The 144,179-nt window shown below is 47.1% G+C and overlaps 2 protein-coding genes and 1 long non-coding RNA gene across 4 annotated transcripts; all 3 read left to right on the top strand.

Moving 5' to 3' along the window:
• The first annotated feature begins 26,283 nt into the window (after positions 1-26,283).
• Positions 26,284-38,695, top strand: LOC141093955 (uncharacterized). Its single transcript, XM_073579632.1, has 7 exons — positions 26,284-26,291; positions 26,844-27,054; positions 27,184-27,363; positions 27,446-27,569; positions 27,653-27,750; positions 27,949-28,039; positions 36,669-38,695. Exons 1-7 carry the CDS (start codon positions 26,284-26,286, stop codon positions 37,853-37,855), a joined length of 1,899 nt encoding a protein of 632 aa, XP_073435733.1. The 3' UTR covers positions 37,856-38,695.
• A 33,839-nt stretch (positions 38,696-72,534) lies between these two features.
• Positions 72,535-102,597, top strand: LOC141094365 (uncharacterized). Its single transcript, XR_012233032.1, has 4 exons — positions 72,535-72,618; positions 100,876-100,992; positions 101,086-101,186; positions 101,686-102,597. It is a non-coding gene; the product is annotated as an uncharacterized lncRNA (long non-coding RNA).
• A 1,634-nt stretch (positions 102,598-104,231) lies between these two features.
• Positions 104,232-139,629, top strand: LOC141094311 (oocyte zinc finger protein XlCOF8.4-like). Of its 2 annotated transcripts, none has more exons than XM_073580147.1 (7): positions 104,232-104,591; positions 106,786-106,935; positions 107,065-107,244; positions 107,318-107,441; positions 107,525-107,619; positions 107,818-107,908; positions 137,664-139,629. In XM_073580147.1, the coding sequence occupies exons 2-7, from the start codon at positions 106,864-106,866 to the stop codon at positions 138,596-138,598; spliced, it is 1,497 nt and encodes a 498-aa protein (XP_073436248.1). In that variant the 5' UTR covers positions 104,232-104,591; positions 106,786-106,863; the 3' UTR covers positions 138,599-139,629. The 2 variants fall into 2 exon arrangements, with proteins under 2 accessions (XP_073436248.1, XP_073436247.1); XM_073580146.1 differs by having other exon boundaries at positions 137,661-139,629.
• The last annotated feature ends 4,550 nt before the right edge of the window (positions 139,630-144,179 follow it).

Below are 144,179 nucleotides of genomic sequence, written 5' to 3'. Positions count from 1 at the left end.
CAGAAAAAGGTACAGCATTTTGTTCAAAATTCATACACAACATATTTTTGGAAAACAACATTTTATCTATCTTGTTTGCAATACCACCCCTATCAGCATGGTACATTGGCAGTGGTGGGATGCCAAATTTCAGAGCAGCAGCATCTAGAAGGGAAAAATCAGAAATAAGATAGGATAACATCTGTCCAGAGCTCCTTACCTAGCCAAATCAGTTCTCATACTTTGCACTGACGAGGGCCAACAGCTCAAAACACCGTGTCTGCAAATTGAGATTCTGATTTTGCTTTTAGCCTACGTCATATTACAAGAGTAAAGGGTTGATTGTGACTTATAGGATCACTACTACCAATAGGTGGTGCTGTAGAGTAAAAGTCCTCTTTTTCTCTGAAGAGGCAATTTGCATATCCACAGCCCTGCACATTAGCACGATCAACATTGAAGCCAATATCCATACACGCTGTAAGCACGCTGCTCCACTCACACGTCTCAGCTCCACATACCTCGTACACACACAGCTCCGCTCCGTACACCTAGTGCACACACAGATTTGCTCAGTACACCTCGTACACATGCGGCTCCACTCCGTACACCTCATACACACAGGGCTCCGCTCTGTACATACATGGCTCCGCTCCGTACACCTCGTACACGGGCAACTCTATTCCATACACCTCGTACATACATGGCTCTGCTCCGTACACTTTGTACACATGGTTCCACTCTGTACACACGTGGCCCCACTCAATACACCTCGTGCACATGCAGCTCCTCTCCGTAAACCTCATACACACGCGGCTCCGTTCCATACACCTTGTACACATGGCTTACATCCACACTGTAAACCCCTCCTGACCTCACACATAATCTTCCCCTCATCCAGCACCATGACAACCAGCACAGCAGAGTCCTGCACACACTGAGGCCCCTGATCATGTGACCCCTGACTCCTCCCCTCCTGTGACCTCATCACAGGTCCTGTGCGCACAGAGCAGCCATATATGTGGAGTGCGGCTCTGCGGGTGGAGGTAGGTGCCGGAGGCTCCATTATTCTCTATGTGGAGTGCGGCTCTGCGGGTGGAGGTCGGTGCTGGAGGCTCCATTATTCTTTATGTGGAGTGCGGCTCTGCGGGTGGAGGTCGGTGCTGGAGGCTCCATTATTCTCTATGTGGAGTGCGGCTCTGCCGGTGGAGGTCGGTGCTGGAGGCTCCATTATTCTCTATGTGGAGTGCGGCTCTGCGGGTGGAGGTCGGTGCTGGAGGCTCCATTATTCTCTATGTGGAGTGCGGCTCTGCGGGTGGAGGTCGGTGCTGGAGGCTCCATTATTCTCTATGTGGAGTGCGGCTCTGCGGGTGGAGGTCGGTGCCGGAGGCTCCATTATTCTCTATGTGGAGTGCGGCTCTGTAGGTGGAGGTCGGTGCTGGAGGCTCCATTATTCTCTATGTGGAGTGCGGCTCTGCGGGTGGAGGTCGGTGCCGGAGGCTCCATTATTCTCTATGTGGAGTGCGGCTCTGCGGGTGGAGGTCCGTGCCGGAGGCTCCATTATTCTCTATGTGGAGTGCGGCTCTGCGGGTGGAGGTCGGTGCCGGAGGCTCCATTATTCTCTATGTGGAGTGCGGCTCTGTAGGTGGAGGTCGGTGCTGGAGGCTCCATTATTCTCTATGTGGAGTGCGGCTCTGCGGGTGGAGGTCGGTGCCGGAGGCTCCATTATTCTCTATGTGGAGTGCGGCTCTGCGGGTGGAGGTCAGTGCTGGAAGCTCCATTATTCTCTATGTGGAGTGCGGGTGGAGGTCAGTGCTGGAGGCTCCATTATTCTCTATGTGGAGTGCGGGTGGAGGTCAGTGCTGGAGGCTCCATTATTCTCTATGTGGAGTGCGGGTGGAGGTCAGTGCTGGAGGCTCCATTATTCTCTATGTGGAGGTCAGTGCTGGAGGCTCCATTATTCTCTATGTGGAGTGCGGCTCTGCGGGTGGAGGTCAGTGCTGGAGGCTCCATTATTCTCTATGTGGAGTGCGGCTCTGCGGGTGGAGGTCGGTGCTGGAGGCTCCATTATTCTCTATGTGGAGTGCGGCTCTGCGGGTGGAGGTCAGTGCCGGAGGCTCCATTATTCTCTATGTGGAGTGCGGCTCTGCGGGTGGAGGTCGGTGCTGGAAGCTCCATTATTCTTTATGTGGAGTGCGGCTCTGCGGGTGGAGGTCGGTGCTGGAGGCTCCATTATTCTCTATGTGGAGTGCGGGTGGAGGTCGGTGCTGGAGGCTCCATTATTCTCTATGTGGAGTGCGGCTCTGCGGGTGGAGGTAAGTGCCGGAGGCTCCATTATTCTCTATGTGGAGTGCGGCTCTGCGGGTGGAGGTCGGTGCTGGAGGCTCCATTATTCTCTATGTGGAGTGCGGCTCTGCGGGTGGAGGTCGGTGCCGGAGGCTCCATTATTCTCTATGTGGAGTGCGGCTCTGTAGGTGGAGGTCGGTGCTGGAGGCTCCATTATTCTCTATGTGGAGTGCGGCTCTGCGGGTGGAGGTCGGTGCCGGAGGCTCCATTATTCTCTATGTGGAGTGCGGCTCTGCGGGTGGAGGTCAGTGCTGGAAGCTCCATTATTCTCTATGTGGAGTGCGGGTGGAGGTCAGTGCTGGAGGCTCCATTATTCTCTATGTGGAGTGCGGGTGGAGGTCAGTGCTGGAGGCTCCATTATTCTCTATGTGGAGTGCGGGTGGAGGTCAGTGCTGGAGGCTCCATTATTCTCTATGTGGAGTGCGGGTGGAGGTCAGTGCTGGAGGCTCCATTATTCTCTATGTGGAGGTCAGTGCTGGAGGCTCCATTATTCTCTATGTGGAGTGCGGCTCTGCGGGTGGAGGTCAGTGCTGGAGGCTCCATTATTCTCTATGTGGAGTGCGGCTCTGCGGGTGGAGGTCGGTGCTGGAGGCTCCATTATTCTCTATGTGGAGTGCGGCTCTGCGGGTGTAGGTCGGTGCTGGAGGCTCCATTATTCTCTATGTGGAGTGCGGCTCTGCGGGTGGAGGTCGGTGCTGGAGGCTCCATTATTCTCTATGTGGAGTGCGGCTCTGCGGGTGGAGGTCGGTGCCGGAGGCTCCATTATTCTCTATGTGGAGTGCGGCTCTGCGGGTGGAGGTCAGTGCTGATGGCCCCATTATTCTCTATGTGGAGTGCGGCTCTGCGGGTGGAGGTCAGTGCTGGAAGCTCCATTATTCTTTATGTGGAGTGCGGCTCTGCGGGTGGAGGTCGGTGCTGGAGGCTCCATTATTCTCTATGTGGAGTGCGGCTCTGCGGGTGGAGGTCCGTGCCGGAGGCTCCATTATTCTCTATGTGGAGTGCGGCTCTGCGGGTGGAGGTCGGTGCTGGAGGCTCCATTATTCTCTATGTGGAGTGCGGCTCTGCGGGTGGAGGTCGGTGCTGGAGGCTCCATTATTCTCTATGTGGAGTGCGGCTCTGCGGGTGGAGGTCGGTGCTGGAGGCTCCATTATTCTCTATGTGGAGTGCGGCTCTGCGGGTGGAGGTCGGTGCTGGAGGCTCCATTATTCTCTGTGTGGAGTGCGGCTCTGCGGGTGGAGGTTGGTGCCGGAGGCTCCATTATTCTCTATGTGGAGTGCGGCTCTGCGGGTGGAGGTCGGTGCCGGAGGCTCCATTATTCTCTATGTGGAGTGCGGCTCTGCGGGTGGAGGTCGGTGCCGGAGGCTCCATTATTCTCTATGTGGAGTGCGGCTCTGTGGGTGGAGGTCGGTGCTGGAGGCTCCATTATTCTGTATGTGGAGTGCGGCTCTGCGGGTGGAGGTCGGTGCCGGAGGCTCCATTATTCTCTATGTGGAGTGCGGCTCTGCGGGTGGAGGTCGGTGCTGGAGGCTCCATTATTCTCTATGTGGAGTGCGGCTCTGCGGGTGGAGGTCGGTGCTGGAGGCTCCATTATTCTCTATGTGGAGTGTGGCTCTGCGGGTGGAGGTCGGTGCCGGAGGCTCCATTATCCTCTATGTGGAGTGTGGCTCTGCGGGTGGAGGTCGGTGCCGGAGGCTCCATTATTCTCTATGTGGAGTGCGGCTCTGTGGGTGGAGGTCGGTGCTGGAGGCTCCATTATTCTCTATGTGGAGTGCGGCTCTGTGGGTGGAGGTCGGTGCTGGAGGCTCCATTATTCTCTATGTGGAGTGCGGCTCTGCGGGTGGAGGTCCGTGCCGGAGGCTCCATTATTCTCTATGTGGAGTGCGGCTCTGCGGGTGGAGGTCAGTGCTGGAGGCTCCATTATTCTCTATGTGGAGTGCGGCTCTGCGGGTGGAGGTCGGTGCTGGAGGCTCCATTATTCTCTATGTGGAGTGCGGCTCTGCGGGTGGAGGTCGGTGCTGGAGGCTCCATTATTCTCTATGTGGAGTGCGGCTCTGCGGGTGGAGGTCGGTGCTGGAGGCTCCATTATTCTCTGTGTGGAGTGCGGCTCTGCGGGTGGAGGTTGGTGCCGGAGGCTCCATTATTCTCTGTGTGGAGTGCGGCTCTGCGGGTGGAGGTCGGTGCCGGAGGCTCCATTATTCTCTATGTGGAGTGCGGCTCTGCGGGTGGAGGTCGGTGCCGGAGGCTCCATTATTCTCTATGTGGAGTGCGGCTCTGTGGGTGGAGGTCGGTGCTGGAGGCTCCATTATTCTGTATGTGGAGTGCGGCTCTGCGGGTGGAGGTCGGTGCCGGAGGCTCCATTATTCTCTATGTGGAGTGCGGCTCTGCGGGTGGAGGTCGGTGCTGGAGGCTCCATTATTCTCTATGTGGAGTGCGGCTCTGCGGGTGGAGGTCGGTGCTGGAGGCTCCATTATTCTCTATGTGGAGTGTGGCTCTGCGGGTGGAGGTCGGTGCCGGAGGCTCCATTATCCTCTATGTGGAGTGTGGCTCTGCGGGTGGAGGTCGGTGCCGGAGGCTCCATTATTCTCTATGTGGAGTGCGGCTCTGCGGGTGGAGGTCGGTGCTGGAGGCTCCATTATTCTCTATGTGGAGTGCGGCTCTGCGGGTGGAGGTCGGTGCTGGAGGCTCCATTATTCTCTATGTGGAGTGCGGCTCTGTGGGTGGAGGTCGGTGCTGGAGGCTCCATTATTCTCTATGTGGAGTGTGGCTCTGCGGGTGGAGGTCGGTGCTGTAGGCTCCATTATTCTCTATGTGGAGTGCGGCTCTGCGGGTGGAGGTCGGTGCCGGAGGCTCCATTATTCTCTATGTGGAGTGTGGCTCTGCGGGTGGAGGTCGGTGCCGGAGGCTCCATTATTCTCTATGTGGAGTGCGGCTCTGCGGGTGGAGGTCGGTGCTGGAGGCTCCATTATTCTCTATGTGGAGTGCGGGTGGAGGTCAGTGCTGGAGGCTCCATTATTCTCTATGTGGAGTGCGGGTGGAGGTCAGTGCTGGAGGCTCCATTATTCTCTATGTGGAGTGCGGGTGGAGGTCAGTGCTGGAGGCTCCATTATTCTCTATGTGGAGGTCAGTGCTGGAGGCTCCATTATTCTCTATGTGGAGTGCGGCTCTGCGGGTGGAGGTCAGTGCTGGAGGCTCCATTATTCTCTATGTGGAGTGCGGCTCTGCGGGTGGAGGTCGGTGCTGGAGGCTCCATTATTCTCTATGTGGAGTGCGGCTCTGCGGGTGGAGGTCAGTGCCGGAGGCTCCATTATTCTCTATGTGGAGTGCGGCTCTGCGGGTGGAGGTCGGTGCTGGAAGCTCCATTATTCTTTATGTGGAGTGCGGCTCTGCGGGTGGAGGTCGGTGCTGGAGGCTCCATTATTCTCTATGTGGAGTGCGGCTCTGCGGGTGGAGGTCCGTGCCGGAGGCTCCATTATTCTCTATGTGGAGTGCGGCTCTGCGGGTGGAGGTCGGTGCTGGAGGCTCCATTATTCTCTATGTGGAGTGCGGCTCTGCGGGTGGAGGTCGGTGCTGGAGGCTCCATTATTCTCTATGTGGAGGGCGGCTCTGCGGGTGGAGGTCAGTGCTGGAGGCTCCATTATTCTCTATGTGGAGTGCGGCTCTGCGGGTGGAGGTCGGTGCTGGAGGCTCCATTATTCTCTATGTGGAGTGCGGCTCTGCGGGTGGAGGTCGGTGCTGGAGGCTCCATTATTCTCTATGTGGAGTGCGGGTGGAGGTCGGTGCTGGAGGCTCCATTATTCTCTATGTGGAGTGCGGGTGGAGGTCGGTGCTGGAGGCTCCATTATTCTCTATGTGGAGTGCGGCTCTGCGGGTGGAGGTAAGTGCCGGAGGCTCCATTATTCTCTATGTGGAGTGCGGCTCTGCGGGTGGAGGTCGGTGCTGGAGGCTCCATTATTCTCTATGTGGAGTGCGGCTCTGCGGGTGGAGGTCGGTGCCGGAGGCTCCATTATTCTCTATGTGGAGTGCGGCTCTGTAGGTGGAGGTCGGTGCTGGAGGCTCCATTATTCTCTATGTGGAGTGCGGCTCTGCGGGTGGAGGTCGGTGCCGGAGGCTCCATTATTCTCTATGTGGAGTGCGGCTCTGCGGGTGGAGGTCAGTGCTGGAAGCTCCATTATTCTCTATGTGGAGTGCGGGTGGAGGTCAGTGCTGGAGGCTCCATTATTCTCTATGTGGAGTGCGGGTGGAGGTCAGTGCTGGAGGCTCCATTATTCTCTATGTGGAGTGCGGGTGGAGGTCAGTGCTGGAGGCTCCATTATTCTCTATGTGGAGTGCGGGTGGAGGTCAGTGCTGGAGGCTCCATTATTCTCTATGTGGAGGTCAGTGCTGGAGGCTCCATTATTCTCTATGTGGAGTGCGGCTCTGCGGGTGGAGGTCAGTGCTGGAGGCTCCATTATTCTCTATGTGGAGTGCGGCTCTGCGGGTGGAGGTCGGTGCTGGAGGCTCCATTATTCTCTATGTGGAGTGCGGCTCTGCGGGTGTAGGTCGGTGCTGGAGGCTCCATTATTCTCTATGTGGAGTGCGGCTCTGCGGGTGGAGGTCGGTGCTGGAGGCTCCATTATTCTCTATGTGGAGTGCGGCTCTGCGGGTGGAGGTCGGTGCCGGAGGCTCCATTATTCTCTATGTGGAGTGCGGCTCTGCGGGTGGAGGTCAGTGCTGATGGCCCCATTATTCTCTATGTGGAGTGCGGCTCTGCGGGTGGAGGTCAGTGCTGGAAGCTCCATTATTCTTTATGTGGAGTGCGGCTCTGCGGGTGGAGGTCGGTGCTGGAGGCTCCATTATTCTCTATGTGGAGTGCGGCTCTGCGGGTGGAGGTCCGTGCCGGAGGCTCCATTATTCTCTATGTGGAGTGCGGCTCTGCGGGTGGAGGTCGGTGCTGGAGGCTCCATTATTCTCTATGTGGAGTGCGGCTCTGCGGGTGGAGGTCGGTGCTGGAGGCTCCATTATTCTCTATGTGGAGTGCGGCTCTGCGGGTGGAGGTCGGTGCTGGAGGCTCCATTATTCTCTATGTGGAGTGCGGCTCTGCGGGTGGAGGTCGGTGCTGGAGGCTCCATTATTCTCTGTGTGGAGTGCGGCTCTGCGGGTGGAGGTTGGTGCCGGAGGCTCCATTATTCTCTATGTGGAGTGCGGCTCTGCGGGTGGAGGTCGGTGCCGGAGGCTCCATTATTCTCTATGTGGAGTGCGGCTCTGCGGGTGGAGGTCGGTGCCGGAGGCTCCATTATTCTCTATGTGGAGTGCGGCTCTGTGGGTGGAGGTCGGTGCTGGAGGCTCCATTATTCTGTATGTGGAGTGCGGCTCTGCGGGTGGAGGTCGGTGCCGGAGGCTCCATTATTCTCTATGTGGAGTGCGGCTCTGCGGGTGGAGGTCGGTGCTGGAGGCTCCATTATTCTCTATGTGGAGTGCGGCTCTGCGGGTGGAGGTCGGTGCTGGAGGCTCCATTATTCTCTATGTGGAGTGTGGCTCTGCGGGTGGAGGTCGGTGCCGGAGGCTCCATTATCCTCTATGTGGAGTGTGGCTCTGCGGGTGGAGGTCGGTGCCGGAGGCTCCATTATTCTCTATGTGGAGTGCGGCTCTGTGGGTGGAGGTCGGTGCTGGAGGCTCCATTATTCTCTATGTGGAGTGCGGCTCTGTGGGTGGAGGTCGGTGCTGGAGGCTCCATTATTCTCTATGTGGAGTGCGGCTCTGCGGGTGGAGGTCCGTGCCGGAGGCTCCATTATTCTCTATGTGGAGTGCGGCTCTGCGGGTGGAGGTCAGTGCTGGAGGCTCCATTATTCTCTATGTGGAGTGCGGCTCTGCGGGTGGAGGTCGGTGCTGGAGGCTCCATTATTCTCTATGTGGAGTGCGGCTCTGCGGGTGGAGGTCGGTGCTGGAGGCTCCATTATTCTCTATGTGGAGTGCGGCTCTGCGGGTGGAGGTCGGTGCTGGAGGCTCCATTATTCTCTGTGTGGAGTGCGGCTCTGCGGGTGGAGGTTGGTGCCGGAGGCTCCATTATTCTCTGTGTGGAGTGCGGCTCTGCGGGTGGAGGTCGGTGCCGGAGGCTCCATTATTCTCTATGTGGAGTGCGGCTCTGCGGGTGGAGGTCGGTGCCGGAGGCTCCATTATTCTCTATGTGGAGTGCGGCTCTGTGGGTGGAGGTCGGTGCTGGAGGCTCCATTATTCTGTATGTGGAGTGCGGCTCTGCGGGTGGAGGTCGGTGCCGGAGGCTCCATTATTCTCTATGTGGAGTGCGGCTCTGCGGGTGGAGGTCGGTGCTGGAGGCTCCATTATTCTCTATGTGGAGTGCGGCTCTGCGGGTGGAGGTCGGTGCTGGAGGCTCCATTATTCTCTATGTGGAGTGTGGCTCTGCGGGTGGAGGTCGGTGCCGGAGGCTCCATTATCCTCTATGTGGAGTGTGGCTCTGCGGGTGGAGGTCGGTGCCGGAGGCTCCATTATTCTCTATGTGGAGTGCGGCTCTGCGGGTGGAGGTCGGTGCTGGAGGCTCCATTATTCTCTATGTGGAGTGCGGCTCTGCGGGTGGAGGTCGGTGCTGGAGGCTCCATTATTCTCTATGTGGAGTGCGGCTCTGTGGGTGGAGGTCGGTGCTGGAGGCTCCATTATTCTCTATGTGGAGTGTGGCTCTGCGGGTGGAGGTCGGTGCTGTAGGCTCCATTATTCTCTATGTGGAGTGCGGCTCTGCGGGTGGAGGTCGGTGCCGGAGGCTCCATTATTCTCTATGTGGAGTGTGGCTCTGCGGGTGGAGGTCGGTGCCGGAGGCTCCATTATTCTCTATGTGGAGTGCGGCTCTGCGGGTGGAGGTCGGTGCTGGAGGCTCCATTATTCTCTATGTGGAGTGCGGCTCTGCGGGTGGAGGTCGGTGCTGGAGGCTCCATTATTCTCCATTATTCTCTATGTGGAGTGTGGCTCTGCGGGTGGAGGTCGGTGCTGGAGGCTCCATTATTCTCTATGTGGAGTGTGGCTCTGCAGGTTGTGGAGTCGGTAAGCCACAGTTGCGACTGGAGGTCGGTGCTGGAGGCTCCATTATTCTCTATGTGGAGTGCGGCTCTGCGGGTGGAGGTCAGTGCTGGAGGCTCCATTATTCTCTATATGGAGTGTGGCTCTACGGGTGGAGGTAGGTGCTGGAGGCTCCATTATTCTCTATGTGGTGTGCGGCTCTGCGGGTGGAGGTCGGTGCCGGAGGCTCCATTATTCTCTATGTGGAGTGTGGCTCTGCGGGCGGAGGTCGGTACTGGAGATTTCTCATTACTGGGTGCGGGGGACATTAACCCCTTCAGCACTGAGGAGACTCTTTTGGGGTCCCTGTGTGGTGTGAACAGTGAGGTAACAGCTGCAGTCAGAGGGCTCAGACATTATATACTCCGTCGTCTATTGGAGCTTTCTGGTAAACAGTGTTTTCTGTTTCCCCCTCATATATGGATATTTTGGGGTCACCACCCTAGAACAAGCAGCGTAGAGTTCCCCATGTGAGCACTGCCCCCAGATTCCTGCGGCTCCTGTTAGTGATTGACCTTGTGCTTTGTTTCTGCTCATAGTAAATACAATTTGGATTGGGACCTGCAGACGCCTATAATGGGGGACGTGTCGCTTGGTAACGGGGTGGAGATGCAGAATCGAAACATTTCCCCCTTAGTTTCCTCTAAAAATAGTGGCCCCAATAACGTTGGGCTGAGACTCGGACATACGACCTTGTGCCGTTACACAATTTGTGGTGAAGGTTCCTCAGTAACATTATCAGAGCTTCTATCCTTATAGTGAGCCCCTGCTGTGACATCCAGGAGACCCCACAGAATTCAGGAACTCCAATGGGGACATTCCGGCTTGTTCACGCTCCATGACTGAAGCATGGACATGTACAGGTGCTTCTCACAAAATTAGAATATCATCAAAAATTTAATTTTATTTCAATTCTTCAATACAAAAATACATGGCATGGAGGCGACCAGCCTGTGGCACTGCTAAGGTGTTATGGAAGCCCAGGTTACTTTAATAGTAGCCTTCAGCTCGTCTGCATTGTTGGGTCTGGTGTCTCTCATCTTCCTCTTGAATAATACCCCATAGATTTTCTATGGGGTTAAGGTCAGGTGAGTTTGGTGGCCAATCAAGTACAGTGATACTGTTTTTAAACCAGGTATTGGTACTTTTGGCAGTGTGGACAGGGGCCAATTCCTGCTGGAGAATGACATTTCCATCTCCAAAAACTTGTCGGCAGAGGGAAGCATGAAGTGCTCTAAAATTTCCTGGTAGAAGGCTGCGCTGACTTTGGTCTTGATAAAACACAGTGGACGTACACCAGCAGATGACATGGCTCCCGAAACTATCCCTGATTGTGGAAACTTCACAGTAGACCTTAAGCAGCTTGGATTGTGGCCGCTCCACTCTTCCTCCAGACTCCGGGACCTTGATTTCCAAATGAAATGCAAAATTTACTTTCATCTGGAAAGACCTTGGACCACTGAGTAACAGTCCAGTACTTTTTCTCCTTGGCCCAGGTAAGACGCTTCTGGTGTTGTCTGTTGGTCATGAGTGGCTTGACACAAGGAATGTGACACTTGTAGCCCATGTCCTGGATACGTCAGTGTGTGGTGGCTCTTGAAGCAATGACTCCATCCGTAGTCCTCTTCTTGTGAATCTCCCCCAAATTTTTGAATGGCCTGTTCTTAACAATCCTTTCAAGGCTGTGATTATCGCATTTGCTTGTGCACCTTTTTCTGCCACACTTTTTCCTTCCACTCAACTTTCCATTAATATGCTTGGATACAGCACTCTGTGAACAGCCAGCTTCTTTAGCAATGACGTTTTGTTGCTTATCCTCCTTGCGGAGTGTGTCAATGACTGCCTTCTGGATAACTGTCAAGTCAGCAGTCTTCCCCATGATTGTGGAGCCTACTGAAACAGACTAAGGGACCTTTTTAAACATTTATGAAGCCTTTGCGGGTGTTTTATGTGAATTATTCTAATTTACTGAGATAGTGACTTTTGGGTCTTCATTGGCTATTGGCTGTAATCCATAATCATCAACATTAACAGAAATAAACATGTGAAATAGATCACTCTGTAATGACTCTATATAATGAGTTTCACTTTTTGTATTGAAGAACTGAATTAACTTTTTGATGATTTTCTAATTTTGTGAGAAGCACCTGTAGGTGATATTACTAATATATGGGGGCACATAGGTGACATTTAGTGATGGGCGAGTAGCATCGTTCCTTGGGTCTCCCCGAGCATGCTCGGGTGATCTAGTATTTTGGCGTGCTCGGAGATTTAGTTTTCGTTGTCTCAGCTGCATGATTTGTGACTTGTAGACAGGCTTAATACATGTTGGAATTCCCTAACAAACAGGCATTCCACACAAGTATTCAAGCTGTCTAGCAGTCGCAAATCATGTAGCTTAGGTGATGAAAACTAAATCTCCGAGCACGCCAAAATACTCGGAGACCACCCGAGCAATGAGTATACAAATACAATTTTTCTTTTTTTTTTTCCTCTTGAGGTTGGGGCCCAATTACAGCTATTGCTGAGGGATCTGTCATTTCTATCTACTCCACTGTATGTAGGATAATGGAGTATAATAAAGTAGTTATGGATGTGACGTGACGTGACTAACATTGTTCAGTGACTCTGTTTTCCCTATAGTGATGGATATTTTTTGGTTGTTAAAGCTGATTTTTTTTATTTTCACTTTAAACCTTTTTAACCACCTCTGATTAGTGCGATAATACAACATACGAGCCTCTGATGGCTCCGGTGATGCACTGTACGCCTGTAGTGCTGTGGTATCTAGCAGATACGCGGGATGCAGCGATGAGCAGGAGGCAGAGCAAGGGTTAAACTCAAGTTTTATATGAATATGTACGGCAAAGCTAACAACAAATTCTCCAGGGAGGTAAAACACAAAATACACAGTCTCCACACGGGGTAACTAACACGGCAAGAGGTGATCGTTATGGGACCACGACTACTGGGGTAAGAATAATAACAAGTCACTTATCGGTCTGATGTCCTGCAGAGGTGGTGTACGGGAGCTGTTCCAGCGGTGCTGGAGTCGGCGTGCCCAGCCGATGAAACCTTGCCGGAGAGTCTGGCAGTCCTTATGCTCCGGTGATACGGCACATCTGCTGCCTCGGAGTGGTTCTCCTGGGATCAGAGCCAGTGCGGGGAAATCCGCAGTCTCCGGGGAGGAAGCTGCAGCCACAGTGAGGAGCGGCACGGCCGAGGCCGCGCATCCTGGGGAGGGAGCCGCAGCCGCAGAGCTGGGCGACACACATGGACCTGCGGATCCCGGAGAGGGAGCCGCGTTGAGGAACGGCACAGGAGAGGCCACGGATCCTGGGGCTGGAGCCGCAGCCTCAGTAAGGAGCGACACAGGTGAGCCTGGTGATGCCCGCGGGGTGGTGCTGTTCAAGGCACGGGAGGTGCCGGGCTCAAGGGCGCCCTGGGCTTGTCCTGCAGTCTGTCTGGAAACGGTCTCTGGTTCGGTCCTGTAGTGGCGGTTGTACGTCCTGTCAGGTCAGGTGCTTAGGCTCCTCTCTCGAATGTGCTGACTCACTGCTGAAGGGGGAGGTCTGCTTTGCTCCTCCCACCTACGTGCAGACTCTCTTCCTACCAAAAGTCCCTTGTTCTCTAGTCACCTTCCACGACAGCCATATTGGAGGATGTCTCCCCGCCCTAATGGGGGACAGGAAATGCACAAGAGGTTAAATAACCCTCCCCTTCCTGCTACCTCCAGTGTTTTTCCTGTCCCCTATGGGGCATGAAGAGGGCCGGATAGTGCTGGTGTGGCCGGCGACCGGAGGCACTACGACGATTACCTGGAGCCGGGCGGCCGATGGTCGGGGGCTCCGCTCTCCTCCACGTAATGGTTGCTCCTGTCTCCGCTTCGGCGGGACTCAGGACCCCTACCCGCCTCTCCTGCGCCCCTCTGCAGGATAAAGCGAGGCTGTGACGTGCGGCCAGGGTCCTCTGTGAGCTCCCCAGCGTCCTCCCCAGCGTCCTCCCCATGCGACAGGCGAACGCGTGCACCGGAAGTGACGGTGGCACCGGCACCAAACTTCCGGTTTGCCTCCCACCGGCCGGAACACTCATGCGGCCGGTATTACCAGGCCGCCGATGGCATCTCGGGCCCCCGTCAGCGCTGGCGCTCCACCGACCCCCAGCATCCCACCGACACCGGCCGCTAAGCAACAGAGGCCGGACTGGGGCTAAGGGGGCAGAGCCAGCAACCCCAAAAGGGATGGGGGAAGGGGACGGCTGCTGAAGAATCAGCTGCAAGGAGGGGTGATTGGAATAACCCCCCCCACCTGTGGACCAGGGGAGGAGGAGCACAGAACACGCTGGTGGACCTCGGCTATTTAAGCCCTGGTCTGGGTGCGTCCAGGTAAGGCCATTTTCTGTACAGGGGACTGTGACAGACTGACCATGGACGGCGATAAGCCCTCATTATCTGCTTCTGCGGAGCCCAGCATTCACCCTCCTTCTGTAAGTAGCGGGGTGGGTTCCCCTTTTCTGTCCGGGTGGTCTCTGAGGTGACTTAGTTTGCCTTCTCTCTCTGTTTTAGGGAGACAAGGCCTCTGACCCTAAAAAGAAACCGAGCCGCAAGTGTGTGTGTGTGGTGCCATACTTCCCTCAGCATGTAGGAAGAAGCTATGTCAGCCCTGCACGGATGATGTAATACGTGCAGAGCAGCCCTCCCTACTGGACAGTATAAAAACCCTCATCAAACAACAAGTCCAAACTTCTATGATGATCACTGCCCAGACCCCGACATCACAGCCCCCTCCTACTAGGAAAAGGAAGGCAGCCCCGGTGGAATCTGACTCGGGCGAAATTGATACCTCTAACTCGGAGGATGCATGGTAAAATGAGAGTTCCACTTCCGCCCCCAAATCCGATAACAAATAATACTACTTCTCGTCTGAAGCTATGGGGGATTTAGTTAATATGGTAAGGGGCACTATGGGATTGGAAGAGGCGGAAGTGGAATACTCTATTCAGGATGAGATGTTTGGGGGACTGAAGCCCAAAGACCAAAAGGGGTTTCCCATCCACGAAAACATCCGAAACCTGGTTATGCAGGAATGGGCCCTCCCCGAGAAGGGACTTAAGGCCCATCTCACTAAGCGATCTCGGTAGCGAGATCGCTGCTGAGTCACAACTTTTGTGACGTAACAGCGATCTCACCAGCGATTTCGCTGTGTGTGACAGCGATCAGCGAGCGGCCCCCCTGCCGGTATCGCTGATCGCTGGAAGAAACCTCTGGACATTTCTTTGGTCGCTGGTCTCCCGCTGGCCAGCATGCATCGCTGTGTGTGACAGGCGGGAGACCAGCGATCAGGTGTAAAAAAAAAAAATAAAATATATAGTTATTCTCACCTTACGACGTCCCGTTCAGCCATCCTGCCTCTCTCCACGCTCTGGTCCCAGTGATCCTTTGCACGAATGACCGCGAGACTTTGTTATCCCTCGAGACCGTGACATCTCGCGGTCATTCGTGCAAAGGATCACTGGGACCGGAGCGTGGAGAGAGGCAGGATGGCTGAACGGGACGTCGGAAGGTGAGAATAAATATATTTTTTATTTTGATTCTATTTTTAACAGCGATGGCAAGCGATGCCGGGCGCTCGGCATCGCTTGTGCTGATTGTTGGTGAAGCTGTCTGTTTGACAGCTCACCAGCGATCACATAGCGACTTACTAGCGATCCTGACACCTTGATGTCGGTGTCGGGATCGCTGGTAAGTCGCTTAGTGTGACGGGGCCTTTAGTGTCCCCTCAGAACTGAGGAACCGGTTTCCCTTGGATGGAGATTGTTCCCTATGAGAAGTCCCTAAAGTGGACGTGCAGGTGTCCAGAGTAACTAAGAGAACGGCTCTTCCATTCGAAGATTCATCTCAGCTCAAGGATCCCATGGATCGGAAAATGGAGAGGTGCTCAGGAAATCCTGGGACGCCTCCACAACCCTGCTTAAGGCCAATATAGCCTCTACATGTGTAGCCAAGTCCCTATTCCGCTGGCTGCGTACGCTGGAGGACCACCTCACTCAGGGGACCTCCAGGGAAGAAATCCTTGACTCTCTTCCCCTATTACAGAAAGCAACAGGGTTCCTAGCTGATGCTTCTGCTGAATCCATATGAGTAGCAGCAAAGTCTGCAGTCCTCTCCAACTCAGCCAGAAGAACACTGTGGCTGAAATCTTGGGGAGGAGACTTTACGTCAAAAACAAAACTCTGTGCGATCCCCTTCCAGGGAAATTATGTATTTGGCCCAGCTCTGGATGACACCCTGGAGAAAGCCACGGATAAGAAGTCGCTTCCAGAAAAAAATAAACCTAGGCAACGATTCCCCCCCCCCCCCGTGACCAGCCCTCCCAGACAGATTTCAAAGGGAAGGGCAAAACAGGCCAGTGGAGTTATCCGAAAGGAGGTAAAGGCAGAAATATTCTGGCCCCCCAACAACAACAAAACTCTACGGACAAACAATGACAGTACTCCGGTCAGGGGCCGACTCTCGAATTTCATAGATCAATGGCAGTCCATAACCTCAAACCAATGGGTTCTTCACACCATTCGCGACGGACTGAGATTGGAGAGACAAAAAACTGGCTGGCACATCCAGACTAGTGTGAATAGGTGCATACCAGGAGGAGCTACCTCCTATATACAATATACAAATTAAGGCTGCACTCTATCATGCTAAAGCATGTCAATGAAGAATATTGACATCAGCCTTAGAGAGGTATTCACACAGTGTAGGTACCCATCAGACTTTGAGGCCACCTTGACGTTGGTTGATGGGCAGATATAATTTGGCCAAGTTATATGCTAAGCGTCTCATATTTTTTCTTAATACTCCATAGCTGTATTGCTATTCAAATTTCATATATTCTACATTGACATGCTTTAGCATGATGGACTGAGATTGGAATTCGAGAGTCCTCCCCTTCAATGCCTGAGAGTAACCTCCCTACATGCACACCTCCAAAAATCCTTGCTGTCATAAAAACACTGCTGCAAGCAAGAGCGATCTCCCCAGTTCCACAACAGGAGATAGGCAGAGGCCACTACTCTCACCTCTTCATAATTGTAAAACCCTCAGGGAAGCACAGGGTTATAATAAACTTAAAGCCCTTGAACCAAGTGGTTAAGTACAGACGATTCAAGATGGAGTCAGTCAAGTCAGCAATCCCCCTCATAGGACAAAATTGGGTGATGGCCACAATAGACCTGAGGGACGCTTACTATCACGTCCCGATTCATCCAGACCACATGAGATTCCTCAGGTTTGCGGTTTCCCAAGGTCCCCAGGTCAACCACTACCAGTTCAATGTCCTGCCGTTTGGGGTGTCATCAGCCCCTCGAGTGTTTACCAAGATAATGGCAGAGGCAATGATCTTCATCCGCCATCAGGGGATTTTGCATTGTCCCATACCTAGACGACCTTCTAATAATGGCTCCATCCATATCACGACTGAACCAGGATGTAGAGAGATCCCTGGAGATTTTACAGTCCATAGGTTGGATTCCCAACCTGGAGAAATCAGACCTTCTTCCCTCTGTAAGGAAAAAGTTTTTGGGGATACTCTTGGACTCAGAGTAGCGAACATCTTTTCTACCCAGGGAACGACAACTCGACCTTGTTCAGAGAGTCTTCAAGTTCAGAGACCAGAGGGCACCAACCCTAAGAGACTCAATGTCCATTCTAGGCTCGCTCACAGTCTGCATTCAAGCTGTCTCATGGGCTCAAGCCCATACTTGGATCCTTCAGTCCTATGTACTCCGGTGTTCAAATTAATATCGGAATATACTGAACAAGAGAACCCCTCTTCCCGGTCACGTGAAGGTGTCTCTCCTATGGTGGCTGGACTACTAGAATCTCCAGCGGGGTGTCAGCTGGGATCAGCTCCCCCTGAAAATCGTCACCACAGACGCCAGTCAGAGAGGCTGGGGTGCTATAGTGGAGAAATCACACTTCCAGGGGATATGGACCCCAGACGTCAGAACCAGCTCCTCAAATGTGAGAGAACTGAAAGCTGTAGAGGAAGCGTTGAAGGAAGCATTAACCCTTGTCCTAAATCATCATGTACGCATCTGCTCAGACAATATGACTACAGTGTCCTACTTCCGACACCAAGGAGGCATGAAATTCTTGAACCTAAAATTGGTGGCTGCAAGAATCTTTTCTTGGGCAGAGAAACATCTGCTGTCCATATCAGCAGTACATCTAAGGACATCGGACAACGCGGAGGCAGACTTCCTCAGCAGGAAGGATGTTCATCCCGAGGAATGGAGCCTAGACCAAACAGTTTTTTTTGTCTCTGGTGTTAAGGTGGGGAAATCCCGATGTAGACCTTTTTGCCAGCGGTCAAAACGCAAAGGTGGAAACGTTTTTCCCTCAGTCCCACCGTCGGAGCGTGGGAAGTAGATGCCTTCTCCCATCCGTGGCAGTTTAATCTGGCTTACGTCTTCCCTCCGATTCCCATGATAGCAAGAACACTGCAGAAGATACGGGCAGAGCAAGTCGCTACAATCCTAGTGGCTCCCTTGTGGCCAGGGAGAAGCTGGTACGGAGCCCTATGGAACATGGCTCAGGAAGGCCCAATACTTCTGCCCCAGAGGGCCAATCTCCTTCACCAGGGCCCTCTACTGCACCCAGACCCGCACAAAATGAACCTTGCGGCCTGGCTACTGAAGCCGAAAAAGTGATCCAAACTCTACAGAAGAGTAGGAAACCGGTGACTAACGCCATCTACGGGAAGGTCTGGAAGAAGTTCTCATCTTGGTGTTTCCCAAATGTTCCAGACCCCTTCCATCCTAATATTGTGCAGATCTTAGAGTTTCTTCAAGACGGTCTAGATCTAGGGCTCACACCTAGTACATTTAAAGGTTCAGGTGTCAGCCCTTGGTTCATTCTACGATCAAGATCTGGCAAGCCATCGATGGATCAAGCAATTCATAACCTCAGCAACTACTCAGTAGTCAGGTTCCCCCCTAGGACTTGAACCTAGTTCTCAAGGGCTTGACCAGAGAGCCGTTTGAACCACTGTCCTCCACGACTCTGAAAAACTTAACACTAAAAAACGTGTTTTTGGTAGCAATTACTATCGCAAGGCTCAGAGGAGAATTGCAGGCCCTTTCAATACAGGAGCCATACTTGACCATCACGGAGGATAGCATCATCCTTAGGTTAGATCCCTTCTTTATGCCTAAGGTAGTCTCGAACTTTCTTAGGTTCCAGGACATTGTATTGCCTTTCTTCTGTCCAAACCCCTCCAACACGAAGGAAGAAGTGTTTTACACCCTCGATATCTGTAGAATAGTTCTCTTCTACCTCCAGCAGACAGAGAGTTGGAGGATTGACCAGAATTTTATTCATTCAAATTTCCGGTCGGAATAAAGGCAAAAAGGCAGCCAAAAATACAATCACGAATTGGATCAAGCAAGCTATCAGCCTCGCCTACTCGTCACAGAACATTCCCCCTCCTACATCTCTCACGCGGCGCTTAGAAACCCGATGTTTACCTTTGTTACCAGCTCCAGCTCGCTGATCGCTGGTCTCCCACCTGCCACATGCAGCGATGCATGCTGGCCAGCGGGAGACCAACAATCAAAAAAAGTCCAGGCCATTCGAGCACGATCAGCGATACCCGACAGGGGGGCCGGTCGCTGATAAGTGTCACACACAGCGATCTCGCTGGTGAGATCGCTGTTGCGTCACAAAGCTTGTGACTCAGCAGTGATCTCGCTAGAGAGATCGCTGTGTGTGATAGGGGCTTAAGTCTTACCGGAACTCGGTTTCTAGAAACCTTCCACGACAGCACTAATTTCCCTCCCTATCTGATACTCTACTGGATGATTCCTGCACTTTGGTGGTAACTATACATGCTAGTGTGTACAGAAAAAACACTGGAGGTAGCAGGAAGGGGAGGGTTATTTAACCTCTTGTGCATTTCCTGTCCCCCATTAGGGCGGGGGAGACATCCTCCGATATGGCTGTCATGGAAGGTTCCTAGAAACCGAATTACTGGTAAGACTAATTCTATTTTTTCATGTTCTCCTCATCTCCTAGTCATAGTCAACCCACCCCCTCCTTGCCTGGTTACCAGTCGGCCCTGGTCTGAAATTGTACCCCCCCCCCCGGGAACACGGGTGGCAGCCCCCTTAGTTCCGGCCCAGACACACCGTTGGTCCTCTCTCTTGGACCCCTTCTACTACAGTGTCGTGTATCATCACTGCCTGTCAGTGTAATACTAATGGCCCCATACACATGAGCCTGATTAGCCTCTGGACTTCAGGATGCCAGATCCTTCTGTGCCCTGACATCATCTGTCTGGAGGCCCTCAAATGCATTATATAGTCGCTCAAACCCCCCGAAATCAGTGCTTTCATGTAAATTTAGTGTAATTATATGGGGTGTTACATTTTAGCTTATTGGATGCTGCCTCTGGTCTAGCCTAATAGAACTTCATACATTGCAGAGCCAGACACCATTATTAAGCAGTGTTGTAACGTGGCACTACTGGGATGGTGCTCAAGTAGGGTCTCAAACCAAATATTGTGATAAAGAAACTTGGAGCTCAACTTTTGAAAACATGAGGTAATTTTAATGCCGTCAAAACTGTAGTACAGTATCCAGATGTTTTGACCAGAAGGTCAAACACTGACCTTCATCAGTGTACTAACAATGCAAAAAAAGAATGCAAATGAAATAATGAAATCAAACATAATAAAATAAAACATACCAATAAAGAGCATAAGAAAAAATGTCTGATCTTGTAAGTCAGACGGAGAGTGGTAATCCCTCAAAACTTGAAACATCTCAATAATAGAGAGATAAACATAGAATAATACTCCATATTTATATCTGGAGGACACATGTTATTCTGAAGAGGAAGTAGTATAGTAAAGTAAAGAACCTACCCGACTGCTGTTTGGTACGGTGTATTAAGGGGAATGAGACCCCGCGTCTCTCTGCATCCTGCTAAACAAATAAGGTGGTGTAAGTGGCAGATTTGGTTTTATTAGGAGTGATTATTCTCAGACACCCACCTATGAGGTTATTACTGGCTTTGCAGAATTAGGTGACTGAGTTTTTTGCAATAAGGATGTGGTCTACGATATAATGAGATCATATGATTAATTCTCCTTATTATATGTTAGGTAAGGAATATGACCATACCTTTACGTCAGAGAGGCACTTTGTGCAGTGGGGTACCCGCCGTATTTCCTATGGTAAATTGTAATGCACAGAGTGAGTGACCGATGTGGCTAAGACTGAAGTATAAGTTGAGGTTGATTGTATGATCTTAAAAAAAGTGTGTCCGTATCTTTAAGTCAGAGAGGAACTGTGTGCCATGGACGTGTCCATATTAAAGATGTAGTGCTGGTGTCAAAGTTTGAGAACATACCGGTTTTTATAGAATCATGGAATGGTAGAGTTGAAAGGGACCTCCTGGGCCATCTGGTCCAACCCCCTGCTCAAAGCAGGATTCATTAAATCATCCCAACAGATGTCTGTCCAGCCTGCCTTTGTTTGAAGACTTCTATTGAAGGAGAACTCACCACCTCTCGTGGCAGCCTGCTCCACTCATTGATCACCCTAACTGTCAAAAAGTTTTTTCTAATATCTAATCTGTGTCTCCACCCATTCAGTTTCATCCCATTGCTTCTATTCTTTCCTTGTGCAAATGAGAATAAAGATGATCCATCTACAATGTGACAGCCCTTCAGATATTTGTAGACAGCTATTAAGTCTCCTCTCAGTCTTCTCTTTTACAAGCTAAACATTCCCAAATCCTGCAACCATTCCTCATAGGACATGGTTTGCAGACCGGTCACCTTTCTGGTCGCTCTTCTCTGAACTTGCTCCAGTTTGTTGATGTCTTTTTTTTTTAAAATATGGTGCCCCAAACTGGACACAGTATTCCAGATGCCTTTTTTTGCTGCTGCATCACACTGTTGACTCATGTTCAGTCTGTGAACTATTAGTATACCCGTCTTTTTCACATGTGCTGTTGCTTAGCCCTATTCCTCTCATTCTGTATATGCTTTTTCATTTTTATTGCCCAGATGTAGTACTTTGCATTTTTCCCTGTTAAAAACCATTCTGTTAGTTGCTGCCCACTGCCCCAGTTTATATATTTTTGAATCCTCTCTCTCTCATCTCTAGTATTAGCTATCCCTCCTTGCTTTGTGTCATCAGCAAATTTTAATCAGTGTACCCTCAATTCCTTAATCTAAATCTTTGATTAAGATGTTGAACAATACACGGCCCAGGACAGAGCCCTGTGGTACCCCACTTGAGACATTCTTCCAACTGGATGTGCAGCCATTTATGACCACTCTTTGGGTCCGATCACTAATCCATTCCATACCTATTAAAAAAAAAGACTAAGGATTGTTTGAGATACTTTGTCAAATGCTTTGCAGAAGTCAAGATATACTATATCTACAGCATTTCCCTGATCCGCCCAATCAGTGATTCTGTCATAGAAGGAAATTAAGTTAGTCTGACAAGACTTGTGAGTCAGCATGGGTTTGTAACTAATTTCATTCTTATCCAGGTACTTACATACACTTTGTTTAATAATTTGTTCAAAGATCTTTCCTGGTATAGATGTCAGACTCACCGGCCTATCGCTCCCTTGGTCCACCTTCATGCCCTTTTTGAAGATGGGAACAACATTTCTCTTCTCCAGTCTTCTGGGACTTCTGTTTTCCAAGACTTTTCAAAGATTATGGAGAGTTGTTCAATTTTTTTTTTTTTGCTACCTCCTTCAGTACTCTGGGGTGTAATTCATCTGGACCTAGAGACTTGAATTCATTTGTTTGCTAAGTGTTTCCTCACTATCTTTCTATTTATAGATATCCTGGATTCTTCTATTCCCTTAATAGGACACTGAAGAACAGTTGGACATGTTTGTCCTTAAGGATATCCAGCCATTGGATCCCTCCAATTCTCTTTCTGAAACCCTTAAACTCTGCCTTTCTGAAATCTAACCTTGACGTCTGAATCTTCACAGGTCTTCCTCCTCTAGTTATCCAAAATTCTAAAATAGTATGGTCGCTATGTGTGTAGATGGGTAGGTAGCTGGCTTAGCGATAGAAAACAAAGAGTGGTTATTAATGGTGCATACTCAGATTGGGCAAGGGTTACTAGTGGGGTACCACGGGGTTCTGTATTGGGCCCCCTACTATTTAATATATTTATTAATGATCTAGTGGATGGCTTACACAGTAAAATATAAGCATTTGCAGATGATACAAAACTATGTAAGGTAGTTAACACAAAGGAGGACAGTTTGCAAATACAGACAGATTTGAGTAAATTGGAGAATTGGGCTGAAAAATGGCAAATGAGGTTTAACACAGATAAGTGTAAGGTTATGCACATGGGAAGGAGAAACAGATGCTACAATTACTTACTAAATGGGAAACTGCTGGGGAAATCAGACATGGAAAAAGACTTAGGCATCTTAGTCAATAAGAAGCTAAATTGGAGTGCCCAGTGTCAGGCAGTTGCCACCAAAGCAAATAGGGTCATGGGATGCATTAGAAGAGGTCTGGGGACACGAGATGAAAACATAATTCTCCCTCTGTACAAATCACTCGTTAGACCACACTTGGAGTATTGTGTGCAATTTTGGACACCGGTGCTCAAGAAAGACATTACTGAACTTGAAAGGGTTCAAAGGCGGGCTACTAAAATGATAAATGGAGTTGGTTCACTACAATACCCAGAAAGGTTATCAAAATTAGGTCTATTTACTCTAGAAAAGAGAAGGCTTAGGGGAGACCAAATATATATGTACAAGTATATCAGAGGGCAATACAGAGATCTCTCCAATGAACTGTTTGTACCAAGGACTGTGACAAGAACAAGGGGGCATTCTCTTCGTTTGGAGGAAAGACAATTTCTGCACCAGCATAGAAGAGGGTTCTTCACGGTAAGAGCAGTGAGGCTCTGGAATTCTCTTCCTGAGGAAGTGGTGATGGCCAACTCACTGAATGAATTTAAGAAAGGAATGGATGCTTTTCTTGTGAGTAACAGTATAGAAGGTTACGAATAATATAATATTATAGGTAGATGGTTGACCCAGCTTAGGGGAAGGAATTTTTTTCCCTATGGAGAAAATTGGCTTCTACTCTGTGGGTTTTTTGCCTTCCCCAGGATCAACAATGCAGAACAGCTGCACTAGAAATAGGCTGAACTAGATGGACATAAGGTCTTCCTTCAGCCTTCAAAACTATGTTACTATGTTACCTCCTTGGGTCCCTGCCACTTTTACCTCCTCAACCTTTTCCTCCCTGTTTATAAGGATTAGATCCAAGGTAGCAGGTCCCCTTGTTTTCTCCCCTACCTTTTGGGAGATAAAGTTGTCAGCAAGAGAGGATAACAATTTGCTTGACCTGTTAGTTTTGCAATGAGAGAGATTGCCAACAAATGTCTGGATAGTTGAAATCTCCCATGACCACTATGTCATATTTTTGGAGAACTCGGCCATTTGATGCATAAACAGTTCATCCATATCTTCAGCTTACACAGGCGGCCTGTAGTAAATGTCTACAATGGTGTCCTTTCCATTGTTCTGTCCTTGTATTCTTACCCAAACAGTTTCCACAGAACTCCCAGTCTCAGAAGCTTCAATCTCTGTGCAGATATGCACGCTTCTAACATACAATGCGACACCCCCTCCTCGTTTATCAAGTCTGTTTCTTGCAAATAAGTTGTATCCTTCTAGCCTTGTATTCCAATCATGTGTATCGTCCCACCAAGTTTCAGTGATTCCAATGACATCATATTTCTGTTCCTGTGTTAGTAGTTCCAATTCTCCTTGTTTGTTGCCCATGCTTTGTGCATTAGTATAGAAACATTTTAGTTTGTGATTGGTTTCTCTTTCTCCAATATTTTTATTATTTAGATTCTTTTGTCTTTGTTCTTCCTTTCCACTTCTAATAGCAGAGTTCTCAATAGCATTTGTCAGGTGTATGGCTTTTTCTGGCCTTTTGCTTCCCTTCCCACATTGTTCTAGTTTAAAGCTCTCCCGATGAGTGTAGCAAGGCGACTTTCAAATACATGTTTTCCAGTCTTCATAAGGTGCACCCCATCTCTAGCAAGTAGTCCATCATATAGATAATTCACTCCGTGATCCAGAAATCCAAATCCTTGCTGATGGCACCATCGACGTAGCCAGTTGTTTACCTGCAGAATCTTATTCCACCTCCTTGTTCCATGGCCATCCACTGGGAGGATGCGCTCCCAGTTCTTTCACTTTCTTACCTAAGTTTTCAATGTCTCTGCAGAACAATCTGCAGGTTTTAGTAGAGTGAAGCCTGGTGGAGCGTGGTCTAAAGCGGTATCTGCCACTTGTTGTGGGCCCATGTATGTCAGGATATGACAGTTACATCGGCAAAGGGCGGGGATAACCTCCATGTGGTACTTATTGCATAGGGAGGTTAAAATGGAAGTGAGGTAATCCGGAAGTGTCTGTGCATTCCAATGGGCAGAAGAGCTCAGTTGGTGCGTTGCACGGGTATGGATTCGGCCGCATATGTGTTCCAGAGCCCATTTGGGATGCATGCTACTTGTCAGAAATTGAGACCGGAGTTGTTTTCCTTAGAGAAGGATGAAAAAAACGGTTTACAGGCATGTTCTGTTCTGTGGCGGTGTGGCAGTCGAGCAAGAGAAGTGGGAAAATATGGAGATAGGGAAATCCAGAGAGAAAAGGCCATGGAACAGGAGATTTTTTTCAATATAAGCGAATCTGTAAGAACTAGGACATACAGAATTAGTAAATGCAATGAGCCAGGTTCATCAAAAAGAAGAGGTAACTCAGAAGGGGTATAAATCAATACATCCATACCTATAACATCATGACATAGGAATAAGAGTATGTATAGTGAATATACAGTATAATGGGTACAGAAACACATAATGGCAAATCATATAAAGGAAAGTAAATCCTATTCCCTATTCAAACCCTTAGGCCTGTTTCAAACATCAGTTTTTCACCATCAGTCAAAATCCGCCGTTTTGAAAAAAAAAAAACGGATCCACCATTTTTCTTGGCGAATCCGTTTTTTTCCCCATTGACTTGCATTATCGGCGGATTTTGACTGATGGTTGTCCGTCCCATCCGTATTTCTGCGGATCCGCCAAAATTTTGGCGTCCGCTGACATCACAGGACGGACAATGCAACGTTTTTTTGGCGGCCGGATCCGCATTTTTGCCTTTCGCTACAGATTTACAGTAACCCTAAATCCAATGTGGCTGCTGGGCAAAACTAACTCTCTCTCTCTCTCCTCACCGCGTGACTGCCGATCCTCACCGCGTGACTGCCGATATCCCAAACAACATTGCGGCGACCCAACATCTTCATCACGACCATTTGCCGCTGACATTCCTGCGATAGCCAGCCCTCTTCTTCGCGGACATTCCCACGATAGCCCGACCTCTTCCCGCGATAGCCCACCCTCTTCTTCACGGACATTCCCGCGATAGCCCGGCCTCTTCCCGCGGTAGCCCGGCCTCTTCCTGCGATAGCCCGCCCTCTTCGCGGACATTCCCGCGATAGCCCGGCCTCTTCCTGCGACATCGGCGGTATTTTTATTTCAGCGCAGTTCCTTTTAATTTTCCCCGCATCAGCAGATCCCGGCGCACCAACGGTCCGGTGGCTCCCTTTGGTGTTTCCACGGCTACGGATCCGTTCTCCGCCTTTTTGGTGGATGACTACTGACACAAAAAACGTAAGTGTGAAACAGGCCTTAGGAGAAAGGGTTTGTAGCTCATGGATCCAGAATGCCTCCTTTTGTGTCAGGATGCGTACGCGATCACCCCTACATCTGGTGGGCGGGGGTACATGCTCGATGACCTGAAATCTTAATTGTGAGACATTGTGTCCTGCAGAGATGAAATGGTGTGGTAAGGGAAAAGGAGATTTTTACACCCGATTGCGGACTTGTGTTTCGAAATTCTATCTTTGACAGGTTGTGTAGTTTCTCCTATTTATAGTAGGCCGTATGGACATTTAATCAAATAAATCCCAAAAGATATGTTACAGGTTGAGAAATCTTTAACCCCTTTACCCCCCCGAGGATGGTTTGCACGTTAATGCCCGGGCCTAGTTTTACAATTCTGACTACTGTCCCTTTATGAGGTAATAACTCTGGAATGCTTCCATGGATCCCGGTGATTCTGACATTTTTTTTTTTCACGACATATTGTACTTCATGATAGAGGTAAAATTTCTTTGATATTACTTGCGTTTATTTGTGAAAAAACGGAAATTTGTCAAATTTTGAAAATTTTGCAATTTTCCAACTTTGAATTTTCATGCCCTTAAATCACAGAGAAGTACTTGAAAATTAACATTTCCCACATGTGTACTTTACATCAGCACAATTTTAGAACCAACGTTTTTTAGTTAGGAAATTATAAATTATAATTATCATATGTTTCCCTTATTATCTCCAGTAATTGTATTATTACACAGGATTTTTATGATGTTACATCGGCTCATCTTCTTCTCATTCAGGTCTCTACAATATCACATCCTCTCAGTGAAGATCTTATATATAAGAGAAATTTCCTGATTTACCCATCAAAGATGGATATGGACAGAGACAAGATGGTGGAGACGATATTAGACCTCACCCTAGAGATCCTCTTCCGACTTACTGGAGAGGTGAGAGATTCTGATGACGTCACATTACATCATTCTTATCTATGGGAATAACAGATGGACAGAACTGGAGAAGTGAGGACTCTGGAAATGTCTGTAGTGAGATTTATTAATGTGTCTCCCCATAACCAGGATTACACAGTAGTGAAGAAGACCTCTAGTGAACGCTGTCAGGACCCTGTGTCTGAGGGATGGGGAAGACCCCTGAGCCCAATCACGGGGCCTACACCTCACCCCCTGATGCATGAGGACATCAATGACCAGAAGATCCTTGAACTCATCTACAAGATGATTCAGCTGCTGACTGGAGAGGTGACACTGCTGGGAATGCTGGGACATTATACAGTAATGCTATGAGGGGATCGGGGGATGATGGTATCATTGTATGTATCAGGTTCCTATAAGGTGTCAGGATGTCGCTGTCTATTTCTCCATGGAGGAGTGGGAGTATTTAGAAGGACACAGAGATCTGTACAAGGACGTCATGATGGAGGTTCCCCAGCCCCTCACATCACCAGGTAATAGACAGGACTAAATACACACAGCCTATAATTATCTGTATGTAAAGAATGAATTCAGTCCCTGTATGTGTTTCCTCCAGATCTAGCCAGTAAGATGACAACACTAGAGAGATGTCTCCGGCCTCTTCTTCCACAGAACTATAAACAAGAAGATCCCAGTGCTTCTCAGGATAATCAGGTAGATGGAGAGATGGTGTCATGAGATCTCCTCTATGATGTGTAGACGGCTTTGAAGGTCTTGTGCTCAGTCTTGTTTTATCCACCAGTATTATATGTTTTATACTTGTGTAGTAAGAGCGATGGAGATGGCAGGATTAGAGCTGATCATAGATGGCACTTCTCCATCTGTCTGTGACTTTTACAATATTTGTTTCAGGTTGAAGATCTGACCCATATTAATACTACAGAGACATATGTGAGGGGTGATGAGTGGTGTAAAGAGGAGATTCCTACATATGACTATCCAGGTGAGTAGTAATTGCTAAATGCAGAGAAGTCACAAATTCTTCTCAGTCGCCAGCTGTGGCTGCTTTATTGGTGGTCTAGTCATTATTATTAATTTATATAGCACCATTAATTCCATGATGCTGTACATGAGAAGGGGGGGTTACATACAAAGTTATAGATATTGTTTACAGTAAATAAATTTTCAATGACAGACTGGTACAGAGGGGAGAGGACCCTGTCCTTGCGGACTTACATTCTATGGGATAATGGGGAAGAGACAGAAGGTCGAAGGTGCATCAGCTCTGGTGGTGTTGAGGCGGCAGAATGGTTATTGAAGGCTATAAGCTTTCCTGAAGAGATGGGTTTTCATGTTCCATCTGAAGAATCTGAGGGTGGTGAATAATCGGACTTGTTGAGGCGTAGAATTCCAGAGGATGAGGGATATTCGGGAGAAATCTTGGACGCGGTTGTGTGAGGAACGAAGTGGAGAAGAGTAGAATGTCCTGGGCGGATCAAAGATTATGTGAGGGAAGATATTGGGAGATTAGTTCAGAGATATAGGGAGGGGACAGGTTGTGGATGGCTTTGTAGGTCAGTGTTAGTAGTTTGAACTGGATTCGTTTTTAGAATTGGAACCCAGTGGAGGGATTTGCAGAAGGGAGTAGCCAGGAGAAAGGTGGAATAGTCGGGCAGCAGAGTTGAGGACAGACGGGAGTGGTGCAAGAGAGTTAGCTGGGAGGCCACAGAGGAGGGTGTTGCAGTAATCAAGGCGGGAGATGATGAGGGCATGCACAAGAGTTTTAGTAGATTGAGGGCTGAGGAAGGGATGGATTCTGGGTTGAGTTTTGAGTTGGAGGCGACAGGAGGTGGCAAGCGTTTGGACGTGCGGTTTGAAGGACAGGGCAGAGTCGAGAGTTTCTCCGAGGCAGCGGATTTTGGGTGCAGGAGAGATCGTGATGCCGGTTACCATAATAGATAGATCGGGTAGGGAAAATACGCGAGATGGAGGAAAGAGGATGAGTTTGGTTTTGTCTACATTGAGTTTTAGGAAGTGAGAGGTGAAGAAGGCAGATATAGCTCATGGATACTCCGGGATTCTGGACAGCAGAGAGGTGACGTCTGGGCCAGAGAGATAGATCTGAGTGTCGTCCGCATACAGGTGGTACTGGAAGCCTGGGACTTTGAGTTGTCCTAGGCCAAGGGTATAGATGGAAAAAAGTAGGGGCCCCAGGACAGAGCCTTGAGGGACTCCAACAGAGAAAGGGCTTCATGAGGAGGTAAAGTGGGAGTGGGAAACGCTAAATGTATGGTCAAAAAGGTATGGGGCAATCCAGGACCGGGCAAGGTCTTTGATGCCAAGGGAGAAAAGAATCTATAGCAGTAGGCAGTGGTCGACTATGTCAAAAGCAGAGGACAGGTCGAGAAGGAGGAGGATGGAGAACTGTCTGTTTGCTTTGGCTGTGAGTAAGTCATTAGTAATTTTGGTCAGGGCAGTTTTGGTGGAGTGGTGGGGCGGAAACCAGATTGGAGGTTGTCAAGGAGGGGCGTTAGATCAGAGGTAAGGAGGAAAGTTGAGCATGGACATGCTGCTCAAGGAGTTTGTAAGCAAATGGAAGTAGTGATATGGGGTGATGGCTGGGCATAGCAGTTGGGTCAAGGTTTGTTTTTTGGAGGATGGGTGTGAAGGTGGCATGTTTGAAGGCAGAAGGGAAGGTACCAGAAGATGGCGATAGGTTGAAGGCCGTATTACCATGTTCACCATTTTGCCTGCCAACTACAACATTCTCCTCTACCCAAAACTGTTCAAATGACTTTGGGCATTTTAAACCCTTTTCTATAGAACTTACCACCTGGAAGATCCACCTTCCCTCTAGGATTAGGAGACTCTGACCGTTACCTGCCCAGATCTGTAAACTACAAAGCCAAATGACAGCATAAGTAGAATGTGCAGACAAGTTAGAAAATCACTTGAAGAAAAGTATTATGATGGGTCTGTAAGAGAAAGCGGAGGGCAATATTGCTGTTGGCTTCCTAGAACCCTGATCTCTTACTGGATGAATCTACCTTCTCTCCCTTCTGTGCTGCTTAATATGCTCATATGGTCCCTACAAGACCAGGTCCAGTCTTTCTGGCTAAACTTTGCTTTTATGATTGACAACATTAAATGTGCAGTGAGGCTAAGTTAATTTTTGTGCAATACCAACAGAGTTTACCTTTAGCCTGACTTTTCAATTGATATTAAAACTAACTAATTTCAAGGAGGATTGTGATAAACTACATAAAAACATTACACCAGTGCCATGATGTATCTCTAAGCTGTGTGTTAGGGTACCGTTACACCTAGCGACTCACCAGCGATCCCGACCAGCGATATGACGCGGTCAGGATCGCTGGTGAATCGCTGGGTGGTCGCTAGTGAGCTGCCACTCAGGCAGATCTCACCAGCGACATCGCAGGGGACGGGGATCGCTACTTACCTGTCAGACGTGGCGATCCTGCGTCCTCCCGCCCGGCTCCACGCGTCGCTCGTCGTCACAGCAGGAAGCGCCGCAGGAAGTGACCGACGAGGAATGCTCCAACAGCTTCTCGCGCGATCAGCGATAACCAGCGGGGGAGCGGGTCGGAGGTAAGTATCACATGCAACGATATCGCTAGCAATATCGCTGCAACATCACAAAATCGGTGACTTTACAGCGATTTTGCTAGCGATATCGCAGTGTGTAACGGGGGCTTTACTGATTGCTGTAATATACATTTACTCATGCCTGCAGCTGTGTTGGCATGGCTCGAGCCCTGGTTTCATGGATTCATTCCACGCCATAAATTCCATTAGGTTTTCGATCCTAAGGAATTCAGATTCCTGCACAATCTCTCCTGAAATGAGGAGTGCTAATACTTTCTCTACTCTTAGTCCTCCATAAATGAGTGCAACTCTGGTTTAGTGTTGTAGTTCTCCCCTCATATTTACATTGTTGTGGATGCAACATAATTTGTTATTCTATGTCTTTTTTTACCTGTGCATTCTGTATGATAGTTTGATTGTTTTGGGATCGGCCTGCCTCACTTATGTGAGTCTGTAACTTCCTGATAGTCTTAAAAAAGCTCTCCATCACCTCTTCCAAATGCTTTAGATCTAAATTTAAAGTGAGCCTATCAGCAGGATTGTGCCCAGTAACGCCAGTCACTGTGATGCCAGTCACTATAGTAATAATTAGTCCCAGAAGTGGAGAGAGACTGCAATAACAGAAAGTAATATAATATAATAATACTTACTGCAAGTAAAGGGAGGTCAAACAATCCGAGGTCAGGTCCAAGAAATAGAGCAGTACAAGGGGTAGTTAGAGACGCAAACCAATTCACGAGCCAGGGTCAGGAAAACCAGAAAGACAAGACTGTTTACAGGGAGCAGGAAAAAGAGGAGTTGGGTCACAGGAAAAAAGAGTCCAAGTCCAGAAAGGGAATAAAGTCAGGCTTGGTCAGGCACAGAGCACAGAGGGATCAGTCTTACACGTGCAGCAGCTAGTGTACGACTGACACTGGATGCAGGAGCTATCATGCTTAAGTACAAGATTAATCAAGGGAAGTGAACACAGATGATTGCAACACAGACCCAGTACTACAAAACAGACTGACCGCCTCCAAACAATAGCAACATGATAGACAAGAACAGTGTGGAGATTGTGACAGTACCCACTCTTCAAGGGGGACAACCGGACCCCCAGGTTTCCCAGGAAACCTCCGATGAAAGGACCGGACCAACCGATCAGCCCTTACAGAATGAGCTGGGACCCAGGACTGTTCCTCAGGTCTGTACCCCTTCCAATGTATCAGATATTGAAGGGAATTCTGGACTATTCGGGAATCGATGATCCTTTGTACCTCACATTCAAAGCTTCCCTCAATAGACACCGAAGGAGGCGGGGGCAAGGAAGACAGAGCAGGGGGAATAAACTCCTTCAACAATGACTTGTGGAACACATTAGGAATACGGAAAGACCGAGGGAGTTTTAATCGGAAGGCAACTGGATTGACCACCTCCAGAATCTCATACGGACCAATTAATCTAGGACCCAACTTTAGCGAGGTTATCTTCAACCTAATATTCTTAGAGGATAGCCATACCTTATCTTGCTTGTTTTAGGGTATGGCTTTCTAATGTGACTATTGTTCCATATTTGGGGAGTGTAACCCCTGATACTGTTTCATGGTTTCTTTAATACAAATAGCTTGATAAGGCACCAGTGCACTACGTGATATGACATGATTTTGTGTCCCCATTCTTTTGTAAATGTGGGATCCCAGGAGTCCGGTTGCCACAGTGGCATTGCCTCCCTTACAGGGGGTGATGTCAAGCCTGGAAGCAAGGAGGGTTTCCCTAGCCAGATAACACCAGCATACAACACCTTTCCTGACTCCAGACCAGAAGGAGGAGCTCAAAACCTGGTTTCAGAAAAGCTTCCTTATTAGTTCTGGCCTGGAGGCAGGGTTAGTCATTCTGGGAGTCTGTACAAGGGACAGGAGCTGTGAGGAGCTCGTCCCAAGAGCAGAGTAAAGAGAGAGGAAAGTGGAAGTTTAGGAAAGCCTGGGGATTGGAGCTGTGACCAAGCTCACCCCAGGGAAGAGCACTTGACACTGGACGCCGCAGTCCGTGGCTGCACAGGTACAACTGTCCCAGCAGCCAAATCCAGAGGGCAGGAGACTGCAAGCCTCCTGGTCCCATCACACACCTGAAGGCACAGCAGCATACCAGAGCCGTAGCGACCATGAAGGAGTGACACCTGTAAAAGGCTCAAGCTACCTGCCATACAGGCATGGACTAAAGAACATTAAGGAACAGAGGACTGAGCATAGCTTTAGGCAGCAAGAACCTCATAGGACAGCACAGAATGGAGGCCTCCAACCCATCAGGCTTAGTGGATTCTAAGTTGCTTCCAGGCTGGCTGGATTTTCATTATCATCTGTAGTCAGTGCCCTGGTCTGCACCTCAAACTGTGAGTAAAAGTGTGAAGACTACACCCCTCTGTGTCCTCATCTTTATTTGCTGCTTCTCAGCCCTGCACTACAACTATCATCACCATCATTTTACACTCTTACTGCCCTGTGGCTTAGCACTACCTGTGGAGAGCTGTAACAGCTTTGCTGCATCATCAACAGTCCCAGCAGTCTCTTCAACCAGCTTCGGCTAACATCTAATTGCAGAATACCACAGGTGGCGTCACAAACTATCTTTCATAAATTTTATCATCTCCTTATCATTTTCATTGCACACCCAGGGCCACGGACTGGGTTACTGCTGCCGTGACACATCCCCTTAAAAACCGGCCTGGTACCGAGTACCCCCTGGCGCGGGTGCTCCATAATTATCCAGTAGTATTTATGTATTGATGTAATTTTAATATTTATAGAATTTAAAGGGAACCTGTCACCACTTTTTTGGGCTACCAGGTAAAAATATTCAATTTAGTGTTACCTACAGTATGCATTACACAATTTCTTTTGATACCCCTTGACTCTCCATGTATCATCCATAAATACGTTGTTTATTCCTCCCACGTTGTATGTTAATATGGTCAGTCCGGGCCGATGGGTGTGGCTTAGTTTCCATCTCCCTCCCCCCCACGCCTTGCTTTACGTTTTCCTTTCTGTGAATATCACAGATCACGTACAGTTTCCGTGCATGTGCATTCAAATAGCACCTTGTGCGTGCGCAGAAGGCTTTGCCTAACTGTGGGCAAAGCCGAAAAGTAGTATTGCGCGTGCACCGGCATACGCGATTGCATTCTATGGCCCAGAAGTGTTTCTCTGCAAAATACTTAAGATGATGCGGTTAAAAAACACTGCGAAAACATGTGTTTTTGCATGTGTTTGTGGATGATACGCTACCGACTCAAACTTGCAGCGTTTGTTATCCGCATCATCTTACGCGTGATGCCAAAAGATGCTGGGTTTGTATGCATTTTTGCATGCTTTTGCGTTGTTTATGCGCATGCGTTCGATATGACTTCAGACAAAAATGGGCGTGTCTCATGGGATTTCTATTTACATTTTGAACGTATGCGCATGCATGTCCTTGTGTACGCATGTGTTCCCATAGACAGTAATGCGATTTTTTTTTTTTTTTTTTTGACGCACTCATCCGGATGCTCAGGACTGCGCATATTTGGCGGCGTTTTGCAGCTTCCAAAAATGCAACATTTTGCGTTCGCCAGACCCCACCGCACACCAAAAAACAACACAAGCGTAAGCAGACATATGCGAACTTATGGAAATGCATGCCCCTGTGTACACCATGTTAAAGATAGGTATACGTGACTCATGCAGATCTATGCAGATGAAATGCTGCGCACGCAGATGAAAATGTGAAACCAGCCTTACATGGATCTGGACTTACACAGGACCCTTAGGCTTGGACCATGGTGTTACCTACTTTTCTGTGGTGTTAGATGGCAAGAAGAATAGTCAGGTAGCTGGGTCAGAACCAGAAGGACAGAATACAGAATCAGAAGACACAAGAGTAGTCAGTAAACGGGCCACGGTCACAACAGGAGACAAATACACAAGCCGCAAGCTGAGGAACAGAGGACTGAACCAGAGGAGAACAACGCTGTATCTGGCAGATTCCGGCCATATGCTTTGAGCTTTAGTAGGGTGTGGTACTTTCCAATCGGCTGAAGTAGGGAGCAGATTACTCCAGCTGGACACCAGGAACAGATCCCAGATGAGATTGGACACACCATATGCAGGAGCCCTAATATAACTAAATGACAGAAAACCAGAATAGTCAAAATCCCCATAAAGTGATTCCATTTTATAAATTAATTCACTGAGGGTTATAATCTATAGGAGGACTGAATATTTTGACTCCACAGCCACTTTCCGGAAATTAACACACAGTGGATGTTGGAGAGTGAAAATTACACATTTGCCATTTTATCACCCAACACATAGTTTCCAGATTGTTCTCCAGGAGACACACACCATAAATTAAGTGGGTTCTTCTCACTATAATATTGCTACATACAGGGATCCTAAATGTTGTTTGAGCACACTGCAAGACTCCGAAGTGAGAGCGGATTTTGCTGGATCGGTTTATAGAAACCTTGTTGCTTTTTAACAGCCTTTGAGCCACTAATAGTGTGGGAACCTCTGTGTCTCCATTGACAGATGATGGACCTGAGTGGGGACTTGTTTTTTGTGAGATGAGAATTGGTATTATTTTTGCCTACATAACATTGATTGGTTTCTTTTTATTCGATATTTGGGAGGCAGAATGAACAAACAGTTGATCACCACACACTACTGGTTCATCCAATAAGGTTTTCTATTAGACTGTGAGCTGTAATTGTCTTGGTAAATAAAGTTTTTTACATAGCTTGCCATATTTATGGACCGTAAAAGTAGAAATGTTCAAAAATATAAAAACGCGAGGATATTTTATTAAAGGGAAGGTACCACGTTTGAAGATCATTAATAAATCAATGTAATGCCGCCAAACATGCTGAGCTTATAACCAAGTTTTGATTGCATTTGACACACATTTCGTGTGTTATAGGATTTTAAAGAAGGCACTGAGGGCTGACATCTTGCTATCACAGTAGCAGCAGGACACTATCAGTGCCATAATAGGGCACCCCATGGTCATAGGAGATAACAGATGGACTCCGACCCTATGTATCCTAAGGCAACTCTCACTGCTGTGAGCTGGGCACTATTCACAGTAGTGGGAGTGCTCTGCTGCCATGTTCATGGAACCCTCGGCTGTCACTTTGTCTCCTGTCATTAGGATCTGCTAACAGAAGCATAAGGGTATGTGCACACGCTGCGGTTTTGCTGCGGTTTTGGCCCTGCAGAACTGCAGCAGTTCCGCAGACATGGTACTTCACCATGTTAGCCTATGGGTTTTCAAAACCGCAGTGCTCACGCTGCGGTTTTTTACCTGCGGAAAAGCTGCGGGTTTTTTTCCGCAGCATGTCAATTGTTTCTGCGGATTCTGCTGCGGTTTCACACCTTTAACATAAGTAGAGGTGTGAAACCGCAGGGCAAAACCGCAGACCAAACCGCAGCAAAACCGCAGGTCACTTTACCTGCGGATTTACCTGCGTTTCCGCGGGAGAAAACCCGCAGCAGAATCCGCAGCGTGTGCACTCACCCTTACTGCTTCACAACAGATCCTAGATTGACAGGAGTGAAAAGCAGGAGAAGAGCTGGAGGCAGGAGCTGTGACTCATCCCTTAGTAAGATAGGAAGGAACTCCAGGTCTGCATTGAATGGCCAGAATGGAGGGGGGTAAGATACATATAGTGTGGCTGAGAGAAACTGATGGGGGAGAGAGAGACACAAATGGAGTGTGATGGGGAGAGAGATGTAGTATGATGAGTGAGACACATATGGAGCATGATTTTTCAGCTATCAGTAAAGCTGGTAAGTCTTACAATAGCTGTTTGAGGTCTAAAACGGAAAATGCTCCCCCTAGTGGTAATTATATATTTAATATATGTGTGTGTAAATAATTTCATATAGAAATGATTGCAAACATTGCATTAACACATTTTAATTATTATTATAAGCTTAATTTCACAAAAAAACAAACCATAAGCAAACCGGTGGCACCTTCACTTTAAACAAAATTATTTTTTTTTTTTATCTTAGCAGATGACTGTACCAGGAGCACAGAGGGACAGCTGACATCTTCAATTTTTAAATCTGATGATCTTGAGATCCTACAAGATACAACGGAATTGATTGCTGTTACTCCAGACATACCATCATCCCTTCACAGCAAAGATCTTTCATCTGATCCTATGAAACAGGTCCCATCTTCTGGTTCATTACCGACTACTAAGGAAAATCAAAGTCACAAAATAAGCATTACAAAACAAACTGCTCTGAAAGCAAAGAAGTCATTTTCCTGTTCAGAATGTGGGAAATGTTTTACATGGAAATCACATTTTATTACCCACTATAGAATTCACACAGGGGAGAAGCCTTTTTCATGTTTAAAATGTGGGAAATGTTTTAAACAGAAGTCAGAGCTTGTTACTCACCAGAGTATTTGCGCAGAGGAGAAACCTTTTTCCTGTTCAGAATGTGGGAAACATTTTGCGCATAAATCAAATTTTATTAACCACCAGAGAACGCACACAGGGGAGAAGCCTTTTTCCTGTTCAGAATGTGGGAAATATTTTGCACAGAAAACACACCTTGTTAACCACCAGAGAACCCACACAGGGGAGAAGCCTTTTTCCTGTTCAGAATGTGGGAAATGTTTTAACCGGAAAGCGCATCTTGTTAGACATCAGAGCCGTCACACAGGGGAGAAGCCATTTTCATGTTCAGAATGTGGGAAATGTTTTAAACAGAAGTCAGAGCTTGTTAGTCACCAGAGAATTCACACAGAGGACAAGTCTTTTTCCTGTTCAGAATGTGGGAAATGTTTTCCACAAAAATCAGCTTTGGTTAAGCACCAGAGAATCCACACAGGGGAGAAGCCTTTTTTCTGTTCAGAATGTGGGAAACATTTTTCACATAAATCAAATTTTGTTACCCATCAGAGAACCCACACAGGGGAGAAGCCATTTTCATGTTCAGAATGTGGGAAATATTTTGCACAGAAATCAAATCTTGTTAACCACCAGAGAACCCACACAGGGGAGAAATCTTTTTCATGTTCAGAATGTGGGAAATGTTTTGTATTGAAATCACACCTTGTTAGACACCAGATAACTCACACAGGGGAGAAGCCTTTTTCCTGTTCAAAATGTGGGAAATGTTTTAACCGGAAATCAAATCTTGATAGCCACCAGAGAACCCACACAGGTTCTTATTCATTTTCTTAATGTGGGAAATATTTTACTTGAAAATTCTGTTAACCCCTTTACCCCCAAGGGTGATTTGCACGTTAATAGCTGGGCCAAATTTTACAATTCTGACCACTGTCCCTTTTTGAGGTAATTACTCTGGAACGCTTCCAATGATCCTGGTGTTTCTGACATTATGTCGTGACATATTGTACTTCATGATAGTGGTAAAATTTTTCATATGACTTGAGTTTATTTGTGAAAAAAATGGAAATTTGGCGAAAATTATGAAAATTTCACAATTTTCCAAATTTCACCTGCACGGAGAGTTCCTTTGACCGCATGTTTCCTTCACAGCAAAACCTTCCAAATGCAAGCACAACACCTCAAATCAACTCCAGGCCTTTTATCTGCTTAATTGAGAGTGACATAACGAAGGGATTGCCCACACATGTCCATGAAATAGCCTTGGAGTCAATTGTCCAATTACTTTTGGTTCCTTTAAAAACAGGGTGGCACATGTTAAGGAGCTGAAACTCCTAAACCCTTCATCCAGTTTTAATGTGGATACCCTCAAATGAAAGCGGAAAGTCTGAACTTCAAATGCAACTGAATTGTTTTGTTTAAAATTCATTGTGGTAATGTCTAGAACCAAAATTAGAAAAATGTTGTCTCTGTCCAAATATACTGTATATGAACCTAACTGTACTTTCTATTCCAGACTGACCGCCACTGGAGTGGCCTATAAACTTACGAAGTATATAGTCTTGTGTCTGCCAATATGTGGCTAGTTTTCTGACTGTTTCGGATTCCATGATACATGATTTTCGGGTTTTCTTTGTCTAGTCTGGCTTGAATATACATCAATATTAAACAGTCTCCTGATGAGTCATCTTTGGTGAGGACGATGAAACCCGTAGAAATAAGAGGCTTGGAGAGCGAGTGTGTGTATATGTAAGTACGTGTGCCAACTGGGGTGTGATCCCTTTCAGCTGCGGAACAGACTAGAGACGGACACAGAAATCTGTTCAATCAGGTCCAACTTTATTGGGTGTCCTCTTGACATCCACAGCCGACATGACAGGTGCTGCTCCCAGGTCCGGGTACCGGTCACCACCTCCTACTCTTGTGGGTGTTAACCCTCTGGGTTCCTTCACTGTGGCTGCAGTTAGGCCCACGGCCACAGCGCTTCCCCCGACCGAGTCTGCCCGCTGTAACACCCACTCTTAGCTGTCCAGCCGTCCGGTACCCCAGGCCTCCGTTAGTCACTGCCGTCCTGTCCTGCAGTTGTCCTCTCCGGGCCACCCCCCTCTCCAAATGACCGTCTCCCTTCTATCTCTCCTGAGCTTTTTCCTTCCTCCGTCCTCTCCTGAGCTCTTCTCGCTTCTCTCCTCCTGGGAGTCTGCCCTCCCCTGGGACTCTCCTTCTTTTTTATTTCCTCCTTCTGGAAATCCCCTTCCCAGTCCCGTGACTCCGCCCACCATGACTGCAATTTCTCTAGCCTAAGGCTGTTATTGAGTCCTTTTCTCACTGCTCTCTGTAGCCATCTTGTGGCCAAAACCCGGCACTACGTCGTCCTGTGCTTATTTCCAGCTGTTATCCATACCCATGTAATAAAGCATAGTGCACATCATCTTTTACATGTTCTTCCCACATTAGACAGGTCCATAGGTCAGTCCACCCCCTACATATACGTCACCTCACCCTATATACTGAGATGTGGGGTATAGGTTGTTCTATTAGTCACCTTCTGACTAACCTTTAGGGGTGAATTGTGGGTATAGTTTAACATGTGGAATTAATAAAGTTTATTTTTATGCTTTTGTCGGTGAATCTAATAATCAAGGGATGTTGAGCATGCCGGCTCCACTTCAGCGGTGTCAAGACTCACTTTCCCGGGGCTTATGTGAGTTTGTCACATCACACGAGCCCTGTGCCCAATCAGCGTCAGCTTCACTGTTCCCACCTTCAGACATATTGAACATCATCAGGAAACCAGTTCCGCGGCTGCTCTCTGACTGCCTCATGATGCTCGATTTGTCCAAAAGTGGGGACAGTGATGCCAGCGCTGATTGGGCACAGGCCTCATATGACGTAAAAACCTCAAGAGACCCAAGGGCCAACACCACTGAAAATGTGCCAACATGGGAGGTTTGTATAAGTTTCTGTTTTAACAGAACCTTTTTAAACATCAAAAATCCCACACAGAGATAAGTCATTATCATACCTGGAGTGTGAGAAATGAATTATAGGAAATTGTATGTTTGAATTTTTTTTGTTTTATTTTGAATGGGGTGAAAGGGGGCTGATTTGAACTTTTTATAATTTTTTAAATATTTTTTAAAACTTTATTTTTACTTTTGGTATTGTGAATACACAGCATTGTTTCTTAATTAACCAGATATGTTATGAATGAGTCACCGAGGAGGAAAAACAAAAACAAGCTAAGCCACAGAAAACCAGAGAGGTTGGTAACTAAGCTGATTGCAGACCCCTGACCCTATCCACACAACTAGCAGTAGCCGTGGAGCGTACCTACGATGATCCTAGATGCCTCGTCCCAGCCGGAGAACGAAATAAGCCTAAAGCAAGAAAAGGGGAAATCTAAACTGCCCCAGAGCAGACCCCAAAGCAATAGACAGCCCTCAAACATGTATTGTCGGTGAGACAAGATGAAAACACAAACACAGATAGAAAAATAGGCTGAGCAAACGATGGGGCCCACACTAACTAGAAAGGACAGGAAAGGAAAGATGCTGTCTGCAATCACGCACAAAACCCTGCCAAAAAATGTCCAACACTTTCTGATAACAAAAACCCTGAAGTCGCTAGACTTCAATTCCCTATATCAGCACTCTGGTATATTCTGAAGACAGAGCAAAAAGAGACCAATCTGATCAGGGACAAAAAGCAAACTGGCATAAACAGAGAAATAAGAAAGGAAAATCACCACAAAAACTGAGTAAACCAGACCAAATCTCATGTGAAAAAATAGCAGAGCACACTTAGCTTGAGAAAGCAGGAACAGAACTGGAAACCAGAACCTCAGGGCAGGAAAAATCACCAGCACAAAATTAGGGAGTCGGCTGACTTAAATCCAGTCAGAGACTCCTGATGTCCACTCACAGTCCTCATGTGGCAGGTCTCTGCCATTTAGATCAACTTCATTACCTACTGTCACCACTAGAGGGAGCCCGGATGGAGAACTCACGACTCCTCTGTCAACACAGCCAGCTCCACCACCCTCACCAGAAGCCAGAGGTGTTGTGAGCTCATTTTCTCGTTCACCTTTGATGTCCAATGAACTCCCTCTGCTGGTGAAGGGAGGTCGTGAAAATGATTTGGATGGGAGAGACCTGTCACCTGAACAGGTGGATTGCGATTGGACATCCGAATCTCTGAGTGGATATAAGGCAGCCGACGCCCTGTAGGGTTGCTGGTGATTTCTCTGCTCTGAGCCCTGGCCTCCAGTTCAGTTCCTGTCTTCTAAAGCTAAGTTTTGCTCTGTTATTGTTCCATGAGATTTTTTCTGATTTGCTTAGTTTTGTGTTCAGCCAGCCCAGGCTGGGGCTTTGCTGAATTTCCATTTTTGTCCCTGATGGGTTAAATCTCTTTTGCTCTATCTTCAGAATATATCGGAGTGCTGATATAGGGATTTTGAAGTCTAGTGACTTCAGGGCCGTTTTTCCTATCAGACGTGTTGGGACATTTTTGGTAGGGTTTTTGCAGATTGCAGCCAGCATCTTTTCTGTCCTTTCCTATCTAGTTAGTTGGGCCCCATCGTTTGCTCTGCCTGTCTTTCTGTCTGTGTGTGTGTTTTCACCGACAATACATGTTGGGGGCTGTCTATTGCTTTGGGGTCTGCTCTGAGGCAGTTTAGATTTCCCCTTTCTTTTTTTAGGCTTATTTAGCTCTCCGGCTGTGAAGAGGCGTCTAGGACCACCGTAGGCACACTCCACGGCTACTGTTGTTGTGAATAGGATCAGGGGTCTGCAATCCGCTAGCTACCAACCTCTCCGGTTTTCTGGACTGAGCTTGCATTTTTGTTTTTTCCTCCTCTGGTGACTCATTCATAACACAGAGGTAAACCAGAAAATAGTTCACAACACAGATTAATATTTTTAGAAAACAAAGAATAATAAAATGTTATTAGTATGTTGCTTTCAAGTTTAAGTGTTGTTTACTGGTTGGTCAAGAAAACAGACTTTTGTTTGTGTAAGCCTGTAATATTGACTTTTATTGTGCGCTTATCCTTGATCACTAGTGAAGTTTGCTGATATGCTAATTATGCATTGTATGGAGCCAGTTTGTTGACTTCATAAACTGAGAGGGAAAAACCATGCAAATAGTTTAAATAATCAGGTAATGCTACTTAATCTCATCTCCATTCTTACCCTTTTATGTACTGTAAATACTGAATGGGGGACACTTGTTAAGTCTAAAATAGATTACATGCCTCTGTATCAAGAGACTGAGAGATAAATGGCCAGATATATTCTGCCAAGACATCCATACATCCAAAGGGCCAGAGACAGGACAGCAGCCATTTTACATCATGGCTCCATCACGTGGGACACAAATCTATCATTCTATAGGAAACAACCTAGGGGTTTTAGCCTCAGTTGAAAGAATACAGATCTGCTCCATTGGCCATCGCTGAACCTTGAATACATTTGGAGAAGCCAGGTTGTGATCCTCAGATGAACCGGCCTTGTCACTTGTATGGACTCAATGGACTGTAACATTCCTACGCTTGTCATTACCTCCTCTGTGTGCGTGCCACAGGTGGAGTAACTGACCCTGGAAGATGAAGCCAGGTTGTGATCCTCGGATCAACTGGCCTTGTATGGACTGTCATCTTCCTATACTTGTCATTACCACCTCTCTGTGCACATGCCACAGATGGGGTAGGCGACCCTTGGAGCTATGAAGTCACAGCTGCTATTATCCTGGTGAATCAGCGGAAGGGTGAGACACTTTAACGTTCACCAGCTAGGATATTTTGCTGGGACTGTTCTATGTGTTATCGGCATGTTTTGTGTTTCAATAAAGCATTGACACTGTTTTACCCTCACACTGTGTTGTCTGAGTAGCATTTTGCCCATATTAAAAGGAGAGCTGGAGTTCAGTGGGACGATCCCTGGTACATGCAGTTTTGGCTTGTGGGCGGCGCTCATAGCAATTCAGCAGTGGCAAACATAGAGGTCTGCTGGAGAACTCTGTGTCAGGAACACCGCACTGCACTTGCTCACTGAGCCAGTGCGTGTGTCCTGAGTACAAAAACAGTGCTCAAAGATACCTGTGGAGCAGGGCAGCAGCAGTGACAATGTGTGATTCAGACTGTCAGGACCTGAAGCACGTGACTGCTGGGGGCGTGGCCTAAACTCCACAGAGCTAGGAGCTGCAGGGAAACTCCTAGAAAGGTAACTACAGGACAAGTTACCAAGGGGCATAGACAGGGACGGAAACCAGATCAAGCCGATGTCAAAGCACGAGATAGAACAGTACCAAAGGGTTAACCAGAGCAGATAGTTAGGATGTAGCAATAGATAAAAAAAACAGAACGGGCAATAGACGGTACAAAAGGGGCAAACGGTAACAGAGTAACAATAGCCAAGCCAGGAGGTCAGAACCAGAGAAGACAATAGTACCCAAAACGTGAGACAGAGGACAGAGTGAGAGGACAGACCGGGTCATACACGGGAATCAAACAAGCAATGCAGTTTACCAGCACACCAGGGGGGTCAGACACACAGCCAGAATAACAGTATAGCTGACAGGGAATCCTAGTCTGGAGTGAGTATAAATACCCCTCCAAGATCCAAAGAGAGGCCGGCAAAATTAACCCTGAGAAACCAGGACATTAACCATGAGAGTACCCCCTTTTAATGGGGGGCCACTGGACCCCCAGGTTTCTCAGGGAATCTGGCATGAAAAGCCCGCACCAGTCAATCAGCGTGCACCGAACTGGTCGGAACCCATGACCGATCCTCAACGGAATATCCCTTCAAATGAATAAGGTACTGAAGTCTCCGGCGCACCCACCGTGAATCAATGATGCGTCCTACCTCATACTCTAGTTGACCCTCTACCAATACTGGTGGAGCCACGGATGAGGGATCTTCTCTAACTGTCCCTACAGGCTTTAATAGGGACCTGTGGAAGACGTTAGATATTTTGAAGGAGGTGGGCAATTGTAATCTGTATGCCACCGGGTTGATCACCTCTACAATTTTGTATGGGCCAATAAATTTGGGGCCCAACTTCATAGATGGTATACATACATAGTAACATAGTTTTGAAGGCTGAAGGAAGACCTTATGTCCATCTAGTTCAGCCTATTTTTAGTGCAGCTGTTCTGCATTGTTGATCCTGGGGAAGGCAAAAAACCCACAGAGTAGAAGCCAATTTTCTCCATAGGGAAAAAAATTCCTTCCCCTAAGCTGGGTCCACCATCTACCTATAATATTATGTTATTCGTAACCTTCTATACTGTTACTCACAAGAAAAGCATCCATTCCTTTCTTAAATTCATTCAGTGAGTTAGCCATCACCACTTCCTCAGGAAGAGAATTCCAGAGCCTCACTGCTCTTACCGTGAAGAACCCTCTTCTATGCTGGTGCAGAAATTGTCTTTCCTCCAAACAAAGAGAATGCCCCCTTGTTCTTGTCATAGTCCTTGGTACAAACAGTTAATTGGTGAGATCTCTGTATTGCCCCCTGATATACTTGTATCTTAAGTTTGATGTTACGGGTGGACAACCAGACATTATCCCCCACAGTTAACGCAGGACCCAACCCCCTCCTCATGTCTGCAAAATGTTTGTACCTCTTCTGGGCTTTGGAGATGTTCCCCTGCACCTCCCTCCAGAGGGTTTTTAACTGTTGTACCATCCCCCTTGGCACCAGGGCAATCCGAATCCATACGGGAAAATTCCCCAAACTGCGGAACAAACCCATAATTGACCTGAAAGGGAGACTTTCCGTTAGACTCATTAATACGACAGATAAATGCAAATTCTGCCATGGGTAATACCTCACACCAGTCTTCCTGTCTGGAGGAGGTCAGGCACCTCAGAATCTGGTTGGTATGTTCAGTCTGTCCGTTGGATTCCGGGTGATAGGCAGAGGAGAATGACAACATGACCCCCAACTTCATACAAAACGCTCTCCAAAACCTGGCCACAAATTGCACACCCCTGTCTGACACCACGTTCACAGGCACTCCATGCAACCGAACAATGTGCTGTGCGCTTATAAACAAGCGGGCCAAGGTTTCAGCGGATGGTAATGCAGGTAATGGCACAAAGTGAGCTTTCTTATAAAATCTATCAACCACTACCCATACCTCTGAGTTGCCCATGGAAGATTAGTGATAAAGTCCATGGACAGGTGTGTCCATGGTTTATCCGGAATTGGCAAAGGCACCAATTCACCGGACGGCCGGACCTGAGAGCTTTTAGAGCGAGTGCACACCCCACAAGTATTTACAAACCTCTTTATATCAGTACCCATAGAGGGCCACCAAAAACCCCTAGCTACTGCCCCCTGGGTAGCTGCAATACCAGGGTGTGCACTTAACAGAATCATGAAATTCTTTAGAGAAAACTGAGCAGAGCTCCAAAAAAGCGACTATAAGTCCAGAGTAAAGTCAAAAAAGTTTTATTTTAATTAAGACACATCCAGATACAAATGGGGGGAGTGGGCGATAAAGTGCGAAACCGCACACCGCATGGATAAAAAAGGATTGCTGTACAACCAGAACCTATGCAGTAACAAGGCATACATAAAGTTACTAAATTATCACAGAGTGCATATAGTGCATGGCAATGTATGACAATTAGGAATAGACCGCCAAACAGTATATATGTAGATATATATCTCTTTATACCAGCTCCATCCATCAAGTAAACAGCTAGATACACAGATCATTATCAGATAGCAGGTGACCATTCACCATGGTTAGACAGATATATGATGCCTAAGAAGCATAGTAATAAGAGAGGAAGCATAAATTACCTAATGAAATGGCGGTGAAATTAACAAAAAGATCAATACTACTACAATTGGATAGTGGGGGGAACCGCCTGGAGCGCGGTTGAATCGAAGCTGGTATCTTACCTCCCTCCACCATATTATGTTCGCAGGATAGGTCCTCCAGGGTCCTCAAAGCTAATTGTTCCTCATCTGTTGGAAAGATTTTATGTAAGTTATCATCAAAATAAAAACGTTTGAATAGTAAAGAGTAAAGACCGTGCAAATATATGAAGATCCTTTATAGCTGTAAAAAAAATTCTTGCAGGAGTGTGAGACGGAATTGTTCGGGTACAAACAATTTACCTGGGGGTTTATTCCTGGAAGCTTTCTAACTCAGAGGAGATTTTGGCTACAACCACTCCTGGTTGAAGAATGGAGGAAGGAGGTTCTGGAGGAGACACAGAATCAAAACTTCGGGATAAGGCATCCGCCTTTACATTTTTAGACCCTGGTCGGAACGTGATGGTAAAATGAAATAGAGAAAAGAAAAGTGCCCAATGAGCCTGTCTGGGGGTCAATCTCTTAGCAGACGCGATATAGGCCAGGTTTTTATGATCAGTGATGAGCGTAATGGGATGAGCGGCCCCCTCCAAAAAATGCCTCCATTCTTCAAAGGCCAATTTAACCGCAAACAATTTCCTGTTACCGACATCATAGTTTCTCTCGGCCTAAGAGAACTTCTTAGAGAGAAAAGCACAGGGTTTGAGGTTAGTCAGGGTAGAAGGTCCCGGTGACAATACTGCCCCCACCCCCACCTCCGAAGTGTCGACCTCGATGATAAAAGGTCTTGACGAAACGGGTTGTACCAACACAGGGGCTGTGGTAAAACACTTCTTTAATGTAAGGAAAGAATCTTTTGCGGCCACGGACCAATTTTTTACATCTGCCCCTTTAAGAGTGAGGTCTGTCAAGGGTTTCACCACATGCGAGAACCCTTTAATGAACTTCCTATAATAATTAGCGAAGCCCAGAAATCGTTGCAACCCCTTCAGGTCATGAGGCTGCACCCAATGGGTAATGGCCTGAACCTTCCCTGGATCAATGCGGAATCCCTCCCCGGGTACAATTACACCCAGAAAAGAAAGTTCATGCATAAAAAATGAGAACTTCTCCAGCTTAGCATACAAATGGTTCTTCCGGAGTCTCATAAGAACCGTACGTAAATGGTGTAAGTGTGACTGACTGTCCTCAGAGTATATCAAGATGTCATCCAGGTAAAGGACTACATAACGCCGAATCAAGTCAGAAAAGACAACACTAATGAAGTTCTGAAAAACAGCAGGAGCGTTAGTGAGACCGAAGGGCATAACCAGGTTTTCAAACAGCCCCTCAGTTGTCAGGAACGCTGTTTTCCATTCGTCCCCCTCCCGGATCCTTATAAGGTTATAAGCCCCTCATAGATCGAGCTTAGAAAACCATTTGGCCACCGTGAGTTGGTTGCATAGATCAGGAATCAACGGGAGAGGGTACGTGTCCTTAACAGTAATTTTGTTCAGTTCCTGAAAGTCGAGGCACGGTCGCAACCCACCATCTTTTTTCTTTACAAACAAAAACCCCGCTGCCACGGGTGAGACTGAGGGACGACTATGCCCCTTGTGAAGGCTCTCTTTAATGTACTCTTTCATAGCTTGGCGCTCAGGCCCGGACAAATTAAACAAACGAGCCTTGGGTAATTTGGCTCCAGGTATTAAATCGATAGCACAATCATATGGTCTATGTGGTGGGAGCGCCTCAGCCTCGCTTTTGGAAAACACGTCTTCAAAGTCTCTCAGGTACTCCGGAATACCCTCCAGACCAAAGTGAACCAAAGGAACCAGGACACCACACAAACCATTATCATTACATCCCCATCGGATGATCTCCCCCTTCACCCAATCAATGAGAGGATTGTGGCGTTACAGCCAGGGCATCCCCAATACCAGTCCTGCAGGCAGATTATTCATAATGAAACAGCTTAACTTTTCCACATGAGTGGAACCCACTTTCATAGAAAAAAATTCAGACATAAAGCAAATTTTATCCCGGGTAAGAGGGGATGAACCCACAGCCACAATTTTAACAGGGTCTTTTAACCTGACTGTCCCTATCTTATTAAGAGTCACAACTTGGGCATCAATCAGATTAATGGAGGAACCACAGTCAACAAAGGCGGTGGTCATAACAGGACCGCCAGCAAGTTCCAATTCAACCTGGAGCACCATCTTTGTGCGTGAAAAAAAATGTACCTGGGAGTCTGGACAACCTCCTCGATTGTTGCCCAGACTCAGTCGTTTCTCTGATGGTTTCTCTGAAGAAGGGCAGGAGGGGCAATTCCTTTGCTAATGTCCAGAGGCTCCACAGTAAAAGCATAGTAGGTTGTCTCTACGGTGCCTTCTCTCTTTCTCCTTAACCGAGACCGACCCAACCTCCATGGGCTCAGATACAGGTGCAGTGTCACACAATTTGGGGTACAAGGGAGACTTGTTGCATCATTCCTCTAGCACGAAGTCTCCGGGCCATACGGACCGCCTGCATCATGGCGTCCTCCAGGGTATCAGGAGGAGGATGTAATGACAGAGCATCCTGCAGATGGTCAGACAGGCCCCTGCAGAACAACCCCCTCAGGGCGGCGTCGTTCCAGGATACTTCGGACGTCCAATGTCTAAACTCTGAGCAGAACCATTCAGCAGAGTGCTTCCCCTGTGTCACACTCATCACCATATCCTCTGCCAGCTGCACTCTATCGGGCCCATCATAAATGTGCCCCAGAGCCTCAAAGAACAAGTTCACTGACAGACGTTCAGGAGCAGAGGAAGACAGAGAGAAAGCCCATGCTTGCGGAGCCCCCCGAAGTAGGGAAATAATGACCCCCACCCTCTGGAACTCGTCCCTGGAGGAGCAGGGCCTTAGAGAAAAAAAAGCTAGCATCCTTCTCTGAAAGACGTGAACTCATTTTTATCCCCTGAGAAGGCAATTTGCCTGGAGACTCTAATGACACATCTCTACCCCCAGAACTAGCAGCCCCTGCATCGACAGCCCCCTGCACAGTAACCACCAACTGTTGCTGGGTATGGGCCATTGTACGCTGTTCCACATTGAGTTTATGGAACATTTGGGTCAGGTGCTTGACCTGATCAGCCAAAGCTTGTATGGGATCCATGAGGATAACGACAGGTATGTTCATCCACCCAGCTCTCCTGCTGTCTGTCTATGAAGTGCACATAGTCCATCACCCAGCTTTGCACATAGACTTGCCTCTGCACCTAGCATTCACATGGTATGCTTTTCAGCTAACCCCAGCTTACCCCAGAGTTATTTATGACCTTGTTTACTCTGCCTTGATCATATGCATCTGGTCCACTCTTAATTGTGTGACCAAGATGAGCAGAGACCACTCCTCTCTGCTTCACACCTGAATGCACTTAGTTGTACATATATTGCATAGCTCAAGTCTGCATAGACTTCAGTCTGCAGTGTGATTCCTATAAGTGTGTCCTAGAAGTGTGAAGATAAATTTTAGAATTAAAACCAGAATTGAACCAGAAGGGAACTGAAGGTAACTGTACACAGTCACTGTAAACAATGTTTCTGTTTGTTTTCACTTTCACCCCAATAATTTTTCACTTTCTGCTAATTCCCCTTATCCCTACTCCTAGTAAGGAACTGTTCATCTCTTCTTCAATCCTCCCCATCCACCTCACCTCCTCCTCAAAACTGTTCCTTAACATACAATCCTCTGTCTCCAAACACAGACAGCCCCCTCATGCCCTCTCCTGCTCCCACCTGCTAACACTTTCTCTGCTCCTCACGGCTGGTGATATCTCTCCAAATCTTGGTCCTCCTCACCACATTCCCACAGTCATTTCTACCTCCCATCCACGCTCTATCACAACCTTCCGTAACCACTCCAACCTTATACCCATTCACCCAGCCCCCGCTTCCCCAGTCCCACTAACAGGAGCTCTGTGGAACGCTCGCTCTGTCTGCAACAAACTTTCCTACATCCATGATCTTTTTGTTACTACCAAACTTTCCTTCCTCGCCATCACTGAAACCTGGCTCACCCCTTCTGACACAGCCTCTCCTGCTGCACTTTCATATGGTGGCTTCCACCTTTCTCACCCCCCCGCCCCAGCAGCAAACATGGCGGAGGAGTTGGTTTTCTCCTGTCAGATACCTGCTCCTTCACCCCAATCTCACTGCCACCCTCTGTTACCCTCCCTTCCTTTGAGGTGCACTCTATGCGCATCTACTCCCCCTCCAACCTACAACTGGCTGTCATCTACCGCCCCCCAGGGCCAGCCACCACCTTCTTTGACCACTTCACAACCTGGCTACTTCATTTCCTTTCCGCGGACATCCCTACTATCATCATGGGCGACTTCAACATCCCCATTGACACTTCCCTCTCAGCTTCCACTAAACTTCTATCTCTCACTTCCTCCTTCGGCCTCACTAAATGGTCTTTTACAGCCACCCACAAAGATGGCCACACACTGGACCTCATCTTCACCCGCCTCTGCTCCCTATCTAACCTCTCTAACTCACCTCTTCCTCTCTCTGACCACAACCTTCTCACATTCTCTTCCCTCTCCACTCCATGTCTACAAACCCCACCCCACAAACTTTCACACCCTCGCAGAAATCTTAAACACCTTGACCTACACTCATTCTCTGAATCCCTCCTCCCTCTCACAGATATAAGTTCCTTACACAATGCGGATGACGCTGCTGCTCTATATAACACCACAATAGCTGTAGCTTTGGAATCTGCTGCCCCACTTACACATACCAAAGCTCGCAAAATCAACAGATAGCCCTGGCACACCAGCCTGACCAAAGAACTGAGGCGAGCTTCCAGGGCTGCTGAGCACAGATGGAAAATATCCCACTCCAACGAGCACTTCATCGCAATCAAACAGTCCCTCACTACTTTCAAGACCACACTCGCCACAGCTACACTGTGTTCCAAATTATTATGCAAATGATATTTTTCTATGATTTTCCTAAATAGTCTGTACAAATGACAGTCAGTCTAATAAAAGTCATCACCGGTTAGAGTATACATCAAATTTTATTGAAGAAACCTCCCAATAATAACAGTATAATCTCCAAAATGAATAAAAACTCAAAATGCACTGTTCCAAATTATTATGCACAGTAGAATTTCTAAACATTTGATATGTTTTAAAGAACTGAAAATGCTCATTTGTGGAATTTGCAGCATTAGGAGGTCACATTCACTGAACAAAAAAACTATTTAACTCCAAAACATCCTAACAGGCCAAGTTACATGTTAACATAGGATCCCTTCTTTGAAATCACCTTCACCATTCTTGCATCCATTGAACTTGTGAGTTTTTTGGGGAGTTTCTGCTTGTATTTCTTTGCATGAAGTCAGAATAGCCTCCCAGAGCTGCTGTTTTGATGTGAACTGCCTTCCACCCTCATAGATCTTTTGTTTGATGATACTCCAAAGGTTCTCTATAGGGTTGAGGTCAGGGGAAGATGGTGGCCACACCATGAGTTTATCTCCTTTTATGCCCATAGCAGCCAATTACTCAGAGGTATTCTTTGCAGCATGAGATGGTGCATTGTCATGCATGAAGATGATTTTGCTCCTGAAGGCACATTTCTGCTTTTTATACCATGGAAGACAGCTGTCAGTCAGAAACTCGATATACTTCGCAGAGGTCATTTTCACAGCTTCAGGAACCTTAAAGAGCCCTACCAGCTGTTTCCCCATGATTCCGGCCCAAAACATGACTCCTCCACCTCCTTGCTGATGTCGCAGCCTTGTTGGGACATAGTGGCCATCGACCAACCATCCACTACTCCATCCATCTGGACCATCCAGGGTTGCTCGACACTCATCAGTAAACAAGACTGTTTGAAAATTAGTCTTCATGTATGTCTGGGCCCACTGCTACCATTTCTGCTTGTGAACACTGTTTAGGGGTGGCTGAATAGTAGGTTTATGCACCACAGCAAGCCTTTGAAGGATCCTACACCTTGAGGTTCGAGGGACTCCAGAGGCACCAGCAGCTTTAAATATGTTTGCTGGTTTGTAATGGCTTTTAGCAGCCGCTCTCTTAATCCGATGAACTTGCCTGGCAGAAACCTTCCTCATTCTGCCTTTATCAGCACAAACATGTCTGTGCTCAGAATCAGCCACAAATCTCTTAACAGTAAGATGATCACGTTTAAATTTTTGGGAAATCTAATGTTTTCATCTCTTGACCAAGGCATTGCACTATTTGATGCTTTTCAGCAGCAGAGAGATCCTTTTTCTTTCCTAAATTCCTTGAAAACTGTGCCCTGCTTAATAATGTGGAACATCATTCTTAAGTAGTTTTCCTTTAATTGGGCTCACCTAGTAAAATAATTATCACAGGCATTTGAGATTGATTTCAGTGATCCAAAGAGCCCTGATACACAATACCATCTATGAGTTTATTTGAAAAACAAAAAATTACATCTTTATGACACTTAAATCCAATTTGCATTATAATTTGGAACACAGTGTAAACAAACCTACTTCTCATCTCTCATATCCTCCCTGTCTCACAACCCTAAACAGTTATTCAACACCTTCAATTCTCTCCTCCGTCCCCCAGCACCTCCTCCCTCCTCCCCACTCATCTCAGCTGAAGACTTTGCCTCATTTTTCAAGCAGAAGATTGATAACATCAGAGACAGTTTTGGTCAACAACACCCAGAGCCCCTCCTCCCGACTTCCCAGCCCTCCACCTCCAAAACCAACTTCTCCACCATTACAGAAGATCGACTCTCCACTCTACTCTCAAGATCACATCTCACCACTTGTGCACTTGACCCGATCCCTTCCCACTTCATCCCAAACCTCACCACAGTCTTCATCCCAACCCTAACCCATCTCTTCAACCTACCACTAACAACTGGTGTTTTCCCCTCAAGCTTTAAACATGCCTCCATCACACCTATCCTCAAAAAGCCCTCTCTTGACCCATCCTCTGTATCTAGCTATCGCCCTATATCACTTCTCCCCTATGCCTCCAAGCTACTGGAACAACACGTCTACCTTGAACTGTCCTCCCATCTCTCGTTTTGCTCCCTCTTCGACCGCTTACAATCTGGCTTCCGGTCACACCACTCCACTGAAACTGCCCTTACTAAGGTCACCAATGACCTCTTAACCGCCAAGAGCAAGCGACACTACTCTGTCCTCCTCCTCCTGGACCTGTCAGCTGCCTTTGACACAGTGGACCATTCCCTATTATTACAGACCCTCTCATCCCTTGGCATCACAGATTTGGCCCTATCCTGGATCTCATCATACCTAACAGACCGGACATTCAGCGTCTCCCACTCACACACCACCTCCTCACCTCGCCCCCTATCTGTCGGAGTCCCACAAGGTTCAGTCCTAGGACCCCTGCTCTTCTCCATTTACACCTTTGGCCTGGGACAGCTCATAGAATCTCATGGCTTTCAGTATCATCTCTATGCTGATGACACACAGATCTACATCTCTGGACCAGATATCACCTCCCTACTAACCAGAATCCCTCAATGTCTGTCCACTATTTCATCCTTCTTCTCTGCTAGATTTCTGACAAAACAGAATTCATAATCTTTCCCCCATCTCACGTGACCCCCCCAACAAACCTATCCATTACAGTAAATGGCTGCCCACTCTCCCCAGTCCCACAAGCTCGCTGCCTCGGGGTAATCCTTGACGCTGATCTCTCCTTCAAACCACATATCCAAGCCCTTTCCACTTCCTGCTGACTTCAACTCAAAAATATTTCACTAATCCGTTCATTCCTCAACCAAAAATCTGCAAAAACCCTAGTCCATGCCCTCATAATCTCTCGCCTTGATTACTGCAACCTCCTGCTCTGTGGCCTCCCCTCGAACACTCTCACACCCCTTTAATCTATTCTAAACTCCACTGCCCGACTAATCCACCTGTCCCCCCGCTATTCCCCAGCTTCTCCCCTCTGTCAATCCCTTCACTTACTCCCCATTGCCCAGAGACTCCAGTACAAAACCCTAACCATGACATACAAAGCCATCCACAACTTGTCTCCTCCATACATCTGTGACCTTGTCTCCCGGTACTTTCCTGCAAGCAACCTCCGATCCTCACAAGATCTCCTTCTCTACTCCCCTCTTATCTCCTCTTCCCACAATCGCATACAAGATTTGTCTCACGCATCACCCCTACTCTGGAACTCTCTACCACAACATATCAGACTTTCACCTACCATCGAAACCTTCAAAAAGAGCCTGAAGACCCACCTCTTCCGACAAGCCTATAACTTGCAGTAACCACCGATCGACCAAACCGCTGCATGACCAGCTCTACCCTCGCCTACTGTATTTTCACCCATCCCTTGTAGATTGTGAGCGTTTGCGGGCAGGGTCCTCTCTCCTCCTGTACCAGTTATGACTTGTATTGTTTAACATTATTGTACTTGTTTTTATGTATACCCCTCCTTACATGTAAAGCGCCATGGAATAAATGGCGCTATAACAATAAATAATAATAATAACACCCTTTTTTTTTTTTCAGAGGAAAAAAAAAAACTGAAATGGTCAGCTATAATGTCAGGAACACCACACTGCACTTGCTCACTGAGCCAGTGTGTGTGTCCTGAGTACAAAAATAGTGCTCAACGATACCTGTGGAGCGGGCAGCAGTGGTGACAATGTGTGCTTCAGACTGTCAGGACCTGAAGCACATGACTGCTGGGGGTGTGGCCTAAGCTCCACAGAGCTAGGAGCTGCTGCAGGGAAACTCCTAGAAAGGTAATTACGGGACAAGTTACCAAGGGGCATAGACAGGGACGGAAACCAGATCAAGCCGGGGTCAAAGCACGAGATAGCAGGACAGTACCAAAGGGTTAAACAGAGCGGATAGTCAGGACGTCAGGATAGATAGATAGTCAGGATAGATCAGAAAACCAGAACGGGCAATAGACGGTACAAAAGGGGCAAACGGTAACGGAGTAACAATAGCCATGCCAGGAGGTCAGAATCAGAGAAGACAATAGTACCCAAAATGTGAGACAGAGGACAGAGTGAGAGGACAGACCGGGTCATACACAGGAATCAAACAAGCAATGCAGTTTATCAGCACACCAGGGGGGTCAGACACACAGCCAGAATAACAGTATAGCTGACAGGGAATCCTAGTCTGGAGTGAGTATAAATACCCCTCCCAGATCCAAAGAGAGGCTGGCAAAATTAACCCTGAGAAACCAGAACATTAACCAAGTCCTAACCATGACACCCTGGTTGTCATGCCAACTCATCGGTGATACTATGACGGGGTCACCTATGGGCGGGAGCTCTGTCTCCTGCAGAGAGAGTTTCTCAACATGTTCCAGCTCCCGAAGCCGGGTCAGCATTAGATGGTGCAAAGTCTGCAGTCGGTGGCGATGTTCTCGGACCCAGGTAGACACCCCGTCTGTGAGTAGTCTTCACCCAGATCCAGCTCCATTATGTCCTTCCCTGCTCGCCCGAATAACGAAGAATAAGGAGTGTGACCCGTTGTCTGTTGAACCTGATTATTATATATCCACACAAGTTCGGAGATGTATTCTGGCCACTTGGCCTTTCCATCTTTTTCCAGAGTCCTTAACATTTGAATGAGGGTATGGCTGAATCATTCGCAGGCCCCGTTTCCCTGAGGATGGTATGGTGTGGTATGTGACCTGTCGAACTGGTACATCCGCTGCAATTCATCCATCACTTTGACCAAAAAACCTGCTCCCTGATCTGAATGGATCCGCCGTGGACACCCGTACACCTGGATGAAGTGTTTGCAGATGGCATACACAGCTGTTTCAGCCGTTTGATCTCGGTTTGGGTGTCACGACCTCAAACTTCGTAAAGTGGTCTACCATCACTAGACAGTGGTCATATCCCTGATGAGCTGGCCCGATTATCAAATAATCAACAGTCAATAGCTCCAGCGGAACAGAATTTGTGATCGTCCGCACTGGAGCCCATTGTTCTGGGGACTTGGCCAACTCACAGACTCAGCAAAGCCTACAAGCCTCTTCAACTGCTGCTCTCATTCGCGGGTGGTAGACAAACTGTTGGAGCCATTGAAACATTCTCTCGTGGCCGAAGTGCGCCCCTCTCCCCGGCTGCACATGACTTGCTCGAGATAGGGCATCAGCATGTGTGTTCTCCGCTCCTCTTCTATAAGCGATTTTAGTACCGGAACTTGACCATCCTGGCCACCCAACGTTGTTCTAAGGCACCTAGTTTAGCGTTCTCCAGGTGCACTAGTGGGTTATTGTCAGTTCAGACCAGCACCTCTGAGTCAGACAGGTATTCTGTGAATCTCTCCATCATAGCCACACCAACTCCAATAACTCCAGTTTAAAAGAGCTGTAGTTGTCTGAGTTGCACTCGGAATTGTGAAGAGATCGACTAGAATAGGCGATCACCCTCTTTCCCATCCTGCACCTGTGACAACACCGCTCCAAGTCCGTGTTAGCTGCCGTCGGTGTGGAGAATGAACCGTAAAGAGAAGTCTGCATGAGCCAATACCAGGGCTTCAATTAGTGTTTTTAAAGTTCACAGAACGCCTTCTCCTGTGCTTCTTCCCAGAGAATAGGCCTGCCCTTGGCATTCGGGGGTATCCCTTTCATGAGTTCAAGCAACGGTTGTACCACTCAAGATTCTTCATAAAACGTTGGTAGTACCCCGTCAGGCCTAGCAATGCACGTACATCCTTCACACTTTCTCGAATCATCCAATCTCTGATTACCGCTATCTTCTCTTGCGATGGTCTCACTTCCTCAGCAGAAAAGATATGTCCAAGATACTCAATCTGGGTCCAGGATAGGTGATACTTCTGAGGTTTTTCTTTTAGCCCATACTTCTGCAGATGACTCAACACCTGCTCCAGTCTCCGTAGATGGTCCTCAAATGTGGCAGCGTACATGATGTCATCTAAGTAGATCAGGGTGGCCTCAAAGTTAAAGGCGTCCAAACACCTTTCCATCGGCCGTTGGAATGTACCTGGGGTGTTGGCCAAGCCGAACGGCATTTGGTTGAATTCAAAGAGGTCCATAGGGAGTATGAAGGCTGTCTTTGCCTGGTCCTTTTCAGACATGGGAACCTGCCAGAAGCCACTGGCGAGGTCCAGTGTGGAAAAAAATTTGGCCTTGCCCAATGCAGACAGAGACTCCTCGATTCGGGGCAGGGGATATGAGTCATGGACAGTGCAGGCGTTAAGCTTACGGTAATCCACACAAAATCTCAGGGTCCCATATTTTTTCCGTACTAGTACAATAGGAGCCGCCCACGGGCTTTGGCTTTTTTGAATGATGCCCGCCTGTAGCATCTGACCGAGCATCTCTCTCACTTCTTGGTATAGTTGAGGGGGAATCTGCCAGTAGCGTTCTCGGATGGGCACAGTCTCTCCCGTAGGAATTTCATGGATAATGGCCGTAGTACACTCGAAGTCCTCTTCATGATTTATAAAGATGGATCTGTAGTGCCCCAGCAACATCTCTCTGATGTACTTGAGTTGGGGTAAGTTCGCATAGTTCGGCATGAATTTGCTCCAGGACGTGCTGTCCTTGAACGTATTGCGGCTCATCTGTCAGAGAAGTGGTGACTTGCACTGACCATGGGTCTTCTGGGCTCACTGTTAGTTGTATTTCTTGGGGTGGTACAACTTCCTCAGACATGCCCACCACTCAAGCCACATCACTTCTACAGGGGACAACAATCTCCTGATCAGTGAGGTTCACGCAACACACCAACACGTTCCCTCCTGCACCACGGCCAGTGTCCGGGCCACTAGTAATCCGGCGGGTAGTTGCTGCACCACTGGGCGTTCCAATTGAACACCGGGACAGAGTTAACACAGTCTGTCCCGGTGATAAGGTGAGTTGCGCAGATGACGGTACCAACAATTTCCCCAGTGCTTCCCCTCAGCTGTATGCTTCCCAAACATGAGCAATCCATATCAGCTGCTGAAACACACATCGCTGGGGAGTATGTGGACTCCACTGACTCAGAGACTGTTGTAAAGTTTCATCACTCAGCAACTTTCCAAATTCCTTCAAAATGTTCATGCCTAAAGTCACAGTGTGGCAACAGTCAGCCTCTCCACGGGTCAGTATAATTCCTGCATCCAGACCACACCTGCGACAGGGTGGGCAGGTAGTTTGCAGCCGTCAGTTTCACTACCGGGCCCCGTTCAGGCCTCGGGGTTTCCGGGAAGTGATGTCGGAAGTATGCTTCCGGCATCGTGGTCACCTGCGACCTGGTATCCACCAAACAACGTACTGCCCATCTATCAAACTCGGCCCATACCAGTGGACATGTTGACACTAGTGTTCTCACTAATCCTTCCGTTCCATTCTGGCTCCGGGCGGCATCCCCTAGGCTTGGAGCCCTTTAGTTTAACGGGCGGCGCGGACGGGGCCCAGTCCGCCGTGAACACTCTCTAGCCATATGCCCTATTTCTCCACAGTTATATCATGCAAAAGGCCTCGGCCAATGGGCTTTTCGATCCTCATTATGGGAATTTGTCCCCTCCTGACTTATGGCAGTGCACTGGCTAGCCTCTGCTTTCTCTTTCTTCATCTGGGCCAGCTCTTCTTGAATATTTACTAGCTCTCTTTGCATTTCTTCGGCCCACTGAGGCTCGACTGCTGATTGAACTGCGACTTCACCACTATGAACCTTCCCCACTGGGACTGTCACCCCCTGCTCCTGTTCCCATGAGCGAGCTTCTCCCCCTATGTCAACGAAAGTGATACGAGGGTCTACCCGCACCCGCTCTCTCGTCATCTGTTTAGTCAGGATGTTGCGTAATCCGGTCACCAACGGGTCATGCAGCATCACATTTGTCGGCCCTATCCCATCCTTCCTGATAATGGCGGGATGAAGTTCTTGCAGGGCATTCATATATTGTGTGACCCTCTCTCTCTATTTGCATACAGCTAAACAAGCGAGTCCTCAGTTCCCCTATGTCACTGGAGTCCCCATGAGTTGCTTTTAGTAACTGGAGCACTTTAATAAAAGTGTCTTAGTACTGGGGGGCGCACTACATCACAGAGTCCAGGGCTTCTCCGTTGAGGCCCATGATGGCCACCTCAGCCTCAAGTTCAGGGGTCATAGGGTGTACCCTCATCATACCTCTCATGCCTTCTGCCCAGCTCCACAACATAGTGTTAGACCTCGTAAACTTTGACAAATTGCTCAACATGGCCCCTAAAGAAATGCTGGTTCTGGGCCCCACTGCCTGTTCTGCCATCTCCACGCTACCAGACTGCATCCTGCCGAATACACCAAAATGTAAGTGCAACAAGCAGTTCGTCTGATGCAGTGGGCAGCCGGAGACAGAGAAGGGTTAACAACCTTTGCTAGACAGTCAATAACAGCAATACTCGCAGGGAGGCAAAGATAAGAACAAACAAGAATATGCAAAATAGTACACTTATCGGCAGAAGTACCGTCAAGGGGGAGGCTGGAATATCTCACGGTGGCATCACAAATGGTGCACTAAGTCTCTGGCTCTATTCCACAGAAAAGAATAACACTGTCGCCCGACAGTGCCAAAAGTCTCAGTTCTCTTTGTCTTGATCACACTGGCAGATGGAAACAATCCTCCAGATGAATGTCCCAAAGATGGCACCGGGCACGGGTCGCCAACACGTGCACTGCCCGTGGCAGTTTGAGGCCTCTCAGAGTCGTCTCTATGTGGAGGCAACAATATCTCAGGTGAGGGAGCGGTGTGAAGCAGTCTTTTCATGGACAGTAACTCAGTAACGTCAGAAGTGGCTTCTATGTCAGCATGCAGGGATTCAGAAGCAGAGGAATCGTCCGTAGGAGCTGGGGAGAGGGAGTCAACCATCTCCTGTTGCCTTCCCGCCAAGTCTTCCCCGTTCCCGCAGTCAGGCCCCCTTAATTACCCCATGCCCCCTGCAGTCTGACTGAATGGTTTCTCACTCCCAGGGGAAATGTCCCCCGCTAACAGTTGTGACAGTCCTGATAGTTTCAGCCTTAAAGGGCACTGCACATTGCTGCTTCTGTCTCATCTCACCCTCCTACAGAAGCTACCTCGCTGGGACAATAGAGAGATGCAGGAAGGACTTGCAGCGATTGCACCAGGAGAGGGTGAGTATGATGAGGGGAGCCAAGCGGAGCCATGCATACAACAGGGGGGGACGGCGGAGGAGCCATGCATACAACAGGGGGAGGAAGGAGGAGCCATGCATACAACAGAGGGAGGAAGGAGGAGCCATGCATACAACAGGGGTAGGATGGAGGATCCATGCATACAACAGGGGGAGACACACATACCAGGACAGGGATGAGGGGACAATGCATACCCAGCTTATATTCGAGTCAATAAGCTTACCGAGTTTTCCGTAGCAAAATGACAAGGTGTACTGAGCGGAGCTGTGTGTGTACAAGGTGTACGGAGTGGAGCCGTGTGTGTACGAGGTGTATGGAACGGAGCCCTGTGTGTATGAAGTGTACGGAGCCGTGTGTGTGTACGGGGTGTACGGAGTGAAGCCGCATGTGTACAGGGTGTACAAAACGGAACCCTGTGTGTACATAGTGTACGGAGCTGAGCTGTGTGTACGAGGTTTAGGAAGTGGAGCCATATGTGTACTGAGTGGAGCCGTGTATGTGCGAGGTGTACAGAGTGGAGCTGTGTATGTACGGGGTGTACAGAGCGGAGCCCTGTGTGTACGAGGTGTATGGAGCAGAGCCGCATGTGTATGGGGTGTGCAGAGTGGAGCCGTGTGTGTACAAGGTGTATGGAGCAAAGCCATGTGTGTACTTGGTGTACGGAGCGGAGCCGTGTGTGTACAAGGTGTGCGGAGCGGAGCCATGTGTGCACAAGGTGTACGGAGCGAAGCCGTGTGTGTACGAGGTGTACGGAGCTGAGCTGTGTGTACGAGGTTTAGGAAGTGGAGCCATATGTGTACTGAGTGGAGCCGTGTATGTGTGAGGTGTACAGAGTGGAGCTGTGTGTGTACGAGGCATACAAAGCGGAACTGTGTGTGTAGAAGGTGTATGGTGGGGAGCATTCATACTTCCCAACAGTCCCAGATCCAGCAGGACAGTCACAATTTTGAGTCTGCACTGCTGTCCCGGCCAGGAGCTTACTTTTCCCACGGACACAGAAGTACACGGCGGAGCCCCGAAGAGCACTTTAAAACTTGCAAGTGACATTCCACCAGAAGTGATGTGCAGGAAACTGACTGGAAATGAGGAAATTTTGGGAGGAGACTGAACCATGAAGGCACTTCAGGGAATTCTTCAGATCCATCAATGTGTCCTCCTTCAACAGCGTGGACAGCGGGATCGCCTTGGAATCGGGGATGCCGGCCACGTGAGCAGATCATGATATGTCCTGCATCGGGAGGCTCAGGTGGGCACTACAATGGGAGCCGGGCTGCTATAGTATCTTTATAGAATCTTTCTTTCTCTCTCTTTCTTTCTCTCTGTTCTTTCTTTCCCTCTCTAATCTTTCTTTCTTTCTTTCTCTCTCTGTTCATTCTTTCTCTCTCTAATCTTTCTTTTTTTCTTTCTCTCTGTTCTTTCTCTCTCTGTTCTTTCGCTCTCTCTGTTCTTTCTTTCTCTCTCTGTTCTTTCTTTCCCCTCTTTGTTTGTTTCTTTCTTTCTCTCTCTCTGTTCTCTTTCTTTCTTTCTTTCTTTCTATTCTCTGTTTGTTTCTTTCTCTCTCTGTTCGTTCTTTCTATTCTTTCTTTCTTTCTCTCTCTGTTCTTTCTTTCCCCTCTTTCTTTTTTTATTCTCTCTCTGTTAATTTTTTCTGCCCCTCTTTCTCTCTCTCTGTTTTCCTTATTTCTCTCTGTTCTTTCTTTCTTTCCCCTCTTTCTTTCTCTCTCTGTTCTTTCTTTCTTTCTCTGTTCTTTTTCTTTCCCCTTTCTTTATCCCTCTGTTCTTTCGCTCTCTGTTCTTTTTTTCCCTTCTTTCTCCCTCTCTGTTCTTTCTTTCGCTCTCTGTTCTTTTTTCCCTTCTTTCTCCCTCTCTGTTCTTTCTTTCGCTCTCTGTTCTATCTCTGTTCTTCCTTTCTCTCTCTCTGTTTTTCTTTCTCTCTCTGTTCTTTGTTTCTTTCCCCTCTTTCTTTTTCTCTGTCTGTTATTTCATTTTGCTTCTTTCTTTCTCTGTTCTTTCTTTCCTCTTTCTCTCTCTCTGTTCTTTCCTTCACTCTCTGTTCTTTCTTTCTATTCTTTCTTTCTTTTTTTCTTTCTCTCGCTGTTATTTCTTTCTATTCTTTCTTTCTTTCTCTCTGTTCTTTCTTTCCCCTCTTTCTTTTTTTCAATATCTCTCTCTGTTAATTTTTTCTGTCCCCTCTTTCTTTCTCTCTCTGTTCTTTCCTTCTTTCTTTCTTTCCCCTCTTTCTTTCTCTCTCTGTTCTTTCTTTCTCTCTGTTCTTTTTCTTTCCCCTTTCTTTCTCCCTCTCTGTTCTTTCTTTCGCTCTCTGTTCTTTCTTTCCCTTCTTTCTCCCTCTCTGTTAAAAAAAAAAAAAGACATACAGAACATACAACATATAACATACAGTAAATATACATAACATACACCACATAACACAGAGTACATACTCACCCCACACACCTAATTCCCCGTCTCCTGAAAATAATATTAAAATAATAAAGCAACCTATACTCACCTTTTCGCCATAATCCATTAATAACGAGGGTCCTACGTCGATCTCCCGTGGAGAGCAGCTGCATCAGCTGATGTGACTGCTCTCCAGGGCTCCAGCGATACAGTGACGGAGATTACCCTCTGCGCTGTATCACTCCGCCGGGAGGTCACAGGAGTTCACCTGTGACTTACAGTAGCACTAAGGCATGGGAATTTTCTCACACAGCAGTGCTGCTGTGAAGTGAACTCCAATGACACACTGCTGGATGGTTATCTCCGGCCAGTGAGTCATTGGAGGCCCTGTAGAGCAATTACATCTCCTGATGTGACTGCTCTATAGGGGAGATCATCGTGCGACACTCGTTTTTAACCCCTCTCTGCCATGAGGCGTACTATCCTGTCTATGTGCCCTGGGACTTAATACCCAGGGATGGGATAGTACATCACAGCGATCAGCAGCGCTCACAGAGTCAGCGCCGCTGATCACGGCCGGGTGTCAGCTGATTATCACAGCTGACACCCGGCACAATGTGTCAGGGGCGGTCACGGACCGCCTCCGACACGTTAACCCCTTGCACACCGCGTTCAAACACGAACGCGGTGTACCGGGGGTTAAAGGGAAGCATCGGCAGGGAGGGGGCTCCCTCCGTGCTTCCCTGAGCCCCCCATGGCAGCGCAATGTGCAGCGCTGCTGCAGGGGGCTCTTTCCCTGCAGGCCCTCGAATCCAAGATGGCGATGGGGACCTTCGGGGGCCTGCAGGGAGCCGGCTTCCTCACTGCCTGCAAAGCGCAGGCACGAGGAAGCCTGCTGCACTGCCTGTGACAGATCGCTGATCTGTCACAGTGATCTGTGATGTGACAGATCAGCGATCTGTCACAGGACAGTGATGTCCCACCTGGGACAATGAAATAAAGTTAAAAAAAAAAAAGTGTTAAAATAATTTAAAAAAAAATTGCCAAATAAATTAGAAAAAAAAAATATTCCCCCAATAAATTCATTTTTTGGAACTAAAAAAATAAATAAAAGTACACATATTTGGTATCGCCGCGTCCGTAATGATCTGCTCTATAAAAATGTTCCATTAGTTAACCCCTTTAGCGAACCCCTTAAAAAATAAAAATAAAAAAGCGAAGCAAAAAATAATGATTTATTATCATACCGCCGAACAAAAAGTGCAATAACGCGCGATCAAAAAGACGCATATAAATATCCATGGTACCGCTGAAAACGTCATCTTGTCCCGCAAAAAACGAGCCACCATACAGCATCATCAGCGAAAAAATAAAAAAGTTATAGCTTGCAGAATAAAGCAATGCAAAAATAATTATTTTTTATATAAAATAGTTTTCATTGCATAAAACCGACAAAACATAAAAACACGACCTAAATGAGGTATCGCTGTAACCGTACTGACCCGAAGAATAAAACCGCTTTATCAATTATACCGCACGCGGAACGGTGTAAACGCACTCCCCCAAAAGAAATTCATGAAACGCTGGTTTTTGTTCATTCTGCGTCCCAAAAATCGGAATAAAAAGCGATCAAAAAATGTCACGTGCCCGAAAATGGTACCAATAAAAACGTCAACTCGTCCCGCAAAAAATAAGACCTCACATGACTCGGTGGGTCAAAATATGGAAAAATTATAGCTCTCAATATGTGGTGATGCAAAAACTATTTTTACAATAAAAAGCGTCTTTTAGCGTGCGACAGCTGCCAAACATAAAAACAGCCATAAATAGTAAATCAAACCCCCCGTTATCACCCCCTTAGTTAGGGAAAAATAATAAAACTAAAAGAAAATGTATTTATTTCCATTTTCCCATTAGGGTTAGGGCTAGGGTTAGGGCCAGGGCTAAGGTTAGGGCTAGGGTTAGGGCTAGGGTTAGGTCTGAGATTAGGGTTAGGGGATTGTTGGGGTTAGGGTTGGAGTTAGAATTGGGGGTTTCCACTGTTTGGGCACATCAGGTGCTCTCCAAATGCAACATGGCGTCTGATCTCAATTCCAGCCAATTCTGTTGAAAAAGTAAAATGGTGGTCCTTCCCTTCCAAGCTCTGCCATGCGCCCAATCAGTGTTTTACCCCCACATATGGGGTATCAGCCTACTCAGGACAAATTGCAAAACAACTTTTGGGGTCCAATTTCTCCTGTTACCCTTAGGAAAATAAAAAATTGGGGGCAAAAATATCATTTTTGTGGAAAAAAAATCTTTTTATTTTCACGCCCGGGCGTTATAAACTTCTGTGAAGCACTTGGAGGTTCAAAGTGCTCACTACACATCTAGATAAGTTCCGTGGGTGGGGGGTCTAGTTTCCAAAATGGGGTCACTTGTGGGGAGTTTCAATAGTTTAGGTACATCAGGGGCTCTCCAAACGCACATGACACCCGCAGACCATTCTATCAAAGTCTGCATTCCAAAACGTCACTACTTCCCTTCCGAGACCCGACGTGTGCCCATACAGAAGTATTCTCCCACATATGGGGTATCAGCGTACTCAGGACAAATTGGACAACAACTTTTGGGGTCCAATTTCTCCTGGTACCCTTGGGAAAATAAAAAAATTGGGGACTAATTGATCATGTTTGTGGAAAAAATAGTATTTTTTTATTTTCATGCCCGGGCATTATAAACTTCTGTGAAGCCCTTGGGGGTTCAAAGTGCTCACCACACATCTAGATAAGTTCCTTAGGGGGTCTAGTTTCCAAAATTGGGTCATTTGAGGGGAGTTTCCACTGTTTAGGTACATTAGGGGCTCTCCAAAGGCAACATGACACCCGCAGACCATTCCATCAAAGTCTGCTTCCAAGACGTCACTACTTCCCTTTCGAGCCCCGACGTGTGCCAATACAGTGTTTTCTCCCACATATGGGGTATCAGCGTACTCAGGACAAATTGGACAACCACTTTTGGGGTCCAATTTCTCCTGTTACCCTTGGGAAAATAAAAAATTGGGGACTAAAGATCATGTTTGTGGAAAAAATACGATTTTTTTATTTTCACGCCTGGTCGTTATAAACTTCTGCGAAGCACTGGGGGGTTCAAAGTGCTCACCACACAACTAGATAAGTTCCCTGGGAGTCTAGTTTCGAAAATGGGGTCACTTGTGGGGGGTTTCCACTGTTTAGGTACATCAGGGGCTCTCCAAAAGCAACATGACACCCGCAGACCATTCCATCAAAGTCTGCATTCCAAAACGTCACTACTTCCCTTCCAAGACCCGACGTGTGCCCATACAGTAGTTTTCTCCCACATATGGGGTATCAGCGTACTCAGGACAAATTGGACAACAACTTTTGGGTCCAATTTCTCCTGGTACCCTTGGGAAAATAAAAAAATTGGTGACTAAAAGATCATGTTTGTGGAAAAAATACGATTTTTTTATTTTCAGGCTTGGGCGTTATAAACGGCTGTGAAGCACTGGAGGGGTCAAAGTGCTCACCACACATCTAGATAAGTTCCTTGGGGGGTCTAGTTTCCAAAATGGTGTCATTTGTGGGGGTTTCCACTGTTTTGGTACATCAGGGGCTCTCCAAACGCGACATGGTGTCCGATCTCAATTCCAGCCAAAAACGTCAAATGGCGCTGCTTCCCTTCTGAGCTCTGCCATGCGCCCAAATAGTGGTCTACCCCCACATGTGGGGTATAAGTGTACTCAGGACAAATTGCACAATAACTTTTAGGGTCCTGTTACCCTTGGAAAAATAAGAATTGAGGGTGAAAAGATCATTTTTGTGGAAAAAATATGATTTTTTAATTGTACGGCTGTATGTTATAAACTTCTGTGAAGCCCTTGGGGATTCAAAGTTCTCACCACACATCTAAATAAGTTCCTTGGGGGGTCCTAGTTTCCAAAATAGTGTCATTTGGGGGGGTTTCCACTGTTTTGGTACATCAGGGGTTTTCCAATCACGACATGGTGTCCGATCTCAATTCCAGCCAAAAACGTCAAATGACACTGCTTCCCTTCCGAGCTCTGCCATGCGCCCAAATAGTGGTTTACCCCCACATGTGGGGTATCAGCGTACTCAGGACAAATTGCACATTAACTTTTAGGGTCCTGTTATCCTTGGGAAAATAAAAATTGGGGGTGAAAAGATCATTTTTGTCGAAAAATAATGATTTTTTAATTGTACCGCTGTACGTTATAAACTTCTGTGAAGCCCTTGTGGGTTCAAAGTTCTCACCACATATCTAGATAAGTTCCTTGGGGGGTCTAGTTTCCAAAATGGGGTCACTTGTGGGGGGTTTCCACTGTTTAGGTACATCAGGGGCTCTCCAAACGTGACATGGCGTCTGATCAGAATTCCAGCCAATTTTGCATTGAAAAAGTCAAACGGCGCTCCTTCCCTTCTGAGGTCTGCCATGCGCCAAAACAGTGGTTCCCCCCACATATCAGGTATCAGCGTACTCAGGACAAATTGCACAATAAATTTTGCAGTCCAATTTCTCCTGTTACCCTTGGTAAAATAAAAAAATTGAACCTGAAGTATTTTTTTTGTGAAAAAAGTTAATTGTTCATTTTTTTTAAATATTCAAAAAATTTCTGTGACGCACTTAAAGGGTTAATAAACTTTTTGAATGTGTTTTGAGCACCTTAAGGGGTGCAGTTTTTAAAATGGTGTCACTTTTGGGTATTTTCTATCATATAGACCCCTCAAAGTGGCTTCAAATGTGATGTGGTCCGTAAAAATAAAATGGTGTTATAAAAATGAGAAATCGCTGGTCAATTTTTAACCCTTATAACTTCCTAACAAAAAAAAATTTTGGTTCCAAAATTGTGCTGATGTAAAGTAAACATGTGGGAAATGTTACTTATCAAGTTTTTTGTGTGCCATATCTCTGTGATTTAAGGGCATAAAAATTCAAAGTTGGAAAATTGCAAAATTTTCAAAATTTTCACCAAATTTCCATTTTGTTTCACAAATAAACGCAAGTTATATGAATGAAATTTTACCACTAACATGAAGTACAATATGTCACGAGAAAACAATGTCAGAATCACCGGGATCCATAGAAGCGTTCGAGTTATGACCTCATAAAGGGACAGTGGTCAGAATTGTAAAAAATGGCCCGAGAGTTAACGTGCAAACCAGAGGGACTGCATCGGAAAAGTAAGTATAGGTTGTTTTTTTTTGCAGGTGATCGATGGCTTTGCTAGGATTTGGGCGTACAATAAAAATTATGAAAAACCGTGTTGTGTTTTATTTAATTAAAATTCTTTTTTTCTGGCTGTGTCTTTTTTTAACCCTTTATTAATATAAGATTAATAATGGATAGGCATTTTATTGATGCCTCTCCATTATTAAGCGGGCTTAATGTCACCTTACAATAACAAGTTGACCTTAACCCCTTATTACCCCATATCCCACCGCTAGGTACCTCTCCAGTATTAAGCGGGCTTAGTGTCACCTTACAATAGCATGCGGCCCCTGAGGCAGTCATCTGTGGCCCATGGTGCACCACATGTCTCACTCCCTGAGGCAGGTAGAATGGGGAAGGTGGGGAAGGTTAGCATTCAGGAGTGTGTGATGGCTGCTCTGTGTGCACAGGACCTGTGATGAGGTCACAGGAGGGGAGGAGTCAGGGGTCACATGATCAGGGGCCTCTGTGTATGCAGGACTCTGCTGTGCTGGTTGTCATGGTGCTGGATGAGGGAAGTTTATGTAGCAGAGTTGTGTGTGTACGAGGTGTACGGAGCGGAGTGCGTGTGTACGAGGTGTACGGAGCAGAGCCGTGTGTGTACGAGGTGTACGGAGCGGAGCCGTGTGTGTGCGAGGTGTATAGAGCAGAGCCGTGTCTGTACGAGGTGTACGGAGCGGAGCCGTGTGTGTACGAGGTGTACGGAGCGGAGCCGTGTGTGTACGAGGTGTACGGAGCAGAGCTGTGTGAGTACGAGGTGTACGGAGCGGAGCCGTGTGTACGAGGTGTACGGAGCGGAGACGTGTGTGTACGAGGTGTACGGAGCGGAGCCGTGTGTGTGCGAGGTGTATAGAGCAGAGCCGTGTGTTTACGAGGTGTACAGAGCGGAGCCGTGTGTGTACGTGGACCGAGGTGTATGGAGCAGAGCTGTGTGAGTACGAAGTGTACGGAGCGGAGCCGTGTGTGTACAAAGTGTTCGGAGCGGAGCCGTGTGTGTACGAGGTGTACGGAGCGGAGCTGTGTGTGTACAAGGTGTACGGAGCAGAGCCGTGTGTGTACGAGGTGTACAGAGCAGAGCCGTGTGTGTACGAAGACCGAGGTGTACGGAGCGGAGCCGTGTGTGTGCGAGGTGTACGGAGCGGAGCCGTGTGTGTACGAGGTGTATAGAGCAGAGCCGTGTGTGTACGAGGACCGGGGTGTAGGGAGCGGAGGCGTGTGTGTATGAGGTGTACGGAGCAGAGCCGTGTGAGTACGAAGTGTACGGAGCGGAGCCGTGTGTGTACGAAGTATTCGGAGCAGAGCCGTGTGTGTACGGAGCGGAGCCGTGTGTGTACAAGGTGTACGGAGCGAAGACGTGTGTGCATGAGGTGTACGGAGCCGCGTGTGTATGCGGTGTAAAGAGCGTAGCCCTGTGTGTATGAGGTGTACTGAGCAGAGCTGAGTGAGTACGAAGTGTACGGAGCGGAGCCGTGTGAGTACGAAGTGTACGGAGCGGAGCTGTGTGTGTACGAAGTGTTCAGAGCGGAGTCGTGTGTGTACAAAGTGTTCGGAGCGGAGCCGTGTGTTTACGAGGTGTAGGGAGCGGAGCCGTGTGTGTATGAGGTGTACGGAGCAGAGCTGTGTGAGTACGAAGTGTACGGAGCGGAGCCATGTGTGTACGAAGTGTTCGGAGCGGAGCCGTGTGTGTACAAGGTGTACGGAGCGGAGCCGTGTGTGTACAAGGTGTACGGAGCGAAGTCGTGTGTGCACAAGGTGTACAAAGCCGCGTGTGTACGAGGTGTACGGAGCGGAGCTGTGTGTGTACGAGGTGTACGGAGCGGAGCCGTGTGTGTACAAAGTGTACGGAGCTGAGCCGCGTGTGTACGAGGTGTGCAGAGCCACGTGTGTTCGAGGCAGGGCTGTGGAGTCGGTAAGCCAAACCTGCGACTCCGACTCCGACTCCTCAATTTCCCTTACACCGACTCCGACTCCAACTCCGACTCCGACTCCGACTCCCACACATATTGCTTATATTTAAGTGAAAAATTTATTGTAGTACAATGTGAACCTCAGACATTTAATCATTTTTATGATCCAATAATCAAGATATTTAGATAGAACAGAATATATATTGGTGTACTACCCGGTTTTCATTCTTTTTGGTACAGATACGATATGGATAGACAGATATGGATAAATAGAGCAGATTTCTAATCTGCTTTTGCTATTGAAAACATTATCTATGAGCTCAAAAACCTTTCAGGTGATGCAGTTTTTTAAAAAGATGATCAGCTTTTGCAGCTGAAAAACGTATCCTCAAAAAACACAGGAAAAACGCGGTGTGTGAATGTAGCCTTAGATCAGGAATAGAACAGCCATTTATAGGACATTTCATAACTTTCCCAAACTCCTATGAAAAAATATTCAGCACATCCTGCATTGAATTACTGTACCCAATTTATTATATATTTTAGGAGTCGGAGTCGGTCCATTTTATACCGACTCCGACTCCGACTCCACCAAAATGAGCACCGACTCCGACTCCACGACTCCGACTCCACAGCCCTGGTTCGAGGTGTGTGAAGCGGAGCCGCACGTGTACGAGGTGTGTGGAGCAGAGATGTGCATGTATTTTGACATGGGGGGGCCCCATTTGAAAGTTCGTACTAGGGCCCATAACTTTGTAGTTACGCCACTGCTCACGCTAGAAGAGCGGAGGAGTGCGCCGCTCCATAGTGGCCCTGCGTGATGACATTCCACTGGCGCTGTGTAATGACATCACGCCAGCACCCTTTGCTGGATTTTGCAGGTGACTGTGGCTGTGCGTGTACAGCGAGATGATAGCGCCGGCTCACATGCAGAGCCGACACCATCATCCACTGAGGTAAGCTGTACATCGCAGCTAACAACCTATTTGAATGGCCACGATCGGTATTAGCAGCGATCGCGGCCGTTTAACCCCTTAGATACCGCTATCAATTGTGACTGTATTAAGTTTGAAAGGAATGCGCTCCACCAGCTTAAATTTTTTTTATGTGCGGCCCATTTACCGAGTTTGAGACCCCATATTTAATCCATTCAAACTGAATGGAAAGAGGAATGGAGTGATCCAGGGATTGGATCTACACGCAGTATCTCAAGACACCAAATAGGTGAGTGTATTCACACTGAGTATATACCTTTGGAAACTAATTATTACACTTAGAAGCTTGTGCTTCCCATTATTCTCCCTATAATCCCCTCTTGTTTCAGCTTACTAAGTCTGATATTAAATTACTCCAAGGGACCTGGTCCTTTTGACCACTGGGATTTAGCTTTCTCACAGTGAGCAGGCTAAATCCAAGTGGATAGAAGGACCTGGTCCTTTTGCCCACTAAGAGTGGTATTAAACCACTCCAAGGGACCTGGTCCTTCAGCCCTTTTGGATAAAGCTTTCTCACAGTGAGCAGGCTAAATCCAAGTGGGCAGAAGGATCTGGTCTTTTAGCTTACTAATAGTGGTGAGCGAGCAGGCTCGCCACTACTCGGTGCTCACCCAAGTATCACGGTACTCGGTGTACTCTGATATCACCAAGTATTTTCGGGATTACTTGGCGGTAACTCGGGTCTCCACCCAGCATTTTTGAAGGACTTACGAGACCCAATCATGGTGCAGGGATTGTCTGCCAGGACATAAAATGCCGCAGTCATCTTTGTGGCTGTGCAGTGATTGGTATTAATACACTTTAAGGGACTTGGTCCTTTAGCCCACTATGTCTGGTATTAAACCACTCTAAGGGACTTGGTCCTTTAGCCCATTGGGGTTTAGCCTTCTCACAGTTAGTAGGTTAAATCCAAGAGAATAGAAGGACCTGGTCCTTTTGCCCACTAAGTCTGGTACTAAACCACTCCAAGGGACCTGGTCCTTTAGCCCACTTGGATAAAGCTTTCTCACAGTGAGCAGGCTAAATCCAAGTGGGCTGAAGGCCCTGTTTTTTTTTTTTAGCTTACTATGTCTGGTATTAAACTACTCCAAGGGACATGGTCCTTTAGACCACTGGGATTTAGCTTTCTCACAGTGTGCTCTCTTCTTTGACCTGTCTACCTCATGTGCTATCCCCCTTGTCTGCTGTCTCTCTCCTTCCTGTGCTGTATTCTCCCCTCATGTGCTGTCACATTTGAGCTGTCTCCTCCCTGTGCTCTGTCTCTCTCACCCCTGTGTCTGACCGTGTACAGAACATACTACAGCTCCTGGGCAGGGGAGGAAGCAAAAGACAATACTGACATTACAGCAGGAGATCGCAGAGGATACATTTTGTGAGGTAAAATATCGTTTAAAAACAGTCAATGAAATATTTTACCTCACAAAATGTATCCTCTGTGATCCCCTGCTGTAATGTCAGTATTTTGTCTTTTGCTTCCTCCCCTGCCCAGGAGACGTGCTATGCTCCGTACACGGTCAGACACAGACAATTTTTAAAATGAACGTTCATTCATGGGAACACCCGTTTAATGTGACCGGCTTCCCCTGCCTGTAGACACGTCGTGCATCTGCCGCCGGGATCAGCCGAATGATTCACTGCGCCTTTGCAGAATTCACGCATGCGCAGTGCGACGGTGTTCCACTGGTGGTACAGTGCAAGAGGCTTGCGTGAGTGTGTGAGTGAATGTGTGGTGTATAGGGTGTGTGTGTGGTGTGACGGTGTTCCGCTGGTGGTACCGCCAATAGGTTGGCACCAGCAGCAGTTTCCATATTTAGACACCCATCACTTGGGTGTCCCAATATGGCAGTCGGTGATAAGTGTCCTATATTCCACTGGGAAATAGCTGGGTCACTCTGAGAAAGCTAAATCCAAGTGGACAGAGGGACCTGGTCCTTTAAACCACTTGGACCCTCTGGCCACTTGAATTTAGCCACAAACATAAGCTGAGGCCACTGATCATGTGACCCCTGACTCCACCCCTTCTGTGACCTCATCACAGGTCCTGTGCGAACAGAACAGCCATTCAGCTCGTCTGCTGGTGTTGCTCTATTAAGAACAGGTAATGTTTGGAAGAAGTCACCCGCTAAAAAAACAACAATTCCCCCATTAAGCAATTGGATCTCCTCAGATCTATGAAGGATCTTAGTGATCTTACAGCCGGGAGTTTCCAGGATTGCTAGATTCAGGGCGATCCTAGTGCTGATCGAGCCGTGCGCCTCCATCTAAAGTTATGTAGTGTCAGGTGGTGGAGCCGCTCTTTCCTCTGCATTGCTGGTAGTGAGATAAACTTGTCCATTTTCTAGATGGACGCTGAGATGAATTATAGTCGGTTGTGTGATGCCGGTCTCCTTGGAGTGTGCTCCGGGCGCGCGCTCCCTGTCTATTAAAGGGGCAGCACCTGCACGTCTGAAAACATCCTCAGCCAATAGCAGCGAGACTGTCACGAATGTGTCAGAGGCAGCAGACCATTGCACTGCATCTGTCTGCAGAAGGTCTCAGTAGTTTGCTTTGCAGGCAAGTGGCCACCTCCCCCGGTGCTAATGGCCACACCTGGACCTGAGTGTTGATTTACTTGCTGCTGTCAAGCGTCGGTGATATTTTCTATTTGCACTTCCCTGTTGAGGCTTGGAGCTGCAGCAGTCATCTAACGGCCTCTTTGGAGTTTGAAGGACGATGGTGTTTCTCTCGAAGTCTACTCAAGCTAAGTTTCCCCTTGTATTGTGTATCCTAGCTGCCTTTAGCGGTAGTGGGGATTGACTAGCGCTTATCCTGTCCTTCCCGGTGCAGGTCTTATCGCCAGGGTCAGGCAGGGATTAGGTATCCTGCTCAGCAATAGGTGTAGAACCTATGCAGGGACGATAAAGACCAAAAGAAAGAAGTGTGTATAAAGGTCGCGATGAACCCCACAATAGAGACCACAATGATTAATAAAATACTTTTATTATTTATGCAAAAAGACACACAAATGAGACAAAGATTTAAAACAATTAAAAAGGACCAAAAAGTTGGCCACATGCAAACACCACCCAAGGTCCATGTAAGGACCTAAAGCTCACCTCCCCCAATATGCTAAGCAAGAGGAAAAAATGTATAGAAATTAATCATACATAAACTCCCCTAGTTAGTAGGCTACACATATGATGGCTATTATAACATTTACACATGCTATATATAAGAACAAGAATACGTGCCCAACAACAATAATCAAAGAAATTAATGAAAATACAGCCTGACAAACAACCAGACATAAATGAAAAAGCGATGCAGACAAGCTCAAATAATAATACCCATATAGATGAAAGATGTCCAAAAAGGGCATAGCATGGAGCACAAAAGGCGCTCGAATACAGATAAATAAGAGCCCATGAATTACAGACTAACCCAAGGGGTGGATCACATGTTCAAGAGATCATCAAAGACCAAACCTAATGCTAGTGTGGTAACTGCAGGTACGCAGGATGCAGTGACGAGTCGTGAGACAACCTGGTGCCTTCTAAAATATCTTTTATAAGACTGGGGGAACTTTTCTCAGTCACGGCTTGAACACCAAAAGGGGTAACACATGTTGCCCTCGCAGGGGCTCTAGACAAGCAAACACCAAAGAGTAGAACATGACTACTTCCGGCAATAGCCGGTCACTATAGGGCCGCGGTTTGGCCGACTACGGGTCCTTAATGGAAAAGTCAACTTAGCTGCTGTCCAGATGTCCCTCGCCGTTCAGGTTGGTGACCTTTCGGTCTTCGCGCCCTCCGGCGCAGGCGACACTGGAGCCCCACAGGGCCCGGCGAAGTCCTTGGATGGGTGGGCCGCAGCCCTCGGACTGGGGCCAGCGGCAGCGATGTGCGGTGGTGGATGACAGGCCACCTGTGCAGCTAATGGCTGTGACGGGGAGTCCGCGGTCAGCAGAGGCCCGGCCCCTGCTGCGGGACTGAGCGGGACGGTGGTGGCCGCCGACAGCACGGTACTTGCCGCGGCCACGGGCGAGCACAGGGCGGCTGTGGGTGGCGGGAAACAGGCCGCAGCCGCGGGCGAAGGAGAGGCGGCAGCAGCCGCAGGTGACTGCGGGTAGGCCGCAGCCGCGGGCTGAGAGGAGGCGGCAACGGCCGCGGGTTGAACTGGGGCTGCAGTGGCCGTGGGCTGGAGCAGGGCAGCAAGTCTTGGATGATCGCCTTGGCACCGTCCCTCTGGAGTCCTCAGTGAGCGTCCTCTCTCGCACTGGTTAGTCGCTCTAGCTTCCCGTCGCTCCCACGCTCTTTTGCAGTCTCTGTCCCGGTCTGCTGACTCATCGTCCGGGGAATTCCCCACCTCCTTTATACTGATCCCATCTGTCTGTCAGAACGGTCCGTCCTCGAAATCTGTCCCCCAGGAACAGTTTCCCCCGGATGACGGCTATTTTGGTTCCGGCCCGGACACTCGACGGGGGGCCGTTCCTCCCACACTAGCATGATGTAAAAGGGAGGAGGGAGACCCCCCCACATGTATCGCCACCTAACGGCATAGATTCCTCAGGGGAAAATTTTGTTTTGAAAAAAAAAAACTAATTTCACATTCAGCAGGCAGGTGCCGGCGGCGGCGCTTGTGCTGTAGCATGATCGCATCTCTAATGTCCATTTAATTATTCTTTTGGTGACATAAACCAGGGCTGTGGAGTCGGTAAGCCAAACCTCTGACTCCAACTCCGACTACTCAATTCCCATGACACCGACTCCGACTCCCTCATACATGGCTCATATTTAAGTTTAAGTGATAAATTTACTGTGGTAAAATGGTAACATCAGGCTTTTAATCTTTATTATGATACAATAATCAAGCCATTTAGATAGAACATAAAATATATTTATTGGAATACAACTTTAGAACAAAAAAAACTTTGCATATTTACAATTTATTATACACTCTTCAGAAAGAGGAAAAAAAACAGTTTTCAGCAAAAACGTACTGAATAACATTTGTGCAGTCTATGAGTTTGTTCTAAGAAATAGAATTGCCTCCATCAGATCCTCCTTCATAGATGACCTCACATCTGACCTAATAATTTTAAGGCCAGAGAACAACCTTTCTACACCAACTTGGGTTGGAGGCAAAGCCGTAACCACATGGGCAGCATCTCTCACAATTTCCGGGTGTAAAGGAATTGCCTCGTGCACAGTCAGTATTGATGAACGGTTGAACTCTTCTACTTCTTTGAGAGCAAGTGAAAAATTTTTCTGAAATATGGTCAATCTGTTTTCTATGGGAGTGGAATCTCCGTGGAGCCAATCAGGAGCTGAATAATTGCTGACAGCATTGTGTAACTCCCCTAAGCTTGGTAGGAGGCGTCCAAACTTGCTAGCTAGGGGCTGCGCTGCAATTGGCTGGCTGGATGGTGTAATCAGGCAGTATAAAAGGCTGTGCCTGCCATTTTAGCCTCACTCTACTGTGAAAGCAGATAGGGATAGGTTGCTGTTGGAGATAGGGAGAGATCTCGGATCTAATAGCGATAGAAATTGTTTTTCAGCGACTGTAGCAGCCCCTGTGTGTTACAGAAGCAGTCTTTTTCCTCACTGACCCTGCTCAGTTTCATTTCTTGTGCTGTGCAGGCTCTCAGTGAGGTGCTTAGTGAGACAGTGCAGCGCACATTCACTGCAGCTGCTGCAGCTCCTCTTGCTGCAGCACTGTGTGCTGTGTGTCTCACTGCCTTTTCACAGCCTTTTCTTTTCATCCCTTAAATCCCCTTCCCCTATTTTTTCCTAAAAGTGTAGCTTCACCATCCAGTACATTTTGGTGAACGCTATATAGGGATTTTTCAGTAAGGGGTTCCCCCCTGAACCCCCCCAATCCCTTACCCCCATTTATCCCTCAATTTTCCTGGTGCTCGGGTGCGCTTTGCACAGTTTAGTCACCTCCGCTGCGCAGACCGCCTGTGTGCTTTTTTTGGGGAGTGCAGCACCCACTAGGTCAGTCTTTGTAGTCACATCAGACTACAGGACCCCTAGTGCGGCCTGTTCTATTGCGCACCCCCAAATTTTTCACCAGTAAATTCACTCTCAGTGCCCCTATAAGTGTTACTTTACCTCACAGCATCTATTGAGGTTAAAGTTAAACACTATAAAGGGATTGTACTGTGAGGGCCCAAACAACCTCTGTGGCTGGTGCCACACAGCACCTGGCCCAGTCCCAGAGAATCCTTTTTTTTTGGTATCACAGCAGTGTCATTTACTGTGCTGTGACATCCGTCCGTAACGTGTACACCAACACCAGAAAAAACACGTTACTCTTTGTGTAGGCCACACTAGATTCAAATAAAGTGTAGCAGACAGTGCCATTAGTGTTTCTTATACCTGTTTGTAGTCATACAGGAATAAGCACACTAATTCCTAATAATTACTTTCTTGCTGTTCTGAATCCATTGATAGAGATGAAGAAGGCAGGGAGTAAGGGGCGGCCGCGGAAGAGGTGCATCAGCAGCTAGAGATGGTGCACATCCAGGGCAAGCAGCAGGCTCATGTCACTCAGCACCTACTGTACTTTCACCCGGCAGCAGTCATTTATGCGCAGCTTGTTAGGAGCACAGGGCCATAGGCTGATAAGAGAGGATCAAGTAGAAACCATTGTTGGTTGGATGGCAGCTGAGGAATCCACCTCAATGAGCGCAGCATCCTCCCAGGACCTCTCCACCACATCAGGTCAGGCCACTGAAGAGCAGCACCCATCTGCTTCCTCACCGCCCACTAAATTGCCCTGACATTCAGAGGGCCAGGAGCCAATCTTAATCCTCTTCTCAGAATCTGTTAGCTTGGAATCTGTGTGCTAGCCAGACAGCATTCCTGCAGCTGAAGAAGAGGTAGTGTGCACAGATGCGCAACCACTGCGTGCGTCTGAGGAAGAAGTGGAGGGTGGGCCAGTGCCCACAGAGACCAGACCCCAGTCAGCAGATGATGATGAAACTCAGCTGCCAGTTTCTGCTGACGAAAGTGTATTGGATGTTGAGGTCCTTGACCCATCATGGCATGCTGTGGGGCAGCAAGCAAGTGGGGATAGCTCAGAGGAAGAGCTTGCAGGTGTGGCGCAGCGTGGCAGTCCACATGGGAGAGGAAAAAATTGATTGTCTGCTCCCTCAACTTCAGCACCCGTTAGGAGCAGGGCTCTTTTAAAGAGCACAAGGGGTGCACCCAAGAGTTGTGGTGCATGGGCCTTTTTCGACCAAGTTGCAGATAACGTTACAGTAGTCAGATACAAGCTTTGTCGACAAACTGCGGAGAGGGAAGAACCTCAGCAACCTTAATACCACCAATATGTTGACGCATGTCAGGAAGAGGCACCGTATGGAGTGGCAGCATCACACCCAAGATGATTCGCCACCTGCAGCTGGTCCCCCACCTTCCACCTCTTCAGCCACAGCGGCCACCTCTTGCTCCAGCTCGCAAACAGCTGCTCCCGCTTCCTCGCCAGAATGCCAGGGTGCATCTGCAGGCAGTGTTGTACGGCGGCACACTGTCTTTACTTCGTCAGCATCAGCATCCCAATCGCTGGCATCCTCACACTCCCAATCCAGTGTGCAGCCATCTGTCACACAGGTGTGGGAGAAAAGGCGCCCGTACTCGGCAAACCACCCACGAGCACAGGGCATGAATTCTCGCATTGCCAAATTGCTTGCAGTGGAAATGCTACCATTCTGGCTGGTGAGCAAGCCAGCCTTTATTGATATGTTGGGGTTTGCAATCCCACAATACAGCATTCCCAGCTGCTTCTACTTCAGCAGGCAAGCCGTCCCCTCCCTGCAACAGCATGTGGAGCGTAAAATTAAGCATGCGCTACAAAATGCAGTTAGTAGCAAGGTCCACCTGACCACCGACGCGTGGACCAGTCAGCATGGCCAGGGACGCTACATTTCCATCACTGCCCATTGGGTAAATGTAGTTGAGCCTGGAACTGAAGTAGACAGTGCAAGTGCGCGGGTCCTGCCAACTCCACGGATTGCAGGCCTCTCCTCCGTACAAATTGAGTCCTCCTCATACTCCTCGTCAGACTCGCCTGCACCCAGACGTACCACAACAACCGATTTCAGCACTGCATCGGCCAAACATCATCAGGCCGTGTTGAAATTGGTTTGTTTGGGTGTGGAACACGCTCAAGGAGCAGAGCGACATGTGGCTTGCGCCGCTCAACCTCCAGCCAGGTATGGTCGTGTGTGACAACGGCCGAAACCTGGTCACGGCTCTGGGCCTAGGTGGTCTGATTCACATTCCATGCCTTGCCCATGTCCTAAACTTGGTGGTGCAGAGTTTCCTTAGGAAGTATCCTGACCTTGAGGAGCTGCTGCACAAAGTCAGATATGAGTGCTCTCATTTGCGACGTTCAAGCATGGCTGCATCGCGCCTTTCAGCCATGCAGCACTGCATCATTGTTGACTTCCCCACCAGGTGGAATTCGACTTTGCATATGCTGCGGAGGTTGTGTGAGCAGCAACCTGCAATTATGGAGTTGCAGCTGCATCAGGCGCAAAGTAGGCGACACACATCTCAGCCCTCCCACTTTACAACCACAGAGTGGGCATCCATGAAGGACATATGCACCATTTTGAAGTGCATCGAGGACTCCACTCTGATGGTGAGAACGGATGCTGCCCTACTCAGCCTGACTATTCCCCTTATATGCCTTATAGAATCATCACTTAAAGGACTAAGGGATGAGGTTTCTCAGGAGGAGGATGATTATGATGAGACACTTGCACCAACCAGGCAATCTTCATCGGCCCGGTTGGTACAAAGCTCTGTGGGTGCCTCACAAAGGTCCAGGCAGGACACAGCAAGCGAGGAGGATGAGGAGGACTAAGGATGAGCCAGAGGAGGAAAGTACACAGCCCTCTACTAGTAGTCACCAGATAGAGCGTGGATGGGTTGATGCAGAGCAGCCAGAGCACATTCCTCCAGCTGGTGACAGCGATGCATGGTCAGTAGGCAGCCTTCAGCACGAGTGACTTCATGTTGCAGTGTCTGAGAAACAACCCACGCGTGGCTCGTATTCTCCACACAAATGTCTACTGGATGGCCACCCTCTTAGATCCACGTTACCGGGACAGCCTTCAAAGCCTAATTACACCATTGAACCGGGCGCGTAAAATGCAGGAGTACCAAGACGCACTGGTTAATTCACTCGTACTCTTTTCCACTGCATAGCAGTGATGCACGTGCACTAGCAGGCACCTCAGTGCATTCGGGCCCAGTGGAATCCGTTCAGAAGCCGGTAGCAGAAGCAGTACATCTGCTACTGACAGGTTCAGTATACCCAACCTGTTCCAACGGTTTCTGAACCCGCAAACAGTTCGGGCACCATCAGCACAGACAGCGCATCGCACTAGGAGGCAACGTTACCGTGACATGGTGGCATAATACCTCTCCACCCCTATCAGTGTGCTTCAGGATGGACCTGCCCCCTTCAAGTTTTGGGTCTCCAAGTTGGATACATGGCCCGAGCTTAGCCAGTATGCCTTGGAGGTCCTGGCTTGTCCTGGTGCCAGTGTGATTTCTGAACGTGTCTTGCCAGTGCAGCTGGCAATGTACTAACAGACCAACGTACCAGACTATCCGCTGCAAATGTGGACCGGCTTACATTCGTAAAAATGAACCAGGCCTGGATTTCTGGTGACTTTTGCTGCCGTGGGCCAGAGTAGACAGGTTACATGCATGGTTGGTAGCAGTATGCATGCTCTGTCATGTGCCTATGTTGCACACAGCGTCATCTGTTATGCCCGTGCTCTGGCCTCTACTACCAACATCTAGCACCTGTTTCTGTGACTGACTTTTTCACCTCATACTGTTTTCCATGGGCTCTAGTACCACAGCTAGTGCCCATTTCCGTGACTGCTGATTTCACAGCATGCCATGTTTCTGGGCTCTAGTACCGCCAGCTAGTGCCCATTTCTGTGACTGCCACTTTCACAGCATGGCGTGTTTCTGGGCTCTAGTACCGCCAGCAAGTGCCCATTTCCGTGACTGCTGATTTCACAGCATGCCATGTTTCTGGGCTCTAGTACCGCCAGCTAGTGCCCATTTCTGTGACTGCCACTTTCACAGCATGCCGTGTTTCTGGGCTCTAGTACCGCCAGCAAGTGCCCATTTCCGTGACTGCTGATTTTACAGCATGCCGTGTTTCTGGGCTCTAGTACCGCCAGCTAGTGCCCATTTCTGTGACTGCCACTTTCACAGCATGCCGTGTTTCTGGGCTCTAGTACCGCCAGCAAGTGCCCATTTCCGTGACTGCTGATTTCACAGCATGCCGTGTTTCTGGGCTCTAGTACCGCCAACTAGTGCCCATTTCCGTGACTGCTACTTTCACAGCATGCCGTGTTTCTGGGCTCTAGTACCGCCAGCTAGTGCCCATTTCCGTGACTGCCACTTTCACAGCATACTGTGTTTCTGGGCAACAGTACCGCCAGCTGTACCTCGTTAGACCAAAGTGGGAAAAAAAGGACGACAGACGCCAAACACCTACAGGCAGAAGCACAAGAGGCGGGATCCAGCCACGCCGGCTGTTTCCTGGCAGTGAAGTGCAGACACAGGTGCCTACCCCGAGGGGTAAACCAAGTTCCAGCATCACCAGCTGGTTCTCGGGAGTGCCCAAGGGCACGGGTACATCCTGCTCCAAACCGTGTTTCGACAACGCTCGCCGTTACACGGTTGTGTCCGCCGCACTGTGCCACGCCCCCGCCGTACATCATTCCGGCTCAGTTTGCTGTTATCCATGGTGTCGGCAGTGTAGGAGCCCCCTACGTGGACTCCGGGACCTGGCGCTCAAGGCTGGTCTCGACAGTGCCAGTAGGCCCTGCTCTTCCCCTGCTGCAACTGCGGAGTAAAGAAGACTGTGTCCGGGTTGCAGGGGCAAATGTGGCTCTTGCACCTTCTGCCGAGAAGATATTACTCTGGTAGAAGACAGATGCAGAAGACCCAAGACAGGAAGACAGATGCAGAAGACCCAAGACAAGAAGACAGATGGAGATATCCCTGGACTCCTGTCTTTTTGCTCTTGAACTTACGTCTTTTTGGGTTTTTTTTGGGCTTCTCGGCAGTGCTTTTGGCTTATGTCACTACTACATTGTGGTATCCGGGCTACAGTAATGTCAGCTGTTGCCCAGTACAGCCACTTTTACCTTCTGCTGCTTATCTGGGTTTCAGTAACGTCAGCTGGTTCTCAGTGGAGTCAATGCCTTAGGTCCCTCCTTTGTGGTATCCGAGTTCCAGTAACTTCTCCTGGTCCTTGGTAGTGCATTCTAGCACAGGTACCTCCTGCTTAGTTAACGGGCTCGGGTAACGTCAGTTGGTGCCCGTTAGTTCCATTGGCTCTTCTGCTGATTTCTGCTGCCTATACGGGTTCCAGACTCACCAGCTGGTTCTCTCAAGTTCCTGTGCCTACTGTTACTTCTGCGTATTTCCTCTGGGCTTGGGACATTCTGCGACCAGCCAATAGCAGAATAACCATAGACGGAGGTTTAGGAAGCAGTAGGAGTAGATGTACATGAACCAAAAGCAGAATATCAATAAGTAGAATTACTGAATATAATCAGCAGAAGAAGACTAAGCATGGTTTAAAGGGAGTGTATCCGTTCCTCCACGTGGTGCTCCTGGAAACTCCCTGCAAAGCAAGGAGAGCTGAACGCGGACACATGTCAGTTAAAGGACATATTGACACCACCACCAGCAGTTTTAATTTAATAATGTAAAATCACTAACCCTAACCCTTACCACTAACCCTAACCAATCCTAGCCACTAACCCCTAACCCTTACCCTAACCCTACTAACCCTAAACCTAAATCCTAACCCCTAACCATAACCCTACTAATCCTAATCCCTAACCCTACTAACCCTATCCCCTAACCCTACTAACCATAACCCCTACCCCTAATAACCCTAACCCCTAACCCTACTAACCATAAGCATAACCCTAACTCTAACTAACCCTAACCCCTAACCCTTACCCTAACCCTACTAACCATAAACCTAACTAACCCTAACCTCTAACCCTACTAACCCTTACCCTAACCCTTACCCTACTAACCATAAACCCTAACCCTACCCCAACTAATCCTAACCCAAAGAAAAAACACCGCTGTTAAGAACATGGCGACCAGTTTTCCTGCTACAGCTTTTGCTCTGTGCATTTTTCTAGCAATTTTTTTGCTCCTCTGCTTCTGCAAACGCCTTCCCCATTAACATGAGGTGTTTCCCCTCCATTTTATCCATTATATAGCACTGTAGTGGTCATTTTATAATTCCGATTTTTTTCTCCCATTGACTTGCATTGATATCGGAAATTCCAATATCCGATATTTTCCAATATCGGAAATCGGAATTCCGATACGATATTGGGCAATATCGCTCATCCCTACTCATTACGCGCCTGAGTATCACTGTACTCGGTGTATTCAGCGAGTACAGAGCATTTCTGGTATTACTTGGCGGGAACTTGGGTCTCCACCCAGCATTTTTGGCAGTATTTAGAGACCCAATCACGATGCAGGGATTGTCTGCCAAGCACTGTAATGCCACATACATCTTTGTTGTGGTCTTGCAGTGAATGGCTGGTCGCACAGCATCATCAGGGGTATGAGACTGTACGCCGCCCTGCTCGGCGCATTCAGCTCCAGATTGAGTTAGTATAGGGAGATCTGCTGCCGAGATAGGGTCAGATTTGATAATTTATTAGTCAGTGTGGGGTCTACCATCCTAAACTACTCAAAGCCAGCTAAACCAACAATCCTTCTAAGGACTAATTCCGGAGTTGTCAAAAGATGTCAAAAAGATGTCAAAAGATGTCAAAAGCAATAATAAAGGATTTTGGGGATATGTCAAAAGTAAAAGAAAAGTCAAAGATGCTATAGGATTTTTACAGGATGAAAATGATGAAATGGTAAGACAGGATGTTGAGAAGGCTGAACTTTTAAATTCCTATTTTGCATCTGTTTTCTCTCAGAAAGGAAATGTAACATCAACTGTTATTCACTGTCCTATTAAGGGAATAGAAGAATCCAGGATATCTATAAACAGAAAGATAGTGAGGAAACACTTAGCTAGCCTAAATGAATTCAAGTCTCCAGGTCCAGATGAATTACACCCCAGAGTACTGAAGGAGATAGCAGAAGAAATTTTTGAACCCCTCTCTATAATCTTTGAAAATTCTTGGAGAACAGGAGAAGTGCCAGAAGACTGGAGAAGAGCAAATGTTGTTCCTATCTTCAAAAAGGGGAAGAAGGTGGACCCAGGTAACTATAGGCCGGTGAGTCTGACTTCTATACCAGGAAAGATCTTTGAACAAATTATTAAACAACATGTATGTCAATACCTGGATAAGAATGAAGTGATTAAACAGAGTCAGCATGGGTTTGTAACTAATAAGTCATGTCAGACTAACTTAATTTCCTTCTATGACGGTATCACTGATTGGGTAGATCAAGGAAATGCTGTAGATATAGTATATCTTGACTTCAGCAAAGCATTTGACAAAGTCTCTCATACAATCCTTATTGAAAAAATGATTAAGTATGGAATGGACAAGGCAACTGTTAGGTGGATTCATAACTGGCTTAGTGATCGGACCCAAAGAGTGGTCGTAAATGGCTGCACATCCAGTTGGAAGAATGTCTCAAGTGTGGTACCACAGGGCTCTGTCCTGGGCCCTGTATTGTTCAACATCTTTATCAACGATTTAGATGAAGGAATTGAGGGTAAACTGATTAAATTTGCTGATGACACAAAGCTAGGAGGGATAGCTAATACTAGAGAAGAGAGAGAGAGGATTCAAAAAGATTTAAATAAACTGGAGAAGTGGGCAGCAACTAACAGAATGGTTTTTAACAGGGAGAAATGCAAAGTACTACATCTGGGCAATAAAAATGGAAAAAGCATATATAGAATGGGAGGAATAGGGCTAAGTGACAGCACATGTGAAAAAGACTTGGGTATACTAATAGATCACAGACTGAATATGAGTCAACAGTGTGATGCAGCAGCAAAAAAGGCAAATGCAATTCTAGGATGTATTAACAGAAGCATACAGTCTAGATCACGTGAAGTCAATATTTCCCTCTACTCCTCTTTGGTCAGACCTCATCTGGAATATTGTGTCCAGTTTTGGGCACCACATTTTAAAAAAGACATCAACAAACTGGAGCAAGTTCAGAAAAGAGCGACCAGAATGGTGACCGGTCTGCAAACCCTGTCTTATGAGGAAAGGTTGCAGGATTTGGGAATGTTTAGTTTGCAAAAGAGAAGACTGAGAGGAGACTTAATAGCTGTCTACAAATATCTAAAGGGCTGTCACATTTTAGAAGGATCAACTTTATTCTCATTTGCACAAGGAAAGACTAGAAGCAATGGGATGAAACTGAATGGGAGGAGACACAGATTAGATATTAGAAAAAACTTTTTGACAGTTAGAGTGATCAATGAGTGGAACAGGCTGCCACGAGAAGTGGTGAGTTCTCCTTCAATGGAAGTCTTCAAACAGAGGCTGGACAGACATCTGACTGGGATGATTTAGCGAATCCTGCTTTGAGCAGGGAGTTGGACCAGATGGCCCAGGAGGTCCCTTCCAACTCTACGATTCTATGATTCTATGATTAGTATATAGGTTGCAGTGTTGGGTAGTCAGGGGAGTGTACATCGCTGTATACATATCAGTGCAAGGCCTGCAGGCACTGTATGTGTGTATATACATATCATTGCATACATCAAGAGGGTCCATTCCACTACTGTCCGTTACCTAGCCCCAGGTATAATTGGCTAGGAAACAATTATTTCCCAGGTTAATAGAGATTATTTCATTGCAAAGCAATCCAGAGCCCTTTTTTTATCTCTATTTGCTTTTTGACACTGCACAATACAGATCCTTTTCCTAGCAAATCGTGAAAATCCAGCAATTTTAAAGGGGTCCCAAAAATCACTTTTGAGTGCGCAGAGAAATCTTTCATTTTTATGTGGTAAGGTAGAGAATTTTTTTTGTGTTTCACACAATTTCTTGACACCATTTTGCTGAACCCCCCCCAAAAAATACATACAGGCCATATATTTTACAGTGTGGTATATCTGTGACAAGCCTCATACATCCACGTGCTAAAAATTTGAGCATTTTAGGACGAAATTCTTTTTTTTGCTGTCTGTCAGGAAAGACCACATATTTGGCAGTGTGGTATCTCCGTGCCAGGCCTCATATATCTGCGTGGTCCAATTTTGGCTATTTTAGGCCGGTATTTCTGCCTGTCACTCTAGTTATATACAGCAATATTTAGTATAAAAAAGAAAAAAAATACAGGCCACATATTTGGCAGTGTGGTATCTCCGTGAAAGGCCTCATATATCTTTGTGCTCTAAGTTTGGGCATTTTTGGCTGGTATTCCATTTTTTTTGCTGTCACTCTAGTTATGTACATCACTATTTTGCTTTTTTTTTAAAAAAAAAAAACAGGCCACATATTTGGCAGTGTGGTATCTCCGTGACAGGCCTCATTTATCTGTGCAAAAAATTTGGCTATTTTAGGCCTACATATTCTAGTGTTTTTGCAGTCTGTTACGGTACTTATAGACACCAATTTGATACCCAAAAAAAAATTTGTAACTACAGTCCAGATAGTTTAAAGTGTGGTTTTCCCACACACGTATCACATACAAGTTTGCTCCCAATTCAGCCATTTGTAGTGAACGTGTATAATATTCTAGTCCTTTTACAATGGGCAAGGCGCGTGGCAAGGTACAGGGAAGTGGCCGTGATGGTGATGGTGCATGCCGAGGCCGTGGGCAAGCTGAACTTGGGCCACCAAAAACACCCACATCTTCTCGCTGGACGTTAGTGTCCGAACTCCTAGAGGACCGCAGCAAGACAGGACTATTGAAGCCAGAGCAGTGTGAAAAGGTTGTTGGTTGGATAGCGGATAATACTTCCAGTTACTTATCCACCATCACCAGCATTCTGTCTTCCACACGGTCAAGTCTGAGTAGCCGTGAATCTGGACCGCATATTCCTCACCCTGATCCTCCTTCCTCCCACCATGCTGAGTGCCCTGTGACAACTGATCCCACACTCGGACACTCCGAAGAGCTGTTAACTTTTCCATTTATTGATTTGTGCCTCTTGCCTGGTCCACTTGAAGCAGGGCAAGATGAGATTCAATGTAGTGATGCACAAATATTTGAGCAGCCACGGTCACAAGAGGTGGACGATGATGAGACACAATTGCCAGAAAGTCAGGAGGAGGACCAGGGTGTGGAAGTGGAAGATGAGGTGGTGGATGATATAGTAACTGACCCCACCTGACAGGAGGACATGCAGAGCGAGGACAGCAGCACACAGGGGGAGGGAGGCGTAGCACCCCTTCAGGCAGGAAGAAGCAGTGTGGTGGTTGCAGACAGAAGGCGGGCAACCGTTCCACGTAACACCAACATGATGGAAGTTGCCAGTCCAACTGTTAGGTCTTCCCAAGTCTGGATATTTTTCAAAGTCTCTGCCAATAACCCCAAACAGGCCATTTGGACCACCTGTCTTGCCAGCATCAGCAGTGGTAGCAAAACTACCAGCCTTACCACGATCAGCATGATCAGTCACATGGCAGCAAAGCACCCGACTTTGTGGGCCCAACCCCAGGCTCCAGGAAGTGTCTGCGGGTGACACCACTGCTTCTTCCACTGTTGTGCGTGCAAACCAATCCCCTGTCCATGGTGCATGCGAAGATGCCTCCTGTCCTGCACCTGCCGTTGCCCACAGTCAAATAGTACCATCATCATCCACGTCCTTGTCCAGGCAAGCCTTCAGTTGTCCATACCCCAGTCATTGGAACGTAAATGGAAATATGCAGCCAACGCCCCACAGGCAACAGTACTAAATTCACACATTTCTTGTCTGCTTGAGCTCGAAATGTTGCCTTTTAGGCTCATGGAGACGGAAGCTTTCCGCAACCTTATAGCGGCAGTCGTCCCAAGGTACTCGGTCCCCAGCCACCACTATTTCTCCCGCTGTGCCATCCCGGCATTACACAAGCACTTGTCCCACAACATTACCCATGACCTCAACAATGCAGTCACAAGCTGGAAGCACTGCAGCACTGCCAATTCCAAACAGCAACAGGCTGTGCTGAAGCTAATTTGTTTAGGTGACAAACCGCACAATGCTGAAGAGTTGTTGACAGCTCTGAAACAGCAGGCAGATGTGTGGCTCACACCGCTGAACCTCCAGCCAGGCTTGGTTGTGTGTGACGATGGCAGGAACCTGGTGGCGGCTCTGAGGCAAGGCGAACTGACACACATACCATGCCTGGCCCATGTGCTTAACCTCGTTGTTCAACGTTTTCTAAAAAGCTACCCGGAGCTGGCAGATCTGCTGGTGAAACTACGCTGCCTGTGTGCCCATTTTAGAAAGTCAGCTACAGCTTCAGCCACCCTTGCCTTGCTTCAGCAGCGATTGCAGCTTCTGGCTCACCGACTGGTATGTGATGTCCCCAAGCGTTGGAACTCTACACTTTGTGTAGAAAGTGTGAGCAGAAGAGGGCAGTTATTGAATATCAGTATCAACAAGGCCGTCGATATTCAGGTTTGAGTCCACACATAAGACCTCAGGAGTGGACATGGATGTCAGACATATGTAACATCCTCCAAAACTTTGAGGAGTCCACCAAGATGGTGAGCAGCGATGACGCCATAATTAGCATCACCATCCCGATTCTCTGCATTCTGAAAAGCTCTCTGCTCACAATGAAAGCGGATGCATTGCAGGCAGAGCACGAGGACATGGCCAAGGAACCATACAGGGTGATTGCACACAGCCCAGACTCATTTCATCCCAATGTGGATTGGTTGACAATGAGGAAGAGTTGTAGGAGGAAGAACAGGAGCTGCTTTCATGCGCTATAGATGGTACTACAAGCACAACTGTCATACTGTCTGTTCAATGTGGATGGCCTGAGGACATGGAGGAAGATGAGGAGGACACCTTAGTCAGTTGTCCTGTTGCTGAGGACGCAGAAGGGTTCCCTGTTACCAGTCTGGCATGCATGGCTAACTTTATGTTGTGCTGCTTTTCCCGTGACCCTCGTATTGTAAAAATATGGGGTGACAGGCATTACTGGGTAGTGACACTTTTAGACCCACGCTACAAGGAGAACGTACAATTTCTTGTTCAAGAGGCAGACAGGTGTACTAAAATGGTGCAGTACCAGAGGACGATTGTTGCAGAATTATTAAAAAAATTCCCATCTCAAAACGCTGGCAGCAGAACTAACAGTTCGTTGGACAACCAAGGAGTACAGGCGAGAGAGACACAACTCCAATCCAGCAGAGGCAGGGGAACACTGGCAAAGTTCTTGGACGGTTTTTTCAGACCCTCCCATTGCCCTGGCCTTGAGGTGTGGAGTAATGTCACAAGGAATGGAATGTTTTCTAAGATGCTGAGGGAGTACCTTGCTGACCTTACAAACATCCTCTGTGATTCCTCTGTGCCTTTTAATTATTGGGTATCTAAGCTGGACACGTGGCATAAACTGTCTCTCTACGCCTTGGAGGTCCTGGCCTGCCCTGCCGCTAGCGTTTTTCAGAGCTGGTTTTTAGTGCCGCTGGTGGAATTATCACAGATAAGCTCATTCGCCTGTCAATGGAAAATGCAAGATAGGCTCACTCTTATAAAAATGAACAACGGCTGGATTGGGCCAGACTTCTCGACACCACCAAATGATGACAGTAAAACATAACCTCCAATACAGTGTCTTTTTGGGAGGTGTATTCCCATGCACCTCCTCACACCCACACATGGGTATACGCTTCCTGATTTTGGCTATTTGTTGTCCTCCTCCTTCTCCTCATCCTCACCATCCACCATCACTAGAACACCAGGGTGAACGTATTCTGTCATGCTCCAGCCACTCTAGTTTTTGTGAAGGACGTTATGATGCCCGTCACCAAATTTAAAAAATAGGTGCTGCCCCGCCGAGTGGCTTGATCCACAATTGTCCCTTTTCCAACATGTCTCTTCAAGATGGAATCAATTTTAGGGGTTCTGGCAGCAATAGCAAATTTCCTCCCTTTGCTAATCAGACTTCCAGCATGTCCCTCTTGCAGACTATGTCTTATTGCCAGCTGCAGTGTGTGCACAACACATGTGATGTATAGGAAAGAGGTGTGAAGCAGCTTCAACAGGATCATCTAATTGTAAACAATCATTTTGCTGTTCTTCTGTAGTAATATCTGTTTGTTCCTCCATTATGGAAACAGGACTGTGGCCTTCCATCTCCAACATACTGAATGTGAAATTTTCTTCTAGCTGCTGTTCACCTTTATTACTCTCATTCCTCAGTTTAATTGTACTAATCATGTTTGAAGCATTATCAGTTACAATAGCAAGGACCTGTTCTTTTTTGAGTTCTTAATCTTGCAGAACTTTTTCCACTAAGGTCTGGAGAAACTGGCTGCTGTGATGAGCTTTAGTATCTTTTACTGCCAGTGTCTTGGTAACATTTTTTTTGTTTTCACAAGCATATTGAACGTTTATAGCAAAATAGTTCACTCTGTGACGTGTGCAGGCATCCATTTTAAGAAACATGAAGCGTCTTTTGAGAGTCTTTTTAAGATCTTCCTTTTGGTTAAGTAAGAGCTTCTTCAATCACTAATTTTCTAATACTTTCTCTTTCCAGAGAAACAACAAGTTTGAGAGCCAGCCTCCTGGTCTCCAGTTTCCCCAGGGGGCCGTTCTGAGAGCACACAGAATTGGAAACATTTCACAACTTCTGACTCTTTTGAAGAGAGATGCCAATTGCAGCCTGACACTATTGACTAAGCAAAAGATCACACAAATAATGTTCAGAGGAAAATAATGTATTCATTGGTAAAAGAGCCATGATCCAGTCACAAACCAAGAATTCAAATATTAACATGAGAGGCTGGTCTAGAAATCTGATCTCCAGGCTAAATCTATAAATTATAAAACCTACAAAAGACAAAATGAAAAAACCCTGCTATAATTAAAGAAGCAAAAAGCAAAAGTGCATTTAAATCCTACAGAGTAATACTGCATTTGATCAAACATAGCATAAAAGCCATCCCACCATCGACAAGGTGACTCTGTGGTCTGGGCGGTCCTACACTGTCTAGTATTAATAACCTTATCATGTGTCAAAGTTGACGTCTGTGTGAATAAGGGCAGACAAGGACCGGGTCCCAACCAGTGGACACTAGTCAGGGGAAGCCTTTAAGGCTGGAGTCACACTAACCAGCGCAAAATACGGTCCATAGTTTACATGCGTAATACGGATGAATGACCCCTAAATAGTGCTCCGTAGGTCATCCGTAAGCCAGGTGCGGTCGCGTATTTTGCGCATGTCAGCATCCGTATGTAATCCGTATGGCATCCGTATGCAATCCGTATGGCGAGATTTTCTCGCAGCCTTGCAAAATGGACATTTAACGGTTTTGAGGCCTACTATCTATTTAAAACATTAGGCTGCACTGTATTTATTTGCTCAGGAACAGGTGGCAGCCTCCATTCTGTCCATTTGTCACCTTGCCTTCACTAGGTGTGTTGCTGTGGTATGTGCAGCATGTCAGACAGTCTGACTTTCACCACAACTGAGCAGGTTCTCTTCAACTGGCTTTTGTCATGGTGCTTTGGCCAACCATACCCAGTGATAGTGGATCCGCGGAGGAGGAGACGCATGTGGGTACATCCACTTTTGAGGCAACGATTCACAAGAGGTAATTTTCACCGCCTCTATTATTCTCTGTGGGAGCATCCTGTCAAATTCTAACAATACTGTCGCATGAGCCTTGCAACATTTGCTACACTCTTGGAGACACTGCGCCCTTGGATAACCTTTCAGGATACAAGGATGCGCAAAGCTATATCTGCAGAGGAGCGACTTGTACTCACAATACGGTATGTACTACACAACCACATTCTCTATGTTCATGATGTGTTGGGCAAAGTTCGAATTTTTGCCTTCATGGAGTAAGTTTTAGGCCCTCATCTTAGTCCACATATGTTTCAACTTACAGACACGAATGTTGGGTGGAATATGGACTGAATATCACTTACTCATTGTGCAAAGCAAGATGTGTGTGTTCTGGCATAGTCAGGTCAATATGTTTTGAAATATGGACAAGACTATATCAAGTCGTCATGCCCGAGGTCAGGATGGAAGACTGGTTGAGGATATCAAGGGACTTTGAGGAAGAATGCCAGTTTCCAAATGGTATTGGAGCCCTTGATGGCAAACATATCCGGGGGCGTAATCCGCCGAACTCTGGCTCCCAATTCTTTGATTATAAACAATACTTTTCTGTAGTATTGTTGGCTCTGGCCGACCCTCAATACAAGTTTATAATTGTTGACATTGGGGCCTATGGAAGGACGGGAGACTCTAGAGTCTTCAATACTTCCATTATGGCTCGGCGGCTACGCACCAACCATTTTGATCTACCACCACGACAGCTACCAGGCTCCACTCAAGACACTCAAGAATCTGTCCCTTATGTTCTTGTGGCAGATGAGGCCTTTCAGTTAACGCGCAATGTCATGAGGCCATATCCCCGGCGCAACCTTCACCACAGGCGCAGAATATGTAACTTGCGCCTATCACGTGCTTGGCGACTGGTGGAGTGTTCCTTTGGCATTCTTTGTGCCAAATGGCGGCTACTCCAGTCTGCCATTCAGCTGAGTGAACCAAATGTTAATGAAGTAGTGAAAGCCTGTGTGGTACTTCATAACTTCACCAGGATACATGATTGTTCCTCCTCTGCTGGTGTTGTGCGTAGGCCGGACAATGTGTGTAGGGTGAGACCACCTATCAACCATCAACGTAGACCGATCTCTGGCCTCAATGTGCGTGATCATTTCACAAATTACTTTATGGCACCTCGGGGAACCTTCTTGGCAAGAGCATGCTGGATCTATGTTGGCAATGTTGCTTTGATGTGTGTCAAAATATATATATATTTCTACCCCTTGTGAATCTCTGACTGTTGCTTTGATTTGGTACGCGTATTTTGATATGGGTTTGGACAATTAAGACAGAGACGTAAAGTTTAGTTGGCCAATTTTTACTTTTGCCTTTTTTGTGTTTTTTTTTAAGTTTGTAAGGCAAACATATTCTTGCCCTATGAAAAACTTGGGCAATGGCCCAAATTGGGCTTTTGGCATATTTCAACATTGTTGTTCAAACAAAATTACTAACATATCCTACAGCATACATAGTGCAATAACAACATTGCAACTGTACACATTTGGAATACAAAGTAAAAAAGAAGAGTTATCCATCATCAAAATGAGCTACACAAGATAATACTAACATTTATTATGAATGTTTTCAAACCATATTAATAAGCCACCATGACAGGCAAGACTACCTTACGCGTTTCTGACACATATTACATGTCTGTAATAAACACAATATTTCACCGCACTATACTGGGAAAGTCAAAGGATCAAAATAGAAGACTGACTTGATAATACATAGAGAGAGCGTGATGGTCTTGAGGCTGTTTGCCTTGATTTTGGAATATAGTTAGCTGGCCTAAATTGGACTAAGAGAATATGGACAGCACACCTTTTCTATGCATTTTCAAGTGAGTACTCTATTTTGATCCTTTGACTTTGCCAGTATAGCCCCGTGAAATATTGTATTTTTGACAGACATGTAATATGTATCAGAAACACATAAGGTAGCCTTGCCTGTCATGGTGTCTTAATCATATGATTTGAAAACCGTCATAAGAAATGTTATTAGTATCTGTTTTAGCTCATGTTGCTGCTGGATAAAACCTCTTTTGGACTTTGCCTTGGGATTTTAAACACCAGTTCAAACACACTGGACATCTCCTCCCATCAAAACAATTAACAACAGTCATATACAGTATGGGTTTACTAAGTCACTTATAAATTGTGGAACGTTGGGGAAGGAGAAGGCGGAGGAGCAGCCTGTGCTTGCTACTGACTACTTTGAGCAACATCGCCCTGTGTAGGTGCATACTGTTGCCCATGCTGTTGGTAGTGACCTTCCTCCTGTGATTGTTGGGGGTAGTGGCCATAGTAATACTGCTGAGGGGCATCTTGTTGGGGCGGGTAGGCCCGTGGCTCATACCCACCAATATAGCCATGTCGGCCCCAACTAGGTTGGGACCAGCCTCCAACACTGGGTGGGACTAAGTGGCCATATTGGTGGGGTTAGCTAGAGCCAGAAATCTGTTGCTGGTGTTGGGAAGGTTGGGTAGGGGGAGGAAGGGGGTGAGGTGTAGGCCCACGTATTAGAGGATGTTCGGACCCTGCTTGAGCAAGCATCTGTGTGGATGGTCTCATGCGCATTAGATTTCTGGGGGAAAGCTGCCACCTCTCCAGATATTTGAAAAGCTCATATGGGGTATTGTGGGGGGGTGCTTGCATCAAGCAGGATCTGAAAACATCCCCTAATACGGAGCCTGACCTCACGGGTAAGGGCACGGAGATAAAGGGTCAGGCTACGTGAGTAGGCTTCCTCCCCATCATCTGTAGTTACTCTAGATAAATAATTTAGCACCCGTGTCCACATTGGTCCTGCTCTCTTGAACAGTGACCTGGCGCCTTCTTCGTGTTCGCCGGGATGTAACAGAAGCCTGTGGGGATCCCCTGATATGGCTAGTTGGGCTGCTGCTCAAGTTGCCCGGCTCTTCCAGGATGGATGATGGGGCGGCAGCAGACCGTCCTGGTGGTGTTGTGTGTTGGGCAGCCAATGGGTTCTCCTGTGATGACTCATCGTAAGGTTGGATTGAGTTCTGTTATGAAATAGAACAGAGGCAAAAATGCATCAATATTTTTGGCCCTGTAAAGTATTTGTGTAATGTGGTGTGAGGTATCTACTTACGGTCTCAGATCCAGAATTGGGGCGAGGAAGGACAGCCGGTCATAGTATATGTACTTCCTTTTGACGTGTCCCGCATCCCCACTCCTGGACCGCTGCTGGCGTTCCCGGCGGTATTGGTCCCGGATGCTTCGCCAGCGTTTCATCACATCTTCCACTGCAATGTGACAGGAAATATTGTCAAATTCACATATTTGAGAGGTCACATTTGCTACCAGTAGACTAGGCATGGGGCCTTCTGGGGTGTGCTTTCTACCCATGGTGGCATATGTAATGGGGCAGATACACAGGGTCTCTTTAGCTACACTTAATAATTGGTTTGTCTAGGAGGATGAGGAGCTTGTGGCCTAAACCCAAATTATGGCTGTGTGAAGCCACATGTCACATCCAAATGTAACGGCCTCATGAGGCTAAAAGTACATGCACAGGAAGGGGGGTGCTGATTCTATATTCCTTTTTTGTTGTGCGCTAAGGTTACTCATGTTTTGCCTTGTACTTACGAATTTTATGCTGCTCCTCACGTGGTCGGTCACCAAAGTCATGGTACATCTGGCGACAGATGCGCCTCCATGACGCCTCCTTTCTTGCCCGGTTTGCATAATTGGCATTGCGTTGGTCCCAGATTTCGGGACTCTCCTGCACCAGGACAATGAGCATCTCCTCATTTATGTAAGTGGACGCCATGCTGCTGCTGTACTCCTTGGAGGCGTACTTCCGGGATGTCTGGAGTGCTTTTTGAGCTCATTTGTATGTCTAGGCTTCCTGATGATGGATTGGGCCATTTCCTGTCACCAGCCAAAAGACCTGCGTATTGCTCACAGGTCACACGTGTGTTCCGTGTGTAATCCGTATTTTTTGCGCACCCATAGACTTGCATTGGCGTACTACGGGCGTAGTATGCTGGCAATCGCAGCATGCTGCGATTGGCACGGACCGTAGAATACGGATGAGAAATATACGCCTGGTGCGAGTGACCCCATAGGGAATCATTTGTCCGTGTCTAATGCGTGCTTTTAGCGCCTCTCACTCGGCCGTATTCCTCGCCAGTGTGACCCCGGCCTTAATACAATTTCCAACTCAGGAGAGGGAGGCCACACCCCAGCTTGCACAGAATGCAAAAATACAAAGAAAAAACACAAAAATTGAGCTTGGTTTGAGTTGCTACACATGCAGCATATAAATGCATGTTCACATGGCCAAAAAGCATACAAAACCTATGTCACTTTTTATTTCCATATTTTTAGATCCTTTTATTGTAAGCACTGTACCTTTTCTATTAAAGCTTAAAACTTTAATAAGTTTGAACCTTGTATGGTCTAAAGAATCCATAGCCTTAAAGTGTGTGATCCTGGGGATTGGCAGAAAGTAGTGGTCATTTTTCCAGGACTCATTGCCCGTGTATTTGGTGAGTGGTGGCAGCGTGCATGAAATGGGGTATGTGGTCTGTGTCGGTGTGTGATTTATGCTCCGATTGCAGCACAGGACAAAGGCTGAATGCTGGACTGAGAGGAGATAGATAACCCTTGCAGGCGTAACCCCAAGTCACGTGCTGAGAAGCGGGTACGTGACAGTGTAGCGATGAATATAAACTGCAGCACAGATACATCTCAGCTAAAAGTCTAGACCTTAGATCAGGAATATGACAGACATGTATAGGAAATTTCATAACTTTCCCAAATTTTTATGAAAAAAATATTCCCCACAAAATGCATTGAATTACTGTACCCAATTTACTATATATTTTAGAAGTCGGAGTAGGACCATTTTATAGCGAATCCAACTCCACCAAAATGAGCTCTGACTCTGACTCCACAGGCCTGTAAATTAGCATGATCAACCCCAAAGCCAATATCTGTACATGCTGTAAAAGCACTGCTCCACTCACATGGCTCTGCTCCGTACATGATGCACACACACCGTACACACACGGCTCCGCTCCGTACACCTCGCACACACTCGTCTTCGCTCCATACACCTCGTTCACACACAGCTCTGCGCCGTACACTTTGTACACACACAGCTTTGCTCCATACACCTTGTACACACACGGCTCTGCTCCGTACACCTCGTACACACGCGGCTCCGCTCCGTACACCTCATACACACACGGCTCTGCTCCGTACACCTCGTACACACACGGCTCCAGTACACCTCGTACACACACGGCTCTGCTCCGTACACCTCGTACACACACGGCTCTGCTCCGTACACCTCGTACACACAGCTCCGCCCCGTACACCTCGTACACACACGGCTCCCCTCCGTACACCTCGTACACACGCGGCTCCGCTCCGTACACCTCGTACACACGCGGCTCCGCTCCGTACACCTCGTACACACGCGGCTCCGCTCCGTACACCTCGTACACACGCGGCTCCCCTTCGTACACCTCGTACACACGCGGCTCCGTTCCGTACACCTCGTACACACGCGGCTCCGCTCCGTACACCTCGTACACACGCGGCTCCCCTCCGTACACCTCGTACACACGCGGCTCCGCTCCGTACACCTCGTACACACGCGGCTCCGCTCCGTACACCTCGTACACACGCGGCTCCGCTCCGTACACCTCGTACACACGCGGCTCCCCTTCGTACACCTCGTACACACGCGGCTCCGTTCCGTACACCTCGTACACACGCGGCTCCGCTCCGTACACCTCGCACACACACGGCTCCGCTCCGTACACCTCGCACACACACGGCTCCGCTCCGTACACCTCGTACACACACGGCTCCCCTCCGTACACCTCGTACACACGCGGCTCCGCTCCGTACACCTCGTACACACGCGGCTCCGCTCCGTACACCTCGTACACACGCGGCTCCGCTCCGTACACCTCGTACACATGCGGCTCCCCTTCGTACACCTCGTACACACGCGGCTCCGTTCCGTACACCTCGCACACACACGGCTCCGCTCCGTACACCTCGCACACACACGGCTCCGCTCCGTACACCTCGTACACACACGGCTCCGCTCCGTACACCTCGTACACACACGGCTCCACTCCGTACACCTCGTACACACACGGCTCCGCTCCGTACACCTCGTACACACACGACTCCGCTCCGTACACCTCGTACACACACGGCTCCGCTCCGTACACCTCGTACACACACGACTCCGCTCCGTACACCTCGTACACACACGGCTCCGCTCTATACACCTCGTACACACACGGCTCTGCTCCGTAGACCTCGTACACACACGGCTCCCCTCCGTACACCTCGTACACACACGGCTCCGCTCCGTACACCTCGTACACGCGGCTCCGCTCTATACACCTTGTACACACACGGCTCGGCTCCGTACACCTCGTGCACACACGGCTCCGCTCCGTACACCTCGTGCACACACGGCTCCGCTCCGTACACCTCGTACACACATGGCTCCGCTCCGTACACCTCGTACACACACGGCTCCGCTCCGTACACCTCGTACACACACGGCTCCGCTCCGTACACCTCGTACACACACGGCTCCGCTCCGTACACCTCGTACACACACGGCTCCGCTCCGTACACCTCGTACACACACGGCTCCGCTCTATACACCTCGTACACACACGGCTCTGCTCCGTAGACCTCGTACACACACGGCTCCCCTCCGTACACCTCGTACACACACGGCTCCGCTCCGTACACCTCGTACACGCGGCTCCGCTCTATACACCTCGTACACACACGGCTCCGCTCCGTACACCTCGTACACACACGGCTCCGCTCCGTACACCTTGTACACACACGGCTCCGCTCCGTACACCTCGTACACACACGGCTCCGCTCCGTACACCTCGTACACACGGCTCCGCTCTATACACCTCGTACACACATGGCTCGGCTCCGTACACCTCGTACACACACGGCTCCGCTCCGTACACCTCGTCAGGGCCGGATTATAGGAGGGGCAGGCGGGGCTTCAGCCCTGGGGCCCCCACCACAAGAGCTTCTAAGGGGGCCCCCACCACTGGGCAGCGACCGCCAACGCAGCGCGAGGATAAATATTAGACGCCGTCAGTGAATAGCAGGAACGGAGCGGCCGGCAAGGGTCCGTCCTGCTTCCTGCCCGGAGGCCGCGCTTCCTGTTTTCACACGTCATCATTCAGCGGCCACTGCTGTGTGAGGGAGGAAGCGCTGGCGATGCTGCGGAGGACAGGTGAGAGGAGAGAGGTGGTGTCTTGTGTGTGTATGTATGTGTGTATCAGTGTACGTATGTATGTATGTATGTCGGTGTCTGTGTGTGTGTATATCTGTGTGTATGATGGAGCAGGCAGAGGCAGTGATGGGACATGGGAGTGATGGTCTAGAAGGCAATGATGGGGGTGATGGAGCAGGCAGTGATGGGGGTGATGGAGCAGGCAGTGATGGGGGTGATGGAGCAGGCAGTGATGGGGTGATGGAGCAGGCAGTGATGGGGGTGATGGAGAAGGCAGTGATGGGGTGATGGAGCAGGTAATGATGGGGGTGATGGAGCAGGCAGTGATGGGGTGATGGAGCAGACAATGATGGGGGTGATGGAGCAGGCAGTGATGGGGTGATGGAGCAGACAATGATGGGGGTGATGGAGAAGGCAGTGATGGGGTGATGGAGCAGGCAGTGATGGGGGTGATGGAGCAGGCAGTGATGGGGGTGATGGAGCAGGCAGTGATGGGGGTGATGGAGCAGGCAGTGATGGGGTGATGGAGCAGACAATGATGGGGGTGATGGAGAAGGCAGTGATGGGGTGATGGAGCAGGCAATGATGGGGGTGATGGAGCAGGCAGTGATGGGGTGATGGAGCAGACAATGATGGGGGTGATGGAGAAGGCAGTGATGGGGTGATGGAGCAGGCAATGAGGGGAGTGATGGGGGTGATGGAGCAGGCAATGATGGGGTGATGGAGCAGACAATTATGGGAGTGATGGAGCAGGCAGTGATGGGGTGATGGAGCAGACAATGATGGGAGTTATGGGGTGATGGAGCAGGCAATGATGGGGTGATGGGGCAGGCAGTGATGGGGTGATGGAGAAGGCAGTGATGGGGTGATGGAGCAGGCAATGATGGGAGTTATGGGGTGATGGAGCAGGCAATGATGGGGGTGATGGAGCAGGCAGTGATGGGGTGATGGAGAAGGCAGTGATGGGGTGATGGAGCAGGCAATGATGGGGGTGATGGAGCAGGCAATGATGGGGTGATGGAGCAGACAATGATGGGAGTGATGGGGTGATGGAGCAGGCAATTATGGGGTGATGGAGCAGACAATGATGGGGTGATGGAGCAGACAATGATGGGGGTGATGGAGCAGGCAGTGATGGGGTGATGGAGCAGGCAATGATGGGGTGATGGAGCAGGCAATGATGGGAGTGATGGAGCAGGCAATGATGGGAGTGATGGGGGAAGGCAGTGATGGGGTGATGGAGAACGCAGTGATGGGGTGATGGAGCAGACAATGATGGGAGTGATGGGGTGATGGAGCAGGCAATGATGGGAGTGATGGGGAGAAAGCAGTGATGGGGTGATGGAGAAGGCAGTGATGGGGAGAAGACAATGATGGGGTGATGGTCGAGAGGGCAATGATGGGGTGGTGGGTGAGAATGCAATGATGGTGGTGGTGGAAAGGGCAATAAATGGGGGTGGTGGAGGAGGAGGAAATGATGGAGGTGGTGGAATGGGCAATGATGGGAGTGGTGGGGGAGAAAGCAAAGATAGTGGTGGAGAAGAAAATGATGGAGGTGGGGGAGAGGACAATAATGGGATGCGAGGGGAGGAGGACAATGAGGGGTGTGGGGGATTGGGATGGGAGGAAGGGGGACTCCCGGACTTATAATGGCCTTAGGAACAGGGGGAGGTGGAGGAAGACATTATCGCTTATTATGTCTAACACAGTCCCTTAGTATATAGTGTACTCACTAATTCTGTATAACACCATCCTTAGTTACATAGTTTCCTCTTTTATTATGTATAACACCATCCCTTATTACGTACCATCCTCTCTAGTTATATATGATGCCGTCCCTGTATAAAATGGTGCTAAAGGACCCTTTCAAGAGTACATTCCCAAATATTGAAATTCTTTTGAGAATGTATTTGGTCTTGATGGTAACCAATTGCAGTGGAGAGAGATCATTCTCCAAAATGAAGCTAATTAAAAACAGACTTCGCAGTACAATGGGCCAGGAACGTCTATCCCACCTTTGCTTGTTAAGTATTGAACATGACATTCTTGAAGAGCTAGACTTTTCAGATCTGATTCAAGAATTTGCTATGAAAAAATCAAGAAAAGTTCACCTCTAAGTTTCCAGTACTTTGGCCTTCCTAAATGTTCCAAAAGGTTTGTAAAACTATGCTCACATTGTGATCAAATATGATATGTACATCCTTAAAAGCTCAGATATGGTATGCTGTAGAGCAGTCAGAAGCAGGGGAGACAGCACAACCCCTTTAATCACTTTAACATAAGTAAAAACATGCGTTTAACCCCTTCTTTTTTTTTCAGTTCCGTTTATGTTTAATACATTATGGGTGTTCTGTTCGTGGCATCAAATCTGTTATCATACATCTTGGATTACCTGGATATATACATCTTAAATTATACATGGAGAATAACTGTTAGGTAAGCAAAGCTGCAAAGTTCTAGTCTGCTCATATATCCATTCCATTCTAATGATGATTATTTTAACTTTTTATAATTTTCATTTCCTTATAGCATACAAGTTGTGTTTTGAGGTTACTACAAGAATCATTGGATGTTTGATGGATAGAGTTCATATGATCCTTCTCAACGTACTCTATTTCATTATATGATGGGTAAGTGAAATTTTTAAGGCACATATAAAAATTTTTGCATTTAATGCTGGTACTAATGTTGACATTTTACTTATTCTTTATGTTAATTTTCCCCTGGAGCTCTGCAATCTGATGACAGACATGTGTTGGATACAGAGATTTGACAGGGGGTGGTAAAACTTAGTTGTCAATTTATTCACGACTTTCTAAGAGGTATTACAGAAAAAGTACAATTCAGAGTTATGGGAAAAGATGCTTTGAAATTGTTATATTATGTGGAAAGCAAGAGAGCCAGACAAAATCATACATCATTGTGGGAAAAAATACAGTAAAGCTTGTAATGTATACATTTACTTAAGCTTTTATCTGTACACACTTTTATATAAAGCATGTTTTCGATCGCTAACACCTCCCCCTTGTACTTGGAGATGCTCACAGGCACATTAAGACAGGTGATATATCCTCCTTCAGCCAACAGACCTGTATTCAAAGAATGCTTCTTTTTCTTCTCTTACTATAGGAGAGCAAGCCACTACTCCGGAGATAATACAATAGAGAGCATATTGTTATACAGTAGTTAGCAACAATTGCTGCCGGTGAAAACTTTCCCTTTCTGCATTTTTATTATTCCTTGGCTGTCTTAACATTGGGTTCAATAAAAAAAATGTGAGTAACTCTTTCTGTCTATAATTGGACTGCTTTGAGTTATCCTGGACTGTATCTCTATTGTAGTACTGTAAATCTGAATGTGGCAGAACAAGAGGATAAGATTAGATTGTACATCTGAGTGCTACAGTTCGCGCTCTACTGTTATGGCTAAAATGTTAATGATATGGGGGCCCCCACCAGATTTTCTGCCCAGGGGCCCCCACCAACCTTAATCCGGCCCTGCACCTCGTGCACACACGGCTCTGCTCCATAGACCTCGTACACACACGGCTCTGCTCCATAGACCTCGTACACACACGGCTCCACTCCGTACACCTCGAACACACACGGCTCCGCTCCGTACACCTCATACACACACGGCTCCACTCCGTACACCTCATACACACACGGCTCCGCTCCGTACACCTCATACACACACGGCTCCAGTACATACAACTCGTACTCATGACTCCACTCCATGCGCTACATACATGAACAGCTCTGCTTTGTACACCTCGCAAACGCATCGCTCCACTCCGCAAACCTCGTACACACACGGCTCTGCTACAAACACCCTGTAAACCCCTCCTGACCCCACACATAAACTTCCCCTCATCCAGCACCATGACAACCAGCACAGCAGAGTCCTGCACACACTGAGGCCCCTGATCATGTGACCCCTGACTCCTCCCCTCCTGTGACCTCATCACAGGTCCTGTGCACACAGAGCAGCCATATATGTGGAGTGCGGCTCTGCGGGTGGAGGTCAGTGCTGGAGGCTCCATTATTCTCTATGTGGAGTGCGGCTCTGCAGGTGGAGGTCAGTGCTGGAGGCTCCATTATTCTCTATGTGGAGTGCGGCTCTGCGGGTGGAGGTCGGTGCCGGAGGCTCCATTATTCTCTATGTGGAGTGCGGCTCTGCGGGTGGAGGTCGGTGCCGGAGGCTCCATTATTCTCTATGTGGAGTGCGGCTCTGCGGGTGGAGGTCGGTGCCGGAGGCTCCATTATTCTCTATGTGGAGTGCGGCTCTGCGGGTGGAGGTCGGTGCTGGAGGCTCCATTATTCTCTATGTGGAGTGCGGCTCTGCGGGTGGAGGTCGGTGCTGGAGGCCCCATTATTCTCTATGTGGAGTGCGGCTCTGCGGGTGGAGGTCAGTGCTGGAGGCTCCATTATTCTCTATGTGGAGTGCGGCTCTGCGGGTGGAGGTCGGTGCTGGAGGCTCCATTATTCTCTATGTGGAGTGTGGCTCTGCGGGTGGAGGTCGGTGCCGGAGGCTCCATTATTCTCTATGTGGAGTGCGGCTCTGCGGGTGGAGGTCGGTGCTGGAGGCTCCATTATTCTCTATGTGGAGTGCGGCTCTGCGGGTGGAGGTCGGTGCTGGAGGCCCCATTATTCTCTATGTGGAGTGCGGCTCTGCGGGTGGAGGTCGGTGTCGGAGGCTCCATTATTCTCTATGTGGAGTGCGGCTCTGCGGGTGGAGGTCGGTGCTGGAGGCTCCATTATTCTCTATGTGGAGTGCGGCTCTGCGGGTGGAGGTCGGTGCCGGAGGCTCCATTATTCTCTATGTGGAGTGCGGCTCTGCAGGTGGAGGTCGGTGCTGGAGGCTCCATTATTCTCTATGTGGAGTGCGGCTCTGCGGGTGGAGGTAAGTGCTGGAGGCTCCATTATTCTCTATGTGGAGTGCGGCTCTGCGGGTGGAGGTCGGTGCTGGAGGCTCCATTAGTCTCTATGTGGAGTGCGGCTCTGTGGGTGGAGGTCGGTGCTGGAGGCTCCATTATTCTCTATGTGGAGTGCGGCTCTGCAGGTGGAGGTCGGTGCTGGAGGCTCCATTATTCTCTATGTGGAGTGCGGCTCTGCGGGTGGAGGTCGGTGCTGGAGGCTCCATTATTCTCTATGTGGAGTGTGGCTCTGCGGGTGGAGGTCGGTCCTGGAGGCTCCATTATTCTCTATGTGGAGTGCGGCTCTGCGGGTGGAGGTCGGTGCTGGAGGCTCCATTATTCTCTATGTGGAGTGCGGCTCTGCGGGTGGAGGTCGGTGCCGGAGGCTCCATTATTCTCTATGTGGAGTGCGGCTCTGCGGGTGGAGGTCGGTGCTGGAGGCTCCATTATTCTCTATGTGGAGTGCGGCTCTGCGGGTGGAGGTCGGTGCCGGAGGCTCCATTATTCTCTATGTGGAGTGTGGCTCTGCGGGTGGAGGTCGGTGCTGGAGGCTCCATTATTCTCTATGTGGAGTGTGGCTCTGCGGGTGGAGGTCGGTGCTGGAGGCCCCATTATTCTCTATGTGGAGTGCGGCTCTGCGGGTGGAGGTCGGTGCTGGAGGCTCCATTATTCTCTATGTGGAGTGTGGCTCTGCGGGTGGAGGTCGGTGCTGGAGGCCCCATTATTCTCTATGTGGAGTGCGGCTCTGCGGGTGGAGGTCGGTGCTGGAGGCTCCATTATTCTCTATGTGGAGTGCGGCTCTGCGGGTGGAGGTCAGTGCTGTAGGCTCCATTTTATCTCTCTATTATTGGGTTGTCACAAGTTTTGAGGGGTTACCACTCTCCGTGTGACTTACAATACGACACATTTTTTCTTATCCTCTTTATTATTATGTTTTATTTTATTATGTTTGATTTCATTATTTCGTTTGCATTCTTTCTTTCCATTGTCAGTACACTGATGAAGGTCACTGACTGAAACATCTGGATACTGTTCTACAGTTTTGACTGCGTTACAATTGCCTCATATCTTCAAAAGTTGAGCGCCAAGTTTCTTTATCACAGACACCATTATTAGGCATGTAAGTATCGTAGTAACTAGGCCGCCCCATACTATCGAGTACTTGGGGGGGGGGGGGGGGGGGTGGAGGGACATTCAGCCGGACTCAGTCACACCTTCTGAGATGCCATGTTTGCAGCAAGTGGTTAAACTGCCAGGGTTTTAGTTGCAGCCGCACCTGCAGTGTACATCTATCGTCTGAGGCCTAAGCAATATGAGGAAAAAGACCATGCAAATTTGTAGGATCACCACACAAAGTACAAATGTATTTAGAGAAATATATATTTTATTGTTTACAAAAACCAAAAAGTCACACAATTTAAAACTATTTAAAAACCAATAAATGTGGTCACCGAGAAAATTTCATAGAAGATGGTCAATATTAGATAACCACTGGCTGCCAATATTTTATTATTGTATTAGAAACAAATCATATAGTCAAGCTGCTAATATGACCCAGTAAACATAGAAAAAACGAAAAGCTAATTAATGACCGGCAAATAGATTACTTAAGCCACCCATGATTTCCTGCTATATCTCAAGTTCAAATGTCCTGAGCAGATATAAGTTATAATCACAAAAACATAATTCTGATATATATATATATATATATATATATATATATATATATATATATGCAAAAGATGAGTAATTCAAGCCCCTCAATAGACTCCCACTAGAAGCTCAGACACAAGTGTCCTGAATTAAAGGAGATCCTGATGATAAAGTACTGGTGGCTCAAATGCAGGAAAATAAACTAATACATCACCGCAGACCAGTCAGTCAAGAGAAGTCACAGTCGCCCCGTCATCTGGGATATATTCATGCAGCCAAAGTAGTATATGGAGACCCACGCGTTCCGACACCTAGAGTGTCTTTCTCAAGGTGGATGTGTCTGGTTCTGTTGTATACAGCTATTTAAACCCAAATAATTACTATTAGATCTTTACCAGCTGGTGGCCTGTGGCGTAAAGGTGATAGGAGACATAACGGTGGCGTGTGGTAGCTTTCCCGGAAATGCACACTGCTCAGGGTCAAACACCAAGTGCGCCTGCGCGCCCAAAGTAAACAACATTAAATGGCGGTGATGTATGGCGCGTCACCCGGAAGTGCCCGCTGCCCAGACTCTCATGTATCGCGACATCAGATGTATTACAGAGGCGCATGGCAGCGCACCCGGAAGTCTTCCTTACTCGGGGTCGAGTAACAAGTGCGCTTGCGCTCTCAAAATGAACAACACAGCGTAACGGTGATATATAGAGCGTCATCCGAGAGCTGCGCTTGCGCACAATAAAGTTGCGATAATATAAAGTAAAATACCGAAAGGTATCTATTGAACCAAAATTGTGTTTTTAATGCGCTTGCGTATCTTAGATGGATCACATAAATAGAAAATATGCGCAGGCGCAATAGCTAGTTATTTACAAGGGTCACACAAAATCACCTATAGAAAGGTACGCAGGACTAAAACAGTTAATTTTTTTTAAACAATTGTTTATTGTGTGAAAAAATAAAATGTGTTTTCTGGTTTGTTTTTTGTTTTTTTCCGCAAGAATTGTTGGAGCCAATTTTCGTTAGAAACCTTTTTATATCTGCTTTTTTTCTGGTGTTTTTCTTGTAATATAGGAAAGCCTAAGGCCTGAAATAAACCCCATAAATCACTGTACATGGAGACTTTGGGATCAGATCATTTCTGTCCTTGGTGTTTGTGGGAACAAAAAATCTTTTATATAAGCCTCAAACTTCTGTGTGTGAATCAGAGCTGAGATCTAACATGATAGAAGATTCCAGTGCGGGGAAGACGGGAAACCTTCATATAGACGGCCGGTGGGGATGGAGTCAGTGACGGACTCTGGCCAAATATGTTTCTAGAGCCGTAGTAGAAGATGAAGATGTCGTCCTCATCATGAAGTAGTTATTTCTCCTGTCACGTGTAATGAATATCTCCTGCAGTATTGCTAATGCCGATTCCAGTGTCGGTAATGAGACGAGAATTAGCGTTATGGAAGATGAGTCTATGAGAAACTTATTCAGCTGCCGACTCTGAGGAAGAAACTGCTTGTTGTCTGTGGCCTAAATATATAGGTTTTATTAGTAGATGTAAAGAAGAAACTAAATACTGTAAAATAATTTCCTCTTATGTTTCCCTTATTATCTCCAGTAATTGTATTACACAGGATTTTTATGATGTTACATCGGCTCATCTTCTCATTCAGATCTCTACAATATCGGATCCCTCAGTGAAGATCTTCTACATAAGAGAATTTTCCTGATTTACCCATTAAGGGATCGATATGGACAGAGACAAGGTGGCGGAGAGGATATTACACCTCACCCTAGAGATCCTCTTCCGGCTTACTGGAGAGGTGAGAGATTCTGATGACGTCACATTACATCATTCTTATCTATGGGAATAACAGATGGACAGAACTGGAGAGGTGAGGACTCTGGAAATGTCTGTAGTGAGATTTATTAATGTGTCTCTCCATAACCAGGATTACACAGTGGTGAAGAAGACCTCTAGTGAGTGCAGTCAGGACCCTGTGTCTGAGGGATGGGGAAGACCCCTGAGCCCAATCACAGGGCCTCCACCTCACCTCCTGATGTATGAGGAGGTCGATGGTCAGAAGATCCTAGAACTCACCTACAAGATGATTGAGCTGCTGACTGGAGAGGTGACACTGCTGGGAAATTATACAGTAACGCTATAAAGGGATCAGGGGATGATGGTATCATTGTATGTGCCAGGTTCCTATAAGGTGTCAGGATGTCTCGGTCTATTTCTCCATGGAGGAGTGGGAGTATTTAGAAGAACACAAAGATGTGTACAAGGACGTCATGATGGAGGTTCCCCAGCCCCTCACATCACCAGGTAATAGACAGGACTAAATACACATGGCCTATAATTATCTGTATGTAAAGAATGAATTCAGTCCCTGTATGTGTTTCCTCCAGTTCTATCCAGTAAGAGGACAACACCAGAGAGATGTCCCCGTCTTCTTCCACAAGACTGTAAACAAGAAGATCCCAATGTTCCTCAGGATCATCAGGTAGATGGAGAGAAGGTGTCATGAGATCTCACCTATGATGTGTAGTCGGTTTTGAAGGTCTTGTGCTGAGTCTTGTTTTATCCATCAGTGTTATATGTTTTAAATTTGTGTAATGAGAGCGGTGGAGATGGCAGTATTAGAGCTGATCATAGATGTGACTTCTCCATCTGTCTGTGACTTTTACAATATTTGTTTCAGGGTGAAGATCTGACCCATATTAATACTGCAGAGACATATGTGAGGGTTGTTGAGTGGTGTAAAGAGGAGATTCCCACATATGACTACCCAGGTGAGTAGTAACCGCTAAATGCAGAGAAGTCACAGATTATTCTCAATCAGCGGCTGGCTGCTTTATCGATGGTTTAGTCATTATTATTATTATTATTTATATAGCGCCATTAATTCCATAGTGCTCTACATGAGAAGCGGTTACATACAAAGTTATAGCTATCGCTTACAGTAAACAAATTTTCTATGGCAGACTGGTCCAGAGGGGAGAGGACCCTGTCCTTGCGGACTTACATTCTACAGGATAATGAGAAGCGACAGAAGGTCGAGGGTGCGGCACCTCGGTTGGTGGTGAAGAGGCAAAATGGTTATTGCAGGCTGTAAGCTTTCCTGAAGAGATGGGTTTTCAGGTTCCGTTTGAAGGATCCGAGGGTGGTGGCCAATCGGATGTGTTGAGGCGTGGAATTCCAGAGGATGGGGGATATTCGGGAGAAATCTTGGAGGCGGTTGTGTGAGGACCGAATAAGAGTGGAGGAGAGTAGGAGGTCTTGGGTAGATCGAACATAATGGGAGATTAGTTCAGAGATATTGGGAGGGGACAGGTTGTAGATTGCTTTGTAGGTCAGTGTTAGTTGTTTGAGCTGGATTCGTTGGGGAATTAGGAGCCAGTGGAGGGAGTTGCAGAGGGGAGAAACAGGAGAGTAGCGAGGAGAAAGGTGGATTAGTCGGACAGCAGTGTTGAGGACTGACTGGAGTGGTGCTAGAGTTAGCGAGGAGGCCACAGATGAGGGTGTTGCAGTAATCAAGGCGGGAGAGGAAGAGGGCATACATAAGAGTTTTAGTAGATTGAGGGCTGAGGAAGAGACGGATTCTGGAAATATTTTTGATTTGGGGGTGACAGGAGGTGGCAAGAGTTTGGATGTGTGGTTTGAAGGACAGGGTGTGATGCTGTTTACCATAATAGATATATCAAGTAGGGGAGATACGTGAGATGGAGGAAGGAGGATGAGTTCGGTTTTGTCTACACTGAGTTTTAGTATGCGAGAGGTGAAGGAGGATATGGCTGATGGATACTCCTAGATTCTGGACAGCAGAGAGGTGACATCTGGGCCAGAGAGATAGATCTGAGTGTCGTCTGCATAGAGGTGGTACTGGAAGCCATGGAACTTTGAGTTGTCCTAGGCCAAGGGTATAGATGGAAAAAAGTAGGGGCCCCAGGACAGAGCCTTGAGGGACTCCAAAAGAGAGAGGGCTTGATGAAGTGGGAGTGGGAAACGCTAAATGTATGGTCGGAAACGTATGAGGCAATCCAGGACCGGGCAAGGTCTTTGATGCCAAGGGAAGAAAAAATCTGTAGCCGTAGGCAGTGGTCGACTGTGTCGAAGGCAGAGGACAGGTCGAGAAGGAGGATGATGGAGAACTGTCTGTTTGCTTTGGCTGTGAGTAAGTCATTAGTAATTTTGATCAGGTCAGTTTGGGTGGAGTAATGGGGCGGAAACCAGATTGGAGGTTGTCAAGGAGAGAGTTGGATCAGAGGTGGGAGGAAATTTGAGCATGAACATGCTGTTTAAGGTGTTTTGAAGCAAACGGGAGCAGTAATATGTGGTAATAGATGGGCATAGCAGTTGGGTCAAGGTTTGTTTTTTTGAGGATGGGTGTGATGGTGGTATGTTTGAAGGCAGAAGGGAAGGTACCAGAAGATAGCGATAGGCTGAAGGCCCTATTACCATGTTCACCCTTTTGCCTGCCAACTACAACATTCTCCTCTACCCAAAACTGATCAAATGGCTTTGATACAGGAAAGATGTATATTAGAGTTGAGCGACTTTTGGTTTTTTAGGGTCGAGTTTCGTTTCGTGAAACCCGACTTTTCCAAAAGTCGGGTCGAGCAAGATCGGCCGATTATAGGGAAAAGTCGGGGTCGTCCCGAAACACGAAACCCAATGTAAGTCAATGGGGAATAAAAGTCGGCAGTGAGAGGAGGACAGGAAACACACCTACAGTGCCCATTTGAATGCCAAAAGCATCAATTCTAGTTACTTAAGCTTGTCAACCTTAATTAACTTCATAATACAAGTTACGCACTGAAAAATGGGGGTTATTTGGCTAAAGTTGTGGGGGGTAGGGCTGGCTCCAGGTTTTCATGTGCCCTGGGCGAAAGAGCGCCCCTTTAACACATACCACAACTCATCATGCTCCGATACGGCAGAGAAATAGCGGTATAGTACAATGAAAAATACTTCACTTTTTACATCTCATGACGAGGCCCATCTATTTCTCCATACAGAATCATTGGTCCCATATAATGTTTGAAACAGTATATGATGAGCTCCACATAATGCTACAGTATATGTTGGTCACCATGGATGAAGCTCCACTGTCTTATGGGCCCAAATAATGCTCCAAACATAATGGGCCCCATTTCTAATGCTCTAGTGTATAATGGGCCCTGTAAATGCTGCTCCAGTGTCTGATGTCCACCTTTGGAATGTTCCAGTGTATGGTGGGCCCCATCTATCATTCTCCAGAGTATAGTGTTCCCCAAAAATTGCTGTCCCAACATTGAAAACAATCAAATAAGTCTCCTCGCTAGGGAATCCCTGTACTAGTCTGGACTCCTCGTCGTCCCCATCTTCCATCTCGCTGCACAGTATTTCAACCTTGCAAGTGCTGTGATCCTGAGCAAGCAGGGGGGGCCCACTCGTTGGCGACGGCACTGGCACAGGGCCCCTGATAGTACGGTGGTGTGTCTGATGGCGGGTGGGCCGAACCTGCACTTTCATCTGCAGCTTCCTCTTTGTCACCATGTAAGATGGAACTGTATATGGGAAGGGTAACCTGAGTTTCATCAGGGTCAGATTCAGGCCGTGTAGCGTGCAAGGGGAATGTAGTGGTCTGGGTCAATGTACCAGCAGATTCATCGAGCAGTGGCTGGGCATCGGTGCACTTGTGTCGCCCCCAGGAGTACGGTCGCTACAGTGGCATTACCTTCCTCCTAGGGAGTGTGATGTCATGCTTGGGAGCAACGAAGGATCTCTCTAGCAGGTTAACTGATTGGGCGGCGTTATTCCCACTAGTCATGACCCTCCAAACAGCGTTCATGAAGGCAAAGTGTTTGTTTTACGTGGGCAGTATGGTTGCAAAGCTGAACCTTAAAGGAATGTCCAGAAGAGCACCACCAGGAGTGGAGCCTACGGTTAAATTCGACTCCACCTGGGAAACCTCAACCATGCCAGCTACAGAAAAGATGCACACATTGCAAGCTTAATTCCGTTAACGAACGAGACTCTGTCATGCCCCGCGGTCCGAGTCCGGCTTACTAGAGGGACACGTGAGGCTCTGGCACATGAGATTGGCCAATAACTGGTGTGTCATGCCCTTACATGTCCGTGGCTGCATGTGCGCTACACTGAAAAGGCCAGCGTTTGTCGCTTACAGGTGCAGATAACCCGCTGAACAACGTTAGTGATGGGGATCACTGATTACAATTATTACCCGTGAACGATGATTTCCCAGTAAGTGCAGGTCAACCGCAGTTCAGGAATTAGGCCTAACCGTCATTCCTGAAAAAATGAAAAACTTACGTGTGCAAACCACAGGTGCTGTAGCTTGCTTAACAGCTCGCCAGCCGTTCTCACGCCCAGTATGGATTACACGTGATTGCACAAAGGTGAGAAAGGGTACCGTATCCCCTGATAACATATGGATAGCGTACACATTCAAAATATATGTCTATACATCAGGAGGCAGGCTCAGACGGTGTTAGGCCCAGTATGGCTTGCACGTGATTGCACAAAGGTGAGAAAGGGTACCGTATCCCCGGATAACATGTATGGATAGCGTACACATTCAAAATATATGTCTATACATCAGGAGGCAGGCTCAGACGGTGTCAGGCACAGTATGGATTTGACGGCCCAGACTACACAGCGGAGGAGCAGGGAGAGGTAAAGATTGCAAATGCTGGGGCCCTGCCCAAGCAAGGGGGGCCCACTCGTTGGCGTCGGTACTGGCACTGGGCCCCTCATAGTACGGCGGTGTCTGACGGCGGGTGTGCACCACCACCACCGTCAGAGACACTTGATTGCACTATGAGGGACCCTGTGCCAGTGCCGGCGCCCAAGAGTCTGCCTACCCACCTGTCCAGGGCAACGGCACTCGCACGGTGTCGTGCGCTAGGTGGTGACCCCGGCCATGGGGGGGGAGGCAGCACAGTTAGGGAGTTTTAGAAAGTGGCATATGTTGATGTTGGACATTCAGCTGATGCAAAAGGCGAAATAGGTCAAGTCCCAGGAAGAGGTGGACCAAAGCAAGCCATTTTTCTGTCACCCTATGTGTCATCAGGGGAAGGTGGGACAAAATCCTTGGAAACCCATGCATGGTTCATTTTAATGAAGGTTAGATCATCCACATTTTGGGTTGACAGATGTGTCCTTTTTTCTGTCAGGATTGATCCAGCTGCACTGAAGACTCTTTCCGATAGCACACTTGCAGCTGGGCAAGCGAGCTCCTGTAAGGCATATTGTGCCAATTCAGGCCAGGTGTCCAGTTTAGCGGCCCAATAGTCAAAGGGGAATGACCTGTGTGGGAGAACATCGATATGGGAGGAAAAGTAGTTTGTAACCATAGTTGACAACTGCTGTCTCCTGTCACTTTCTATCGATGCTGTATTACCAGTTGTGTGAGCGGTACTTGAAAAATCAGTCCACAACATTGTCATGAAACCCCTGTCTCCAACGCCACCTCTGCTGTGTGCACCACGAACACCTCTGCCAAGCCGCCCCCGGCCCGTACGGCTCATGTGAGAACCATCACCGCTGCTGTGTGCTGGGAATGCCTCAAGCAACCGATTTACCAGAGTTGATGGTTTATTAGCCAATATTAGGTCAAGGTTCTCCTGTGGCATGATGTTTTGTAATTTGCCTTTATAGCGTGGATCCAGGATGCTGGCCAACCAGTAGTCGTCATCGTTCATCATTTTGGCAATGCAGGGGTCCCTTTTTAGGATCTGCAAGGCATAATCTGACATGTGGGCCAATGTTCCTGGTGTCAATGATGCACTGCGAGTGCTGGTTGGAGGAGCACTTTCTGGCAAATCCACATCCCTCCAGTCACGCACAAACCCTGTACTAGACCTTGCCACGCCAACATTTTCACTTGCCCCACGAGATGCATCCTCCTCCCCTAAGTAATCATCCCCATCATCATCCTCCTCCTCCTCCTCCTCCTCCTCCTCTTCTTCCTCCACCTCGTCCAGGAGAGGTCCCTGAGCAGACACTGGCTGAATGTCATCAAGGATTCCCTCCTCCTCTTCCTCCTCATCAACATTGGCTGCAGACGCTTGCTCCTTAAGGTGCGTCAAAGTTTGCATGAGCAGACGCATAAGTGGGATGCTCATGCTTAGGATGGCGTCGTCTGCGCTTGCCAGCCGTGTGCATTCCTCAAAACACTGAAGGACTTTACAGAGGTCTTTCAGCTTCGACCACTGCACACCTGTCAACTCCATGTCTGCTCTCAAAGTGCCTGGCCGTGTATCCTCCCACAAATGCATTATGGCCTGCCTCTGCTCGCACAGCCGCTCCACCATGTGCAGGGTGGAGTTCCACCTTGTTGCAATGTCGATAATGAGGCGGTGGTTGGGAAGGTGGAGCAATCGCTGCAGCTTCTGCATACGAACGGAGTGTACAGGCGACCGGCGGATGTGCGCGCACAGTCTTCGCACCTTCTGGAGCAGGCCTGTTAACTCCGGATAATTTTTGAGGAAGCACTGCACCACCAGGTTCAAGGTGTGAGCCAAGCAAGGTATGTGGCTGAGTTTTGAAAGGGCTATGGCTGCCACAAAATTACGTCCGTTATCACTAACTACCTTGCCTGCCTCAAGATGTACACTGCCCAGCCATGACTCAGTTTGTCGCTTCAAGTACTCGGCCAGCACCTCGGCGGTGTGTCTGTCGCCCAAACACATCATCTGCAACACAGCCTGCTGACGCTTTCCACTAACTGCTCCATAGGGGGACACCTCGTGTGCAACAGTGGCAGCTGCAGATGGAGTGCTCGTACGACAGCGCTCTGTGGACGAGCTTTCGCTTCTGGAGGAGGAAGGTCGAACGCCTACAGCCAACTGTTTCCTATACCGTGGGCTAGGCAGCACTGTCCCACCACCGCTGTCCCCTGTGGACCCTGCATCCACCACATTAACCCAGTGCGCAGTGATGGACACGTAACGGCCCTGGCCATGCCGACTGGACCATGCATCAGTTGTGAGGTGCACCTTTCCACTCACTGACTGCTTGAGTGCATGGACAATGCGGTCTTTTACATGATGGTGGAGGGCTGGGATGGCTTTGCGAGAGAAGTGGCGACTGGGTAGGTCATAGCGTGGTACTGCATAGGCCATGAGTTCGCGGAAAGCTACGCTTTCCACCAACCGATAGGGCATCATCTCAAACGAGATTAGTTTGGCAATGTGGGCGTTCAAACCCAGTGTACGCGGATGAGAGACTGAGTACTTTCTTGACCTACTCATAGTGTCTGGGAGGGTGAGCTGGACTTGAGAGCTGCATATGGTGGAAGTAGCGGTGGACAGGGCGGACTGAGAGAGGGTTGATGATGGTGATGGAGTTGGTGTTCTTTCTGATGGCCTAGAATCAGTCTTTCGTTGATATAACAGTGGGATTCCCTGACTGCTGTGGCCTTGCAACGACACCTCAACATTTGCTGCTGTGCTAACCGGTGGGCTTACAGTGGGGGAAACAATGTAGCGTTGCTGACTACCTTCGTTGTGATCAGTTGCACATGTGGCACTTGAGGTTTGGTGTTGTGTCCACGCTTGCAAGTGCATGGTGGTTAAATGTCTAAGCATGCAACTGGTATTCAAATTTTTCCCTCGGCTAAAGGTCTTTGCGCACTTCTTACAGATAACCTTGGCCTGATCATGAGGATTTTGTTCAAAAAAGTGCCACACTGCACTCTTCCTACTTTGGCAGACATTTTGCGGCCTAGCACGCTGTGATCTTTTGACCCTCTGGACAAGCTGTCCAGCAACTCTTTTGATTTTTGGAACCTGTCTTTGGAGTGCTCCGGGCCTGCCAGATAACAGCTGTTGCGATGTCGATGTCTGCTGTGGATGCTCCTCATCTGAGCTATTGGAAGCAGCACCCTATTCCCCCAATGGATGCCAATCTGGGTCAACAACTGGGTTATCCATCACCTCCTCTTCAATGTCATGTGCACCTTCCTCTGTGTCACCGTGTATGGTGGTATAGTGTGCGGGAAGGGGCACCTGAGTCTCATCAGGGTCAGAATCTGGCTCTGTACACTGCGAGGACAATGTAGTGCTCTGAGTGAATGTACCAGCAGAATCATCCATCAGCGGCTGTGCATCAGTGCACTCCATGTCAGATTCATCTTGGCCTGGGTAATTCACCATTTCACTTGATAATCCAGGCATGGTATGTGAAAACAGCTCCATGGAGTAATCAGTAGTATGGCCTGCGTCATCCTTCAATTTTGGTTGGGGTGAAGGACACAAGGAAAGGTGTGGTTCAAGAACATGAGCCTCCAATGACGACTCAGTGCTTTTACTTTTTACAACTTCAGAAGAGGAGGCGATAGAGCTGGAGGCTGAGTCAGCAATGTAAGACAAAACTTTTTCCTGATGCTCTGGCTTTAAAAGCGGTTTGCCAACTCCTAGAAAACTAAGCCTTCGAAGCCTTATGGAGCCAGACGATGACGCAGGCTCAACACCTCCTGCATTCGGTCCTATTTTGCTCTTGCCACTACCATCAGATCCACCACCAACACCATCATTACCAGCTGCCAACCCCCGCCCAACTCCACGGCCTCTTCCACCAGCCTCCCTCATTTTTTGTAGAAATGTAGACAAAATCCAACAAACTATATAGTAATGTAAAACAAGGTACAAGGTGTCTATAGGACAGGGGAGATCTTGAATTTCTGCACACACTTGTGGACACTGGACACTTTTGGATTGTGTGAGGCCCACTGAATATCAGAGCGCTATGTCACAGGCAGAAATTGGCTAGTGTATCACAAACTACAAGGTGTATGTAGAATTGGGCAGAATAGGAATCTCCCTAGAGTGTAGGTCTGTAAGAACGGAACAAGTCCTCCACTTATCCTTCCACAGTGACACACAGCTTCACTGTGGCCGTGATAACAGCCATTACACGGTACTGAGAGGAGCGTGCACGTAGACGGCTGTCCTGTGTACGTAAAATTGTCAAGGTCCGTGTTTTTTAAGTATACGGACTGACACACGCTGTCTCTCTATAGTTTTGAATGTGATCAAACAGCAAATATATTTAACTGTTTGAAAGCTAGACAAAACTAGTAGGTGCAGGTCTGTCAGAACGGAACATGTCCTCGACTTATTCTCACAGAGTGACACACAGCTTCACTGTGGCTGTGATAACAGCCATTACATGGTACTGTGTGAGGAGCGTACACCGCTGTATGGTGTGAAAAAATTGGGATTGCTTTTAAAAAAGCAGTTTGCAGAGCAGTGGGTAAACAGCAATGCAGCTGTCAGGAAGCCTTAGAAGGCAGCCTAACAACCAACACCGCTGATCCACCACAATATAGCCTCCCCTTGCACTGCACACACTGTGACTGGTGTGTTGTACAGGCAAAATCGCTAGAAGCAGTTTTTTTTTTTTCTTCTTCCCTGCCTAACGCTCTCCCTACAGAATCAGCAGCAGCAACCTCTCCCTATGCTAAGATCGGCAGAAGTAAGATGGCGGGCGGCGTGCACGCCCTTTTATTACCCCTGTGACGCCCACCAAAGCAAGCCAATCACTTGCATGCCCTTCTGAAAGATGGTGGTGACCCCTGCCTATGTCATCACGTTGCCCACAGTGTCCGTGGATCCTGATTGGCTGAAAGAGCGCAAAACAAACTTTTGAAACGTGACTTTGGCGCGTAAGTCGCCGACCTGGTAGCCGACCTCATCCTAGGGTCGGGTTTCGTTTCATGAAACCCGACTTTGCCAAAAGTCGGCGACTTTTGAAATTTTTCGACCCGTTTCGTTCAACTCTAATGTATATCTTTGAACCGTGTTAGCCAGTAGTTAGAAAAATATTCAGAATTGAGAGTCCTCAGTGGTTGATACCTTTTAATGGCTAACTGAAAAGATGGTAACAAATTGCAAGCTTTGGAGATTACTCGGGTCTCCTCATCAGGCTAGACTAATACAAACTCTGAAGAGTCACATACTGCATTTATGCACAACAAGGCACAGAAAAAATGCAATAGATAAGACAAGTGACGTGAAGCAGAACTATCATTATGGGAGAGGGAGAAACAAATATTGGACTAGTTCATAGATAAGGAGTCTGGCTGTTTTATTGTCCTCTTATTGAGGTCTCCTAATGTGTTGTGATGCCCACACAAGGTCTTAGGAGCAAATTCCTTAATTGATGTAAAAAGACATAAATCCACGCGACACATTCATTCCAGCATTGAGAGTGTCAAAGGTCATCATAAGCTTGTACTCCCAGACTCTTCTCTCTCTTTGAGATGTGAAGTTACCTTTCAATACCAGTAATTTCATATCCATGGTGCTGTGATCAGGCATACAAAAATATTTTGCCACAGGTAGATCCTTTTTTTTTCTCTTATTGTGTGACGATGAGAATTCATCCTTGTTCTAAGCTTTTGCCCTGTCTCCCTTATCTATGAACTGGTCCCATATTTGTTTCTCCCTCTCCCATAATCATAGTTCTGCTTCACGTCACTTGTCTTATCTATTGCATTTTTTCTGTGCTGTGTTGTGCATAAATATGTGATTCTTCAGATTTTGTATTAGTCAATGCCTGATGAGACCTGAATAGCCTCGAAAGCTTGCAGTGTGTTACCATCTTCTCAGTTATCCATTAAAAGGTATCACTGAGGACTCTCAATTCTGAATAATTTTCAAATGGCTTTGGGCATTTTAAGCCCTTTTCTATAGAACTTACCACCTGGAATATCCACCTACCCTCTGGGATTAGAAGACTCTGTCCGTTATCTGCCCAGATCTGTAAACTACAAAGGCAAATGACAGCATAAGTAGAATGTGCGGACAAGTTAGAAAATCACTTGAAGAAAAGTAATATGATGGGTCTGTATCAGAAGGCGGAGGGTAATGATGCTGTTGGCTTCCTAGAATCCTGATATCTTATTGGATGAATCTCCCTTCTCTCCCTTCTGTGCTGCTGAATGTCTCATATGGTCCCTACAAGACCAGGTCCAGTCTTTCTGGCCAAACTTTGCTTTTATGATCGACAACATGAAGCTAAGTGTGAATTTCTGTACAATAACAGAGTTTCCCTTTATCCTGACTTTTCAATTTGTATTAAAACGTACTAACTTCAAGGGGGATTGTGATAAACTACATAAAAAAACATTATACCTGTGCCATGATATATCTCTAAGCTGTGCATGGCTGATGGCTGTAATATACATTTATTCACGCCTGCAGGAGATGTATTGGCATGGCTCGAGCTCTGGCTTCATGGATTCACTCCACGTCATAAATTCTCCATTATGTTTTCAATCCTAAGGAATTCAGTTTGTGCAGGAATCTCTCCTGAAATGAGGAGTACTAATACTTTCTCTACTCTTAGTCCACCATAAATGAGTGAAACTCTGGTTTAGTGGTGTAGTTCTCCCCTCATTACATTGTTGTTGGTGATGCAACGTAATTTTTTACTCTATTTTTTACCTGTGCATTCTGTATGATAGTGTGATTGTGGTGGGATCGTCCTGCCTCACTTATGTGAGTCTGTAGCTCCCTGATAGTCTTAAAAAGAAAAAGCTCTCCATCACCACTTCCTTATGCCTAAGATCTAAATTTAAAGTGAACCTGTCAGCAAGATTGTGCACAGTAAACTACAGACAGTGTCAGGTTGGCGCCATTATACTGATTACATTGATACCTGGTGATGAAATTCATCTTGTAGTTGTTGTTTAATCTTTTATTTGTGGTTTACAGTTAATGAGATTCTCGTGCTCTGGGGTGAAGCTGTGGGCGGGGCTTTATGTGGTGCTCTGATTACATATTCATCTGTATTGGCTTATGACAGGTCCCTGATCCTTCAGTGACTTGCCCCCTATTTTACGTAATGCATATAATAGTTTTGATATTGTTGATAATGCCAATAATATTGTGGCTGTTGTGATGCTTAGAAAAAAATTACATCCAGCAAGATGACACCGGCGGCGCCTGTCCAGTAACATCTAGCTCTAACTTATAGGTGCTACTGCGCAGGCGGCGCCGCCACTGCCGGTGACATTTTGCTGGCTGTAATTTTTTTTTCTAAGCCTCACTGTGACGCGAGTCACTATAGTAATAATTAGTCCCAGAAGTGGAGAGAGAGAGACTGCAATAACAGAAAGTAATATAATACTACTTACTGAAGTAAAGGGAGGTCAAACAATCCGAGGTCAGGTCGAGGAAATGGCGCAGTACAAGGGGTAGTCAGAGACCCATTCCAATTCACGAGCTGGGGTCAGGAAAACCAGAAAGACAAGACGGTTTACAGGGAGCAAGCAAAAGAGGAGTCAGGTCAGCGGAAAAAAGAGTGCAAGTCCAGAAAGGGAATAAAGTCAGGCTGGGTCCGGCACAGAGGGATCAGTCTTACACAGGCAGCAGCAAGTGTACGATTGACACTGGATGCAGGAGCTATCATGCTTAAGTACAAGATTAATCAAGGGAAGTGAACACAGATGATTGCAACACAGACCCAGTACAACCAAAACAGACTGACAGTCTCCATACAATAGTAGCATAGCAGACAAGAACAGTGTGGAGATCGTGACAGTATCCTCTCTTCAAGGGGGGCCACCGGACCCCCAGGTTTCCCAGGAAACCTCAGATGAAAGGACCAGACCAACCAATCAGCCCTTACAGAATGAGCTTGGACCCATGACTGTTCCTGAGGTCTGTACCCCTTCCAATGTACCGGATATTGAAGGGAATTCTGGATTGTTCGGGAATCGATGATCCTTTGTACCTCATATTCAAAGCTTCCCTCAATAGACACCGAAGGATGTGGGGGCAAGGAAGATAGATCAGGGGAGTAAACTCCCTCAAAAACGACTTGTGGAACACATTAGGAATACGGAAAGACCGAGGAAGTTTTAATCGGAAGGCAACTGGATTGGCCACCTCCAGAATCTCCTACAGACCAATGAATCTAAGACCCAACTTCAGCGAGGTTATCTTCAACCTAATATTCTTAGAGGATAGCCATACCTTATCTCCTACTTTGAATGCGGCCCCCTGACAAGTGCCTCCTGTCAGCCATCTGCTGAGGCTGAGCCACCCCATGTCCTTTTTAACCTCCCTCCAGACATCCCCCAGCTCTTGAATGATAGCATCCACCCCAGGACACCCAGAACTTATTCTGGAGAACTCAACAAAATGAGGATGAAACCCGTAATTGCAGAAAAACAGCGAGGTCCCCATGGACTGATTAACCCGACTGTTAAAGGCAAACTCAGCCAGAGAAAGAAATGATGAACAAATCTTCTGCTGATTGGTGACAAAACATCTTAAAATTTGCTCTAATGACTGATTTGCCCTCTCTGACCGTTAATTTCGGTGATAAGCAGAGGAAAAGGACAAATCAATCCCCAATTTTTTGCAGAAAGCCCTCCAAAATCTAGAGATGGAGTGAACACCCCTATCAGATACAATATTTAGAGGAATCCAATGCAATCGTACCACCTGAATAATAAACAGTTTGGAGAGAGTTTCAGCATTGGGTAACCCAGATAATGGGATGAAGTGAGCTTGTATGCTGAAACGATCGACTACCACCCAAATAGCAGTCATCCCCCCCCAGACAGAGGTAAATCTGAAATGAAATCCATGGACATACGAGTCCATGGTCTTTTTGGAATTGGCAAAGCAGCCAATTCCCCTGCCGGTCGGCAATGCTGTACTTTGGCGCGTGCGTAAGTTTCACAAGCTGACAAAATCTCTAATATACTTATTCATAGCGGACCACCAAAAGAGTCTAACAACTGACTTCTGGGTGGCAGTGACCCCATGATGACCACTCAACACAGAATCATCAACTTTTATTTTTCCGTCAATATGGCCATCTGAGGGCTTGTTTTTTTGTGGGACGAGTTGTACTTTTAAACGACACCATTGGTTCCAAGTGCTGTGAAATTGCAAAAAAGTGCAATCACACACTTGGTTTTTTGCTTGGCTTTTTTTTGCTAGGTTCACTAAATGCTAAAACTGCCCTGCCATTATGATTCTCCAGGTCATTACAAGTTCATAGACACCAAACATGTCTATGATCTTTTTTATCTTAAGTGGTGAAAAAAAATTCCAAATTTTGCTAAAAAAAAAAAATTGCGCAATTTTCTGAGACCCACAGCATCTCCATTTTTCGTGATCTGGGGTCGGGTAAGGACTTATTTTTTGCATGCCGGGCTGACGTTTTCAATGATACCACATTTGTGCAAATGCGTTCTTTTGATCGTCTGTTATTGCATTTTAATGCAATGTCGTGGCAACCAATAAAACGTAATTCTGGCATTTTTAACTTTTTTCTCGCTACGCCGTTTAGCTATCGGGTTAATGCTTTTTTTTTTTATTGATTGGGCGATTCTGAATGTGGCAATACCTAATGTGTATGTGGGATTTTTAATATTATTATTATTATTATTATTATTATTATTATTATTATTAATTATTTTATTTTTATTCAGCGAAAGAGGGCTGATTTGAACTTTTTTAGGTTTTTTTTTTTTTTTTTTTAAATTTTTTTAACCTTATTTTTTTTACTTGTGGCATGCTTCAATAGCCTCCATAGGATGCTAGAAGCATGCACAACCCGATCGGCTCTGCTACATATGGGCGATGAGCAGATCGCCCATATGTAGCAGATTTACTACTGTGCTTTGAGCGCCGTCCACCGGGCGGCGCTCAAAGCCATCTGCCTGGAACAACATAGAGGTCTCTGAGACCTGTGGTTGTCCAGGCAACGTAACGCCGACCCCCTATCACGTGATGAGGGTCGACGATGAGCTCATTTCCAGCCCGGTGGCCGGAAGTGCTATTTAAATGCCCGCTGTCGGCTTTAACAGTGGGATTTAACTAGTTAATAGGCACGGGTGGACGGCAATTCCGCTCACGCCTATTGCGGGCACATGTCAGCTGTTCATAACAGCTGACCTGTCGCTGCTTTGAGGTGGGCTCACCGCCGGAGCCCACCTCAAAGTGGGGATCCTTACCAATGACGTACTATTCCGTCATCCGTAAGGAAGGGGTTAATAAATTCTTAAAAGGTTACACTTTTTTTTTTTTTGGTTATTTTTAACCATTTTTTGTGACAAATGTATTTCAAGAGTTAAAGCACCCATTAATTCCTGTGGGCTTCTTACTTTGTTTAATAAGTTATATAAACAAGCCTTGGGTAATTTGGCATTAGGAATGAGATTAATAGACACAGTCATAGGGACGATGACTAAGTAAGATCTCAGACGTTTTTCCAGAAAAACATCTCCAAAGTCTTTCAGGTACTCCAGAAGACCCTCCAGACTAACAGCAAACCTGCACAGATTTTAGACCTCTTTCAGTACAATAAGGACCCCATTTGACAACATCTTTCAGATTTCAGTCAATCGGATTATGCATACTCAACCGAGGAATACCCAACACAATTTCAGCAGGTAAATTGTCCAAAACATAACAGAAGATTAATTCCATATGAAGAGACCCCCACCTTGAGTGTGAACTCCCATTGTAATTAACTGAACCAGATTTTTGAGAAATGGTGTTCTATCAATGGCCACAATTTGAATAGGGCTTTCTAGCTTAACTGTCCCTAATTCTACAGGTATAAATAAACACTGACGCTTCTACGTATTAGGTTCAAAAATTATGGTGCAAGAACTCGCAATAGATTAATGTAAAGAGCTGCAGGTGATAAAGAGACAGGTTCTGTGCATGCCTCTCACCTACTGGTATACAAGAATAATGATATCACCGCGCTATTGCTTCTGAGAGTGGTAGAGATATACTTACTCCCAAAATCGTTGATGGTGTAGTGGATAGGTCCAATCTCATGGACTGTGACACTGTTTCTTCCAAAGTGGATCCAGAGAACCTCCTGAAATGTACTGAGGTCCCTGATGGAACAGAAGAAGATGCTGCAGGTATGCAGGATGATGGGCAGTGTGTTTATGTGATGGGAGGCCAGGGCACACTGTTACAGATGTTAGTGGCCACGACTGCAGCCCTGGCCATCGCTCACAATTGCGTAGGACGCCAGTGACACAGGTAAGTGTGATGCAATGTGTCTGGCTTGCAGCCTATTAATGCTGCCCATAGTATTATCCAGCGGGCTGCCCAGCACTATAGTATGCACCACACAGGGATAGACGCCCTAATGAACCAAGCCAACAAAAAGAGGCCTAGCTGCATCCTGCAAAAAATGATATAATAAAAAGTGCTAAAAAACAATGCATATAATAAATACATTTTAAATGAGGTATTGGTTAATGTTTTGGCCAAAATAGATAAGCTCGCAACCCAACGTCAAGGGTCCTCATACTTGCGAGTCCTATCACTAGTATCGAAAACTAATATCTCCTCGACAATAACCCAGACTTAGGTGTTTCCCGAGGGCTTGTTTGCTGCAGGTCGTGCTAAGCAATATCCAGCTAGGCCACAATAGAGACAAAGTCCAAGTTCCCGACGGCGTCTCCTCTCATTAATCCTTGAGCTGGCAGCACCAACATCCATAGGTTCCATCTCAGGTAAACCAACCAGGCCAATTGGACAAAATGGAATCTCTTGTTGAACCTCGCGTCTCTCCCACATCCTCCAATCCATGCAGATAGCCTGAGTCATGGCCTACAACAAACAACCAGGGTTCTCCAATGCCAGTCCTCAAGGCCCACCAACAGATCATGTTTTCAGGATTTCCTTTGTATTGCACAGGTGAAGCAATTATCACCTGAGCAATACTAAGGATATCCTGAAAACATGATCTGTTGGTGGGCCTTGAGGACTGGAGTTGGGGAACCCTGCTTTAGAGACTCCAAAAGACCCCTGAGGAATTGGTATCTGAGAGCTGCGTCATTCCACAGGATCTCAGTAGACCACTGACAAAACTCGGTACAATAGTCTTCTGTTGTGTGGTTCCCCAGGTTCATGATCCTTGTCTCTTCCACCTTGACCCTGTCAGGTTCATCATAGATCTGTCATAAAGCATGAAAAAAGGCATTCACAGAAAGACGTTCAGGTGCAAAAGAGGGTAGGGAATCATAGAATCGTAGAGTTGGAAGGGACCTCCTGGGCCATCTGGTCCAACCCCCTGCTCAAAGTAGGATTCGCTAAATCATCCCAGTCAGATGTCTGTCCAGCCTCTGTTTGAAGACTTCCATTGAAGGAGAACTCACCACTTCTCGTGGCAGCTTGTTCCACTCATTGATCACTCTAACTGTCAAAAAGTTTTTTTCTAATATCTAATCTGTGTCTCCTCCCATTCAGTTTCATCCCATTGCTTCTAGTCTTTCCTTGTGCAAATGAGAATAAAGTTGATCCTTCTACAATGTGACAGCCCTTTAGATATTTGTAGACAGCTATTAAGTCTCCTCTCAGTCTTCTCTTTTGCAAACTAAACATTCCCAAATCCTGCAACCTTTCCTCATAAGACAGGGTTTGCAGACCGGTCACCATTCTGGTCGCTCTTTTCTGAACTTGCTCCAGTTTGTTGATGTGTTTTTTTTAAAATGTGGTGCCCAAAACTGGACACAATATTCCAGATGAGGTCTGACCAAAGAGGAGTAGAGGGAAATAATGACTTCACGTGATCTGGACTGTATGCTTCTGTTAATACATCCTAGAATTGCATTTGCCTTTTTTGCTGCTGCATCACACTGTTGACTCATATTCAGTCTGTGATCTATTAGTATACCCGTCTTTTTCACATGTGCTGTTGCTTAGCCCTATTCCTTCCATTCTCTATATGCTTTTTTCATTTTTATTGCCCAGATGTAGTACTTTGCATTTTTCCCTGTTAAAAACCATTCTGTTTAGTTGCTGCCCACTTCTCCAGTTTATTTATATCTTTTTGAATCCTCTCTCTCTCTTCTCTAGTATTAGCTATCCCTCCTAGCTTTGTGTCATCAGCAAATTTAATCAGTTTACCCTCAATTCCTTCATCTAAATCATTGATAAAGATGTTGAACAATACAGGGCCCAGGACAGAGCCCTGTGGTACCCCACTTGAGACATTCTTCCAACTGGATGTGCAGCCATATACGACCACTCTTTGGGTCCAATCGCTAAGCCAGTTATGAATCCACCTAACAGTTGGCTTGTCCATTCCATACTTAGTCATTTTTTCAATAAGGATTGTATGAGATACTTTGTCAAATGCTTTGCTGAAGTCAAGATATACTATATCTACAGCATTTCATTGATCCACCCAATCAGTGATTCCGTCATAGAAGGAAATTAAGTTAGTCTGACATGACTTGTTAGTTACAAACCCATGCTGACTCTATTTAATCACTTCATTCTTATCCAGGTACTGACATACATGTTTAATAATTTGTTCAAAGATCTTTCCTGGTATAGAAGTCAGACTCACCGGCCTATAGTTGCCTGGGTCCACCTTCTTCCCCTTTTTGAAGATAGGAACAACATTTGCTCTTCTCCAGTCTTCTGGGACTTCTCCTGTTCTCCAAGAATTTTCAAAGATTATGGAGAGGGGTTCAAAAATTTCTTCTGCTATCTCCTTCAGTACTCTGGGGTGTAATTCATCTGGACCTGGAGACTTGAATTCATTTAGGAAAGCTAAGTGTTTCCTCACTATCTTTCTGTTTATAGATATCCTGGATTCTTCTATTCCCTTAATAGGACAGTGAAGAACAGTTGATGTTACATTTCCTTTCTGAGAGAAAACAGATGCAAAATAGGAATTTAAAAGTTTGGCCTTCTCAACATCCTGTCTTAGCATTTCATCATTTTCATCCTGTAAAAATCCTATAGCATCTTTGACTTTTCTTTTACTTTTAACATGGCCCCAAAATCCTTTATTATTGCTTTTGACATCTCTTGCAAGCCTCAATTCATTTTCAGCTTTAAATAATCTGATTTGTGCCCTGCAGGTTCTGCAGACAGCATTATATTCTTCTTTAGATATGCCTCCCTCTTTCCATTTTATAAACATTTTTTTCTTCCTTTTTAGCATGTGCTTAAGTTCTGTGTTCATCCATCCTGGTTTCCTTAAATGCTTCCTATTCTTCCCTCTTTTCGGAATTGTTAACAATTGTGCTTTGAGAATTTCATTTTTCAAGATTTCCCATCCTTCCTGGACATTTTTGTCTTTAAGGATATCCAGCCATTGGATCCCTCCAATTCTCTTTCTGAATCCCTTAAAATCTGCCTTTCTGAAATCTAACCTTGACGTCTGAGTCTTCACAGGTCTTCCTCCTCTAGTTACCCAAAACTCTAAAATAGCATGGTCGCTACCTCCTAGGGTCCCAGCCACTTTCACCTCCTCAACCATTTCCTCCCTGTTTATAAGAATTAGATCCAAGGTAGCAGTTCCCCTTGTTTTCTCCCTTACCTTTTGGAAGATAAAGTTGTCAGCAAGAGAAGATAAGAATTTCCTTGACCTGTTAGTTTTGCCTGAGAGAGATTCCCAACAAATGTCTGGATAGTTGAAATCTCCCATGACAACTATGTCATATTTTTTGGAGAACTTGGCCATTTGATGCATAAAGAGTTCATCCATATCTTCAGCTTGCACAGGTGGCCTGTAGTAAATGCCTACAATGGTGTCCTTTCCATTGTTCTGTCCTTGTATTCTTACCCAAACAGTTTCCACAGAACTCCCAGTCTCTGAAGCTTCAATCTCTGTGCAGATATACGCGTTTCTAACATACAATGCGACACCTCCTCCTCGTTTATCAAGTCTGTTTCTTGCAAATAAGTTCTATCCTTCTAGTCTTGTATTCCAATCATGTGCATTGTCCCACCAAGTTTCAGTGATTCCAATGACATCATATTTCTTTTCCTGTGTTAGTAGTTCCAATTCTCCTTGTTTGTTGCCCATGCTTTGTGCATTAGTATATAAACATTTTAGTTTGTGATTGGTTTCTCTTTCTCCAATATTTTTATTAATTAGATTCTTTTGTCTTTGTTCTTCCTTTCCACTTGTAATAGCAGAGTTCTCAATAGCATTTGTCAGGTGTATGGCTTTTTCTGGTCTTTTGCTTCCCTTCCCATGTTGTTCTAGTTTAAAGCTCTCCTTACAAGTGTAGCAAGACGACTTCCAAATAGGCATTTTCCCTAAGTCTGACTGGAAAACATGTAAGTCTGAGTACCACCCCGCAAAAGTGACATTATAATTCCTACCTGCTGTGACTCATTCCCTGATGACTGAGGATGCAAGGTGAATAATAATTTACACCTTTCTTTGAAAATTCTGAACTGGTCGTTTTCTCCCGAAAATTTGTCCATGAGTGCTACAACAGGTTCAGGGGACTCAAAGATTCGTCAGATGGTTCAGAAGTCATGGCAGCGGTCGGAAGAGAGAGATTCTGAGGGGCAGTGAAAGTACCAGTAATCTGAGCCTGTGGGCCCTGTAACTGAGCCTGTGATGATGCCAGTTTGTGTTGCGCCAAGGTCAGATTTTCCACCTGATCACACAAAGTACATAACAGATGCATAGGTGGGAAAAAGAAAATAAATAGCGGACAATCGTAATGTGATGCGCGTCACTATAGCAGTGTTCCCCCGACTCCAGTCCTCAAGAGCCACCAACAGGTCATGTTTTCAGGATTTCCCTTAAAATTGCACAGGTGAGATCTGCTCACCTGCACAGGGAATACTTCCACCACCTGGGTGATACTAAGGAAATTCTTAAAACCTGACCTGTTGGTTGCTCTTGTGGACTGAAGTTGGGGAACAGTGCACTATAGTAATAATTAGTTCCAGAAGTGGAGAGAGAGACTACAATAACAGATAGTAATCTAATTTATATAATACTACTTACTGGAAGTAAAGGTAGGTCAAACAATCCAAGGTCAGGTCCAGGAAATGGCGCAGTAGAACATGTGGTAGGCAGAGATGCAATCCAATCCATCAGCCAGAATCGGGGAAAACCAGAAAGACAAGACACGGTTTACATTGAGCAGGCAAAAGAGGAGTCAGGTCACAGGCAAAGAGTCTAAGTCCAGGAAGGGAATAAAGTCAGGCTGGGTCAGGCACAGAGGGATCAGTCTTACATAGGCAGCAGCAAGTGTACAATTGACACTGGAAGTAGAAGCCTAATCAAGGGAAGTGAACACAGATGTTTGCAGCACAAAACCATCACAACCAAAACAGACTGACAGCCTCCACACAATAGTAGCATAGCAGACAAGGACAGTGTGTGGAGATCGTGGCACTCACAATGTCTACAATATTATAGGCATTATCAACAATAATATTCACACTATTATATGTATTATGTAGAAATGAGGGGCAGGTCACTGAGGGATCAATACAGATGCAAATGTAATCAGAGCACCACATAAAGCCCCGCCCACAGCTCCACCCTGAAGCACGAGAATCTCATTAACTGAAAACTACAAATACAGATTAAACAACAACCACAAGACGGATTTCATCACCAGGTATCATTGTAATCAGTATAACGGCGCCGACCTGACAGTGTCTGTAGGTTACTGTGCACAATCCTGCTGACAGGTTCCCTTTAAGACATCTCAGCTCTGCACTATTATACACAGATCTCTTTAAATGTGTAATATTTCTTCTTGAAAGTCATCTGATAGAAAATATTGGCCCGTACAATAGTTTAGATTGTGAAGTCACCGAGATCATACACTAATTACCCCAGAGAGGTTTCACCACTAGTTACTCATTTATTACTGATGAAGACTGTGGAGTTTGATCATTTCAGTAGATGTTATTGTCTATACTCACAGTTTTTGACTACAGTAGTTAGTGTCCAAAATACTCTGATTTATCCTCTTCCTGCAGCCAGTTTTGTGTTCCTAATCGGGCCCCATTTTTTAAAATCTGACATGTGTCACTTTATGTGGTGATAACTTTGGAATTATTCACAAAGGATAATAGAAAACAAATGGATCTTATAAATTACTAGCTGAAGAGCCCGGCGTTGCCCGGGCATAGTAACTAACTGTGGTTAGTTATAACAAATTATAATTCTCCTCCATCCTATAGTCCCGTGCCCATATACCCATCATACATATCCACCATCCCATAGTCCCGTGTCCATATACCCGTCACACATATCCTCCATCCCATAGTCCTGTGCCCATATACCCATCATACATATCCACCATCCCATAGTCCCGTGCCCATATACCCATGACACGTCCTCCATCCCATGGTCAACCATTATGACATCATAATCAGCGGAGGGGCTTGCAACCTATAATGACATCAGCATCGCCATGGCAACAATTTTGACATAATGAGGGGCGGGGCTTGATACACACTTTTTCCCCATTATGTAGATAGGGGCAAAATTGTTTGGTGAATTGGAACACGTGGGGTTAAAATTTCGCCTCACCACATAGCTTAGGACGCTCTCGGGGTCCAGACGTGTGACTGTGCCAAATTTTGTGGCTGTAGCTGCGACGGTGCGGATGCCAATCCCGGACACACACACACACACACACACACACACACACACACACACACAAGCTTTATATATTAGATTTTCCAACTTCGCACAATACCCTATATACGATTGTACACTACTGTCTGGGCACATGGCGGTGTTCAGAAGGGGAGGAGCGCCATTTAGCTATTTGAATAAAGATCTAACTGGATTAGTTTGCAGACACAATGTATTGGGTCACCTGGGAGCTCAAAAGATGTCCACCATGAACATGCTTGGCACGATCTTTTCTGCTTTCCATATTCCAATGATTGCCTTGCTCATCACCCTTTAACACCCTTAGGCTAGGTTCACATTAGCGTCTGAGTCCGCAGCATATCAAGCGCAAACGCATGTTTACCTAGCGTTTTTATCCGCATCATCTTACGCATGACGCCAAAAAACGCTGCGTTTTTGCATGCGTTTGCATTGTTTATGCGCATGCGTTCGATATGACTTCAGACAAAAATGGGCGTGTCTCATGGGATTTCTTTTTTCATTTTGAAGAACGCATGTGTACACATGTCTTTGCGTACGGATACATTCCCATAGACAGTAATGCATTTTTTTGACTCACTCATGCGCATGACTGCGCATATTTGACCGATTTTTGTCACTTCCTAAAATGCGACATGTTGCGTTCGTTGGACCCTGCCGCACACCGAAAAAGACGCATGCCCCTGCGTACACCATGCTAAAAATAGTTACACATGACGCATGCGAATTTATGCAGATGAAACGCTGCGCACACAGACGAAAATGTGATACCAGCCTTACATGGATCTGGACTTGCACGGGAACACCTAGGCTTGGACCATTCTATTCTGTGGTATTAGATGGCAAGAAGAATAGTCAGGTAGCTGGGTCAGAACCAGAAGGACAGAATACAGAATCAGAAGACACAAGAGTAGTCAGTAACGGGCCACGGTCACAGCAGGAAACAAATACACAAGCCGCGAGCTGAGCACAGAGGACTGAACCAGAGGAGAACAACGCTGTATCTGGCAGATTCCAGCCATATGCTTTGAGCTTTAGTAGGGTGTGGTACTTTCCAATCGGCTGAAGTAGGGAGCAGATTACTCCAGCTGGACACCAGGAACAGATCCCAGATGAGATTGGGCACACCATATACAGGAGCCCTAATATAACTAAATGACAGAAAACCAGAATAGTTGAAATCCCCATAAAGTGATTTTATAAATAAACTAGCTATGAACCCGTTCTATGGCTGGGTGGCATGCATTTTTATTGTTATATAGTCTCCCATCCTGGTATGTGCTGCCCCTCCTATCCTGGTATGCATGGCGCCCCTCATCCCCCCCCCCTCTTGGTATGCATGTTAACCCTCACTCCCCAATCCTGGTATGTATGACCCCCCCCTCATCCCTATTCTGGTATGTTTGGTCCCCTCACCCTCCACCCTATCCTGGTATGCATGGCACCCCATTCCTCATCCTGGTATACATGGTACCCCCTCATCCCTATCCTGGTATGTATTGTCCCCTCACCCCCCAATCCTGGTATGCATGGTCCCCTCACCCCCCCAATCCTGGTATGCATGATCCCCTCACCCCCCCCCCATCCTCGTATATATGGTCCCCCCTCATCCCTATCAATGGATGTATGGTACTACCTCACCCGCCAATCCTGGTATGCATGGTTCCCCCTCATCCCCAATCCTGGTATGCATGGTACCCCCTCATCCCCAATCCTGGTATGCATGGTACCCCCTCATCCCCAATCCTGGTAGGCATGGTCCTCTCACCACCCTTTTCTGGTATGCATGGTCCTCTCACCCCCCCCTTTCCTGGTATGCATGGTCCTCCCAGCCCCCTATCCTGGTATGCATGCTATCCCTCACCCCCAATCATGGTATACATGGGACCCCATTCCTCATCCTGGTACGCATGGTCCCCTCACCCCCCCTATCCTAGTATGCATGGTACTCCCTCATCCCTATCCTGGTATTTATGGTCTCACCCCCCCAATCCTGCTATGCATGGTCCTCTCACCCCCAATCCTGGTTTGCATGGTCCCCTCACCCCCCAATCCTGGTTTGCATGGTCCCCTCACCCCCCAATCTTGGTATGCATGGTACCCATCATCCCCTATCCTGGTATGCATGGTACTCCTCATCCCCCAATCCTGGTATTGCTGCGGAGTCTCGCTGTGAGGTCAGGAGAGGGCGGGATTGTGCTGCTGAAGTTGACGCCCGATCTGGCGCCACAACCCACCCTCTCCTGACATCACGGCGCGACCCCGTGGCAATACCGGATCGATAAATTGTGCTGAGAGGGCGGGATTGTGCCAGCGAAATCGGCGCCGGCGCTGTCTTTGCTTTCCGGCACCATTGTCTTCCACAATATGGTGCCGGAAAGCACGGACTGGGCATGCGCTATTTCCGGCCCCACAACCCACCCTCTCTTGGCATCCCAGCAAGACCCCGGGACAAAACCGGATCGGTAAGGTGTTGTGCCGGAGATCACGGTATGCGTTCAGTGCTTATGCATACTGTGATCTCCTGTGCCACTCTCCTGATCCCTGGGTGCGTTACTCTGTCCAGACTGTGCAGGCGCGTCACATCTGCGTAGTCTATAAAGGCTTCGGACAGAGTGAAGCTCCCAGCGTTATAGATTCACTGAGGGTTATAATCTATAGGAGGAGTGAATATTTTGACTCTACAGCCACTTTCCGGAAATTAACACGCAGTGGATGTTGGAGAGTGAAAATTACACATTTGCCATTTTATTACCCAACACATAGTGCCCAGATTGTGCTCCAGGAGACACACACCATAAATTAAGTGGGTTCTTCTCACTATAATATTGCTACATACAGGGATCCTAAATGTTGTGTGAGCACACTGCAAGGCTCAGAAGTGAGAGCGGATTTTGCAAGATTGGTTTATAGAAACCTTGTTGCTTTTTAACAGCGTTTCAGCCACTAATAGTGTGGGAACCTCTGTTTTTCCATTGACAGATGATGGACCTGAGTGGGGACTTGTTTTTTGTGAGATGAGAATTGGTATTATTTTCGCCTACATAACATTGATTGGTTTCTTTTTATTCGATATTTGGGAGGCAGAATGAACAAAGAGTTGATCACCACACACTATTGGTTCATCCAGCAAGGTTTTCTATTAGACTGTGAACTGTCATTGTCTCATAAAGTTTTTTACATGGCTTCCCATTTTTATGGACAGTTTAAGTAGAAATGTTCAAAAATATAAAACTCAAGGATATTCTATTAAAGGAAAGGTACCGCATTTGAAGATCATTAATAAATCAATGTAACGCAGCATAACATGCTGAACTTATAACCAAGTTTTGATTGCATTTGACACATATTTTGTGTTATACTGTGACATCTTGGATTCACAGTAGCAGCAGGACACAATCGGTGTCATAATATGGCACCCCATGGTCACTCCGACCCTATGTATTGTAAAGGGCCCGTTACACATAGCGATATCGCTGTAACGTCACTGGTTTTTGTGACGTAGCAGCGATATTGCTAGCGATATCGCTATGTCTGATACTTACCTCCGACCGGCTCCCCCGCTGTCCATCGCTGATCGCGCGAGAACGTCCTGGACCATTTCTCGTCGGGCACTTCCTGCTGGGACTTCCTGTGGTGCCGACGAGTGACGCGTGGACGTCAGGATCGCCGCGTCTGACAGGTAAGTAGTGACCCCCGACCCCAGCGATGTCGCTGGTGAGATCTGCCTGTGTGGCAGCTCACTCGCGACCACTTAGCGATGCACCAGAGATCCCGACAACGATAAGTGTAACGGTACCCTAAGGCAACTGTCACTGCTGTGAGCTGGGCACAATTCACAGTAGTGGGAGTGTCCTGCTGCCATGTTCATGGAGCCCTCGGCTGTGGCTTTGTCTCCTGTCATTAGGATCTGCTAACAGAAGCATTACTGCTTCACAATAGATCCTAGATTGACAGGAGTGAAAAGCAGGAGAAGAGCTGGAGGCAGGAGCTGTGACTCATCCCTTAGTAAGATAAGAAGGAACTCCAGGTCTGCATTGAATGGCCAGAACGGAGGGGGGTAAGATACATATAGTGTGGCTGAGAGAGACACAAATGGAGTGTAATGGGGAGAGAGATACACATGGAATAGCAGGGGAGAGATATGGATATGAAATAGCAGGCGTGAGAGACACATGGAGACTGATGGGGGGAGAGAGAGACATAATTATTGAAATTTATTCTTTTACAAAAATGTAACAGATATGCCACGTTGCATTGTTAACAATTGTGGTAGTCATACCAAGAAGAAGTCATCTGAAGGAATATTATTGCATGTGTTTCCATACTCCATGGAAAGAATGAAACTGTGGCTGCAGCAGACAGGACATTTTACTAACGTTGACACAGTTGCTGAAAGAGTCCATGCTGGGAAGACACACGACAAATTCAGAAAGTGTTCAAGACACTTTGAGGAAGATTGTTACATTTCTGTATCAGAAATAAAAGCTTCATTGCCTAAGGCTATGTGCACACGCTGCGGATTTTGATGCGGATCCGCAGCGTTTTTGGACGCGCAGAATTGCATCAAATCCGCAGTGTAGTGCACGGCCAATGTTAGTCAAAGGTAAATTAAGAATTGCTGCGCACATGTTGCATAAAAATCCGCCCAGATTTGCAGCGTTTTTTTTTCCGCAGCATGTCAATTCTTTTTGCGGATCCGCAGCAGCGTTTTTGTAGTCGGGCATATTAGCGCGCTCTCATTACCACCAAATCCGCACAGCAAAAACGCATTGAAATCCGCATCATTTCCGCATGCAATCCACAAGCTGTTTGCCCTACGTTATCTGCCAAGAGATGCCGATTCTCTGCAGAAAATTCCACAGGCAAATCTGCAACGTGTGCACATACCCTAAGGGATTCTGCAGTGCCCACTATTTTTAGGGTATGCGCACACGTTGCAGATTTATATGCAGATCTGCAGCGTTTTTGGACGGGCGGAATTACATCAAATCCGCAGGGTAGTGCCCAACCAGTGTTGTCCTATGTGAAATAAAGAATTGCTGGGCACATGCTACGGAAAAATCAGTGCAGATTTGCAGTGTTTTTTTTTTTTCCCGCAGCATGTCAGTTCTCGCGGATCTGCAGCATTTCTGCACCCATTGACTTCCATTGAGTCGGGCAAAACTGCAGGTGTAAAAAAGATCTGTGGATTTGCTGTGGATATGGGTACTAGAAACGCAGATCGGGAGGAGAGTGTGTGGGCGGTGACTGTGTCCGGGGTCTGTGTGTCTGTGTGTGCGCGTGTCTGTGTAAGCAGCCATTGTCTGATGGGACCTACTGCTCCCATCCGGCAAAGAATGCTGACAGTGACAGCTATTCTGAGTTCATTTTCCCCTTCACCGTCGATGTCTGATGAACTCCCTCTTCTGGTGAAGGAAGGTAGTGAGGCTGATTACCAAACACCTGATCTGGTAGATGATGACTGGGTAACAGGAAATTCTGACTGGATATAAGTCAGCCGACGCCCTTCTGAGTCGCTGGTGATTTCTCTGCTGGATTCTTGGAGACCAGTCTGATTCTCAAAGATAAGTTTTTGCTCTGCTATTGAACTTATTAGTTTTTTTTTTTTGTTTACCTTGTTTTTTGGAGTTCAGCCATCCCCGGTCGGGGGTGTGCTGAGTTCCATTTTTGTCTCTGATCAGTTTGTCTCTTTGCTCTGTCTTCAGAATTTACCTGAGTGCTGATATAGTCTTTTTGAAGTCCTAGCGACTTCAGGGCCTGTTTTTCCTATCAGACGGTTGGGACATTTTTTGGTAGGGTTTTTTACGGATTGCAGACAGCAGGCTTTTCTATCCTGTCCTTTTTAGTTAGCTTGGGCCCCATCGTTTGCTCAACCTATCTTTCTATCTGTGTTCGTATTTTCATCTTGCTTCACCGTCATTATATGTTGGGGGCTGCTTATTGCTTTGGGGTCTGCTCTGGGGCAGTTTAGATTTCCCCTTTCTTTCTTTAGGCCTATTTAGTTCTCCGGCTGTGATCGAGGGGTCTAGGGCATCGTAGGAACTCCCCACGGCTACTGTTAGTTGTTGTGGATAGGATCAGGGGTCTGCAATCCGATAGCTACCAACCTCTCCGGTTTTCTGGACTTAGCTTGTATTTTTGTTTTTTCCTCCTTCGGTGACTCATTCATAACAGACAGCATTGCCGATGATGGGAAAGTAGTCCCATCAGACAATGCATGTGTTCAGTTGTAAAAAAACATACAGAACATACTTTACATACATATACACATACAACACATAAAATAGAGTACATAATTACCAAACACCTAGTCCCTGATGTCCTCTTCTCCTAATAAAAATTAAAATAATAAACCAGGGGAGATTGTTGTGGGACACTCGTTTTATTAATTGGACTATGCCAGACAAGGAGCATATGGTTGGTTTATTATTTTAAATCTTTTGCAGGAGATCAAGGGCGTTGCATGGATTAGGCATTAAATAAAAAGATGGAAAACTGTAGTGCTTTATTTCATTAAAATACTTTTCTGGCTGTCTTTTTTTAACCAATTAATCACTGTAGGATTAGTAATGAATGGGTGTCTTATTGATGCCTCTCCATTACTTACCGGGCTTAATGTCACCTTACAATCAAAGATGACATTAACCCTTTATTACCCCATATACCACCACTACACGGCAGTGGGAAGAGAGAGACTAAGTGCCGGTATTGGTGCATCTTAGAAAAGCGCCATTTCTGGGGCGGCTGCGGGCTGGTGTTTGTAGCCGGGGGGGGGGCAATATCTATGGCCCCTTCCTAGGCTATGAATATCAGCTCACAGCTGTCTGCATAGCCTTTCTGGCTAATATTTATAGGGGACCCCACGTCTTATTTTTTTTGTGGGGGGTCCCCCTATTTTAATAGCCAGTAAAGGCTATGCAGACAGCTGGCGGCTGATATTCATAGCCTGGGAACCTCCATGGGTATTACCCGCTTCCCAGGCTATAAACATCAGCTGCCAGTTGCTGGCTTTCCCGCTCTAGACTTGAAAATTGCACTAGGCCCCACGCAATTTTTTTTTTTCTTAAATTAAACAGATATTGTGTTTAAGGCTGGTGTCACACTTGCGAGAAACTTGCACGAGCCTCACACCTCAATACCCAGAACTGCCGCTGGCACTCGGGACCAGAGTGTGCAGCTGCATGTATTTCTATGCAGTCGTACACTCTGGCGGCAGTGCCGGTTATTAAGGTGCGAGACTCGTGTGAGTTTCTCGCAAGTGTGACCCCGGCCTAATGCAGGCTTTATCTATCTGTCTGTCTCTATCTGTCTATCTGTGTGTGTAATGAAGTATGGTTTGGACAAATGTAAAAGAGGAGGTTGGACAAGAAATTACATCACAATTCTTTTTTTTTGTTAAATAATATATCTTTATTCAGGATACAAAAACGCATCAAATCCCCCAATTCCATATCCATCTCTCTCCCCTGCTATTCCATGTGTATCTCTCACCCCAGCATGCTCCATATGTGTCTCACTCATACTATATATGTCTGTCTCCCATCAGTTTCTCTCAGCCAGCCTAAATATATCTTTCACCCCCCTCCACAAATACTGGCCTTCACTGCAGACCTGGAGTTCCTTATCTTATTGAGGGATTAGTCACACTAGCAGCTCCTGCTCCTATAATGCTGCTCCATACACACCAGATGTCTTCACTCTTCCTCCAGTGCTGCTGAGTCCCACTGTCTTCTGCTCCTCTGTAAACAAGCTGTGCTTCTGATGCAGTAACTGCTGGTGATAGCAGATCAAAGGGCAGTCACCCACAAATGGCGCTGCCCTATGATGCTACTCTTCATTCTGCCCCAGAGATACTAGACCACCAAAAAGGGGAGGGAAATGGTGATGTCGGCAGTTACTGCCCCAATTTTTGAGCTATCAGTAAAGCTGGTAAGTCTTACATATAGCTGTTTGAGGTCTAAAATGGAAAATGCTCCCCCTAGTGGTAATTATTATATATTTAAAAAAATATAGAATTTTTTTTCATATAGAAATGTTTGCAAACATTGCATTAACACATTTTAATTACTATTTTAATCTTTAATTTCACAAAAAAAAAATACAAGAAAACCGGTGGCACCTTGACTTTTTTTTTTTTTATCTTAGCAGATGACTGTACCAGGAGATCTGAGGGACAGCTGACATCTTCAATTTTTAAATCTGATGATCTTGAGATCCTACAAGATACAGCGGAATTGAATGTTATTACTCCAGATATGCCATCATCCCTTCACAGCAAAGATCTGTCATCTGATCCTATGAAGCGGGTCCTGTCTTCTTATTCATTTCCAACTACGAAGGAAAATCAAAGTCACAAAAGAGGCTTTAAAAAACAAACTGCTCCTAAAGCACAGTCATTTTCCTGTTCAGAATGTGGGAAATGTTTTACATGGAAATCACATTTTATTACCCACCAGAGAACTCACACAGGGGAGAAGCCTTTTTCCTGTTCAGAATGTGGGAAATATTTTACACAGAAAGCACATCTTGATGGACACCAGAGAACCCACACAGGGGAGAAGCCTTTTACCTGTTCAGAATGTGGGAAATGTTTTAAACAGAAGTCAGAGCTTGTTATTCACCAGAGAATTCACGCAGAGGAGAAACCTTTTTCGTGTTCGGAATGTGGGAAGAATTTTGCACATAGATCAAATTTTGTTAACCACCAGAGAACTCATACAGGGGAGAAGCCTTTTTTCTGTTCAGAATGTGGGAAACATTTTAGACATAATTCAAATTTTGTTAACCACCAAAGGACTCACACAGGGGAGAAGCCTTTTTCCTGTTCAGAATGTGGGAAATATTTTGCACAGATATCACATCTTGTTAACCACCAGAGAACCCACACAGGGGAGAAGCCGTTTTCATGTCCAGAATGTGGGAAATGTTTTGTAGGGAAATCACACCTTGTTCGGCACCAGAGAACTCACACAGGGGAGAAGCCTTTTTCCTGTTCAGAATGTGAGAAATGTTTTAACCGGAAAGAGAGTCTTGTTAGACATCAGCGCAGTCACACAGGGGAGAAACCTTATTCATTTTCTTAAAATGGGAAATATTTTACTTGGAAATTATTTGTTAACCTCTATACCCCCCAAGGGTGGTTTGCACGTTAATGACCAGGCCAATTTTTGCAGTTCTGACCACTGTCCCTTTATGAGGCAATAACTCTGGAATGCTTCCATGGATCCTGGTGATTCTGACAGTGTTATCTCGTGACATATTGTACTTCATGGTAGTGGTAAAACTTAATTGATATCACTTGAGTTTATTTGTGAAAAAATGGAAATTTGGCGAAAATTATGAAAATTTTGCAATTTTCCAACTTTGAATTTTCATGCCCTTAAATCACAGAGATATGGCACACAAAATACTTAAGTAACATTTCCCACATGTTTACTTTACATCAGCACAATTTTGGAACCAAATTTTTTTTTTTGTTACAAAGGGTTAAATGTTGACCAGCGATTTCTCATTTTTACAGCACCATTTTTTTTAGAGACCACATCACATTTGATATCACTTTGAGGGGTCTATATGATAGAAAATACCCAAAAGTGACACCATTCTAAGAACTGCACCCCTCAAGGTGCTCAAAACCACATTCAAGAAGTTTATTAATCCTTCAGGTGCTTCACAGGAATTTTTGGAATTTTTAAAAAGATGAAACATTTAACTTTTTCACAAAAATATTACTTCAGGTTCAATTTTTCTAATTTTAGTAAGGGTAACAGGAGAAATTGGACCCCAAAAGTTAGTGTGCAATTTGTCCTGAGTACGCTGATACCCCATGTGTGGGAGTAAACCACTGTTAGGGCACATGTTAGAGCTCAGAAGGGAAGGAGGGCCGCTTGACTTTTTCAACGCAAAATTGGCTGGAATTGAGATCAGACACCATGTGATGTTTGGAGAGCCCCTGATGTGCCTGAACATTGGAAACCCCCCACAAGTGACCCCATTTTGGAAACGACCCCCACGGAACTTATTTAGGTGTGTGGCGAGAATTTTGATCCCCCAAGTGCTTCACAGAAGTTTATAACGTAGAGCCATAAAAATAAACGCATTTCCACAAAAATGATATTTTTGCCCCCAATTTTTTATTTTACCAAGGGAAACAGAAGAAATTGGACCCCAATAGTTATTGTGCAATTTGTCCTGAGTTTGCTGATACCCCATATGTGGGGGTAAACCACTGTTTTGGTGTATGTCAGAGCTCGGAAGGGAAGGAGCGCCATTTGACTTTTTCAATGCAGAATTGGCTGGAGTTGAGATCAGATGCTATGTTGCGTTTGGAGAACCCCTGATGTACCTGAACAGTGGAAACCCCCAATTCTAACTCCAACCCTAACCCCAACACACCCCTAACCCTAATCCCAACCCTAACCATAACCTTAGCCACAAACCTAACCCTAACACACTCCTAATCCCAACCCTAACTTTAGCCCTAACCCTAATGGGAAAATGGAAATAAATATATATTTTTTTTATTTTCCTTAACTAATTGGGTGATATACGGGGGTTTGAGTTACTATTTGTAGCCGGTTTTTATAGCGGGTTTTTATGTTTGGCAGCTGTCACACGCTAAAAGACCCTTATTGCAAAAAATAGTTTTTGCATCACCACATTTTGAGAACTATAATTTTTCTAGATTTTGACCCACCGAGTCATATAAGGTCTTATTTTTTGCGGAATGAGTTGACGTTTTTATTGGTACCATTTTCGGGCACGTGACATTTTTTGATTGCTTTTTATTACGATTTTTGGGAGGCAGAATGAACAAAAACCGGCATTTCATGAATTTCTTTTGGGGGGTGTGTTTACACTGTTCCGCGTGCGATAAAATTGATAAAGCGGTTTTACTCTTCGGGTCAGTACGGTTACAGTGATACCTCAGTTATATAATTTTATGTTTTGGCGCTTTTATTCAATAAAGACAATTTTATATAAAAAATAATTTTTGCATCACTTTATTCTGCGAGCTATAACTTTTTAATTTTTTCACCGATGATGCTGCACGGTGACTTGTTTTTTTCAGGACAAGAGGACGTTTGTTTTCAGCTGTACCATGGTTATTTATATCTGTCTTTCTGATCGCGTGTTATTCAACTTTTTGTTCAGCGGCATGATGAGAAAGCATTGTTTGTTTTTGTTTTTTTTTTGCCTTTTTTTTTAATGGGTTCACTAAAGGGGTTAACCAGTGGGACAGTTTTATAGAGCGGGTCATTACGGACGCGACGATACTAAATATGTGTACTTTTATTGTTTTTTTTTATTTACATAAGGAATGTATTTTTTGGAACAATATTTTTTTCTTAGGAAGTTTTTAAAAATATTTTTACACATGTTAATTTTTTTTAACTTTTTTTTCTACTATATAGTGGGACATCACTATATAGTGTGAGATCACTGATATGACACTTTGCACAGCATTGTGTCAGATCAGCAATCTGACAGGCAGAGCAGGAGGCTTGCCGGTGCCTGCTCTCAGCAGGCACTGACAAGCCACCTAGCTGCAGGACCCAGAAGGACCCCACGGCCATCTTGGATCCGGGGGCCTGCAGGGAGGAGGCCCTCGGAACAATGTGATCACATCGCGTTGTTCTCAGGGAAGCGCACAGGGAGCCCCCATCCGTGCCCGATGCTTCTCTATGCGACCGGAATGCTGCGATCATGTTTGATCGTAGTATGCTCGGGGTTAAAGTGCCTGGAGTGGTCCACGACTGCTCCTGGCACTTAGTGCCAGGTGTCAAATGTGATAATCAGCTGACACCCGGCTGCAATCAGCCGCGATCCCCCCGTGAGCGCGGCTGATCGTGTATGACATACTATTCCATCCATGGGGATTAAGTCCCAGGTCACATGGATGGAATAGTACATGATATGGCAGAAAGGGGTTAATAAACATCAGAGAAGTCACACAGGGGAGAAGCCTTTTTTATGTTCATAATGTTAGAATAGTTTTAACCAAAATTGGATCCTCTTAAAGGGGCTGTCTCTTGTCATTCCTCATGTTTGCTGACAAAAGGATGAAGCTAAACTTTCTTAATTCTGCCATGATTTTAGTTTTTTTTTTCTGTTGTCTAGTCTTGCTTGAATATAGGTCAATATTAAATAAAGTCTCCTGATGAGTCACCTTTGGTGAGGACGATGAAACCAGTAGAAATGAGAGGCTTGGAGAGTGAGTGTGTATACGTCACCTCACCCTATATACTGAGAGGAGGGGTATAGGTTTTTCTATTAGTCACCTTCTGACTAACCTTCAGGGGGTGAATTGTGGGTATAGTTTTACATTTGGAATTAATAAAGTTGAGTTTTATGTTTTTGTCAGTGAATCTTCTAATCAAGGGATAATATACTGTGTGTGTATATATCTAATATATAAAGCTCAAGTGTGTATATATGTATGTATGTGTGTGTGTATGGCCCGGGATTGGCATCCGCACCGTCGCAGCTACAGCCACAAAATTTGGCACAGTCACACGTCTGGACCCCGAGGGTGTCCTAGGCTATGAAGTGAGATGAAATTTTAACCCCGTGTGTTCCAATTCAAACAATTTAGCCTCTATCTACATAATGGGGAAAAAGTGTGTATATCAAGCCCCGCCCCTCATTAGGATGTCATAATGGTTGCCATGGCAACGCTGATGTCATCATAGGTTGCAAGCCCCGCCGCTCATTATGATGTCATAATGGTTGACTATGGGATGGAGGATGTGTGATGGGTATTTGGGCATGGGACTATGGGATGGCGGATATGTATGATGAGTATATGGGCACTCGACTGGGATGGCGGATATGTATGATGGGTATATGGGCACGGGACTATGGGATGGAGGATGTGTGATGGGTATATGGGCACAGGCCTATGGGATCGTGGATATGTATGATGGGTATATGGGCACGGGACTATGGGATGGAGGATAATTATAATTTGCTATAACTAACCACAGTTAGTTACTATGCCCGGGCAGCGCCGGGCTCTTCTGCTAATCTATATATATATATATAACACCTTATCGTGTCTGTAACCGAAATCACGGGCCGGCCGCCAGGCCGCAACCAATCAGCGACAGATGCAGCTGTTTGTAACGGTAAGCTGCATCTGCCGCTGATTGGTTGTGGCCGCCAGGCCGCAACCAATCAGCGGCCAGCGCAGTCGGGGACAGCGCTCAATCAGCCGCAGGGATTATTCCGTTAAAACGATTAAAAAAAAAGTATCACCGACTGCCTCCAATGTCCTTTCCGCCCGCCCGGCCTCGCGGTCCCAGTAAGGCTTTGCGACTTAGACCCGCGATGACATCACTCTCGCGAGAGCGCGATGTTATCAGCAGTATAAGCCGCAAAGCATTACTGGGAACGCGAGGCCGGGAGCGTGGAAAGGCCATCGGTGGCCGTCGGAAGGTGGCCATGGGTGACAAAAACACAAACACACTCTCCTTCCGGCGGCCCTCAGACTAGTTTCCTTCTCTCCAACGCACCCGGCATCGTGGTCCCAGTAATGCTTTGCGGCTTATACCGCTGATGAAGTCCCCTTGCGAGAGTTACGTCATCTACGGTCTTTAGCGCTAAACATTACTGACACCGCGATACCGGCCGCGTGGAGAGGAGAGCGGGGGGCGCACCCACATTGCTGATTGGTCACAGACAGAGGCCCACGACGCTGATTGGTCGTGGCTACACGGAAAGGGGGGGTGAGGGGACCATGCATACCAGGATTGGGGGTTGAGGGGGCCATGCATACCAGGAAAGGGGGGTGAGGGGACCATGCATACCAGGATTGGGGGGTGAGGGGACCATGCATGCCAGGAAAGGGGGGGTGAGGGGACCATGCATGCCAGGAAAGGGGGGGTGAGGGGACCATGCATACCAGGAAAGGGGGGGTGAGGGGACCATGCATGCCAGGATTGGGGGGTGAGGGGTCCATGCATACCAGGAAAGAGGGGTGAGGGGACCATGCATACCAGGATTGGGGGGTGAGCGGACCATGCATACCAGGATTGGGGGGTGAGGGGACCATGCATACCAGGACTGGGGGGGTGAGGGACCATGCATACCAGGAAAGGGGGGTGAGGGGACCATGCATGCTAGGATTGGGGGGTGAGGGGACCATGCATACCAGGAAAGGGGGTGATGGTGAGCATACATACCAGGATTGGGGGGAGAGGGGACAATGCATTCCGGGATAGGGGGTTGAGAGGACCATGCATTCCAGGATAGGGGGTTGAGGGGTAGCATGTATATCAGGATTGGGGGTGAGAGAACCATACATATCAGGATTGTGGGGTGCATTATTACATTATTATTAAATCTTCAAAAATAAACTGCATACATATTCTAGAATACCCGATATGTTCGAATCGGGCCACCATCTAGTGTGTATATGTATGTATGTATGTGTGTGTGTGTGTGTGTATATATATATATATATATATATGTATGTATGTATGTATGTATGTATGTATGTGTGTGTGTGTGTGTGTGTGTGTGTGTATATATATATATATATATATATATATATATATATATATATATATATACAGTATGTTATATAATTTTCTCAGTGAACTCATTCTTCATGTTTGGCCTCACTAAAATAAGAACACTCATACTCGCTGGTGTGTCGGCTCC

The sequence above is a fragment of the Dendrobates tinctorius genome, unplaced genomic scaffold (genome assembly GCF_039654945.1).
Source record: "Dendrobates tinctorius isolate UK_male_01 unplaced genomic scaffold, ASM3965494v1 ptg000063l, whole genome shotgun sequence".
NCBI classification, from domain to species: Eukaryota; Metazoa; Chordata; class Amphibia; order Anura; family Dendrobatidae; genus Dendrobates; species Dendrobates tinctorius.
The sequence above is the reverse complement of the archived record's forward strand: the minus strand, read 5'-3'. Positions and strand labels throughout refer to the sequence as shown.

Coding starts and splice junctions, on each gene's coding strand:
- LOC141094311 (XM_073580146.1), top strand. CDS start 106,864: ATGGACAGAGACAAGGTGGCGGAGAGGATATTACACCTCACCCTAGAG. Junction 106,936..107,064: donor TCTTCCGGCTTACTGGAGAG/GTGAGAGATTCT, acceptor CTCCATAACCAG/GATTACACAGTGGTGAAGAA. Junction 107,245..107,317: donor TTGAGCTGCTGACTGGAGAG/GTGACACTGCTG, acceptor TGTATGTGCCAG/GTTCCTATAAGGTGTCAGGA.
- LOC141093955 (XM_073579632.1), top strand. Junction 27,364..27,445: donor TTCAGCTGCTGACTGGAGAG/GTGACACTGCTG, acceptor TGTATGTATCAG/GTTCCTATAAGGTGTCAGGA. Junction 28,040..36,668: donor TCCTACATATGACTATCCAG/GTGAGTAGTAAT, acceptor TTTTTATCTTAG/CAGATGACTGTACCAGGAGC.